The 144,179-nt window shown below is 41.2% G+C and overlaps 4 protein-coding genes and 1 pseudogene across 64 annotated transcripts in view; 4 read left to right on the forward strand and 1 right to left on the reverse strand.

Moving 5' to 3' along the window:
• Positions 1-4,719: 4,719 nt before the first annotated feature.
• LOC100513809 (alpha-1,3-mannosyl-glycoprotein 4-beta-N-acetylglucosaminyltransferase C-like) lies at positions 4,720-84,901 on the reverse strand. Of its 5 annotated transcripts, XM_084977585.1 has the most exons (6): positions 84,847-84,901; positions 43,436-43,734; positions 35,387-35,471; positions 18,306-18,494; positions 11,600-11,756; positions 7,092-8,339 (listed from the first exon to the last, which is right to left on the reverse strand). In XM_084977585.1, exons 4-6 carry the CDS (start codon positions 18,411-18,413, stop codon positions 7,207-7,209), a joined length of 1,398 nt encoding a protein of 465 aa, XP_084833711.1. In that variant the 5' UTR covers positions 18,414-18,494; positions 35,387-35,471; positions 43,436-43,734; positions 84,847-84,901; the 3' UTR covers positions 7,092-7,206. The 5 variants fall into 5 exon arrangements, with proteins under 5 accessions (XP_084833714.1, XP_084833713.1, XP_084833711.1 ...); XM_084977588.1 differs by lacking the exon at positions 11,600-11,756 and having other exon boundaries at positions 4,720-8,339; positions 18,306-18,480; XM_084977587.1 differs by lacking the exons at positions 11,600-11,756; positions 18,306-18,494 and having other exon boundaries at positions 4,720-8,339.
• Positions 42,780-43,815, forward strand: LOC100513999 (transmembrane and coiled-coil domain protein 3 pseudogene; annotated as a pseudogene).
• Positions 84,902-84,987: 86 nt separating the features above from the next.
• On the forward strand, positions 84,988-97,236 carry TMEM183A (transmembrane protein 183A). Of its 8 annotated transcripts, none has more exons than XR_014814248.1 (10): positions 84,988-85,174; positions 85,371-85,460; positions 86,262-86,429; positions 89,136-89,295; positions 90,290-90,470; positions 91,648-91,725; positions 92,133-92,296; positions 92,885-92,965; positions 94,515-94,670; positions 96,469-97,236. XR_014814248.1 is itself a non-coding variant. In XM_021102013.2 (8 exons), the coding sequence occupies exons 1-8, from the start codon at positions 85,066-85,068 to the stop codon at positions 96,652-96,654; spliced, it is 1,128 nt and encodes a 375-aa protein (XP_020957672.1). In that variant the 5' UTR covers positions 84,988-85,065; the 3' UTR covers positions 96,655-97,236.
• A 2,191-nt stretch (positions 97,237-99,427) lies between these two features.
• Positions 99,428-110,983, forward strand: LOC146400111 (uncharacterized). The gene is made up of 2 exons (XM_084977590.1): positions 99,428-100,545; positions 110,562-110,983. The coding sequence occupies exon 1, from the start codon at positions 99,563-99,565 to the stop codon at positions 100,523-100,525; it is 963 nt and encodes a 320-aa protein (XP_084833716.1). The 5' UTR covers positions 99,428-99,562; the 3' UTR covers positions 100,526-100,545; positions 110,562-110,983.
• Positions 99,800-144,179, forward strand: part of PPFIA4 (PTPRF interacting protein alpha 4) — a 75,076-nt gene continuing 30,696 nt past the window's right edge. For 5 of the 50 annotated variants that reach the window (XM_084977553.1, XM_021063604.2, XM_021063605.2 and 2 more), the window contains exons 1-28: positions 99,800-99,929; positions 111,134-111,760; positions 114,948-115,049; positions 115,438-115,602; positions 115,917-115,991; positions 116,218-116,307; positions 116,851-117,042; positions 117,320-117,466; positions 117,731-117,865; positions 119,652-119,735; positions 120,031-120,162; positions 120,514-120,576; positions 121,255-121,346; positions 123,379-123,490; positions 125,274-125,482; positions 126,944-127,184; positions 127,612-127,647; positions 127,863-127,996; positions 128,296-128,462; positions 130,477-130,570; positions 131,046-131,127; positions 131,673-131,873; positions 132,529-132,591; positions 133,166-133,192; positions 135,389-135,564; positions 139,363-139,460; positions 140,192-140,367; positions 142,542-142,610. In XM_084977553.1, coding sequence (XP_084833679.1) covers positions 111,527-111,760; positions 114,948-115,049; positions 115,438-115,602; positions 115,917-115,991; positions 116,218-116,307; positions 116,851-117,042; positions 117,320-117,466; positions 117,731-117,865; positions 119,652-119,735; positions 120,031-120,162; positions 120,514-120,576; positions 121,255-121,346; positions 123,379-123,490; positions 125,274-125,482; positions 126,944-127,184; positions 127,612-127,647; positions 127,863-127,996; positions 128,296-128,462; positions 130,477-130,570; positions 131,046-131,127; positions 131,673-131,873; positions 132,529-132,591; positions 133,166-133,192; positions 135,389-135,564; positions 139,363-139,460; positions 140,192-140,367; positions 142,542-142,610 — 3,396 coding nt within the window. In that variant the 5' untranslated portion in view covers positions 99,800-99,929; positions 111,134-111,526. Of the gene's footprint in view, positions 99,930-110,903; positions 110,984-111,133; positions 111,761-114,947; positions 115,050-115,437; positions 115,603-115,916; positions 115,992-116,217; positions 116,308-116,850; positions 117,043-117,319; positions 117,467-117,730; positions 117,866-119,651; positions 119,736-120,030; positions 120,163-120,513; positions 120,577-121,254; positions 121,347-123,378; positions 123,491-125,273; positions 125,483-126,943; positions 127,185-127,611; positions 127,648-127,862; positions 127,997-128,295; positions 128,463-130,476; positions 130,571-131,045; positions 131,128-131,672; positions 131,874-132,528; positions 132,592-133,165; positions 133,193-135,388; positions 135,565-139,362; positions 139,461-140,191; positions 140,368-142,541; positions 142,611-144,179 lie in introns of those variants that run through there. The other 45 variants (XM_084977557.1, XM_021063608.2, XM_084977556.1 and 42 more) reach the window with 22 other exon arrangements.

A 144,179-nucleotide genomic window follows, 5' to 3' on the forward strand; every position in this document is an offset into this window, starting at 1 on the left:
TTTTGTTTCCTCCAAATAAGATTTGTTTTACCAAAATGAATCAACCGATAAGTTATCCACATTGGGGGTTATTTATGGAAAAATTTAGAACACAAAACAGATTTCTCTTTATCACCTAGCATCCTTCTCTCCAATCTCTCATCATTACCTGCTATGCACAAAAGACAGGAGCTTAATCCCAACTACAATTTAAATCCAGTCAAAAATTATAGGTGGACTTCATTTCCTAAAGTTTCCCTGTGAGAAGAGATTTACATAATAGGTGAATTTGGAAGAAGTAACTAAGGAGTGCTTGCTTAGTTACAAATCTCTTCTTTGAAAAGATGTGTCTGCCCATGGCACCATGAACTTGGGTCTGAGGTCTGCAATAAGCAACCTGCCCCCAGGATGGGTGTCAAGAATTTGCTTCCTCAGCTTAGGCCTGTGAGTGGAAGGGCATAATTTGGGATGAAGTATTCTGAAGATCACTGTGGCTGCACATCTAAACTGTGCCCTCCAATTCATCAGTACATGCTAGCGATGAAGCTACTTAGCTGATCTCATTTGTCTGACTCCTTTCCACATTCAGTCCTCACAAGGAGAAGAAAAGTGTTATTTCCCAGTTACCCCACCATAGCTCCAAAAAGAACAATGACCAGACAACACTCATAGAAATGTTTTCTTATTCCCTGACCTTATAATTAATACACACTGTTCAAAACAACCCCCACTTTTTTTTTCTTTTTACAACTGCACCTGCAGCATATGGAAGTTCCTGGGCTAGGGGTCAAATCAGAGCCACATCTGCAACCTATGCCAATACTTACAAGATCCATTGCTGCTGAGTGAGACCAGGGATCTAACTTGCATCCTCACGGACATTATGTTGGGTTCCTAACCCACTGAGCCACAATGGGAATTCCCAACCTCTATTTTAAATCAGGGAGAGGTTGCAAGGAATATGTTAGAAAGAGAAATATAGTGGATCCAGTCACAATACAAAGCACAGCAAATACAAATACGTGTTCATTCATTCAACCATAATATATTACCATTAAATTATATTTGAGATTACGGACTGGAAAATCATGTTGCCCTCTCTTTTTGAGTCTAATTTGATAAGTACATACATACACCACACACACAATTTCCAAAATCCATATACTTTCAGCAATTATTGATACTTTTAAGTTAAAATTTGATATCATTCTTACTTTGTTATAAAAGTCATGCAACTAGGAAAAACGTAATAAAATCGATGTAATAATCAATTCATTATCCAGTTGTAAATAGGTTAATGTGTGAAGGAGATTACAATTGTCAGTTTGTTAAAATTAAATACATGTATTTTGCTGCAGAAAAAAAGAAAGAGGAAGACTTGTTGATCAAGGCACTGAAAAATGAAGTACAGAGGGAAAAGTTAGGAAAAAACGCTAAGATAGAACTTCACAGTAGGCATAGTCCAAAACGTTAAAACCTTGCAACTAAAAGGAGATGAATAAATTAATTCAATATTTATGTCATTTTTAGCATTTTACTTTCTAGAATCGAAGTTAAAAAGCTTTAGGAGTCTATTGTTTCGTAATGCCCCATCAAAAACCCACCCCTTTCTATCATTTTAGACAGTATGTTAACACCTCCTACCTCTCATAGTATTATTTTATGTTCTCCTAGTAGAAATAATTACATTCCCAGCAATTATAGAAGGCACCTTCTTTCTGCAAGTCTAAGAATTCTGTAAATAATACCTATATAAGAACTCTATTAAGGCATCTAGTTGTGATTATGGAGACATGTTTTTGCATCATGATGGATTATTTTTTTTAATCTCTCATTAAATCTAGTATGATTTGACAAAACAAGGCCGCACGAGGGAGCTATGTAAATCTTGGAACTACAACATTGAGTTTAAAATAAACCATTTCCAATTTAAATAGAAATACTAAAAAAATAAATACCTCTTTCCTCCAAAAAAATTAAAGGAAAAAAATTTTCTCAGAAATTTTCTTTTGCGTCACTGCTGACTTCTGCATTCACATGCACTTTCACCTTCATCTTCTAAAATGATATATGTTCTGATTTTTTTTTTTTGGTGACAATTAATGAGAACATTTTAAGTTTGCATCATGTTTTGCAACTGACAGATGTGTGTGACATGCATTTTCTTTTTGCACCCTAGAGTCCAGTTTCACAACTCTGAAGTACTTAGATCCAATTTAGCTCCAGCACAAGAAACCTTAGCTTTGCTCTTCTATGATTTATTATGACAGGATGCCAAGTGAGAAAACAGGTTAAAATATCATTTAATAAGGGCGCATGCTACTTTTCTCTGCATCAAGAAGATCATGAAAACCCTTTCAAAACCATAAACTCATGTGTACTGATTAAAGTGGATATTTTAATAGCAATGATATACAATGAAAACTAGTTGCAATTTAAAGACAACCCATCATTGTCATCTTAGTCATCATTCATTCAAGTCATGGCAAGACAGAAGCATAAGTGAACTTCATTTAAAAAATTTAAACATTTGTTTTATTTAACTACATATTTAGAAATATTCTGCAATTGCTCAGCCAGACATTTTATAAACATTGAAATAAAGAGAGTTCCCGTTGTGGCTCAGTGAGTTGTGAACTGGCCTAGTATCCATGAGTATGCAGGTTCGATCCCTAGCCCTGCTCAGTAGGTTGAGTATCAGCGTTGCTGTGAGCTATGGTGTAGATCACAGATTCAGCTTGTATCCCACATTGTGTGGCTGTGATGTAGACCTTCAGCTGCAGCCCCAATTAGATGCCTAGTCTGGGAACTTGCATATGCTACTGGTGTGACCCTAAAATTTTTTTAAAAAACTGAAATAAAAATGCTACAAGTAAAACAGCAAGTAAGTAACAACAGCAACTACTCTTATGTAAGAAAATGACAAAAAAAAAAAAAAAAAAAAAGAAAAAGGAGTTCCCGTTCGTGGCGCAGTGGTTAACGAATCCGACTAGGAACCATGAGGTTGCGGGTTCGGTCCCTGCCCTTGCTCAGTGGGTTAACGATCCGGCGTTGCCGTGAGCTGTGGTGTAGGTTGCAGACGCGGCTCGGATCCCGCGTTGCTGTGGCTCCGGCGTAGGCCAGTGGCTACAGCTCCGATTCGACCCCTAGCCTGGGAAGCTCCATAGGCCGCAGGAGCAGCCCAAAGAAATAGCAGAAAGACAAAAAAAAAAAAAAAAAAAAAAAAAAAAAAAAGAAAATGACAAAAGAAAATTTAACTTAAATACAGAAATGAGGGAGTTCCCTCTTTGGTGCAACAGGATGGGTGGCCTCTCTGCAATGCCAGGACGCAGGTTCAATTCCCAGCCGCACAATGGGTTCAGGGATCCGCATTGCCACAGCTATGGCATAGGTCCCAACTGTGGCTGAGATCTGATCCCTGGCCTAGAATCTCCATATGCCACAGGGTGGCCAAAAAAGAAAAAAAAATAAATGAATCTTTTATTTTATTTTATTTTTATGGCTGCACCAGTGGCATGTGGAAGTTTCCAGCCTAAGGGTTGAATCAGAGCTGTAGCTGAAGCCTACACCACAGCCACAACGACAGCAGATCTGAGCCCCATCTGAAACCTATGCCACAGCTTGCAGCAACACCTGATCCTTAACCTACTAAATGAGGCCAGGGATCAAACCTGCATCCTCAGGACCACTGTGTCAGGTTCTTAACCCACTGAGCCACAGTGGGAACTATCATGTGAGAAATAACAGGAGTATTGCAAAGCCTCATGGTTCTGTCAGCAAGAGAAACCATGTTTGTCTTCACAGGATCGCAAGTAGATCAAAACCAAATTTGTTAAGTTTTGATGTTTTCAGAATGGCTTCTAGCAGAAGTCTTGTCATTTAACACTATGAAAACATAAGCTTATTTCCAAATGCAATACTTCAGAGTAATTATTGAGCATCTGAGTCAGGCACCACAGAAGGTCAATGCCTCCCAGGACTCACAGGAATTGTTGGGAACATCTGATCTGCGCAACAGCTCTGGTTCAAAGAAAATGGCATATCAAATCAAAGTATATTTATGGAATCCTTCTGATTAAATTAACAATAAAAATATTTTAGAAAATTTGCAAACTACCATTCAACATTATCTGTATACTGTCATCTAATTTAGATGAAATCATCCTATATTCCCAGTTACTTTGTCACTTAATAGCAGTACTTATCTATGTCATTAAAATTTTTTGAGGATATTATTTTAATGGCTGCCCAATACTTCTTAATATCTTATATATAATTAGTTACAAAGTTTCAGTTTCACCATAAAAATATAGAGCTAAAGAAAAGTTTTAATTTTAACCTAGAGCTTGCCTTTAAAATGTATTTTAATGAGAATTCCTCCAAAGAGTTAAAATTCCTATGAAAAGTAAGTTGTGTCCCTGTTCTTTTTATCTGCTCTGCCTAATCATCACTTACTTCTAAGGACTTTCTCACTTTTTGATTTTTGCATTTAATTGTAATTTTTCATTGATAAAACATTTAAATTTGCATTTTAAGAATGTCAACAAGGACCCTGATGTGCATAGAAATAAAAATTCTCAACAAAGTATTAGCAAACTGAATTCAAGGATGCACTAAAAGGATCATATATCAAGTGGGACCAAGTGGGATTTATGGCAGTGATGCTAGAATGGTTCCACATCCACAAATCAATCAATATGATTCACTCCATTAACAAAGTAGAATATAAAAATCATCTCATAAATGTAGAAAAGATTTTTAATGAAATGCAACATCTACTTATGATAAAAACTCTCAACAAAGTGGCTATACATAGAATGTACCTCAAAACAATAAAGGCCATGTAAGACAAGCAACAGCTAACATTATACGCAATGGTGAAAAGCTGAAAGCTTTTCCTCTAAGATTAAAAACAAGGTAAGGATGCCTACTCTCACCACTTTAATTCAATGTAGTTTTGGAAGTTCTAACCAGAGTAATTAGGCAAGAAAAAGAAATAAAGACATCAAAATTGGATACAAAGAAGTAAAACTTTACCATTTTTGCATATGACACAATATTATTTATGAAACCCTAAACAGTCTACCAAAAAAAATTAGAATAAACAAATTCAGCAAGGTTGCAGAATCTGAACTCAGTACAAAGATCGACTGAGTTTCTATACTCTGACAAGGAACCTTTAAGAAAATAATCCCATTTTACAGGTGCATCCAAAAGAGCAAAATACTTAGGAATAAATTAATCCAAGGAGGTGAAATACATGTACACTGAAAACTACAAGACATTTATGAAAGAAATTGAAGAACACACAAATAAATGAAAAGATATTTCCTTCTCCTGGGTTAGAAGAATTAATATCTTATAAAGATCTGTCTGGTTTTGTTGTTAGGAAAATGCTGGTCTCATAAATGAATTGGGCCCCATTCCCTCCCTCTTGTATTTTCTAGAGGAGATTTTGTACAGTAAGTATTATTTCTTCCTTTAAAAACTTTTTTTAAAGGCTACTTTCCATTTACAGTTATTACAAAATACTGACTATATTCCCCGTGTTGAAAAACACATCCTTGAGCCTCTCTTACACCCAATAGTTATACCTCCCTCTCTGCCACCCCTGTATTACCTCTCCCCCATCTTCCCACTAGTAGCCACTAGTTTGTTCTCTACGATTCTGCTTTTTTTTTTGCTATATTCACTAGTTTGTTGTATTTTTCAGATTCCACATTTAAGTGCTATCATGCAGTACTCTTTCTCTGACTTGTTTCACTTAGCATAAGGCCCTCCAAAACCGTCTATGTTACTGCAAAAGGTAAAATTTAATTTTTGTGGCTGAGTAGTATTCCATTGTATTTATATACCACATCTTCTTTATCCATTGATGGTCCTTTCCACTTGACATATTTAGTATATATTAATATACTAAAAATTATAGTCTTATACCATATTATATAAATATATAGTCTATGTAGTATATTACATATAGTATATATAGTACATACAGCATGTAGTGGCCTACATGAGTGGCCTAGTAGGAAAGTGATAAGTGTTGCATTCCAAAGGAAATCACCACTATGCCTGGCTTCTTTCAGGGCTTGGCATGTACATTGCCAGTAGGAAGCAAGAAGATTCTTTGTTGGGATCTGTAAGCATGCTCACAGGAGAAAAGAGACAGAAGTAAGCTATGTCCTGTGGAAGGTGGACGCCAGAAACCTCGTGTTGGAACATCTGTAAGGGTGTTTATATGAGAGGCGCAGCATTGGTAAACTAGTGCCCTGTGTTCCCACTATATTGGGAAAGAATGGCCTTCCACACGAATTCAGAATTTTCTCTCATGAATAACCCATTTGTACTGTACTACTGGCTTTTTGACCCATTCACTGAACTTAGAAAGCACAGAGTGTTTAGTAGGGGAGCATGTCAGAAAGCATACTTGATCATGTGAGGCCTCACAGGAAAGTGGGAAGACATTGCTTCTGGAGAAAACACCACAGGCCTGGTGTGCTTTCAGTGTCTGCCATGCACATTGCAAGTTGGAAGCACAAGGCCTCTTGTTAGGGAAATTATCAGAGTGGTCACATGAGAGGAGCAGCAGTGGGGCCCTACTGTACAGCACAGGGGACTGTGTGTGATTGGGTCACTGTGCTGTACAACAGAAATTGAAGAAACATTTTAAATCAACTATACTTTAATAAAAACAACAATAAAAAAATAAAATAATACCCTGACATACTGGGTGTTTATGTAGAAGAGGATTCTGCCTAATTGATTATAAAATGTAATCAATAACTGTTTATCAACTGAATGACGACATTGTAATGGAAAAATGAGATTACAGAGAAAATAATTATGTTTCTCTCCTGACCAGTTTACATTTCCTGCCACATAGGAAGTTCAGTCTTCAGTGAATCCATTTCTTGGATGTGATAAGAGCATCAATCACCCCAACTCATATGTTCATGTTGTTTCTAGAAGTCTGATTTTTTTTGCCCAAGGAAAGAATTTTGGATGGCCTCTTCCACTAGTGGCTCTCTGAGCCCATAGGGATATTACTTTCACTCTGCCTTTCCACATGCTATATCTGCTGTATGAAGAATATTAAAAAGGACACAACAATAAGATGTCCCCAACCAATTTAAACACTTTAATTTTTTAACCTCTTTATATTCTAACCTCCAACATGAACACTCCAGAACTTCCAATGTCTTCTCCACATGACATATTACTTAAACTTCATTTAACCCAGAGGTTGATGTGCCTAACTATTATCCCAGAGGGTGGAGTGCCTGTCACCAGCAATCTCACACATTTCACCTTCTTCCCAGACTCATTAGATAATACCTGCTTATTCAGGACACCATTTACTAGTAGCCCCAGTAGAATATAGTCATCACAGTCATTGATCCTATTAGTAGAATCATAGCCCAGTTCAATATGTCCCTCTTTAAGCTGATTTTCTTCTTTTAGGTCAGAGCCAGTCAGCACTTGAACTCGGAAAACTTTGGCAGGTGTGTCCAAAACCACAGTCAAGTGACTGCCAGCCTCAGCTGACTTGGTATAAAAGAAATTCTTATCCAAGCTATAGGCATTCATGAGAACAGAGGCATTAGCAACCTTCAGGCTAGTGTAGATGGATGCAGCAGGGTTGCTGGGAGAGCCAAAGTCATCTTCCTCAAACTCTCTATCTTTGAGACTATTGAATTTGCCCTCAAAGGAGGAATAATTACCCATGTGCTGGAAGAGGGAAGGGAAGAACTGGATTGGTGTTTGTTGCATAAGTTCATGAAAATGGGTGAGGAGGTAGTAACAGGGCATTTCTTGGTAGAAGAGGAGAAGGAAATGAACAAAACAGGGGAGGTCTTTAGTGTGAAAGAGTTTTCCAATGAAGCCCAGCTGAGAGAACTCCAGAGTCACCCAAGGTTTTTTTTCCCAGGCAGACACTGTGGCAGCTATCTGGGTGACAAATCCAGGGACACATTTCACGTCATCTTCAATCATCAGGAAATAGTCGGAGTGGTTGGTAGCAAAGTTCATGAGGAAGGCATAATCCATGTTCTGCTTGGAACGGAAGGCTACATAGGCAGGAGTGTCATTAAAGTTTTTCTTAAAGTCCTTCAAGGGAAGATAGCTTTTAAGTGGAGTATTGATCACTACTAGCTGGTTGGCTTGGATATATGGTTTAAAGAGGGTTGAGATGTTGGAGATCATTTGACCACGCCATGTGGAATCAGGATCTGCCAGATGTACCAGAACAATGAAGTGTTTCTGCTCAGATGAGGAGGAAGCAAAGAAGAGAGACTGCAGGGTGTCCAAGAGGTAGCTCCCTCGGGGACGCTGCACAGAGGGAATCCCTATTGTCAGCAGTTCTAGGATTGAAGAAAAAAAAGAAGACCTGTATCAGCTTAGGGAAATGAGATAAAAAGTTGCTATGGGTGAGATTATAAGACCCTCTTAGATCTTTCCAGTATGCCAAATTCTGGTATTCCTAAGATTATTTTAAATTTTCTCTCCCCCAGGCCTGAGTATGGACCATATTAGGAGTTAATATCTTGTCACAAATTATGAGTTTTTTTTAAAAAATTTTTACCTTTGGAAAACTATTGTGGGAGAAATACAGATGACAAAAAATAAAAAATAAAGATAATAAACTTCTACTCAAAATCCCACTGAAAAATCAGGAAAGTTAACATGAAAGAAGTGAAATATCTGACAAATTCCTGGAAGAATGAGAGAATATAAAACACAATTGGTAGAGAAATCTAAGTAGAAGAATTCATAGTCTAAAAGACACAGAGAAAATGACTGCACAGATGCATATTTATACCAAAAGCTTAAGAAAGAGGAATTCTAAGTTTTGAGCCACCGATTACAAAGGAACGAGCCCTGGGATGGTCACCTGGATAATTACAGAACTATTTCCAGAACCACTGGGCCCGTGACTACGAAGGGGCTGGTGGTGGCAATGTCCATTCCCAGACTAAAATCCTAAAGATTTCTGTCTGAATAAAGTGGGAGGTCTGCCAGGATGTGAGTCCTGGGGCTGGAACTGAAATCAAGAACTCTAGACAACAGAGGGGAAAAGGAGCTAACACAGCTGACTGGCATCTGCTTACAGGGTAAAGTTCTGCATATGGTTCCCTCAAGTGGACATAGTAGACATTTAGAAGTGTAGAAGCTGCCAGAGTGTGTCTAAGCAGGTAAGAGGGGAAATATTCCAGGTGATATAGGGCTTAATAGAAGAGATGCAGGGATACTTCACCCAGAAGGTCAGCTACCCACATTTCTCTCATTCTCCGTGTGCCACTGCTTCCCCGCAATCTCATGAGGCATCCTTCAAACCGCAAAACACTTTTACTGAGAGGCAAACAGGGATGACTATTTAGTGAACTATCCACTCTAGATCCTTGAACATAAATCCGAAACAGGAATCTCCAAACATTTGACTATAAATATGAAACTATAAAGAATCACCAACATAATGGAAGAAAAAAAACTCAACCAGAAAGCTCTGAAAATAGAAGACAACAGGAAATAGCGAACAGAAGAACATTTCAAATATGTTAAATCAATCCTTTAGAGGAACTGGAGAGTAAACCATACTTTTTGGCAAAATAAGAGTCTTGTATAGATCAGAATTTATAGAATATATGGACATGAGGTTTTGATCAAATTCAGGTTATATTTTTTGGCAATAATAGCCACTGATACATTCCTGCACATAATGGCAGATTGTTTCTGTTTTTAGGATATTAACAGCCTTTGATATTCGGTGCCTAGATTCATTAGTATTTTAGGGGGTTGCAATATGATGATATTCTAAGTCAAATAGTCTCTCTCATTTACTATCTGGAATTCTTCTAAAAAGAAAATTCCCCTCATCTACTACTACTTGGTTACCCAGATTTATAGTTCATATAGAAAAGTGAGATAAATATTTGATTTTTCCATTTATCATTGGCATTCAAAGTAATGCTAGCGGTTGGTTCCCTAGCATTCTCCAATAGTGACAAACTTGGGGGGAGGGGTTCTTTGGGGTTTTTTTGATATCTGCATGAACTGATGGGTTTTATGAGTTTTTTAAATCATTGAAATTTTATCTTTATTGATGCTCAAATTGTCCTATCTTTGGTAACTAACTTCTTAGAGTTAGATGCTGAGCCCTTTTGATACAACTTTAGTCATTTTCAAAAGCATCCTTTCAGAGTTCCCTGGTGGCCTAGGTGTTTAGGGTCTGGCATTGTCACTCCTGTGGCTGTGGTTGCTGCTATGGCTCAGGTTCAATTCCTGGCCCAGGAACTTCTGCATGCTGCTGGCACAGGAAAAAGAAAAAAGAAAAAGTAAAAACCTCCCTTGCTATATGGTGTATTTCCTTCCTGGGTATCAGCATTTTTCCAAGGAAATCTGGTTCTTTTTAGTGGAAAATTATATTTATATAAAGAGTGTTTATTGTATGGTGTCATTTCTAGGCCCTAGTGGACAAAGTTAATACATTTTTTTTCCTTTTTCAGCCACACCTGTGGCATAGGGAAGATCCCAGGCCAAGGAGCTAATATGAGCCACATCTTCCACCTATGCCACAGCTGTGGCAATGCCAGGTCCCTAACCCATTGCACCAGGCTGGGAATCAAACAGGCAATGCCACAGAGACAAGCCAGATCATTAACCTACTGCACCATAGCAGGAACTCCTAAAACATTTTTTAAAAAAAGAATACATCATGAGTTCAATACTGATATCAAAATGTATTCAATTCAAAAATCCATTTAAACTTGAAGAAAAAATGAGTTTTTCCTTATGAAGCATTCTTTGTGTTATCAAGGTCAACATACTTAAGCTACCCTGAACTTAATCTTACTTTATTGCCATACTAAATATCTTAGCCATGTCTTTTGAATTCTTGAAGTATTTTAGTCAGAAAAAGTTTGTCTCAAGTTTTATTTTTTCCTTCTCAAATACCATAATGAGTGTCATAGTCAGATGGGTACACAACACTAAAGTAAAGCTGGGTCAGCAAGGAAAATCACAAAGTCCTGATTTGAGATGACAGGTAAAAGGCCATAAACTTCAGTAACAGATGCCAGCATGGTTACCAGTGACAGGGGGAAAATGGATGTTACTGCTGCAAGAGGCCACTGAGGACAAAAGATAGATCTACGCCGGAGCTATAATTCTGGAAGTATTTAGCATATGGATGATACTTAAAGCTGTGATATTAGATGAGTTCACCAAGAAACTAAGCCTACAATATATTTGGTATAATAAGCCATGATGGAATACAATGTGCAAAAAACAAGCAAAAACTGAATCACTATGCTCTACACCTGAAACTAACATAATATTGTAAATCGACTATACTTCAGTTTTTAAAAATAAGTCTAGATAGAGATTGATGTTGTACATCAACATGTAGATTTGAAGTCAGAACACAAAATACAAGGGAGTGAGGCTCTATCAGTAAAGATGGAGGAAAACCAAGAGTCTGGGATCCTTGGAAGCAAAAGAAGAGTGCTGAGAGTGATTTTCGGTGTCAAATGCTGTTATAGGTCTCTTTTCCTTTCCACCTTCCCTCTCTCTCTACCTTTACCTGACCTGTCCCTGCATGGCCTATTCCCTTGAACACACTCACTTTTTTCCACAGGAGGAGCTCCAATCAACACACAATAATTCACATTTTTTAGCGGTCCTGAGTTTTTCTGCATTTCTTTGAAGTTTTCCAGGTGATTTGTTCTACTAGGGTTGATCTGCATTCGGGCTCTCTGCCAAGCTACCATTTTCTTTTCCTCCTGAGGAAAGGGTAAATTTCAGGTATAATGTTCAGGTATAATGACTGGATTACCCTTTGTATAACATAATGAACTAATACCCAGGATATAAGACAGATTACTCCGGGCTCATTTCAGTTTCTTCCTTATCTTCTCAAAAAGTTCTATACTACAGGTTCTTGTATAGATTATAGTCCTAGCTAGTAGTGATCAATACTCCACTTAAAAGCTATCTTCTTGTATAGATTATAGTCCCAGCTAGTAGTAATCAATACTCCACTTAAAAGCTATCTTCCCTTGAAGGACTTTAAGAAAAACTTTAATTGACACTCCTGCCTATGTAGCCTTCCGTTCCAAGCATACCACTTCCCAGGGCCCTACAACTAGGAGTATCCTGAACCAACTTCCTGCAGGTCCTTGCTATCGTCATGAGACCAGAAACCAGGCAGTGACTACTAGTCCTGTCCATTGTCTCCTTCTCCCTGGAAACAAACTCAGGGGGAATAACAGCCTGCTCACACCAAAGATAGAGACAGCAAATATCCAAACTCCCACATCAAAAATACATAGTAATCCCCAAAATACAAAAGGGTGCTCTTATATTGAAATAGCCCTCCAAAACTACAGTAGTTGGTTTCCCTAAATTCACACAAAAAGAAAAACATAGGTGAAATGAATAAGTTCAGGACACCATTCCAAGTTAAAAGAAGAGGAAAATTCACCTGAAGCAGAAAACAATGAAACAGACCTCTTCAGTCTTATAGACACTGAGTTCAAAGGGAGATAGTGAAAATACTAAAGGAATTAAGGGTGAATATTAAGTAATTAAGAGCATATATAAACAGTAATGCAGATTCCTTTAGAAAGGAACTAGAAAATATAAGGGGGAACCAAGAAAAATTAGAAAATTCATTTTCAGAGACACAAACTGAATTAAAGCCACTAAAGAGCAAAATGAATAATGCAGAGGAATGAATTAGTGACTTGGATGATAGAATAATAGAAATCACTCAATCAGGACAGCACATAGAAAACCAAATTAAAAAAAACATTAAAGCAATACCAGAGAACTATGGGATAATATAAAGCAGGCCAATCTATGCATAATATGAATTCCAGAAGGAGAAGAAAAAGAAAAGGGGATTGAAAATATATTTGAAGAAATTATATCTGAATACTTCCCAAATCTAACGGAAACAGATACCAAGGTATAGGAAAACAGAGGGCCCCAAAAAAGTTGAAACCAAACAGGCCCACATTGAGACATATTATAATAAAAAATGGCAAATGTTAAAGATAAAGAGAGGACTCTAAAGGCATCAAGAGAAACACAAAGTGTTAATTATAAGGGAACTTCCATAAGGCTATCAGCTGATTTATCTACAGAAACATTACAGGCTGAAAGAGAGTGACAAGATATATTCAAAGTTGTAAAAGGGAAAAATATGTAGTTCCCACTGTGGTTCAGCAGAAAAGAATTCAACTAGTAACCATGAGGTTGTGGATTTAATACCTGGCTTCACTCAGTGGGCTAAGGATCTGGGGTTGCTGTGAGCTGTGGGGTAGGTCACAGGCATGGCTCAGAACCTGCATTGCTGTGTCTGTGGCATAGGTGAGCAGCTGTAACCCTGATTCAACCCCTAGCCTTGGAACCTCCATATGCTGTGGGTACAGCCCCACAAAAAGCATAAATAAATAAATAAATAAATGGGAAAAATGAAGCCTAGAATACTCTGCCCAGCAAGAATATCATTTAAAATAGAAGGAGAAATAAAGAATTTCTCCAACAAACAAAAGTTAAAAGAGTACAGCAATAATAAACCCATTCTAAAGAAAATAATGAAATGGCTTCTCTAAATGAAAAACAAGTCAGAAGAAATAGGATAGAAGAAATCACAATTGGAAAGCAATCACTTAAATAAGCCAGTATACAGATCTAATGGTGGGGAGAACCGACTGTAAAAGTGATGATAACCACAAGGAACAGCAAAAGGACAAGGACTTCAAATAATATAATAGAGGAAGGAAAGTTAGAAAATCTAGACTCTCTTTTTTTTTAAAATAATGTGTTTGAGTCTTTACAACTGTCAGGCTAAAGGAAGCAGATATAGGAAGTGGTTAACATATTTGACAAACAGGACAACCACAAATCAAAACCAAATATTACATTCACGAAAACTAAAACGAGAAGTACTCAAGCATAATAAAAGGGAAAAAAAGAGAGAAAGGAACAAAGGAGAAACAATCAACTGGAAAGGTTTAAAATGGCAATAAATATATATTTATCAATAATTACCTTAAATGTCAATGGACTGAATGTTCCAATCAAAGACACAGAGTGGCAGATTGGATAAAAAAGCAAAAACCTACAATATGCTGCAAAGGGACTCACTTTAGGACAAAACACACACATAGATTGAAAGTGAGGATATGGGAAAAGGTATTTCATGCCAAATGCACAAGACAGGAAACCAGGAGTTGCAATACTCATATCAGATAAAATAGACATTAAAATGAAGGCCATAAAGAAAGACAGGAACCTCCATATGCCATGGGTGCAGCCCTAGAAAAGACAAAAAGACAAGAAAAAAAATAAAGAAAGACAAAGAAGGACACTACTTAATGATAAAAGGATCCATTCAAAAAGAGGATATTACAATGGTCAATATATATGCCCGTAATGCAGGAGCACTCAGATACATACAACAAATACTAAGAGACATCAAAGGAGAAATTGATGAGAATTAAATCATAGAAGGAGACTTTAACACCTATTCACATCAATGGAAAGATCTTCTAGACAGAATATCAATAAAACAGACATCCTAAATGACACAGGAAAAAAGTTAGACATAATGGACATTTTCAGGACATCAGATCTAAAAAAATAAGAATATATATCCTTGTCAAGTGCATATGGAACATTCTCAAGGATTGATCACATACTGGGGCACAAAACTAACCTCAAGAAATTTAAGAGTATAGAAATCATTTTAAGTATCTTCTCTGACCACAACGGCATGAAATTAGAAATCAACCACAGGAAAAGAAATGAGAAAAAACTGACTAAATGATGACTGAAAAACATGCTACTAAAAAACCAGTGGGTCAATGAGGACATCAAAAAGGAAATTAAAAAACACCTCGAGACAATGATAATGAAAACGCAACGATTCAAAAATTTATGGAATGTCACAAAAGCAGTGCTTAGAGGGAAAATTATAGTGATACAGGCCTTCCTCAAAAAAGAAAAATCTCAAATCAACAACTTAACCTACCACCTAAATGAATTAGAAAAAAAAGCACACACAGAAAAAACCTTAAGTCAGCAGAAGGAAGGAAATCATAAAGATCAGAGAGGAAAGCAGTAAAATAGAGATTGAAAAAACAATGGAAAAAAATCAATAAAACCAAGAGCTGGTTCTTTGAAAAGGTAAGCAAAATGGACAAACCTCTGGCCAGACTCACCAAGAAGAGGAGAGAAAAAAAAAACAAACAAACAAAATAAGAAACAAAAAAGGAGAAATCTCAACAGATACTGCAGAAATAAAAAAAATAAGAGAATACTACAAACAATTATATACCAATTTGACATAAATTAAACATTTATATGTTTATATGACATATAAATTAAATTTGACAGTTTAGAAGAAATGGACAACTTTCTAGAGACTTAGAGCCCACCAAAACTGAATCAAGAAGAAATAGATCAACTGAACAAACTGATCAGTAGAAATGAAACTGAATATGTCATAAAAACACTCCTGACAAATAAAAGTCCACAGATGGCTTCACAGGCAAACTCTACCAAACATAAAAAGAGGAACTTATACACATCTTCTTAAACATTTCTAAAATGTTGAAGAAGGAACACTCTCAAAGACATTCTATGAAGCCACATCACCCTAATACCAAAACCAGACAAAGACACTACCAAAAAAGAAAATTATAGGCCAATATTTCTGATGAATATAGACACAAAAATTCCCAACAAAATTTTAGCCAAACAAATCGAACAACATATAAAAAAGATCATACACCACAACCAAGTGGGATTCATCCCAAGTTCACAAGGATGGTTCAACATATGCAAATCAATCAACATCACACACCACATTAAGAAAAGTCAAAAACTACATGATCATCTCAATAGGTGCAGAAAAAGCATTTGAGAAAATCCAACATCCATTCATGATCAAAACTCTTACCAAAGTGGGTATAGAGGGAACATGCCATAACATAATAACAGCCATTTATGACAAACCCAGAGCAAATATAATACTCAATGGAGAAAAGCTGAAAGCCTTCCCATTAAAATCTGAAACAAGACAAGGATGCCCACTCTTACCACTGCTATTCAACAGAGTATTGGAAATCCTAGCCACAGCAATCAGACAAACAAAAGAAATAAAAGGCACCCAAATAGGAAGAGAAGAGGTAAAACTGTCACTGTATGCAGATGACATGATACTATATACAGAAAACCCTAAAGACTCCACACAAAAACTACTCGAACTGATGAATGAATTCAGTGAATCAGCAGGATATAAAGTTAACATTCAGAAATTGGTTACATTTCTGTATACTAAAAATGAAATATTAGAAAAGGAATACAAAATACAATATCTTTTAAAATCACACCTAAAACATTAATTACCTAGAATAAAACTGTCCAAGGAGGTGAAAGATTAATGTGCTGAGAACTATAAAATATTAATCAAGGAATTTAAAGAGGATTAAAAGAAATGGAAAAAATCCTATGTTCCTAAACTGGAAGAATTAATATAGTTAAAAAGCAGTCTACAGATTCAATGCAACCCCTATCAAATTATCCATGACCTTTTTCACAAAACTGGAACAAAAAATCCAAAAATTTATATGGAACCACAAAGACCCATAATTCCCAAAGCAATCCTGAGGAATAAAAACCAAGCAGGAGCCATAATTCTCCCAGACTTCAGACAATACTACAAAGCTAGAGTAAGCAAAACAGTATGGTACTGGTACCAAAACAGACATACAGACCAATTGAACAGAATAGAGAACACAGAAATAAACCCAGATATCTATGGTCAATTAATCTTTGACAAAGGAGGCAAGAATATAAAATGGGAGAAAGTCTTTTCAGCATGTGGTGCTGGGAAAATGGGACAGCAGCATGCAAATTAATGAAACTAGAATATACCCTCACACCATGCACCAAAATAAATTCAAAATGCCTTAAAGACTTAAATGTAAAACAAGACACCATCAAACTCCTAGAAGAGAACATAGGCAAAACATTCTCTGACATCCACCTTACAAATGTTTTCTCAGGTCAGTCTCCCAAAGCAACAGAAATAAGAGAAAAATAAACCAATGGGACCTAATCAAACTGACAAACTTTTGCACAGCAAAAACCAAAAAGAAAACAAAAAGACAACCTACAGAATGGGAGAAAATAGTTTCAAATGATGCAACTGACAAGGGCTTAATCTCTGAAATATACAAGAAACTTACACAACTCAATAGCAAAAAAGCCAACAACACAATTGAAAGATGGGCAAAAGACCTGAAGAGATATTTCTCCAAAGAAGATATACAGATGACCAACAGGCACATGAAAAAATGCTCAACATCACTAATGATTAAAGAAATGCAAATAAAAACTACTATGAGTTACCACCTTACACCTGTCAGAATGGCCATTATTAACACGTCAACAAATAACAAATGCTAGAGGGGCTGTGGAGAAAAGTGAATCCTACTACACTGTTGGTGGGAATGTAAATTTGTACAACCACTATGGAAAAGAGTATGGAGGGAACTCAGAAAACTAAATATAGAATTACCATATGACCCAGCAATCCCACTCTTGGGCATATATCTGGACAAAACTTTCATTGATAAAAAGATACATACACCTGTATGTTCATTGAAGCACTGTTCACAATAGTCAAGATATGGAAACAACCTAAATGTCCATCAGCAGATGAATGGATTCAGAATATGTGGTATATTTACACAGTGGAATACTACTCAGCCATAAAAAAGAAAAGAATGCCATTTGCAGCCACATGGAACTAGAGACTCTTATACTAAGTGAAGTAATTCAGAAAGAGAAAGACAAATGCCATTTGATATCACTTATATCTGGAATCTAATATATGGCACAAATAAACATTTACATAGAAAAGAAATTCATGGACTTGGAGAAGAGACTTGTGATTGCCAAGATGGATGTTTAACTGGATCATTTTGCTGTAGAGTAGAAATTGATGGAACACCATAAACCAACAAAAAGAAAAATCACCAAAAAGTTTTACAAAATTAAAAAAATTAAAAAGGGCCAACTTTCCTGAAGCTTTCAATAGCTTTACTTCTAATTAACCCTGAATTCTGTCTTTCAAAGTGATATATCCCTTACTGTCTCCACCAAAATGATGAGTTGAGTACTTAAGCTTTATTTTCTTTCTCCTTTGAGTAAATACAATTTAAGTGATAATTTTACACAAATAGACAATGTCTCCTTTTTCTTCTTGTCAATCCAGAAATTTTAATTTTGCCCCTCCTATAGTTTCTGATACTCACCAAAGACAAGAAACTTGTAGTATCAAAGGGATTTTCTTTAATAAAAAAGAAGATTGGGAACACCATTGCTAATGCAATAATGATGTGTATCCATAGGAAATTTTTCATGGTGCCAAAATTTGGAGCTTGTAGAGCTGTTTCTCAATCTGTGATCCTTGGAGGTATACTCACGTATCTGCAATTTATACACTATTGAGAAAATTTTTCATTTGATAGTAATATTTGTTCATGAATCAATAAAATACAGCTTACTTGTATAATGTGCATTCTTTTAAAGATGATTTTTAGAGCATTTATAGTTTCACAGCAAAATTTTTTGAAGGTTACAGGGATTTTCCATATATCCCCTGCCCCTACATATGCCTTATAAATATCACTCGCCAGAGTGGTACATTTGTTACAATTGATTAAGCTACACTGGCACATAATTATTACCCCAAGTCCATAGTTTACATTAGGGTTCACTCTTGGTGTTATACCTTCTATGGTTTGGGCAAATGTATAAATTGCATCTATCATTATAATACAATACAGAGTATTTTCACTGCCCTAGAAATCCTCCATGCTCTGCCAATTCATCCCTCCACCCACTGACCAATCCCTGGCAAACACTGCTGTTTTAACAGTATCCATAGTTTTGCCTTTTCCAGCATGGTAGAACCATACATTATATAGCATTTTCATATCGGCTTCTTTCATTTAGCAATATGCAATATATACACCTTAAATGGGTACCTCAATGTCTTTCCATGACTTGATGGTTTGTTTCCTTTTAGCATTGAATAGTATGCTATTATCTCGATTACAACAGGCTATCCATTCACCTACTGAAGGACATCTTGGTTGCTTTCAAGTTTTTGCAATTATGAATAAAGCTGCTACAAATATCTGTGTGCAGGTTTTTGTGTGCACATGTTTTCAGCTTCTTTGGATACCAAGGATTGCAATTCCTGGGTAATATGGTAGGAGTACATTTTATTTTGTAAGAAATATTCAAAATGTCTTCCAAAGTAGCTGTACAATTTTGCATTCCCATGAGCAAAGTATGAGAATTTCTGTTGTGTTCCACATCCTTGTCAGCATTTGGTGCTGTCAGAGTTCTGGAGTTTGGCCATCCTAATAGATACATAGTGTTACCTCTCATTGTTGTCTTATTTTGCACTTCCTTGATGACATATGATATGGAGTTTCTCTTCATATGCTTATTTGCCACCTGTGTATCTTCTTCTGTTGAGGCTCTTCTTTTGTTCATTTTATTTTATTTTGGCTTTTTGTTCATTTTAAATTAAGAGTTCTTTGTCTTTTTTTATTTGAATACATTCCACAATTTATTGATTCTCCTTCAAGCACAAAAAGGTATTTCTAATGTTATTCACATTTTTTAGCTAAACATTCTGGTTTGAGTTACTTACAGATTAACATACAGTTGTAAAAAATAAAGAGATCTTATGTTTCCTTAAACCAGTTTTGACCAATGGTAACATCTTGAAAAACCATGACAGTATCACAGCCAGGATATTAAGATTCATTCAGTGAGGGTTCAGAACATCTATCGCCACAAAGATCCCTATGATTTCCTATTTGTAGCCACACCCCCTTCCCTCCTGCTCACAACTTCTTCATAACTTCCATTAACCATTAATCTATTTTCTTTTTGTATAATTCTGTCATTTCAAAAATGTTATATAAATGGAATCATACAGTCTGTAGCCTTCTGTGATTGATTATTTTTTATTCAGCAAAATTCCCTGGAAAGTCATCCAGTTATCATGATTGTAAGTATTTCATTTCTTTATTTCTGAGTAGTATTCCCTGGAATGAAGGTGTCACATTCTTTATTTTTTTTTTATTTCTTTATATATATATATATTTTTCTACCTCACGTCATGGTGACACAATACATGTATACATTCTTTTTTCTCACATTACCTGTTCCATCATAATTGACTTTTTCTACCTCACGGCATGGTGACACAATACATGTATACATTCTTTTTTCTCACATTACCTGTTCCATCATAATTGACTAGACAGAGTTCCCAGTGCTACACAGCAGGATCCCATTGCTAATCTATCCTGAAGGCAACATTCTGCATCTATCTTCCCCAAGCTCCCAGTCCCTCCCACTCCCTCGCCTTCCACCTTGGTAACCACAAGTCTGTTCTCCAAGTCCATGAGTTTCTTTTCTGTGGAAAGGTTCCTTTGTGCCATATATTAGATTCTAGATATAAGTGATATCATCTGGTATTTGTTTTTCTCTTTCTAACTTACTTCACTCAGGATGAGAGTCTCTAGTTCCATCCATGTTGCTGCAAATGACATTCTTTTGTTCTTTTTTATGGCTGAGTAGTATTCCATTGTGTATATATACCACATCTTCCTGATTCAATCATCTATTAGTGGATATTTGGGTTGATTCCATGTCTTGGCTATTGCGAATAGTGCTGCAATGAACATGTGGGTGCATGTATCTTTCTTAAGTAGAGTTTTGTCCTGATATATGCCCAAGAGTGGGATTACTGGGTCATATGGTAGTTCTATGCATAGATTTCTAAGGTACCTCCATATTGTTCTCCATAGTGACTGTACCAGCTTACATTCCCACCAACAGTGCAAGAGGGTTCCCTTTTCTCTACACCCCCTCCAGCACTTGTTATTTGTAGACTTATGAATGATGGCCATTCTGACTGGTGTGAGGTGGTATCTCATGGTAGTTTTGATTTGCATTTCTCTAATAATCAGGGATGTTGAGCATTGTTTCAAGTGCTTGTTGGTCATCTGTATATCTTCCTTGGAGAAATGTCTGTTCAGGTTCTTTTCCCATCTTTCAATTGTGTTGTTGGCTTTTTTGCTGTTGGGTTGTATAAGTTTCTTGTATATTTTAGAGATTAGGCCGTTGTCAGTTGCATCATTTGAAACTATTTTCTCCCATTCTGTAGGTTGTCTTTTTGTTTTCTTTTTGGTTTCCTTTGCTGTGCAAAAGTTTGTCAGTTTGATTAGGTCCCATTGGTTTATTTTTGTTCTTATTTCTGTTGCTTTGGGAGACTGACCTGAGAAAACATTTGTAAGGTTGATGTCAGAGAATGTTTTGCCTATGTTCTCTTCTAGGAGTTTGATGGTGTCTTGTCTTATATTTAAGTTTTTCAGCCATTTTGAGTTTATTTTTGTGCATGGTGTGAGGGTGTGTTCTAGTTTCATTGCTTTGCATACAGCTGTCCAGATTTCCCAGCAATACTTGCTGAAAAGACTGTCTTTTTCCAATTTTATATTCTTGCCTCCTTTGTCAAAGATTAATTGACCAAATGTGTCTGGGTTTACTTCTGGGTTCTTTTTTTTTTTTTTTTTTTTGTCTTTTTGCCTTTTCCTGAGACACTCCCACGGCATATGGAGGTTCCCAGGCTAGGGGTCGAATCGGAGCTGTAGCCACTGGCCTACACCAGAGCCACAGCAACACGGGATCTGAGCCACATCTGCAACCCACACCACAGCTCATGGAAATGCTGGATCCTTAACCCACTGAGCAAGACCAGGTATCAAACCCTAAACCTCATGATTCCTAGTCGGATTTGTTAACCACTGCACCATGACAGGAACTCCACTTTGGGTTCTCTATCCTGTTCCATTTGTCTGTACGGCTGTTTTGGTACCACTGCCATACTGTCTTGATTACTGTGGCTTTGTAATATTGCCTGAAGTCTGGGAGAGAGATGCCTCCTGCTTGGTTTTTGTTCTTCAGTATTGCTTTGGCAATTCTGGGTCTTTGTGGTTCCATATAAATTTTTGGATTGTTTGTTGTAGTTCTGTGAAAAAATATCATGGGTAATTTGATAGGGATTGCATTGAATCTGTAGATTGCTTTGGGTAGTATGGCCATTTTTATGATATTAATTTTTCCAACCCAGGAGCATGGAATATCATTCCATTTCTTTACATCTTCTTTAATTTCCTTGATTAATGTTTTACAGTTCTTGGCATATAAGTCCTCTACCTCCTTGGTCAGGTGTATTCCCAGGTATTTGATTTTTTGAGCTGCAATTTTAAAAGGTATTGTATTTTTGTATTCCTTTTCTAATATTTCATTGTTAGGATACAGAAATGCAACTGATTTCTGAATGTTAATCCTATATCCTCCTAAATTTGTTGATCAGTTCAAGTAGTTTTTGGTTGAGTCCTTAGGGTTTTATATATATAGTATCATGTCATCTGCATACAGTGACAGTTTTACCTCTTCTCTTCCTATTTGCATGCATTTTATTTCTTTTGTTTGTCTAATTGCTATGGCTAGGACTTCCAATACTATGTTGAATAACAGTGCTGAGGGTGTCTATTTTGGATAACAGTTTTTTATCAGATATTTCTTTGTATATTTTGGATCTATCAGAAGTGTCTGTTGCAAATATTTTCTCCCAGTCTGTGGTTAGCCTTCTAATTCTTCTGGCACTGTCTTTTGTAAAGCATAAGTTCTTAATTTTAGTGAAATCCAGTTATCAATTGTTTACTTCATAGACCACGCCTTTAGTGTTGTGTCTAAAAAAGACATCACCACATCCAAAGTCATCTAGGTATCCCCCTATGTTACATTCAATCTTTCAACTTTGTTCTTTTCATTTAATATTGTATTCGCCATTCTGGGGCTTTTGCCTCTCCATATAAACTTTAGAATCAGTTTGTAAATTTCCATAAAAGATCTTGCTGAGATTTTGATTGAGATTGCATTTAATCTGTAGCTCAAATTGGGAAAAACTGGTATCTTAACAACATTAATCTTCTTACTCATGAACATGAAAAGTTTCTTCATCCCTCCATTTATTTAGTTCTTTGATTTTGTTCATCATCAATTTTGTAGTTTTCCTCACTTAGAGCGCATACATCTTTTGTTAGACTTGGATCAAAGATTTTGGTTTAAGAGGTGCTAATTTAAATGGTATCATGTTTTTAATTTAAAATTCCACTTTTTTATTGCTGGTATATTGGAGAGCAATTGACATTTATAACCTGACATCCTACAACCTTGCTATAATTGATTACTAGTTCCAGGAGTTTTTTGGTTCATTCTCATGTATTGTTTTTAATTTAAATTTTTCTTTAAGTAAAAAATTTTAAATTATAGTTGATTTACAAGGTTTCTTCAATTTCTGTTGTACAGCAAATTGACCCAACCATACACAGTTCCCTGTGCTGTGCAGTAGGACCCCGTTGCCCATGTCAAAGAGTGTTCCGCCCATTTTTTCCTCTAAGAGATTTATATATCTGGTCTTATATTTAGGTCTTTAACCATTTTGAATTTATTTCCATGTGTGATGTTGGGAATGTTCTAATTTCATTCTTTTCCACATAGCTGTCAAGTTTTCTCCGTACCACATATCAAAGAGGCTGTCTTTTCTCCATTGTATATTCTTGCCTCCTTTGTCATAGATTAATTGATCATAGATGCCTGGGTTTATTTCTGGGCTTTCTATCCTGTTACACTGGTCTAATTTGTGTTTTTGTGCCAGTACCCTACTTTTTGATGACTGTAGCTTTGTACTAAAGTCTGAAGTCAGGGAGCCTGATTCCTCCAGCTCTGTTTTTCTTTCTTAAAATTACTTTGGTTATTAGGGCCGTTTTGTGTTTCCATATAAACTTAAAAATTGTTTTTGTTCTATGAAAAATGACATTGGTACTTTGATAGGGATTGAATCTGTAGATTGCCTTGGGTGGTATAGTCATTTTGACAGTATTTATTCTTCCAATTCAAGAGCATGGTATATTTTTCCATCTGTTTGTGTCATCTTCAATTTCCCTCATCGGTGTTTTATATTTTTCAGAGTACAGTTCTTTTGCCTCTTTAGGTAAGTTTATTCCTAGGTATTTTATTCTTTTTGATGTGATGGTAAATGAGATTGCTTCCTTGATTTCCCTTTCTGATATTTCATTGCTAGTGTATAGGAATGCAAGAGATTTCTTTGTATTAATAAATTTTGTATCCTGTAACTTTATTAAATTCACTGATGATCTCTAGTAGTTTTCTGATAGCATCTTTAGGATTTTCTATGTATAGTATCATGTCATCTGTAAACAATGACCAGTTACTTCTTTTCCAATTTGGATACACTTTTTTTCTTTCTCTTCTCTAATTACTGTGGCTAGGACTTCGAAAATGATGTTGATAAAAGTGGTGAGTGAACATCCTTGTCTTGTTCCTGATCTTAGCATAAATGTTTTCAGTTCTTCACCTGTGAGAAAGATGTTAGCTGTGGGTTTGTTATATATGACTTTTATTATGTTGAGGTCAGTTCCCTCTGTGCCCATTACTTGTAGAGTTTTTATCAAAAATTGGTATTGAATTTTGTCAAAAGTTTTTTCTGCGTCTTTTGAGACATATTGTTTTTATCCTTCGATTTGTTAATGTGGTATATCACTTCAATTTGCCTATAATGAAGATTTTTTGCATCCCTGGAATAAATCCCACTTGATCTTGTTGTATGATCCTTTTAACGTACTGTTGGATTCAGTTTGCTAGTATTTTATTAAAGATTTTTGCATCTATATTCACCAATAATATTGGTCTGTAATCTTTTTTTGTGGTGGTGTCTTGGCCTGGTTTTAGTATCAGGGTGATGGTAGGCTCATATAATGAGCTTGGAAGCATTCCTTCCTCTGCAATTTTTCAAAGGAGTTTCAGAAGGGTAGGTGTCAACTTCTCTAAATGTTTGATAGACTTCCCCTGTGAAGTCATCCATTCCTGGACTTTTGTTTGTTGGAAGTTTGGGGGTTTTTTTCCCACTTTTTAGAGCCTCACCCATAATATATGGAAGTTCCCAGGCTAGGGGTCAAATCAGAGCTACAGCTGCCAGCCTATGCCACAGCCATAGCAACACAGGATCTGAGCCACATCTGTGACCTACACCACAGCTCATGGCAATGCCATATCCCTGATCCACTGAGTGAGGCCAGGGACTGAACCCACATCCTCATGGATACTAACCGGATTCATTTCCACTGCACCACAATGGGAACTCCCTTGTTTGTTGGAATTTTTTAAGCACAGTTTCAATATCGGAACGTGTGATTGGTCTATTAATATTTTCTATTTCTTCCTGGTTCAGTCGTGGAAGTTTGCACTTTTCTAAAAATTTGTCCATTTTGTCTAGGTTGTCCATTTTATTGGCCTATTGTTGCTTGTAGTAGTCTCTTATCCCTTCTATTTCTGTGTTGTCTGTTATAACTTCTCCTTTTTCATTTCTAATTTTATTGATTTGAGCCCTTTCCCTTTTTTCTTTATGAGTCTGGCTAAAGCTTTTCAATTTTGTTGATCTTTTCAAAGAATGAAATTTTGGTTTCATTTATTTTTTTTTCTATTCTTTTCTTCATTTCTATTTCATTTATTTCTGTTCTCATCTTTATGATTTCTTTCCTGCTACTCACTTTGGATTTTATTTGTTCTTATTTCTCTAGTTATTTTAGGTGTAATGTTAGGTTGTTTATTTGGGTTTTTTATTTTTTCCTGGGGTGTTGCTATAAAATTCCCTCTGAGAACTGCTTTTGCTACATCCCATAAGTTTTGGATTGTTGTGTCCTCATTGTCGTTTTCCTCCACATATTGTTTTATTTCCTCTTTGATCTCTTCAGTGATCCATTGGTTGTTTAGTAGCATATTATTTAACCTCCACATTTCTGTTTTTTGCAGATTTTTTCTTGTGGTTGATTTCTAGTCACATAGTGTTGTGCTCAGAAAAAAAATGCTTGATATGATTTCAATATTCTTAAATATACTGAGGCCTGATGTGTGACCCAAGATGTTATCTATCCTGAAAATGTTCCATGTGCAGTTGGGAAGAAATTTTATTCTTCTGCTTTCATATGAAATGTTCTATAAATATCAATTTAATCTATCTGGTGTATTGTGTCATTTAAGGCCTATTTCCTTCTGTCTAGATAATGTATATTGCTGAAAATGGGGTATTAAAGTCCCCCACTATTATTGTGTTATTGTCAATTTCTCCTTTTATGACTGTTAGCAGTTGCCATATAAACTGAGGTACTCCTATGTTGGGTGCATATGTATTTACAGTTGTTATATCTTTTTCTTGGATCGATCCCTTGATAATTAGTGTCCATCTTTGTCTCTTGTAATATTCTTTAAAGTCCATTTTGTCTGATATGAGTATTAATACTCCAGCTTCCTTTTGATTTATATTTAGATGGAATATCTTCTTACATCCTCTCACTTACAGTCTGTGTGTCCCTAGGCCTGAAGTGGGTCTCTTGCAGACAGCATATATACGGGTCTTGTTTTGTATCCATTCGGCCAGTCTATGTCTTTTGGTTGGAGCATTTAATCCATATACACTCAAGATAATTATCATATGTACTTATTGCCCTTTTATTAATTGTCTTGGGATTTGTTATTGTTTGGCTTTTTTCTTCCCTTCCTCTTTTGTTCTTTTCTCTTGTGACTTGATAATTAGCTTTCGTGTTGTATTTAAATTGTTTTTTTTTTCTTTTTTAGAGTGGGTATGTTTTAGTTTTTTGGTTTATTTTTCCCATGAGGTTTTGATATAGCATTTTATATATATACAAAATTGTTTTAAGTTGCTAGCCTTTTAATTTCAAAAGATTTTTCAGTATTCTGTATTCATCCTCTCCTCTTCTCATAACTGCTGGTTTTGGTATTTTTCTTTGGATTATATCCTACATTTATTTTATATTGTCCTTTACTGGTGAGCTTTCTCATTTGTAATTTTTTGTTGTTGTGTTTCTAGTTGTGGCCTTTTTTTTTTCTTTTCAACCTATAGATGTCCTTTAGCATTTGTCATAAAGATAGTTTGGTGGTGCTGAATTCTTGTCTTTTGCTTGTCTGTAAAGTTTTTGATCTCTCCATTGAACTGGAATAACAGCCTCGTTAGGTAGAGTATTCTCAAATGAAAGTTCTTCCCCTTCATGACTTTAAATTTATCTTGCCACTCTCTTCAGGCCTGTAGGGTTTCTGCTGAAAAATCATCTGATAACTTTATGGAGGTTCCCTTGTATGTTTTCTGTTGTTTTTCCCTTGTGGGTTTTTTTGGGGGGGTTGTTTTGTTTTTGTTTTTCTTTTGTTTTGTTTGGTCTTTTTAGGGACACACCCGTGACATATGGAAATTCCCAGACTAGGGGTTGAATCAGAGCTGCATCTGCCATTCTATGCCAAAGCCCCAGCAATGCCAGATCCTAGCCACATCTGCAACTTACAGCATAGCTCACAGCAACACCAGATCATTAACCCACTGAGTGAAGCCAGAGATCGAACCCACATCCTCATGAATACTAGTTGGGCTCTTAACCTGCTGAGCCACAGTGGGAACTCCTCAATTGTGGCTTTTAATATTTTTTCTTGGTGTTTAACTTTTGTCAGTTTGATTAATGTGTCTTCACATGTTTATCTTGTATGGTACTCTCTGTGCGTCCTCTACTTGACTGTCTCCTTTGCCATATTAAGGAAGTTTTTGGTTATAACCTCTTCAAATATTTTCTCAGGCCCTTCTCTCTTTTCATTCTGGGACCCCTATGATGCGAATGTTGGTACATTTGATGTTGTCTCAGAGGTCCCTTAGACTGTCCTAATTCCTTTTCATTCTTTTTTCTTTATTCTATTCCATGGCAATGATTTCCACTACTCTGTCTTCCACCTCACTAATTCATTCTTCTGCCTCAGTTATTCTCCTGTTGATTCCTTCTAGTGTATTTTTCATTTCAGATATAGTATTATTCATTTTGTTTGCTTGTTCTTTAAATCTTCCAACTCCTTGTTAACCATGTCTTGTAACTTCTCAATTTGTGCATCCATTCTTTTTCTGAGACCTTGGATCATCCTTATTATCATTACTCTGAATTCTTTTTCAGGGAGATTGCCTATTTCCTCTTCAGTTGTTTATGCTTGTTTTCTTATTCCTCTGGGGCATATTTCTCTGTTGTTTCATTTTGTCTAATTTTGTGGTCTTCTTTCTGCTGTGTGCAGGAGTTTAATTCCTCTTGTTTTTAGTGTTTGCCCTCTGATGGGTAAGGTTGGACCAAGGGCTTGTGCAGGCTTCCTGGTTGAAGAGACTAATACCTACCCACTTGTGGGTGGAGCTGGGTCTTGTCCCTCTGTTATCAGGGCTATGTCAAGTGGTGTGTTTAGAGGTGGTTATTGGCTCAGTATGATTTTAAACAGATTGTCACCTCTTTCTTCAGCATATATGGCCTTTCCCCCTTGATAGAAGGTGTGCTTGATGTTGTGGTGACCTAAGCCTATGCTGGATATTGAGCAGAGCCTCTGTTTGCTCTGTGGTTGTCACTGTCTTGTTAAGGGAAGTGTCTGTTCCCTAGCTGTTGGAATAGGAACTTCCAGATATGCTTCTGAGCTATAATTCTGATCTACAGTGCAAGGTAGATGGGTTTGCAGCATTCCCAATGGGGGAGGAGCCACTGAGTATTCCTCCACTGGACCTGTCCACCTGTAAGTGTGCTTTGTTGTGTCACCTTTTCTTCGTTGTCTGGGCTCACACAGTAAACAGCGGTTGACACTGCTCTCATCCCCTCCCTTCACCATGGGTGTGTCTGTAATTAGCTTTGGTGTCTCTCAGGAATTGTTTTCACAAGGTCATCAGTGAAGATCTACTGATGTCAGGACTCAGGATTTCAGTATTTGTGCTCCTGGGCTTGCTGTGGGATTTATGGAGGCAGCTCAGATTCCGGCCTTGCCCCCACCCCACCACCATGTGTATGTACCCACAAAGCTGCTCCAGCCAGACCCATCTCAGGTGCGGGAGCACTCATCATCTGTTCAGATGTTCTACCAGGCCTGAATTTATAAGGCCATCAGTGGAGGTATAAATCTGCTATTCACTCAGCTGGGAGGAGAGATTTCAGCTCATCCTCCTTAATCACAGGGTTTGTTTAGTATGGGTGCCTATTGTCTTTTTCTTCAGTGTGTGCTGCCCATTATCCCCTTCGTAGTAGGTGTGTGGATGAGGGAGCTGGCACCTAGTCTTAAAGTTCTCAGTAGTGTAGCAGCTCACACACATACCCAGAATAAGGCAGTGGCTAGGGATATAGTCCACGAGGGAGGTGGTATTGGCCTACACAATCCTTCCTGGAGCCTGGCAGCAGCCAGAAGTTGGCATTTGGTCACAGGCCCTTTGGTAGTGGCTGTGGAACATACACGCTCCCAAGATGCAAAGGCAGAGGTTGGCACCTGGTGATAGGATTCTGGCTGTCAACAGTGATGGCAGTGGGCCACAGGCATGTGCCCAGAGATGCAGAGGCAGAGGTTGGTGCCCATTCACTGAAATTTAGGGACAGCAGTTGGCCTTATGAGATTTTAGGGAGTCAGGGGCAGTCATCATTGCCCAGTTGCAGCCCCCCTGGGAACAACAACATCCAGCCGTGCATGCTCCCAGGAAGAAGGTGGGGAGGGGTTGGTGCCTGGTCATAGTTGTGGGCCCTCTGGAGGTGGCAGCTGCAATGGGTCTTGAGCATCCCTGGGAAGGAAGGATTGGTGACTGTTGCCTGCTTATGAGACATTCAGTGGAGGCAGTGGTTTTTTCTTACCTCTGGAGTCTGAGATGACCACAGTGGCTAGAACCTGGCCTCAGAGTTCATACAAGTGGTGCCCTGTGGCCTGAGAGCCCATGCATGGAGAAAGAAGCACATCTAGTGGTCTTTCCCCTCCCCTCTCATGCCATTCAACAGTAGCACCCTGCCTCTCTAGTGGGCCCGGGATTCTTCCTGGTCTCTTTCAGTTATGGTGGACCACACTGTAGCTCCCTCAGGTTTTCTCCTCATAGCCAACCCCAGTCATCTTCCAGGATCTGACTTTTGAAGCCTGAGCCTTAGTACCCATCCCCTGCCCACCTGGCTAATGTGTGCTGGCTGGTGGCACCAACTGACTATGCAGATCTTTCTCCAGTTTGCCATGCACAAACAGGTTGCTGCAATCTCCTCTGAGGGTCCAAAGCTCCCCCTCTATTCTGGCTGGCCTCTGCCAATGAGGGGACTTCCCAGTGTGTGGAAACCTTTCCTCTTTCACAGCTCCTTCCCAGAGGCACTGGTCCCATCCTGATTCCCTTCCTCTCTTTTTTTTTCTTTTGTCCTATCCAGTTACTTGGAGATTGTCTTGCCCTTTTGGAATTCTGAGATCCAACAGAGTTCAGTAGATGTTCTGTGAGAATCATTCCACATGTAGATGCACTTTATTTGTATCTGTTGGAGAAAGTGTGTTCCATGTTCTTTCTACTCCTCTGCCATCTTTGACTGTGTCCCCCCTTTCATTTCTGATAGTAGTATTTTGTATCCTATTTCTCTTTTCTTAGTCTGGCTAGAGGATTATTGGTTTTATTGATTTTTTCAAAGAATCAGCTGTTGGTTTCATTGATTTTCTCTACTGATTTTTTTTTTTGTCTTTTTAGACCACACCCATGGCATATGAAGTTTCCACACCATGGCATATGGAGGTTCCCACACCCACGGCATATGGAGTATCCCATGGCATATGGAGGTTCCCAGGCTAGGGGTCTAATCAGAGCTGTAGCTGCCAGACTACCTCACAGCCATAGCAATGCTGGGTCTTTAACCGACTGACCAAGACCAGGGATTGAACCTGTGTCCTCATGGATGCTAATCGGGTTTGTTAACCACTGAGCCATGATGGGAACTCCTTTTCTACTCATTTCAATTTCAATTTCATTGATTTCTGCTCAAAGTATTAGGTATTTCTGATCTTATTCTGGATTTCATTTTTTTCTTCTTTTTCTGATTTCCTAAGGAAAGTTAGATTATTGATTTTAGATCTTTCCTTTTCTCTAACATACACAATAAATATTATAAATTTCCCTCTAAGTACTATTTCACTGTATCCCACAAATTTTTATAAGTTCCGTTTTTTTCATTTTCATTTAGTTCAAAATGTTTGAAATTTTATCTTGTGATTTATTTTTTGACCCATGTATTATTAAGAAGTGCTCTTTGGTTTAATCTCCATGTATATGGGGATCTTTCAGGTTTTTTTTTTTAATGTTATTGATTTCTGGTTTAATTCAATTTTGATCTGAGAGCAACATGTGATTTCTATTCTTTTAAATTTGTTAAGATGTGTCTTATGGCCCAGAATGTATTCAACATTGGTGAATATTCCATGTGAACTTGAGAAGAATGCATATTCTGCTGTTGTTAGATGAAATAGTATATAGATGTCAATTATGTCCAGTTGATTGTATTGGTGAGTTCAGTATCCTTATTGATTTTCTCCCTGCTTAATCTGTCCATTTCTGATACAGGAGTGTTGAAGTCTCCAATTGTAACAATAGATTATTTATCCTTGCAGTTTTCAGTTTTTGCCTCATTTTCTTTGACACTCTGTTTTTAGGTTCATATACATTAAGGGTTGTTAATGTCCCACTTTCATTTTCAATTTTAGTAATTTGAGTCTTCTCTTTTTCTTTGTCAACCCGGCTAAAGTTTTGTCAATTTTATCGAAGAATCAACTTTCGGTTTTATTGATTTTCTCTTTTTTTCTAGTTTTTATTTCTTTTATCTTTGCTCTAGTGTTTACTATTTCCTTCATTCTGATATTTTTAGGTTTACCTGTTCTGCTTTTTCTAGTTCTTTAGGTTGCTAAGTTGAGGGTTTTTTATTTTGCTTTTTTTTTTTAGTATAAGCATTTATAGCTATAAATTGTTTCCTCAACACCCCTTTCACTGTGTCCCATAAGTGTTGGTATTGGTATGCTGTATTTTAATTTTCAGTATGCATTTTGTTTTATTTCTTTTGTACTGCACCTGTAGGGAAGTTCCTGAGCCAGGGATCAATAGGAGTCACAGTTACAATCTACCATGGCTTCAGCAATGCCCAATCCTTAACTCACTCTGCCAGGCTGGGGATTGAGCCCACACCACCACAGAGAAAATGCCAGATTCTTAACCCGCTGTGCCAAAGTGGAACTCCATTTTTGTTAAGCATTTTCTAATATCCCTTTTGATTTCTTCTTTGATCCATTGATTGTTTGAAAATATGTTGTTTAATTTCCACAATTTTGTTTTCCTTTTGTTACTGATTTCTAACTTTATCACAATTTGGTCAAAGAAGATAGTTAGTATGAAATCTTTTTTTTTTTTTTTTTTTTTTGCTTTTTTTTTAGGGCTACACCCGTGGCATATGGATGTTCCCAGGCTAGGGGTCGAATTGGAGCTGTAGCCACTGGCCTATGTCACAGCCACAGTAATGCAGGATCTGAGCCATGTCTGCGACCTACACCACAGCTCATGGCAACACCAGATCTTTAACCCACTGAGTGAGTCCAGGGATCGAACCCACAACCTCATGGTTCCTAGTTGGATTCATTAACTACTGAGCCATGATGGGAACTCCCTGAAATCTATCTTTTTAATTGTACTGATATTTAACTTGTAACCTGACATGTGGTCTGTATTGCAAAATATCCCATGTACACTTGAGAAGAGTGTGTATTCTACTGTTGTTGGGTAAGGTGCTCTGCAAGTGTCTGTTGTACCTAGTTGGTTTCTTGTGTGGCTTAAATCCTTTGGTTCCTTACGTATTTTCTGCCTGGTTGGGTAATGCCTACCCATTATTTTGAATGGGATACAGAAGTCTTCAACTATTGAAGAACTCTCTATTCCACCCTTAAATTCTGTCAGGTTTGGCTTCATATGCTTTGATGATCTTTATTATGTGCATAAATGTTTATAACTGTTGAATCATCCTGCTGTATTGAACACAGTAATATATAATGTCCTTATTTGTTTCTTATAAGCTTTTTTGATTTACTCTATTTTGTCTATTATTAGTATAGCTACCCCTATTCTCCTTTGTTTACCATTTGCATGGAATATCTTTTTCTATCCTTTTACTTGCAGCTTGTTTGTATCTTTGACTATATGTCTTGTAGACAGTATATAGTTACATCTGTCTTTTGATTGGAGATTTCAGTCTATTTACATTTAAAGTAATAACTCATAAGGAGAGACATATTTCTTTTTCATTATATATTCAAGTTTATAGCGTTTTGTCTCTCATTTCCTGTATTACTGTCCACTTTTGTGTTTAGTTGATTTCTTTTTTTTTTTTTTTTTTTTTTTGTCTTTGTTGTTGTTGTTGCTATTTCTTGGGCCGCTCCCGTGGTATATGGAGGTTCCCAGGCTAGGGGTCGAATCGGAGCTGTAGCCACCGGCCTACGCCAGAGCCACAGCAACGCAGGATCCGAGCCACGTCTACAACCTACACCACAGCTCACGGCAACGCCGGATCGTTAACCCACTGAGCAAGGGCAGGGACCGAACCCGCAACCTCATGGTTCCTAGTCAGATTCGTTAACCACTGCTCCACAACAGGAACTCCTAGTTGATTTCTTAATAATGAAAACTTTTAATTATCTTTTTTATTTCCTTTTGTATCTATCCTATAGCTATTTTCTTTGTGGTTACTATGGGAATTACATTTAACATTCCTAAAATTATAACATTTAATTTGAATTGATACAGACTGAATTTTAATAACATACAAAATTCTACTCTTTTATAGCTCCATTACCATCCCTTTCAGCTGCTGTCAAAAAATTACACCTTTATACACTGTGTGCCCCAAACATAAAAAAATGATTATTTTAATTGCATAGTTTCTTAAATTATGTAGAAAATAATATTTGGAGTTACAAAATAATGTTAAAAGCAATACTATCTTTTTACACTAATAATATTTTCTTTAAATATATGTCTCAAGTCATGTAAGAAAAAAAGTGGTTATAAATAATTGTTACAATAATATTAGCTTTTATAACCACCTATATATTTACCTTTATTGATACCCTTACTTTTTCAATGGCTTCAAGTTACTGTCTAGAGTCCTTTCATTTCACTTTGCAGGACTCCCTTGAGCATCACTTGCAGGAAAGGTCTAGTGGTCACATACTCCTTCAGCTATATCATTTAGTGTCTTAATTTCCCTCTCATTGTTGAATGACTGTTTTGTTGAATAAGAGACTCTTGGATGAGTTTTTTTCTTTTACTCTGAATATATCAGCACACTATCTTGCTGTCTCCAAAGCTTCCGATGAGAAATCTATTGCTAATCCTATTGAGGATCACTTTACGCAGTGATTCACTCTTCTCTTGCTGCTTTCCTTCTTTGTTTCTGAAAGTTTGATTATAATGTGTCTCAGTTGTGGGTCTGAGTTCCTCTTACATGGAGTTTGTTGAGCTTCTTGGATGTTTATAGTGTTCAAATTTGGGAAGAATTGAGTCATTATTCTTCAGATATAATTTTGATTTTTTATTATTATTAAAGTATAGTTTATTTACAATGTTTCATCAAGTTCTGTTGTACAACAAAGTGAATCACATGCATTTCCCTGTGCTATACAGTAGGATCCCATTGCCCATCCACTCCTTTTCTCTCCTTTTCCATATGGAGTTCTCACAATGTTTATGTTGATTCACTCACTGGTTAAGCTGGGACATCCATTTCCTTCTGCTCTCAGACACTGGCACTCCTTTTTCTCAGGCCTTTGGACTCAGATTTCCCTGGTTCTCAGGTTTTCACATGGTCTAGAGCTACACCAGCTGCTTTCCTGACCCTCTTGCTTGTCAACAGGAAATCATGGGATTTAGCCTTGCTAATTATGTGAGCCAATCCCTCACAATAAAATCTATTTCTATATAGCTATATACATCCATATCTATGTCTCTCTATATATCTATATATACATATCTATATAGAGATGTATAAAGAGATATATCCTATTGGTTTTGTTTATCTGAAGAACCCTAACACAGGTACTTATTAATCTAAGGCAGATTACAAACAGTATCAAGTGAGAGATCTAAGAGATAATCTTTATTTTTGAAATAAGCCTTCTATTTCCCCAGGGTTTTTGAGGAGGCAATAAGGAAATTTATATATATATGTAAACAAATATTACATATATTTATTTAAGTTTATATATATTTATAACTATACATAACCATAAAACTATATGTAAATATATAAAACTATATTTATATATAGTTATATATATAACATATATATTAGAGAGAGAGAGAGTTTTGATCACAATACATGAAAATCCTTACCTTGACTGGAGCTGTAGTTCCATCTGAAATTTTTTCTACATGCACAAGAATTCAGTTAATACTTCTTGAAGGTACAGCACTTTCCCTGAAGTCAAGAAGAAAGCATAATATTTAGGGGGTTGAGATGTGGTAAGAATATGCATCCTCTGAGGATGACACCTTCCCTGACAACCATTGTTCTTCTTGAATGGGACCTGTTTACCACTCCAGCCTCATGCCAAGCACCAGCTCCTTGGTGAGGGTCCCCAGGGAAATGATGAGGAAGTTATGATATCGGCTTCTTGAGATTCTGACCTAGATTCAAGACTTTGGGCTCTAAGTGGGCCACATGTTTTCCAAATAAAAAGTTTTATTTTTTTTTTCAAATTATAAATATATGTTCAGTGTAAAACACTGAATTGATTACCAAGAAAAAAAAGAGGAAAAATTACTCAAAATTCTAATGGTCAGGGATAAACTTTGGTTAACACCTGGCAAACATCTTGAACCAAAATGAGAAGAGTAGATTGGAATGTGGCTTTATGGTAACAGACATCGAATAACTCAAAAGTTCCCCCCAAAAGTCATTTGGGCAACACAACTTACTCAGCTGTGAATGTTAAGTACTGATGAGCCCCAAAGAAAATTATTGGATTTAAAACTGTTAAGGTGACAATACTCCCCAGCAAATTGATATACACATATTATGTGATCCCTATTTAAATTCTAAAAGAAAACAATTCTTTTTCTCCTTCTATTTTACTCACAACACTTCACTTCTGCCATATCAGATGTGTGTTTTTCCACATCAGGCAGTTTAACCCAATTCTGACACTGTCTACAGAGGATTTAGTGACAGATCTCACAGTTCATTCCCACAAGACTGATTCTCAGTTCATTTTTTTAGTTTTATTGAAGTATAGTTGATTTTACAAGGTTGTGATAATTTTTGTTGTACAACAAAATGATTCAGATATACATATACACACATCTATTCTTTTTCAAATTCTTTTCCCATATAGAATATCACAGAATATTAGATAGAGTCCTCTGTGCTATACAACAGGTCCTTGTTGGCCAAACATTCTATATACAACAGTGTGCACATGCCAATCCCAAACCCCTAATCCATCCCTTCTCCTCAACTTTGGTAACCATAAGTTTATGTCCAAAGTCTGTGAGGCTGTTTCTGTTCTGCAAATAAGTTCATTTCTGTCCTTTTTTAAGGTTCTACATATAAGTGATGTCGTATGATGTTTCTTTTTGTTGCTAACAATACTTCACTTAGTATGAAACTCCAGTAAGGAAATTATTAAGTATCTTCTTATTGCCATTTTATTAATTGCTTTTTGTTTTGTTGGCCTTTTTTCTTCCCTTCATTTCTTGTTCTTATCTCTTGTGATTTGATGACTATCTTTCATGTTGTGTTTGCATTGCTTTTTCTTATTTTTACTTCTGTATCTATTGTACATTTTTGGTTTGTGGTTACCATGAGGTTTTGATATAGGAGTCTATATATATACAAAATTGTTTAAAGTTACTGGTCTCCTAATTTCAAATATGTTTCCAATATCCCACATTTGTACTCTCCTCTTCTCACAGTTTCTGGTTTTGATTCCATATTTTTGTGTGGATGATTTCCTACGTCTACTATGCTCACTTTTACCAGAGAGACTTCTCATTTGTAAAGTTCTTGTTTCTAGTTGTGACTTTTTCTTTTCCACCTTGAAGTTCCTTTAGCATTTGTTGTAAAGCTGATTTGGTGGTGCTGAATTTCTTAGCTTTTGCTTATCCGTAAAGCATTTGACTTCTCTGTCACATATGAATAGAGCCTTGCTGGGTAGGGTATTCATGGTTGTAGGTTTTTCCACTTTCATCTCTTCAGGTATATCATGTCACTCCCTTCTGGCCTGCAGAGTTTCTTCTGAAAAAGTAGCTGGTAATATTATGATGATACCCTTGTATGTTATTTGTTTGCTTTTCCCTAGCTGCTTTCAATATTCTTCTTCTTTAATTTGTTCAGTTTGATAAATATGTCTTTGGGTATTTCTCCTTCGGTTTATTCCACACTGGATTTGTGCTTCTGAATTGAAGTGAGCGATTTCTTTCGCATGTTAGAGAGCTTTTGGCTATTATCTCTTGAAATATTTTCTATGGTCCTTTCTCAATCTCTTCTCTTTCTGGAACCCCTAAATTCTAATGTTGATATGTTTAAAGTTGTTCCAGAGTTCTCTTCAACTGTACTCATTTCTATTCTTTTTTCCTTGTTCTATTTGCATCAGTGATTTCCAAGTCTTTCTTCCATCTCACTTATTTGTTCTTGTGCCTCATGTATTCTGCTATTGATTCCTTCTAGTGAATTTTTTTTCTTTTCTTGTGTTCGTGTGTTTGTGTGTTTGTTTGTTTTTTAGGGCCACATCCATGGCATATGGAAGTTCCCAGTCAAATCGGAGCTAAAGCTGCCAGCCTATGCCACAGCCATAGCCACAGCAACAAGGGATCTGAGCTGCATCTGTAACCAACACCACAGCTCAGGGCAATGCCAGATCCCCAACCCAGAGATCAAACACACATCCTCATGGATACTATTTGGATTTGTTTCTGCTGCACCACAATGGGAACTCTGACTATTTCATTTCAGTTATTGTGTTGTTCATCTCTGTTCTTTAAATCTCCTATTTCTTGTTAAACTTTTCTTGTACTTTCTTAATCTTTGCCTCTAGTATTTTTCCAATATCTTGGATCATCTTTACTATCATTACTCTAAAGTTTTTTACATGTAGGTTGCTTATCACCCCTTCACATAGCTCTTTTTAGGCTGTTTTGTCTTTTCCTTCATCTAGAGTGTATTCCTTTACCTTTTCCCTTTGTCTAGCTCTCTGCATTTGTAGTCTCCTTTCTGCAGGCCTCAAGGTAGTAACCTCTTTTGCTTCTGGTATCTTCTCCTTTGTGAATGATGTTGACTCAGAGGCTTGTGGTAGGCTTTGTGATGAGAGGCACAGGTGTCTGCCCACTGGTGGGTGGAGCTGAGTTTTGTTGCTCTGGTGGGTAGGACCATGTCAGTGGTTGTGATTAGAGGTGGCTGTGTGCCAGGGAGGACTTTAGGAAGCTTATCTGCTAATGGGTGGAGCTATGTTCCCATCCTGTTTGGCCTAGGGCTTCTCAGCACTGGTGGGTGGGGACAGATTTTTCCAAAATGGTGGCCTCCAGGGGAGTTCATTCTAGTGATTATTCCCTGGGACCTCTGCCTCCAATGTCCTGTCCCCACAGTGAGCCACAGCCAACTCTTGTTTTCCAAGGAAACACTCCTAGATCCACAGGTAGCACAGGACCATATTCTTATGGGATCCCTGCTTGCCCTTGGACCCAGCGCACATGGAACCTTCTGTGCACCCTGCAAGAGTGTAGTCTTTGTTTCCCAGTCCTGTGGAGCTCCTGCACTCAAGTTCCACTGGATTTCAATGCCAAATGCTCTTGAGGCTCCTTTTCCCAGTGCCAGAGCCCCAGGCTGGGTAAAACTGATGTGGGGTTCAGAACTCTCACTCCTGTGGAAGAACCTCTGTTGTATGGTCATTTTCCAGTCTGTAGGTCACTCGCCCAGCAGGTATGAATTCCTTATAGCATGAAAGAACCCCTTCTTTTTTGTCTTTGGTTGTAGGATATATTTTATGGTAGCTCCCAGCCTATTTGGTCAATGCTTGTTTAGCAGTTAGTTGATTTTTGTGGTTTTGTGAGAGAATGTGATCTCAAGTCCTTATACTTCACCATCTTATCTGGAATCTCCTGCAATTTTTTTAATGTTGATACAAACGAACTTATATACAAAACAAAAATAGAACCATAAATATAAAAAGCAAACTTATGGTTACCAAAATGGAAAAAGGGGGTGGAGGGATAAATTAGGAGTTGGATATTAACATATACACACTATCATATGTAAAATTGATAACCAATAAGGACCTACTGTGCAGCACAGTGAACTATACTCAATATTTTGTAATAACCTGTAATGGAAAAGAACCTGAAAAAGAATACACAAATAAAACTGAATCACTTTGCTACACACCTGAAACTAACATAACATTTCAAGTCAAACTCTTAATTAATTTTAAAAAACAAATAAAAATTTAAATAATTTTGAGTGCCTACTGTGACCCAGAGAGTTAAGAATCTGATTTTAGCCACTCAGGTCATTGTGGAGATGCAGGTTTGATCCCCTGCCTGGCACAGTGGGTTAAAGAATCCAGTGCTGCCACAACTGCAGCATAGGTTGCAGCCATGACTCAGAATCAATCCCTGGCACAGGAACTTCCAGGTGCCACAGAAACAGCCATTAATTTTGTTTTATTTTTAAAAATAAAAATTGATTTCTAGTCTTATAGCATTGTAGTTGAAAGATGCTTGATATAATTTCAATTTTCTTAAATTTACTGAGACTTGTCAACAACAATGTGAGCTATCATGGAGTTTGTTCCATAAGAACTTGAAAGAAATGTATATTCTGTTGCTTTTGGATTGAGTGATCTATATATATTTATTAAGCCATCTTGTCTAACACATAGTGTGAGGACAGTGTTTCCTTATTGGTTTCATCTGGATGAAATAGCCATTGATGTAACTGCAGTGTTAAATTCCCCTACCTCTATCTGTTATTGTCAATTTTCCCCTTTATGTCTGTTACTATATGCTTTATGTATTTAGGTGCTTCTATTTGAGATGCATATATATTAAAATTGTTATGTCTTCCTCTTGTATTGATCCCTTTATCATTACACAATATCTTTCTTTGTCTCTTGCTACAGTCATTGTTTTAAAGTCTATTCTGTCTGCTATTACTAACCCAGCTTTCTTTGCATTTCCGTTTGCATGGAATATTTTTTCCATTGCCTCACTTAAAGCCTATACATGTCTTTAGACCTGAAGTGAATATCTTGTAGGCAGCATATAATGGGTCTTCTTTTTTAATATATTCATCCACTTTACGTTTTTTATTGTTATTTACATTTAAAGTAGTTGTTGATAGATGTGTCCTCATTGTCATTTTATTGTTTTCTCAGCTTTTGCAGTTCTTTTTGTTCCATTCTTCTTCTTTTGCTCTCTTTCCTTGTGATTTAATGACTATCATTGGTGCTACATTTGGATCTCTTTCTCTCTTTCTTTTTTTGTGTGTATATGTCTATTATAGATTTTTCGGTTTGCTTACCATTAAGTTTATGTATAACAACTTATACACATACATAATTAAGTTGATGATCACTCAAGTTCAAATGTATTCTAAAAGCCCTTCATGTTTAGTCCCCCTTTTAATGTTTCTGACATCATATTTTACATATTTTTGTTTTGTAAATCCCTTATCTACTTATTGTGGACGTATATTATTTTATTCTATTTTACTCAATGCAGGATCTGAGTTGTGTCTCTGACCTACACCACAGCTCATGTCAATGCTGGATCCTTAACCCACAGAGTGAGGCTAGGGATCGAATCTACACCCTCATGGTTACTAGTCAGATTCATTTCCACTGGGCCACAACTTGAATTCCCTCCTACCATTTCTTATATGTTTGTTTTTACCAATGAGATTTTCCCTTTTTTAAGTTCCATATTTCTAGTTGTGGCCTTTTATTTTCTACTTAGAGAAGTTTCTTTGCCACGTCTTATAAAACTAGCTTCATGGCTCTGAACTCTTAGCTTTTGCTTTTTGTGAAGCTCTTTATTTCTTAATCAAATCTGAAAAAAAAAGCATTGCTGGGTATTCTTGGTTGTAAGTTTTTTCCTTTTAACACTTTAAATACATTGTGCCACTCCCTTCTGGCCTGCAAAGTTTCCACTAAGAAGTCAGTGATAGTCTCATGGGAGTCCCCTGGTAGGTAATGAATGCTTTTCCCTTGTTGCTTTTACTATTCTCCATTTTTCTTTCATTTAAATTACATTGTGTCTTGCTGTGGATCTCTTTGAGTTGAACTTGTTCAGGACTCTCTGTGTTTCTTAGACCCAGATATATTTTTTTCCTTTCTTATTTTAGAGAAGTTTTCAGTTATTATTTCTTCAAATAAGCTTTCTGTCCCTTTCTTTCTTTCTTTCTTCTCCTCTGGGACCCCTATAATGTGAATGTTAATATGCTTGATGTTTTTCCAGAGGTCTCTTAAACTGTTCTCATTTTTTTAATTCTTTTTTCTTTTTTCTCTTCAACTTGGGTAATTTCCACTAGTCTTTCAGTTGGCTGAACTGTTCATCTACATCACATAATCTACTGTTGATTCTTTCTATTATAATTCTAATTTCAGTTATTGTATGCTTCAGGCCTGTTTGGTACTTCTTTATATTTTTAACCCTTTGTTAAACTTCTCACCTGTGTTCATCCATTCTTCTCCTGATTTCACTGAGCATCTTTATGATCATTACTTTGAATTCTTTGTCAGGTAGATTGTTCACCTCTACTTCACTAAATCCATCTTCTGGTGTTTTGTCTTGTTCCTTCATTTGGAACACATTCCTTTGTTACCACATTTTGCCTAATTCTCTGTGTTTATTTGTATGTGTTTAGTAGGTTGATTACATTTCCTGATCTTGGAGAAGTGGCCTTAGGCAGGAAATTATCCTATTGGGACAAACAGCACACTCCCCTATGATCACCTGAACCATATACCTAGAGGTATCACCTTTTAGGGATGAGTGGGCCTTTCTGTTGCAGTGTAGCTAACTATTGTGGGCATGCTAGTAGGTGGGGCTAGTCTCTGGCTGTCAGAACCTGCTTTGTTGGAGGCTACTGGCCAGTGCTTGGCGAGGTTGTGTCTCAGGGCAACCAGCTTCAGGTAAAAAAGGCTAGGGCTGGTGCCAGCCTGCTAGTGGGTGATCCAGTAGCTTCAGAGTCCCAGGGCTGGAAGCAGGCCTGTGGAGTCCTAGGGTAGCAGGCAATGGGGCCTGAGCATCCAGGACTGATCCCAGCTCACTGGTGAGCAGGGCAAAATATTTACATGACTGGCTACTCAGCTTGGGGGTGGGGGTGGGGCTCCAATGACTGGTGTCAATTGGCTGGTGAAAGGGGCCAGATCCTGGCACTGATAGGCTAGAGAGAAGATGCCAACATGGTGCTTGCCAGCATCAGTGTCCTCATGGCAGAATGAGCTCTCCAAAGTAGTTGCTGTCAGTGTCCATGTGCTCAGAGGGAATCCCAGTTGCCTCCTGCCTTTCTTGGAGACTTTCTATAATAAGCAAGTAGGTCTGATCCATGTTCCTTTTAAATTATTGCCTCTGGGTGATGGTGCAGGGTGACCACATGGGTGTCACAGCAGCTGTGGCAGCCAGCAGCTGTGGCAGCCAGCTTTGCTCCCCAGGGAGAGCCCAAGCACCACCAGCAGCTCACAGTGTGGTGGTCCAGGGCCCTGGGAAAGTTAGCAGTGCAAGTGCCAAGATGCCAGGTAGCTACACAGCCCTCACTGTGGATCGGACCTACTCTGACCTGGGCTGGCACCCACCACTTCAATAGCCAGGTAGAACAATATAACATGAACACCCTAAGCCTACCCCTGAACATATGCCAAGGAGAGGTCAGACACCAACCTCAACTTAATTGTCCCAGATGTATCTTGGACTTTCACAAGGTCAAACTCAGTGCAGACAGCCTGAGGCAGAAAATTCTAAAGGTCACCAAGCAGATAAAAATAGAGCAAATGTCCTGTGAAGGGGATGTTGCAGAGTACCTGAAACTAGTCAACAGCCCAGACAGGCAGCAGTAGGCTACATCAAACGGGTGTTTGAGAAAAATCAGAAGTTGGTGCACTCCATTGCCTAGCTACAGAAGTTGGAACAGTATCACAGAAAGTTCAGGGAACTCAAGCAGAACGGAGCCCCCAGAGCTCAGAGGATCTTTCCAGACACAACCAGAAGGACACCCAGCCCTATCTGAAGGATGACCAGGCCAAGGCTCACACCACCCCCCACAGCCTGGAGGCCACTACGTCGGGCATGCCAGGGGTGTCCCTCATCCTACCCATATTCGTCTTTGACAAGTCCAAAGAGTTTGCCAACTTGGTCTGGAATAAGTTTGGCAGAGCCAACATCGCTCACCTCGAAAACTTGGAGAAATTCCAGCCAAATGCCAGTGCCAGGGCATATGGAGGCAGTGCCACCATCGTGAACAAGTATGGCAGCAATGATGAGTGCTTGAGCAACATGTCAGGCTCGGGTGACAGCAAGGCATACAGTCGTTCACGGCCAGGAGAGTGGGTGCACAGGGCAGTCCAGGCAAGCTTACCACCATCCTGGAGGAGCTGAGGGAGATCGAGGACACCCAGGTACAGCTGGCTGAGGACATTGAGGTGCTGAAGATACAGTTCAAGAGGGAGTATGGCTTCATCTCACAGACCCTGCAGGAGGAGAGATACAGGTATGAGTGGCTAAAAGTGGCCTATTTGGGGGGTGTCCTTCACTCTCTTGAGCCTAGATAATGTTTTCCATTAAATCTCTCTGTGTAGATATAAAAAAGGAAGACCTAGAAGATTTTCATGGAAACCATTGTCCACCCTCTCTTCCCACCAGCTCTCCTGTTATCTGAAGGCATCAAGATGCATAATAGTATACATTTTCTTCCAGAAAACATCAGATAATCTTGATTTAAATTAAGTGCAATATTTTGCAAACAGCTGCTCTTAGGGAAATCTGAAAAAATGTGACATGGGCCATGGTTTGAGGGAATGGAGTAGTCGAGTATTTGGCACAAATCCAGTATGGGTCAGACTTACACAACTCAAGATTTCTTTCTTTTACTTTTTTTTAAATTTTACAACTCAGTGGTTTTAGTAAATTTACACTTGTGCAACAGTCACTACTATGTTATTCCAGACTTGAGCTTTTCATAATAATAAACATCATGTCATGAAAATAAATAAATAAATTACTACCTCTGTGGTGGCTCTTGGAGCTTATGAAATATTGCATCCATCCTTTAAAAACAGAGCTTCTCTTTCCTATAGCATTCCTGTTCTAGCCCTGCTGGCCTATGAAGACAATTTTTCTAGAGGCTTATCTTCTTGATGCAGGAGCCCCTGGCTGGGTATCAGAACCATCACTTCTTGGAGTTTCCGTCGTGGCTCAGTGATTAACGAATCTGACTAGGAACCATGAGGTTGTGGGTTCGATCCCTGGCCTTGCTCAGTGGATTAAGGATCTGGTGTTGTGGTGAGTTGTGGTGTAGGTCACAGACGCAGCTCGGATCCCGCATTGCTGTGGCTCTGGTGTAGGCCGGCAGCTACAGCTCTGATTCAACCCCTAGCCTGGGAACCTTCATAGGCCACAGGAGTGGCCCAAGAAATGACAAAAAAGACAAAACAAACAAACAAAAAAAAAAACACCATCACTTCTTATGGAGGACCTCTGCAATTGTGATCATCCCATTTGTGGGTCCTCCGTCTGAAGGTGTGGTTTTTCAATATACAGTGTCTCTGCCGTTCCTACTCATCTTGTGGTTCCTTCTTTATATCTTTAGTTTTGGAAAATCTAATCTCATAGTCTTCAGGTCATTCTCATTAACAGTGGCTCTGTAAATAGTTATAATTTTGGTGTGTCTGTGAGAGGAGGTGAGTCCAAGGTCTTACTCTGCCATCTTGACCACTACTTCTCTGACTGATGATATTTTCAGAGTTTTAACTAGTAGGTGTTCTCTGATCCCTGACACTGTTTGCTGCCCCCTATTTCTTAGAATGCTCTGATTTCATTTGCTTTGATGAGAAAGCAATCTTCTGATTCTCATAGTCTATTTCCTTTTTGGTCCCTTCTCCCTTCATTCATCCCTTATATAATGATTTCCCTGGACTATCATCCTTATCCCTATGATTCTCTCACTGTAACACACTATAGGCTTCGTCTCCCATCATTTCATAGCTAGCATTTCTTTTCCCATAACACTGTATTTCCACACACATATTTGTTGTCTTTACATGTGCCAGAATAAAGATAGGTCAGAAATAAATGAAAGAGAAAAAATGTGCAATAGAGAAAATTAACAAAGCAAAAAGTTGGTACTTCAGAAAAAGTAATAAAATTGATAAACCTCTGATTAAGAAAAAAGAGCACAAACAAATCTCCACAAATATTAAGATACTAAGAAGATAAGAAGCCATAAATCTGGCAATATTTTAGGTTAAACAAAATCTTTGAAAAACCACCTACAAAAATTAACACAAGAAGATACAGAAAATCTTATTAGTTCTGTATCTATTAAGAAATTTACATTATTAATTTCTACACAAAAAAGACAGATGCAGATAGCTTCATTAATGAATTCTTCTAAACATTTAAGGAAGAAATACTAATCAAACAAATTCTCTCAAAAAGTAGAAAATACTTCTCAACTGATATTTATAAGACTAGCATAACCTTAATAACAAAATCTAACAAGGACAATATAAGAAAGGAGAATCGTGACTCGGTCTCTCACAAGAACATAGATATAAAAATCCTGGGCAAATATTAACAAATCAATTCCAGAAACACATAAAATGCATGATAAGCATAACACTTCATGACCAAATAATATATCTTCCAGGAATTATCATCCTGATGGATAAAGAAAAAACACTGGATAAAATTCAACACTCATTTATGGCTTAAAAAAAAAAAAAAAAAAAAAAAAAAAAACCTTAGCGGAGTTCCCACCGTGGTGCAGTGGAAATGAATCCTACTAGGAACCATGAGGTTGTGGGTTTGACCCCTGGCCTTGCTCAGTGGGTTAAGGATCCAGCACTTCCCCGAACTGTAGTGTAGATCACAGACGTGGCTCAGAACCTGTGTTGCTGTGGCTGTGGTGTAGGCCAGCAGCTGTAGCTCAGATTTGACCCCTAGCCTGGGAACCTCCCTATGCCGCATGTGCAGCCCTAAAAAGCAAAAAAATAAAATAAAAAATAAAAAATAAAATCTTAGCAAGTAGGAATAGTAGAAATATTTCCTCAATCTCTTTAGAATATTTACCACCTTCACCCCAAAATGTTTAATAGTAAATTATTATTTATTTATATTCATTTACTTTTAAAGTGTTCAAGGTAATGACTTGATATACATATATACTGTGAAAGGATTCTCATCATCAAGTTAATTAACATTCATCACCTCACATATTTACTTTTCTTTTTGGTGAGAATACCAAAAAAGACTAAATTCTAATCTCTTAACAAATTTCAATTATATAATACAGCCTTATCAACTATAAAAACCACATTATAATTATACCTCAGACCTTATCCATTTAAACGAAAGTTTGTACTCTTTTACCAGCCTCACAATATTTACTCCAGCCCCCATGCCTCTGTCAACCAACATGCTACTCTCTCTGAGTTCAACTTGTTTTCTACTCTACATGTAAGTGATACCATGCAGTATTTGTCTTTCTCTTGCTTATTTGACTTAGCACAATGTCCTCCAGTTTCAACCATGTTGTAATTGGTAGAATTTTCTTCTGTTTTTTTAAGGCTGCATAATATTCAATTGCCTTTATAATGGTGATATTGAAAGTCCTCATCACCCTTAAGATTAGGTATCAGCAAGGACACCCTCTGTCACAAGTTCTGTTCAACACTGTCCTGGAATTCCAGCCAGTTCAATAAGTCAAGGAGAAAAAGTTAAGAAAAGCCATATGATTTGGAAAGAAATAAAATTGTGGCATGGTTTTATAGAAGGAAAATCCCAAAGAATCTACAAACTGTTAGAAATAATATGTGAATTTAGAAAGGTCATTGAGTACAAGGTCAAGATACAGTTATCAATTCAGTATTATTTGTATTCTATCTTTTCTATATACAGAATACAAATAATTAGAAAAAAGTCTAGGAGAAGGATAAAGATGGTGGAGGAGTGAGACATGGTGCCCATCTTCTCCCACAAACACATCAAAAAAATCCATAGAACAATTTGCACAGAACATCTATTGCGCACTGGCAGAAGACCTTAAACCTCCAAAAAGGGCAAGAAACCCTTCATATAACTGGGTAGGACAAAAGGAAAAAAAGAGAGAGAGGGAAAAGGAGTCAGGATGGGACTAGCACTCTTGAGAGGGAGCTGCTAAAGAGGAAAAGAACCCACACCCTGGGAAGCCACCTAACTGGAAGGGAGATTGGCTCAGATGGAGAGACCTCAAAGTCATGGAGAAAAGTGCAACAGATGGACTGAGGAAGGAAAAGCAGAGTGACAGCCACAGAGACCATCTGTAGTACCACTTGCCTGGACACCACGACCTAAGATGCTCAGGCAGGGCTGGGCACTGAGACTCAGGCACCTGAGGTCAGCTCTGGGAAGGGGACTAGGATTGACTGTGTGGAGACAGCCTGAGGAGCTAGGGAGAAGTGCACCACAGGATGGGGAGCAGAGCACCACAGCCAAAGAAACCCAGGAGGAGCTCTGGGCCTGCATGGTGCCATTTTGGGGGAGGGTGAGGGGAGAAGGAGCTGACCACCACAGAAACATCTTTCCCTGCACATGCATGAGCTCTCAGAGGATGGGGTTCCTCTGGCACAGGCTATGGTGGTGAGGCACCACTTGCATGGGCTACAGGCAACAGGGCAACACTTGTGCAGGGTACAGGTGGCTGGACACTTCTTGTATAGGCTAAGAGCAGTGGGGCAGAGGCTAAGAATGACACGGCACCACTTGTGTGGTCTACAGGCAACAGTGGGGGAAAACCGTAACAATCATCTCAGACACCAGAGGTGGGTGTGGCCCGCCACCATTAATGGCCGGTGAACAGGCACTCCCTGTGGCCCCAGTAACCTCAGAGGTTGGCACAGAGGAGGTTTCAACCACCCATTGTTGCTTTCATTCCCCTAGAAATGCACCTACCCTGCTGCTACTACTGCCAAATGTTCCAGGTACCACCTACACCTGTCTGATTAATGTCACTTCCAAGGGCCCTGCAATCAGGAGCATCCTGCACTACCTTCCCATGGGTCCTTACCACTTTCAAGGGCCCAATAACTAGGCATTAGCTATTAGCCCTGCCCATTGTCTCCATCTCTCTGGAAGCACACACAGCACCCTAAATATAAAAAGTAAGCTCTCACAAAATACTCAGGGCACTTGTGCATATAAATAGCCCTCCAAGACTACATTAGTTGTTCTCCCTAAATTCACAGAATAAGAAAAATAGAAGCAAAATGAAGATGCTCAGGAACCATTTCCAGTTAAAAGAAAAGGACAATTCACCTGAAGCAGCGAACAATGAAACAGACCACTGCAGTCTGACACTGAGTGAAAAAGGAGACAGTGAAAACACTGAAGGAATTAAGAGTGGATAGGAACAGTAATGCAGATCACATTAAAAAGGAACTAAAAAATATAAGGAGGAACCAAGAAAAATTAGAAAATTCATTTGCAGAGATGCAAACTGAGTTAAAGGCACTGAAGAGCAGATAATGCAGAGGAATGAATTAGTGACTTGAAAGACAGAAACACCCAATTGGGACAGCAGATAGAAAACCAAGTGAAAAAACATGAAAGCAATATAAGAGATCTATGAGATAATATAAAGAGGGCCAATCTACTCATAATAGGGATTCCAGGAGGAGAAGAAAAAGGAAAGGGGGCTGAAAATATATTTGAAGAAATTATGGCTGAAAACTTTCAAAATCTAAAGGAAACATATGTCAAGATACAGGAAGCACTGAAGGCCCCAAACAAGTTAAACCCAAAAAGGTCCATAACAATACATGTTATAATAAAAGTGGCAAAAATTAAAGAAAGGACTCTAAAGGCAGCAAGAGAAACACAAAGCATTAAGTATAAGGGAAAATCCATAAGGCTATTAGCTGATTTCTCTACAGAAACACTACAGGCCACAAGAGAGTGGCAAGATATAGTCAATGTTTTAAAAGGAAAAAATTTGCAGCCTAGAATACTCTACCAAGCAAGAATATCATTTAAGATAGGAGAAGAAATAGAGAATTTCTCCAGCAAGCAGAAACTAAAAGAGTAGAGAAACACTAAACCCATCCTAAAAGAAATACTTAAAGGGCTCCTCTAAATAAAAAGGAAGTAAGAATACATAAATAGGATGGAGGAAATCACAATTGGAAAGCAATCACTTAAATAAGCCAGTGCACAGATCTAAAAGGGGAAAAAAATTAACTAATGTAAAAGAGAAAATAAACACAAGGAAGAGCAAAAGGACAAACATGAGGATGTTAAAAAAGGACTTCAAAATCATAAAATGTGGGAAAGGAAAGTAAGAAAATACAGAAACTTTTTTTTAGAATGTGTTTGAGCCTCTACAGCTATCAGTCTATAAAGCAAGCAGATACAGAAGTGGTTAATATACTTGAAAAACAGGGCAACTGCAAATCAAAACCAAACATTACATCCACAAAAACTAAAAAGAAGACACAAGCGTAAAAAGATATCATCCAACCAAAAAAAGAAAGGAACAAAAAGAAACATAGAATCCACTGGAAAACAAGATTAAAATTACAATAAATACATATTTATCAATAATAAACCTTAAATGACAATGGACTGAATGCTCCAATCAAAAGACCCACAGTGGCATAATGGATAAAAAACAAGAGCCTACAATATGCTGTCTATAAGAGACTTTGCCACCTTAGGGCAAAGGACAAATACAAGTTCAAAGTGTAGGAATGGAAAAAGATATTTCACGCTAATGGAAAAGACAGTAAAGCAGGAGTTGCAATACTCATATCAGACAAAATAGATATGAAGACTTTAAAATGAAGTCCATAAAGAAAGACAAAGAAGGACACTATTTAATGATAAAAGGATCCATTCAATAAAAAGATATTACACTCCTCAATATATATTCCCTGAATATAGGAGCACTCAAATACATACAACAAATACTAACAGATAAAAGGAGAAATTGATGGAAATACAATATTAGTAGGAGACTTTAACACCCCACTCACATCAATGGACAGATCCTCTAGACAAAAAAAAAAAAATCAATAAGGCAACAGAGATCCTAAATGACAAAATAGAAAAGTTATACTTAATTGATATTTTCAGGACATTACATCCAACAAAATCAGAATATACATTCCTTCCAAGTGCACATGGAACATTCTCAAGAACTGACAACATACTGGGGCACAAAACTAACCTCAACCAATAAGAGTATAGAAATAATCTTCTCTGACCGCAATGACATGAAACTAGAAATCACCCATAGGAAAAGAAATGAGAAAAAGCTGACTACATGGAAACTAAACAACATGCTACTCAAAAAACCAATGGGTCAATGAGGACATCAAAAGGTAAATTTTAAAACACCTCACAACAAATGATAATGAAAACAACACCATTCAAAACCTATGGAATGCCACAGCAGTGCTTAGAGGTAAGTTCATAGCAATACACACTTTCTTCATAAAAGAAGAAAAATTTCAATCTGACAACTTAATCTACCACCTAAAACAATTAGAAAAAGAACAACAACAAAAAACTAAGGCCAGCAGGAGGAAGGAGATTATAAAGATGAGAGAGGAAATCAGTAAAATAGAGATTCAGGAGTTGTCATTGTGGCTCAGGAACTGACCTACCTAACTAGTATCCATAAGGACATGGGTTCAACCCCTGGCCTCACTCAGTAGGTTAAGGACCAGCATTGCTGTGAGCTGTGCTGTAGGTTGCAGACGAGGCTCGAATAGCATTTTGCTGTGGCTATGGTGTAGGAGCTACATCTCCTTTTTGAACCCTAGCCTGGGAACCTCCATATGTGGTGGGTGTGGCCCTAAAAGGACAATTAATTAATTAATTAATTTTTGAAAAACAATAGGAAAAAAACTTTAAAACCAAGAGCCGTTACTTTGAAAGGGTAAACAAAATTGACAAACCTCTAGCCAGGCTCACTGAGAAGAGGAGAGAAAGAATTCAAATAAACAAAATAAGAAAAAAAAAGGAAATCTCAACAGATATTGCAGATATACAAAAAAAAAGATAATACTGTGAACAGTTATATGCCAGCAAATTTGACAATCTAGAAGAAATGGACAACTTTCTAGAGACTTACAGCCCACCATAACTGAATCAAGAAGAAATAGATCAATTGAATAGACTGATCACTAGAAATGAAATTGAATATGTAATAAAAAAAACACTCTCTACAAAACAATAGTCCAGGACAAGATGGCTCCACAGGCAAACTCTACCAAACATACAAAGAAGAACTTATACACATCCTCCTTAAACTTTTCCAAAAAGAAGGAGCACTCCCAAAGACATTCTATGAAGCCACATCACCCTAACACCAAAAACAAAAATACTACCAAAAAAGAAAATTATAGGCCAATATCTTTGATGAATATGGATGGAAAAATGCTCAAAAAAATTAGCAAACTGAATCCAACAACATATTAAAAATATCATACACCACAACCAAGTGGGATTCATCCCAAATTCACTAGGATGGTTCAACATATGCAAATCAATGTCATACACCACAATGACAAAAGAAAAGTCAAAAACCACATGATCATCTCAATAGATACAGAAAAAGCATTTGATAAAATCCAACATCTATTCATGATAAAAAAAAAAACTCTTACCAAAATGTGTATAGAGGGAATATACCTTAAGATAATACAAGCCATTTATGACAAAAACCACATCAAATATAATACTCAATGGATAAAATGTGAAAGTCTGCCTGCTAAAATCTTGAACAGGACAAAGATGCCCACTCTCACCACTTTTATTCAACATAGTATTGGGAGTCCCAGCCACAGCAATCAGACAAACAAAAGAAATAAAATGGATCCAAACTGGAAGAAAAGAGGTAAAATTGTCATTCTCTGCAGATGACATGATACTATACAGAAAACCCATGCAAACTATTGCCTTTGGAATGGATAAGCAGTGAGTCCCAGACTTCAGACAATACTACAAAGCCACAGTAATCAAGACAGTGTGGTACTGGTACAAAAATCAATATACAGAAAAATGGAACAGAATAGAGAACCCAGAAATAAATCCAGACATCTACGATCAATTTTTGACAAAAGAGCTAAGAATATAAAATGGGAAAAATACAGTCTCTTCAGCAAGTGGTGCTGGGAAAACTGGGCAGCCACATGTAAATCAATAAAACTAAAATATACCCTCACACCATGCACAAAAATAAACTAAAAATGGCTTAAAGACTTAAACGTAAGACAAGACACCATGAAACTCCTAGAAGAGAACATAGGCAAAACATTCTCTGATATCAACCATACAAATGTTTTCTTAAGTTAGACTCCCAAGGCAACAGAAAAAAAAGCAAAAATAAACCAATGGGACCAATCAAAATGACAAGCTTTTGCACAGCAGAGGAAAACATAAAAAAAAAAAAGACAACTTACAGAATGGGAAAAATAGTTTCAAATGATGCAACTGACAAGGGCTTAACCTCTGAATATACAAACAACTTATATAACTCAACAGCAAAAAAAAAAAAAAACACAATTGAAAAATGGGCAGAAGACCTGTATAGACATTTCTCCAAAGGAGACATATGGATGGCCAAGAGACACATGAAAAAATGTGCAATATCACTAATTATTAGAGAAATGCAAATCAAAACTACAATGAGGTAGTTTGGTCAGAATAGCCATCACTCACACTGGTCAGAATGGCCATTACTAACAAGTCAACAAATAACAAATGCCTGAGAGGGTGTGGAGAAAAGGGTATCCTCCTATACTGTTGGTGGGAATGTAAATTGGTATAATTACTGTGGAAAACAGTACGGAGGTACCTCAGAAAACTAAATATAGAAATATCATATAACCCAGAAATCCCACTCCTGGGCATATATCCAGACAAAACTTTTATTGAAAAAGATACATGCACCCCTATGTTTATTTCAGCACTATTCACAATAGCCAAGACATAGAAACAACCTAAATGTCCATCACACAAAAGAATGGATTAAGAAGATGTGGTATATCTATGTAATGGAATACTACTCAGCCATAAAAAAGCACAAAAGAATGCCATTTGCAGCAACATGGATGGAATGGGAGACTCTCATACTAAGTGAAGTAAGTCAGAAAAAGAAATACAAATACCATATGATATCTCTGATATCTAGAATCTAGTATACAGCATAAATGAAACTTTCCACAGAAAAGAAACTCATAGAATTGGAGAAGAAACTTGTGGTTGCCAAAGGGGAAGGGAAGGGAATGGGATGGACTGAGAATCTGGAGTTAATAGATGCAAACTATTGCATTTGGAATGGATAATCAATGACATCCTGCTGTGATGGAACATGATGGAGGATAATGAGAGAAAAAGAATGAATGTTTATGTGTGACTGGGTCACTTTGCTGTACAGTAGAAATTGAAAGAACACTGTAAACCAGCTATAATGAAAAAATAAAAATCTTTAAAAAAAAAAAAAAGAAAAAAGGAGTTCCTGTCATGGCGGAGTGGTTAACAAATCCGACTAGGAACCATAAAGTTGCAGGTTTGATCCCTGGCCTTGCTCAGTGGCATTGCTGTGAGTGTGGTGTAGGTCACAGATGCGCCTTGGATCCCATGTTGCTCTGGCTCTGGCATAGGCCAGCAGCTACAGCTCCAATTAGACCCCTAGCCGCAGAAGCATCCCTAGAAAAGACAAAAAGACAAAAAAAAAAAAAAAAGACAAAAAACAAACAAAAAGTCCCTCTCTTCTCTGCACCTATTCAAATCTCATCTATATTTCAAGGGAAGTGGAATGTGGCTGTTTTAAACCCCAAAGTTTAGAAAGTAACTGTATTAAGCTGACAGGTGTTCAAATTATTACTTCAACCTAGAGATCCTCATGGAGTTTCTGAAGGAGGGATACAGGGAGATAGTGGAGTTTCTATTACTCCTATTCCACACCCCTAATACCTGGGTCTGTTAGTTACCACAAAATAGCCATCAAAACTCCAGTTCTCTCCTCTGCCCATTGCTGCTCTTGCTTTCCCCTCAAATTTCCCTTCTTCATCTATTCCTATCAATGTTCACCATTGAAAGTTATATAATTACCCTGTTTCCCTTTCTCGGCTGGGCAATTCAAAGAATGTAAATTGTCTTCCCTTAAGGAAAATAAAAAAGCAAATAAATAATTTTTATGTTCATATGGAAAATTCTCTCTGGGTCTTCACCTCCCTTCTCTGAGAACATGTGCAGTGACTCTGGGGTGTTCCACAGAGAGAAGACCTAAACATCGACTTTTATTCCTTTATTTTCCTACTTAATGACTGAAAATTAGCTATGCTATCAGGTTCTTATACTCACCAAAAGAAGTTTATGTTTATCATTGGGCATTTTCTTATGGAGGAAGAAGCACAAGAAGGCTAATGACACAACTACTATATCTCCAAAGTTAGTCCTGCACAAGGCCAAGGGTCAAGTCAGAAGTGCACAGAAATGTGAACAGTATATAAACCCTGTGTTTCCTACTCAGAAACGTACACAGATGCCTTTTTCTTAGCTTTTTTCTTCTCTTCTTATTTCTGCCTCATTTCCCCCCTCTAAATTGACATCCCTCATTCCAACTTTATCAATCTAAGAATGAAAAAGTCCAAAGGGCTTGATTTTACTCACTCTCTACATTCTATACTTTTGGCATTGGTTTCCAGCTGCATTATCTTCTGCTTATTTACAACAAGAAGTTAACTAACGCTGACTGTTTCATCCACTGACCCAGGGATACTTCTTAAGAAAGGTGGGGAAAGAAAATGGACATGATCATGCTATTAAAAACCCTCTTGGGATGAGATCCAACAGAGATGATGTGCACCAAAGAGAGAAACCAAAGAAGAAGGACAAATATTCTGTTCTCCCAAATCCTCAATTTCAAACTAAAGTTCTCTCTTGGGTTTTTCTAATTGTCCCTTTCTCCCAGTCATTATGCTGCCTGATTCCTCAAGGCCCACCTCAATGTCTCCTTCCAAACTCACATGTGGTCATGGAGGTAGGGTTTTTAATAGAGGCGTGTACCTCAGGATCAAGTAAAGATATTAGGATACAGGTGCTTCATAACATGTATCACATTCCCACTGGGGCAACTGATGTAGGAAGAAAAATTGAAAGTAAACAGAAATTTCTAACTATATGAAAACCCTCACTATATTTGGAGCCATAAGTCCATGGAGTAATTTTGTCTGACTGGTTGCTCTCAGATCACACACAAAAACAGAATTTGAAGTTTCTCAGGAAGCAAGTATTTTGCTGAAACTAAGAAAACAACTCTAGTGTTTGTAGGGCTGGGCTCTGACTATACAGAATAGGATGAGTACTGAATAGCTCCTACAAGATAGCCAAACCTGACCCTTCCCAGGAGACATCCCCTGACAACCATTGTTCTCTATGAATGAGAAGCATGTAGCTCACCATGCTCACCATCACAGATTTGTTTGAAGATTAAGGTTAATTTCAAGTAGTGAGAAAGTGTTGAAACCAGCTTTCTAGTTATGGCAGAGACATACGTCTTTCCAAATATTTAATTTGTTCTCCTCTATTTCCCAGCCCCCTTGCAGTTAGATGAGCTCACAATACTAACTCTAGCCAATGAGAAATGAGTAGAAGGCATGTGTGGCATTTCTGAGGTCAGACTGAAAAACCTATGAGACATTCTCCACATTCTCTCTTCCTTTTTTCTGGTGACTGAGTTGGCAACGTATTCTAAATTGCATAGCTCTGAGGGTGTTGGAGTATCTGTCAGCCTGGTTTCTGAGTGGCCATACGGAACAATGGCCAACACTTCTTCCCAAAACTTGGATGAGACATGTAATATAAGGTGATAATAAATTTTCAGCATCTTAAACCACTGAGATTTGGAACTATTTGTTATCATAGCACAATATAGCCTATTCTAAATTAACCCAACAACTTGGAAAGAATTTAGAGTATAATTGTATCACTTTGAACCAAGTTAGCACTAGGTTTTTAATAATACTTCAACAACTTCGGAGGCCTGCTTGCAAAATTATAAATGTACAAGTTGGTGATGAGTCTTTCTTCCATTTTCCAAATAAAATCAGGATCTACTGCTAGGTAAGTCCCTTAGTTACCATAAATTGGTCATTAACCCTTCAATTGTTTCCTAGCCCATGTGCTGTTTTAATCAGGAAATTTCCCTATTCTTATCTGTTCCTCTCTAGTTTTATCACTGACATCTTAGGTTTTTTTCCTCTGGCCTTGTGGACTTTTATTTTATATACGTATTAAAGACTTAAGGAAACCCTTATGCAGGTTTTGGGGCTCTTTGTTCTACATAGTTCCTTCCTTTCTGTAACTATATTTCTGTGGTCTAGAAATTGCCTGAAAGCAGAAATCTGGGACAATTATAGGACTTACTTCATATGCTTCCCTTCTATCCTAGGTTACTTATTGTCTGATATCTGAAAACACTTTTTCTTATTTTATCTAATTTTGTAGTTGTTTATAAGAGGAAGTTAACTCTGGTTCTAAGCACTTCATCATGACCAGAGACATAAATTCTAAATTCAGAGTTCCCTTGTGGCACAACGTGTTAAGGATCTCACATTGTCACTGCAGAGGTTTTGGTTCCTGCTGTGGTGTGGGTTCTATTCTGGGCCAAGGAACTTCCATGTGATATGGGTTCAGCCAAAAAACAAAAGAAAAGTAATCCTAAATTTAACTTTTAAATATAAAGAATTAAGCCTAAAATTATAAATAAATTTTACTTCGTGATAGTGTTCTTCCATTAAATCCATATGTATAAAACTACAGCATTATGTCACAATAGCACATGGCTTTTATAAGACAGAAATAATTAAGCATCTTCTTCCTCTCCCTTTTCTCCTTTTCTTTCCCATACCCTTTCCTCCTTTTGCTTCTTAATCTTTTTTAAAAATTCTCCTCATCCTCTTCCTTCTCTGTCAACCAAAATAGTTCTTAAACAGTTTATATCAAAGATAAAATAATCATAAAATTTCCAATATAAAAACAGTTACTTTAAAAATTAGTGTTGTAATTTGGTTTGAAACTCCACATTTTCTTTTCTACATGATTTAGGAGATAAATGCATTAAAAAATAATTATTTCTCTATATTTTTGGACACACAATGTAAAAAGATATAATTCTGTGGTATTGATGACAGAAAGGAGTTGGAATTAAATGTATAGGAGGAGAGTTTTATATATTGTTGAGTTAAGTAGGTGTACATTTAGAGTGCCATAACTTTAAGATGTTAAATAAATCCCCAAGGTAACCACAAAGAATATAACTATTGAATATAACACAAAAGGAAGTGAGAAGATAATTTAAATGTTTCACTGTGAAAATTCAACTAAACACAAAAGTAGACAGTATTGAAGTATTAAACACCTGTTACAGCATTTAGAAAACAAACAGAAAAATGACAGAAGTAAGTTCCTCCTTGCCAGTAGTTACTTTAAATATAAATGTATTAACCTCTCCAATCAAAAGACAGGGATTGGCAGAGTGGATTTTAAAATATGACCGAACTATACACTGTTCACATGAGATTCACTTTACCCAAATACCCAAATGATTGAAAGTGAAAGACTAGAAAAACATATTCCATGCAAGTAGAACCAAAAGAGAGTTGGGATTGTTTTAATATCAGACAAATAGACTTTAAATCAAAAACATTTTACAATAAAGGACATTTTATGTTAGACAATAAAAAAATTATCAAGAAGATTAAAAAATTATAAACATTTATACATCAAATGACAGACTTCCAAATATATAGAAAAAAAGTGTCAGCACTGAAGGGATAAATAGTTACACAGTAATATTTGAAGATTTCAAAACCCTACTCTCTGCAATGTGTAGAACAACCAGACAGAAAATAAGTAAGGAAATGATGGCTTAAACAACACAATAAGCCAACTAGATCTAACAGACATATCTAGAACAATTTACTCAACAAGAGGATATATATCCTTCTTAAGTACATATGGGACATTATCCAGGATGGATCATATGTTAAGCCACAAATTAGGTTTCAATACTTTAAAAAGATATATATCATACAAAATATCTTCTCTGACCCCAACAGGATGAAGTTAGAAATCAATTACAGAAGGAAAACTAGAAAATTCACAAAATTGTGGAATTAATACACTTTTAAACAAGCATTGAATCAAAGAAGAAATCACAAGGAAAATCATAAAATACTTACAGATGACTTTTACTGAAAACATACCAAGACGTAAGGGATACAGCAAAAAGCATTGCTGATTGGGAAGTTCAAGCTATAAATGCTTACACTAAAAAGGAAGAAAGATTTGAAATCAACAACTTAATTTTACAACTTAAGAAACTAGAAAAAGAACAAATTAAACTCAAAGCTAGCAGAAAGAAGGAAATAATAAAGATTAGAGCAGAGATAAATGAAATAGAGAATAGAAAAACAATGTGAAAATATGTCATACCAAAAATGTGTTCTTCAAAAAGATCAATAAAATCAACAAACTTTTAGCTGGTTGACTAAAAAAAGAAATATAAATCAAATTACTAAAATCAGAAATGAAAGTGGGATATTACTACTGGTTCTACAGAAAAGAAAAGGATTTGAGAGTACTACAAACAATTGTACAGCAGTACACTGGATAACTTAAATGAAAGAGATACATTCCTGGAAAGAAACAAACAAACAAAAAAACTACCCAAACTTAATCATGAATAAGTAGAAAATGTGAATACACCTATAATTAGTAAGGAGACTGAATCAGTAATCAAAAATCTCCTGAAAAAGAAAACCCCTGGACCTAACGGCTTCACTGGCGAATTCTAACAAACATTTAAAGAAGGATTAGCACTAATCCTTCTCAAGTTCTTTCAAAAGATTGAAGAGAAAGGACCACTTCCTGACACATTGTATTAGGCCAGCACTGCCCTGAAACCAAACTTAGATAGACACTATAAGAAAACTACAGTCCAATATGCCATATGAACTTTGATATAAAAATTCTCAACAAAATATTAGCGAACTGAATGTAGCAGCATATCAAAATGATTATATGCCATGACCAAGTATTTATTCCTGGAATGCAAAGATGTTTCAATATATGAAAATTGATCAGTGTAGTATTCAACATTAAGAGTGAAGGAAAAAATATGAACATCTCAATTGACACAGAAAAAGCATTTGACAAAATTCAATAACATTTCATGATAAAAACACACAACAAGCTATGGAAGAAAACAACCTCAACACAACAAAAGCCATATATGAAAAACCCATAGCAAAATCATACTAAATGGTGAAAGACTGAAAGGTTTTCCTCTAAGATCAGGAACAAGGCTAGAATGCCCACATTTCTATCCAACATAGTATTGGGTGCTCTAGAAGAGCCTTTAGGAAGAGTAAAAAAAGACATCCGAATTGGAAAGGAAGAAGTAAGATTATCTGTTTGCACATGATATAATTTTATATGTAGAAAACCTTAAAGATTCTACTCCAAAAAATTTTGAATAAATTCAGCAAATTAGCAGGATACAGAACAAACATGCAAAACTTAGTTGCATTTCTATACACTAACAATAAGCAACCTATAAAAGAAATTAAGAAAACATTTCCATCATTAAAGCCCCAAAACCATTAAACTCTTAGAAAAAACATGGGGGTAAGCTCCTTGACATTGGTATGGCAATGATGTTTTCAAATTGACATCAAAGTTACAGGCAACAGGATTTCCTGTCATGGCACAGCGGAAATGAATCTGACTAGGATTCGTGAGGATGCAGATTCAATCCCTGGCCTTGCTCAGTGAGTTAAGGGTCCAGCATTGCCGTGAACTGTGGTAGAGGTCGCAGACGCTGCTTGGACCGGCATTGCTGTGGTGTAGTCAAGCAGCTACAGCTCCAATTTGACCCCTAGCCTGGGAACTTCCATATGCCAAGGGTGTGGCCTTAAAAAGGCAAAAAAAAAAAAAAAAAAAAAAAAGCACAGGGGTTAACGAATCCGACTAGGAACCATGAGGTTGCAGGTTCGATCCCTGGCCTTGCTCAGTGGCTTAAGGATCCAGCGTTGCTGTGAGCTGTGGTGTAGGTTGCAGGCACGGCTCGGATCCCGTGTTGCAGTGGCCCTGGCATAGGCTGGCAGTTACAGCTCCAATTAAACCCCTAGCCTGGGAACCTCCATATGCTGAGAGAGTGGCCCTAGAAAAAGCAAAAATGACAAAAAAAAATTTTTTTGAAGCAGCAAACATAACCATCAACAAAATGAAAAGGCAACCTATGGAACAGGAGAAAATATTTGAAAATTATATATCCTCAAGGAGTTAATATCCAAAACATAGGAGGGACTCATAAAACTCAATAGCAAAATAATAATAATAATAATTAGTAATCCTATTTTAAAATGGGCAAAGGATCTGAATTTTCAAAAAAAAAAGGCACACAAATGGCCAACAGAAATATGAAAAGAATTCAACAGCATTAGCCACTTGGGAAATGCAAATCAAAACCACAATAATACTATCACCTCACACCTATTATAATGTCTATTATCAAAAGATGGAGTTCCCATTGTGGCTCAGTGGTTAACGAACCCAACTAGGAACCTTGAGGTTGTGGGTTCAATCCCTGGCCTCACTTAGCGGGTTAACTATCTGGTGTTGTTGTAAGCTGTGGTGTAGGTGGCAGACACGGTTCAGATCTGGCATTGCTGTGGCTGTGGCATAGGCCCTAAAAAAGACAAAAAGACAAAAAAAAAAGTCAAAAGATAATAAATGTTGCAAGGATTTGGATGAAAGGGAAACCTGGTACACTGCTGATGGGAATGTAAATTAGCACAGCAATTATAGCAATTAGTATGGGGGTTCCCCCCAAAATTAAAAATAGAGTTATAATATGATGTAGCAATTCCATTCTGGGTATATATCCAAAGGAAATAAAATCACTAGCTCAAAGAGATATTTGCACTGCTTTGTTAATTGTGGCATTATTCACAGAGGCCAAGATACAGAAACTATCTGTTTGTTAACAGAGGAATAAAGGAAAAAAATTAAATATATACATGTATGTGTGTGTGTGTGTGTGTGTATATTGTATAATGAACTATTATTCAGCCTTTAGGTGGAAATCCTGTCATTTGCTACAATATGGAGGACATATGGCTAAGTGAAATAAGCCATACACAGAAAGACAATATTACATAACCTCACTTGTATATGGAGACTTTTTAAAAAGGTGGAAATCATAGTAACAGAGTGGAGAATGATGATTACCAGAAGCTAGGGAGTGAGGAAAAAAATGGGGATATATTTATTGTCAATGGATACAAATTTTCAGTTACAAGATGATTCAGTTCCAGAGACCTAATGTATAACATGGTGTCTGTAGTTAATACTAATGTACTGTGTACTTGAAATTTGATTAAGAGAATAAATCTGAAGTGTTCACCACACACACACAAACACACAGGATAAGTAAGGGAGGTGATGTATATGCAGATTAGTTTGAGAACGGTAACCATTTCACAATGTATACATGATGTAAGCATCATGCTGTACTCTCTCTTGATAGATAGATAGTTTTTTACCTCCTCTCATTTTTCATACAATTCATACAATTTCATTCAATTCAAAAGTAAGTAAATTAAAAAGAAAACAATTCCATTTATGATAACATCAAAAAGAATAAAGTAGCTAGGAATTATACAAAGAGGTGAAAAATTTGAACAATTAAAACTAAAAAACATTAAAAGAAATTAAAGATGTCATAAACAGAAAGACATCCAATGTTCATGGATTGGAAGATTTAATATTTTTATGATGTCAATACTAAAAGCAATCTATAAATTCAATGCAATGCCTATTAAAATTCCAATGATTTTTTTCAGAAATATAAAAGCTTAATACTGAAATTTTTATGTAATCTGTAGGAATCCCAATTAACCAAAATAATCTTGAAAAGAAAGAATAAAGTGTGAAGACTCACACTTACTGATTTTGACGGTTAATTTTATCTGTCAATTTGATTGGGTTCAGAGATGCCCAAATAGCTAGTAAAACATTACATATGGTGTGTCTGTGAGGGTGTTTTCTGAAAGAGCTTAATATTTGATTCAATAGACTCAGTGAAGATATCCACCCTCCCCAATGTGGGTGAGAATTATCCAATCCACTGAGGGCCTAAATAGAATAAAAGGCAAAGGAAGAGTGAATTCCCTTTCTCTTCCTCAGCTGGCATATCCATCTTTTCCTCGCCTTGGCCATTGGAGCTTCTGGTCCTCAAGACTTAGGACTTAAACTGAATTACCCTGATTTTCCTGGTTCTCCAGTTTACCGATAGAAAATTTGGGGGTTCTTCAATTTCCATAACCACATGAGCCAATTCCTATAATAAATCTCCCCTTACGCCTATCTACCTCTATCTATCTATCTATCTATCTATCTATCTATCTATCTATCTCCTATAGGCTGTTTATCTGGAGAATGTTCACAAATACACTAATTTTCAAACTTACTACAAAGATAGAGTAATCAAAACAATGTGGTTTTGGCATAAAGACAGACAAAGAGAACAATGGGATAGAATAGAAAGGCCACAAATAAGCCCTTGCATATATGGCCAAATAATTTTTGACAAGGGAGTTCAGACCATTCAGTTGAGAAAGGTCAGTCTTTTCAACAAATGGTCCTGGGAAAACCAGATAACCATAAGCAAAAGAATGAAGTTTAACCCCATACCTTATGTTCAATTAACTCAAAATGGATTAAGGATCTACATGTAAGAGCTAAAATTATAAAACTCTTAGGTGAAAACAATGATTTCTCGGAAATTACAACAAAGGCACAGCCAATAAATGAGACAATAGGCAAATTGGGCTTCATAAAAATTTTTCAATTTTTTACATTAAGAGACACTACTGACAGAGTAAAATGAGAACCCAGAGAATGAGATAAAAATATTTGTAAATCATATATCTAATAAAGCATTCATATCCAGAATACAGAGAACACCAAAACTCAACAATAAAAAACAAACAGTCTGATTTTTTTAATGTGCAAGGAACTTGAATTTATCCAAGGAAGATATATAAATGGCCAACGGGCACATGAAAAGATGTATACAATCAGTAATCATTAGAATGCAAATCAAAACCCTGTGAGATTCCATCTCATACCCATTATTTGAATACTTAAAAAGTATATATAACAGGTGTTGGCAAGGATGTGGAGAAATTGGAACTGTTGCACACGTTGTATAGCCCCTGTGGAAAAGTCTGGTGGTTCCTCAAAAAATTTAAAATAGAATTACTGTATGATTCATCAATTCCACTTCTGGGTAAATATCCAAAAGAAATTGAAAGCAGAGTCTCAAGGAGATATCTGTATACCCATGTTAGCAAGATTATTCACAAGCTAAAAGGGGAAACAGCCCAAGTGTACATTGATGGATAAATGACTAAATAAAATGTGGTCTATACATACAATGGAATATTATGCAGCCTTAAAAAGGAAGTAAATTCTGACACATGCTACAACATGAATGAACCTTAAGGACAATATGCTAAATGAAATAAGCCAGTCATACAAAGAGAAATATTATATTATTCCACTTATATGAAGTATATAGAATAGCCAAATTCAGAGATAGAAAGTAGAATGATGGTTGCCAGGGGTTTATGAGGAGAAGGGAATGGAGAGGTTTTGTTTAATTGGTAGAGAGTTTAAATTTTTTTTTTTCATGTACAGTTCTATGGATGTTAATGTATGCATAGACTCATGTAATTACCACTACAATCAGCAAACAGAATAGCGCCTCCCCCTTCTAAAACTTCTTTGAGTTATCCCTTTATAATCACACCCTCTCCCACTCCTAACCCCTGACACTATACTATCTGTTCTCTACCACAATAGTTTTAGTCTTTTGAGCATTCCGTAGAAATGTAATCATATAGTACCTAACCTTTTGAGACTAACTTCTTTCATTCAGCATAATGCCTCTGAGATTCATTCAAGGTTTTGCATCGAAAAACAAATAAACAAGTTTGTTCCTTTTTATCAATGAGTAAGATTCTATTATTTTATAGGTTATCACAGTTTGTTTCTCCACTAACCTATTAGAGGTCATTTGGGATGTTTCCAATTTTTGTCAATTATGAATAGGTCTGCTAGAAACATTCATATACAGCCTTTTATGTGAATGTGAGCTTTAACATTCCTGAGTAAATACCCAGGAGTGTGATTTCTGGACAATATAGTAAGTATATGTTTAAGTTCATAAGAAACAGGTAAATTGATGCTAAACTGTACCACAATTGCTAGCAATGTATGAGAGTTCCAGTTACTCTGCATACTTGTCAATATTTGGTGTTATCTGTATTTTAAATTTTAGCCATTCTAATAGTTGTATAATTGTATTTCATTGTGACTTTTCTTTAACAGTATTTTGCACATCTTTTCATGTGCTTGTCTGCCATCTGTATATTCTTTTCACAGTTGTTGATGTGTTGTTGTTGTTTTGGGTCCATGGCATACAGAAGTTCTCCAACCAGGGACCAAACCTGCACCACAGCTGTGATCCAAGCCACAGCAGTGACAATGCCAGATCCTTAACCCGCTGAGCTACCAGGGAAATTCTCTTTTTGTTGAAGTGTCTCTATTGCCCATTTTAGAAAATTGGGTTGTCTTGAGAATTCTTTAAAGGAGTTTTTTCAAGCCTTCATCAGATATGTGATTTGCAAATATTTTCTCCCACTCTATAGCTTGTGTTATTATTCTTTTAAAAGTATCATTTGCAGAGAAAAATTTTGCATCTTGATTAAGATGAATTTATCAATTTTTTGTTTTAGATATGTGGTTTTGGTGTCAGGTTTAAGAAGTCTTTGCCTAACTCCAGGTCTTAGGTTTTCTCCCATGTTTTATTCTGAATAGTTTATAGTTTCACATTTTATACTTATGCATGATAATTTTGAGTTAATTTTTATATAAGGTGTGAGATTTTGATGGAGAAATCCATCCATTAGTCCTAGGAAGAATACAAAGTCAGAAGACAAGTTCCCGTATACCACAGGTGCAGCCCTAAAAAGCAAAAAAAAAAAAAAAAAAAAAAAAAAAAAAAAAGTTAGATGAGTCCAAATACTTTTTTGGCTAATGCCAAAGGATGGAAATTCATTCAAAGCTCAGGTCTACAGAGATGGCCCAGAATGCTGGTGATCTGTTTAAGTTGTTGGCCATCCTGTTGAGTGATCCTGCTGAAGCTGTAGCAATTTTAAAAATCCGATTTGTTTCTCTTGTTCACAAAGTGTACTGCCATCCCGCCCCCAGGGGGAGTCAGTGACTTGCTGAATTCACACTGCAATTTGGTTTCAGGCATAAGAGAGCAAAGAAAATGCTTGGGATTCTTTAGTTACAAATAGAAACAACCAACACAAAAGTAGCTTAAAACCTCAGGGGTGTTTCGTGAAAACAAGAAAAGGAATGTGCCTGCATTTCAAGATTTTAGTAGAGACATAGAAAACCTAGTCTTAGAAATCTAGGAAATACTGCCCCCATCTCATGCATTGTGTTTCTTAGGAGAGTTTGCTTCATTTTTTCTTGCCAGACAAGCTTTCTTTGATACTATTCAAACCTTATCCACTTAACAAGAGAGCAATCCCTTAGAATGAGATATAACCAGTAATACTTAAGATGTCAGGATCAGTTTTACTTCAAGTTTAAAAAACACCTCCTGGTATGTAATTTATTTATCTAGAATTCTGATAACAGGGCAGGATAGGAAGGCTGCTTTTGACTTGCACAGAACATTAAGTTGATATGTGAGGTAAAGTAGAAGGTTTGGGTCTTTTAGGTAATAATGTGGTTGTGGGTTTTGAGCCAGAAGAGTTTGTACCAAGGGAAGTGTAGCCTGCATTTCAAAGTGCTCCTACATGCACAGTTGGAGTTGCCCACACTTACTGTATGGAAGATAGGCCCCATGACTTTGTCCTCAAAGCCATATTATGTAGCTCAGTTTATCTCAGCAAGTGGACAATTTACAGATACAAATGCAGCTCTTTTGGCATTGCATAGAGCTTCTATGTTACCCAGAAAAAAGAAATAGAGCAAGAATTCCCTAATGGAGGATACAGTATAAAGGTCTCTAAGGTTTTATTTGAATGTGTCTCGCAAAGTTGACTGGGTCATTAAGTGTGTGTGAGCCTCTGAGGCTGAGGAATGTTGTGTCCACCACCACCCCTTGACCCCAACTAGTTCTAGACTGACCTTCAGACATGATGCTTGAGCAAACCTCTTCAATGAACAATTCCTTCTTAGTGGTGCATTTCATATTAAGCCATGGCCATGCCACTTGTAAATTAGCAATCTGATTCTGAAAGTTGGTAGGGCTAATAACAATTTACAAAAGCCAAATAGGGCACCAACTTAGACTGATACCCATCCTAAACAGAGCATATTAAGAGAACATAGGTTAGAGGAGAAGAACAAAGAGCTTATTCACTCTGAGAGTGGCCAGAGAGAGCGCAAGAGAACCAAGGAAGTAAAGTATCATGGAGAAGATGGTTTCAAAGAGGATATCCATAGAAATACAAGAAGAGAATTCAGAAAATGTATTAGGATGTTACTAGCAACCCCAAAGTGTAACTCTTCAATGAACCCACAGGTTTTGAGGCCAGACTTTGAAGACACAAGAAATGATGGGATGTTGAAGACATAAAGACCATGGATAAAAAACATTCTAGCTAACCCTAACCCTAACCCTAACCCTAGTCATGAGTGGTAGATAGAGGGAGCAGTGTTTGACACAGATATTTTCAAGACAGAATAGACTTGTGCATGACTGGACGCTAGAGAAAGAAGCTTATAAATAGAAAATCATTTCTATCATTCCTAACGTGTTTAGTTTTGCAGAGTTAATTTTCAAGTTTTATTAATCTCCAAAATATTGATCCTATAAGGAAGCTACACTGCCCACATGTGGCACAGGCTGGCCAGGAATTTCATTCTATACTAGGAGTCAGTAAACTTACTGTAAATAGTTAAATATTTTACATTTTTACTTTTTATTTTTGGCTGCACCCATGGCATGTGAAAATTCCCAGGCCAGAGATCAAATCCGTGCCACAGCAGTGACAATGCTAGATAAGAATACGATAAGAATATAAAAAAAAAAAATAAAGCCTACTTGGAGCTTCCCTCAACTGACTAAAAGCAGCAACTTCTAGAAAATAAGGCTACCTTAAATTTTTCTTCAGGGTAGATCTACTCTCAGAAGGATAATGCAAATAATCTATCCCATATCCTTTATTTAAGGGAGTTTAATGGACCTGAAAGAGACAGAAAGACCACTTATACAAAGATAGAAAAGTATTATCACACATTTTTTCTTTCTGTCTTTTCTAGGGCCGCACCTGTGGCATATGGAGGTTCCCAGGCTAGGGGTCCAATAGGAGCTGTTGCTGCCGGCCTAGGCACGATCCATAGCCACACCTGCGACCTACACCACAGCTCATGACAACGCTGGGACCTTAACCCACTGAGCGAGGCCAAGGATCGAACCTTTCTTTTCCTCCCCTTCACCTGTTAAGAGGGTATATAAATTCCACATCCTAATCACCTTTTTGAATAACTCATCACCATAGCCTTCTATGTGTATATATGTTGCACATGTAAATAACTAGGGTTTATTTGTTTGTTTTTTCTTGTTAATCTGTCTTTTGACAGTTTAATTTGCAGGGCCCCTAAGATACAAAACCTGAGAGTAAAAGAAAAAGTATTTTTCTCACCCACAAGGTCATATAGCTATTAAGAGGAGTAACATATTTAAATCTAGATATATACTTGTAGTATCTGAGCTCCTTGTTACTATACTAATAGGCTAGTCTGTTTTTGTTTTTTGGGTTTTTTTCTTAAATGAAAAATGCTCAGCCTATATCTGAACTTAGCTAGATAAAACTATTTTATCATATTTTAAATAGGACAGATAAAAAATTAGTCAAAAGCAGTCTTCTCTAGATTTAATTAATGTACATTTTCTAGTGCCACCTAATCTTATTGTGAATCAGAGTCTTCTCAGACCTTGTTCACAGCTTTGGTACATCAAAGAAAAAAAATCAGAATTACAGATTTTCTCCAACCTAGCCACTGTTTGACTCCACATCTGTTTAGGCTACTTATATTATTCAAAGACAAAACTTTACTATAATTTTTTTTCATTTCAGAGGCAGTATAGTACAGTGGTTTTATATATGGGCTTTGAAGCTAAGCAGTCCTCAGTTTGAATTCTGGTTCTGCCAATTGCATGGCAAATACTCAATAAAAATCAGCTATTCTTCCAGCATTTTAATCAATAAAGCTGAGATGGCTTGCATCTGATTTCCCCATGTTTCTCTTCATGTAGTAGAAGCAAAAAGAAATTAATTACCTCAGATGTCTTCAAATGACAACCACCACCACCACCACTACAATTTTAACTATCAACCACCACCAAAATAATAACAGCTGACATTTATTGGATGATTACTATGTATTACTTTAAATACTTTTCATGGATTAATTTATTTCAATAGCCCAAAGACAGGTTTTATTATTTTTTTAATTTATAAAGGAAATTGAAACCCAGGGAGATTAAATAAATTTTCCAAAGTCATGCTGATAATAAGTGGCAGAGATACTTTTTGTATCCAGTTAAGTCTGGCTATAGAATCCACATGCTATTACTTCTCTATATTGCTTTATTATACTACATTACCTCCAGTTAAAAATCCTACTGTTATGTGTTTTTCCAAATTAGAAGGATAATTTTCCAATGCCTCCAAGACAATGGTTCCTAGGCTTTGGAATTTCACAGACTATTAAAATTTTAAGGAAGACTCTGCCAAACCACATAGATTTGCCACATTTATGTTCTAACAAGAAATAACCTTAAAAAACAAACACTGGAAACATTATTTACTATTAGCACAAAATAAAGGATAATTTAATACCAAAAAAGTAGGATGGATTTAATCTAGAAATAAAGCATCCTCATGCTATATATATTCATGTATTGTTCTTAAATTTTCCACTTTGTTGAGGACAAAGATTTTAGAGTGACATTTTCTTTCCACTATCTTCCTAATAGCTAGGCTAATAGCTAGATGTCACTTGCATTTAAATATAACAGCTCTCCAGAAATAAACCCATGCACTTATGGTCAATTACTCTATAACAAAGGAAGCAAGCATATACAATGGAAAAAAGATCATCTTTTCAATAAATTGTGCTGGGAAAACTAAACAGCTACATGTAAAAGAATGAAATTAGAACATTCTCTAACACCATTTAAAAAATCAACTCAAAATTGATTAAAAACCAACTCAAAATTGATTAAAAACCAAAATATAAGATCAGAAACCATAAAATTCCAGAAACCATAAAATTCCAAAAACATAGGTTGAACAATCTTGACATAAATCACAGCAATACTTTTTTAGATCCATTTCCTAAAATAAAAGATATAAAAGTAAAAATAAACAAGTGAGACTTAATTAAACTTAAAAGCTTTTGGACAGCAAAGGAAACCACTGACAAAATGAAAAGACAACCTAATGAATTGGAGAAAAATATTTGCAAATGATATAACCAATAAAGGCTAAATATCAAACATATACAAACAGCTCATACAATTCAACATCAAAAAAAACAATGCAATTAAAATGGGCAAAAGAACTGAATAGACATTTTTCCAAAGAAGACATAGAGATAGCCAACAAATGATCATAAAAAGATGCTCAACATATTTAATCATCGGGATAATGTAAATAAAACCACAATGAGATGTCACTTACACCTGTCAGAATGGCTGTCATCAAAAAGAACACAAATAACAAATGTTGGTAACTACGTGGGAAAGGGAAACCCTTTCCTACACTATTAGTGTGAAGGTAAATTTTTGTAGCCACTGTGGGAAGCAGAATGGGTGTTTCTCAAGAAACTAAAAATAGAAGTACCATATGACCCATCAATTCAACTCTTGGGTATTTTTTTTTTTAATGAAAACACTAATTTGAAAAGATACGTGCACATCAATGTACAGGGCAGCATTATTTATAATGGACAAAACACGGAAGCAACCTAAATGTCCATTAGCAGATGAATAGATAAAGAAATGTGGTGTATATATAATATATAATATTATATAATCATATTTATGCATATACAGTGGAATACTACTCAGCCATAAAAAAGAATGAAATTTTTCCATTTGTATCAACATGGATGGTTGATAGGGTATTACACTTAGTGAAATAAGACAGAGAAAGATAAATGCTGTATGATATTTATATGTGAGAAGCTTAAAAATACAGAAAACTAGTGAATATAGCACTAGTTTTTAGTTTAAAAAAGAAGCAGACATACAGATATGGAGTACAAATTAGTGGTTGCCAGTGTGGAGAGGAAGGGGAGGGGAGCAATATAAAGGTAGGGGATTAAGAGGTACAAACTAAGAGTTCCCGTCGTGGCACAATGGTTAACAAATCCGACTAGGAACCATGAGGTGGCGGGTTCAATCCCTCGCCTTACTCAGTGGGTTAAGGATCTGGCATTGCCGTGAGCTGTGGTGTAGGTTGCAGATGCGGCTTGGATCCCGCGTTGCTGTGGCTCTGGCTCTGGCGTAGGCCAGAGGCTACAGCTCCAATTGGACCCCTAGCCTGGGAATCTCCTCCATATGCTGTGAGAGTGGCCCTATAAAAGGCAAAAAGACAAAAAAAAAAAAAAAAAAAAAAAAAAGAGGTACAAACTATTACATATAAAAGAAGTTACAAGGATATGTTGTAGAACATGGGGGATACAGCCAATATAAATATATTACATTATAATAATATATATTATTATAATATAATGTATATTAGTATTTATTATAATAACATATATATAATATTATATATAATAACTGCATATATGTAATATTATATAATAACTACAAATGGACTATAACATTTAAAAATTGAGAATCACTATATTGTACATCTGTGACATATAATAGTATACATGAAATATACTTCAATAAATGTAATCTATATATACATACATACAATCTTCTGATGAAAAAGAACAATGATTAAATCAAAATAAATAATTTTTACTTGACAAAAAATCCCCAGATTTTTATTAAATAAATTAAAACAGCTCTTTGGATTTGAATCAAAATGGTGGACAAAGAACTCACCACCCCCTACAATCATATCAAAAATACATCTATATTTGAAAAAACTCTCACTGAAAACTAGCTGGAGACTAGCAGAAAGACTCCTATACAGCCAAGGCTTTAAGAAAGATCAGACAAAATAGAGTAGGAAGAAAAGTAAATCAATCAGATCAGGACCTGTACCCCTGGGAGAAGACTCAAAATAAAAGGGAGATTATACAGGCAGAGACCCTCCCTGAAGAGTGAGTGGTTTGAGCCACATTTTGGGTACCTCAACACGGGGGTCCAACAAAGGGAAGATGAGCCCCCTTGGCTGGCTGGAGGGCCAGTAGAACTAACAGGAAGCCTGTGGGAAACCTGAACTCTGCTGGAGAGGAGTGTGTGAACACTTGCTTGCTCCCAAAGCAGGGCAGAGAGGAGGACCAATTAAAACTGTTCAGGTGGCTGACTGCTGTCCTGTAATCATCCAAGTACCCACCCCAGCCTGAACTGAGCAAATGCTCCAGCATCACTCACCTAGTGTTGTGCCCACACTGGAGCAAGGGTTGCAATGACTGAGGAAAAATATTGTCTGTCAGATACTAAGGCAGCTCAAATCCTAAGCAGCATCTGAGCAGGAAGGAGCAGCTGTTACTGGTGATTGCACAGGCTGCACATCAGAGGCAGTCCAGATCTCTGACAGCAGCCAGGCAGCCACAGACCATGCTTGACCCTCACCATATACACATGCCAGCCCCTCTTGATCCAGGACTGTTCCCCTCTGGGGCACGGGTGCCAGTGGTGGAAGGAAAAAGAACATATACTTAAAGGGAACTGATCCAGCTTGGACCCAACTCAGGTATTCTGCTCCAGCAACTTGGGACTTGACCCTACCTCCATTAGGGCAGTGACAGCCACTGACCTGAGAGGCAGCCCCACCTCACACCCAACTCTGGCCCTAACCCTTCTATTTCCAGTCTCACCTCTTACCAGGATGATAGCTGCCAGCAGACCCTGAGGAAAGACATGGCTTGTGTTCATACCAAATCCAACTCTCCCACCAAAGCCACTGGACACACACAGACTATATAGGAAGGCATACCACTAAAGAAAATAATCAAACCACAAGGTAAGAAACCAAAAGAAAAGAAGAAAAGTACAGGGAAGAACTACAAAAACAAGAAAACAAGTAATAAAATGCGAAAGAGTACACACCTATCAATAATTACTTCAAATGTTAAATGGCTAATGCTTCAATCAAAAGACATATGGTGGCTGATTGGATTAAAAAATACCAAAAAACCCATTTATCCATTGCTTACAACAGATTCAGGTTAGAACTAAAGACATAGAAAAACTGAAAGTGAATGGATGGAAAAAAGATATTTCATGCAGTAGGAGTAGTAATATTCGTATTAGATAAAATAGGCTTTAAAACAAAGATTATAACAAAAGACAGGCGTTCCCATCGTGGCACAGTGGAAACGAATCCAACTAGGAACGCTGAGGTTGTGGGTTTGATCCCTAGCCTCACTCAGTGGGTCAAGGATCTGGCATTGCCATGAGTTGTGGTGTAGGTCACAGATGTGGCTCAGATCTGGTGTTGCTGTGGCTGTAGGGTGGGCCAGCAGCTGTGTCTCCAATTAGACCCCTAGCCTGGGAACGTCCACATGCCATAGGTACAGCCTTAAAATGCAAAAAAAAAAAAAAAAAGGATAAAGAAGGGCATTATATAATGATAAAAGATTCAATACAAGAAAAGGACATACATTCATTAATGTATATGCACCCAATAAGAAGCACATAAATATATAAAGCAAATACTAACAGACACACGGAGAGAAATGAACAACAATACAATAATAGTAGGAGACTTTAACACCTCACTTCCATCAATGGACAGATCATCCTGACAGAAAATCAATAAGGCAACAGTGGATCAGCTGAACTTAACAGATATCTACAGGGCATTACATCCCAAAACAGTAAAATATACATTCTTTTCAAGTGCACATGGAACATTCTCCAGGATATAACACATACTAGGCCACAAAACAAAGGCCCAACAAATTTAAGAGGAAAAAATTTTATCAAGTATTTTTTCCAACCAAAATGGTATGAAACTACAAATCGATTACAAGGAGAAAATGGGCAAAGAACAAAAATATGGATACTAAGCAACATGCTACTGAAAAACCAACTAGTCAATGAAGAAACCAAAGGGAAAAATCAGAAAATACCTCAAGACAAATGAAAATGGTAACACAACTTTCCAAAATCTATAGGATGCAGCAAAAGCAGTTTTAAGATGGATGTTTATAGCAATATAGGCCTAACACAAGAAATAAAAAATACCTCAAATAAACAATCTAAATTTCCATATAATGAAATCAGAAAAAGAAGAAAAAACAGGGTTCCCTTCATGGCACTGCGGAAACAAATCCGACTAGGAACCATGAGGCTGTGGGTTCAATCCCTGACCTTGCTCAGTGGGTTAAGGATCCAGCATTGTCATGAGCTGTGGTGAGGTCACAGACACAGCTCAGATCTGGCATTGCAGTGGGTGTGGCATGGGCTGACAGCTGTAGCTCTAATTTGACCCCTAGCCTGAGAACCTCCATATGCCTCAAGTGCAGCCCTTTAAAAAAAAAAAAAGGCAATAAAAAAAGAAGAAAAAACAAAGACCAAAATAAGCAGGAGGAAGATAATAATAAACATCAGAGAGGAAATAAGTAATATAGAGGCCAAAAAAAACAGAAAAGATAAAAAAAAATTAAGAGCAGACCATTGAAAAGACAAACAAAATTGATTAACCAGGCTCACTGTAAGAAAAGAGAGAGGACCTAAATCAACAAAATAAGAAGTGAAAGTTGAGAAATAATAAAAAATACCACACAGATACAAAAAAAAATCATAAGAAAATAATATGATCAGTTATATGCCAACAAACTGGAAAACCTAGAAAAAAAGGACAGGTTTCTAGAAACAACCTTTCAAGATTTAATCAGGAAGAAACAGACAATCTGATAAGGCCAATTGTTAGGAGTAAAACTGAATCTGTTAAAAAAAAAAAAAAAAAAAAAAACTCCTACAAATGAAAGTCCACGACAGGATGTCTTTACAGATGAATTCTACAAAAATATAAAGAACAAACAATATTTACAATTCTCAAACTATTTCAAAACATTGAAGATGAGACACTTCCAGTTTCATTCTATGAGGTCACAATTACCCTGATACCAAAACCAAAGATACTACAAAAAAGAAAAAAGAAAATTACAGGCCAATATCTGTGATGAACATAAATATAAAAAACTTTATAATTATTAGCAAATCAAATTCAACAATATATAAAAATGATCATCCACCATGATCAAGTGGGATTTATTCCAGGGAAGCAAGAATGGTTAAATAATCCTGTTGTATAGCACAGGAAACTATATCTAGTCACTTGTGATGGAGGATAATGTGAAAAAAGAATATATATATATATATATATGAATGACTGGGTCACCTTGATGTACAGGAGAAATTGACAGAACAATGTAAATCAACTACAATAGAAAAATTAAAAACCTAAAAAAAGAATGGTTAAATAATCACAAGTTAATCAATGTGATTTACCACATTAACAGAATAAAGGACAAAAATTATATGATCATCTCAATAAATGAAGAAAAATATTTGACAAAATTTAACATTGATTCACGATAAAAACTCTCATCAAAATTGATATAGAGTGGGAGTTCCCATCTCAGTGCAGCAGAAACGAATCCAACTAGGAAACATGAGGTTGTGGGTTCAATCCCTGGCCTCATTCAGTGAGTTAAGGATCCAGCATTGCCGTGAGCTGTGGTGTAGATTGCAGACATGGCTAGAATATGGCATTGCTATGGCTCTGGCATAAGCCAGCAGCAACAGCTCCGATTAGACCCCTAGCTTGGAACCTCCATATGCCATGGGTGCAGCCTTAAAAAGACAAAAAAATTAGTATAGAGGGAATATATCTCAACATAATAAAAGTCATTTACAACAAACTCACAGCTAACATCATACACAATGGTGAAAAGTTAAAAGCTTTTCCTCTAAATTCGGGAAAAAGACAGGATGCCCACACTTGCCAGCTCTATTTAACACAGTATAGTGGAAGCCCTAGCTATATCAATCAGACAAGAAAAAGAAATAAAAGGCATCTAAATTGGAAAGGAAGAAGTAAAACCATCACTATTTGCAGATGAAATGATACTATATATATAGGAAACCCTAAAGTCTTTACCAAAAAGGCTATTAGAACTAATAACCAATTTCAACACAGTTGCACAATACAAGATTAATATACAGAAATCTATTGTTTTTCTATACACTAATAATGAACTATAAGAAGATAAATTAATAAAATAATTTCATTTACAATCACATCAAAAAATAAAATACCTTAGAATAAAATTAATCAGGAAGTGAAATACTCACTTCAAAAACAGCAAAACATTGATGAAGAATTTTGAAAATTATAAAAAGGGATCTATTAGCAAGAGTAATAGGATGTGAAGCTCACCTCTTCCCACAAATACATCAAAATACAACTACACAAGGAACAATTTTCACAATCTACTGAATGCTGGCAGAAGACCTTGGGCTTGTGAAAGAGCAAGAAATCTCCACATAATTGGATAGGACAGAAGAAAAAGGGTGAAAAAAAGAAAGTGAGAAAGGAATCAAGACAGGACAGGCACTCCTGGGAGGAAGCTGTGGAAGAAGAAAAGTTTCCGCACCCTGTAAGGTCTCCTTACAAGAAGGGACATTAGCTGGGACAGAGAGAGAGCTTTGAAGCCTCAAAGGAGAGTTCAGAATGGAGACAGACCTGCATAGATGGTCAGTGCCACTGCCTTACAGTCCCCAGCCTGAGATACAAGTCCACTGGTGCAGATAGGAGCTGGGGACTGAAGCTCAAGATTTAGAGATCAGACCTGGGGAGAAGACTAGTGTTTTCTGTGCAGAAAGAGCCTGAAAGGACTGCAGTATAATGTGACCGCATCTGAGGGTGTATGCAGGAAACCCGAGCTATTTTAGCAGGCAGGCACCATTGTTTGTGGGTGCGTAAGGGGTGTGGCAGGACCGGCCATTACAGCCTTCTCTATCCACGTGATCAGGTGGCAGGACATTGCCTATACAACTCCGGAAGTAGTCATGAGCTGGGACTCAGAAATGGTCAGGAGCTACTGTCCAAACCTCCCAGCCCTCAGGAGTGAGCACAACCTGCCTCCATTCTGATCCCATATTCTGGGAGGAGCACATGGGCCACCACCACCACCACCAAGAACCCCAGGACTGGATAGCAGCTATTTCATCTGCATGCTATCAAGAGGATAATGGCTAGCACATGCTGAGGGAAGAAGCAACAGATACCCATAATAAAAACATCCCTTTTACTAAAAATATTAAGCCCATACAAGCTACACAGGGACATTCATATATATATATATAGCCCTCCAAGACCACAGTAGATAATTGTTTTTCCTAAATCCACAGAATAAGTGAAATATAAGTAAAATAAACAAACAGAGGAATCACTCCCAGTTAAAAGACCAAGAGAATTACCTTTAAAGAACAAACAATGAAATGGACAGTTTCAGTCTAATAGACACTGATTTTTAAAAGACCTTGAAAATAATGAAGGAACTAAGAAAGGCTATCAATGGAAATGCAGAGTACTGTCAAAAGGAACTAGAAACAATAAAGAGGAATAAAGAAAAATTAGAAAATTCATTTTCTGAGATGAGAATTGAGCTAAAGGCAATGAATGGCAGAAAAAATAATGTGGAAGAATGCAATAAGGGAGCTGAAAAATACAATAAAGCAAATCACCCAATTAGAACAGCAGACAGAAAACCACATGAAAAAAGGGGGGGAAAAAGAAAGCAATATATAAGATCTATGGGATAATATAAAGCACATAATAGGAATTCCAGATAGGGAAGAAAGAGAAAAGGTTATAAAAAAAATTTGAAGAAATTATGGCTGAAAACTTCCCAAACTTGAAGAAGGAAAGAGATATCCAGGTACAGGAGGCATAGAGGGTCCCAATAAAGATAAACCCAAACAGACCCACACCAAGACATAGTATAATAAAAATGCCAAAAGATAAAAAGGGGATTTTAAAGCCAGTAAGAGAAAAACAAAGAGTTAATTACAAAGGAACCCCCATAAAGATATCAGCTGATTTCTCTACAGAAACATTGCAGGTTGGGAGGGAGTGGCAAGATATAAATGTAAAGTTCTGAAAGGGAAAAAATCTGCAACCCAAGATACTCTACCCAGCAAGATTATCATTTATAATGGAGAGATAAAGAATTTCTCGGATAAGCAAAAATAAACAATACCGCAATAGTGAAACCATCCTAAAGGAAATATTGGAAGGTCTTTTCAAAATAGAAAAGAAGTAAGACTCAATAGGAAAGAGAAAAGTACAATTGGAAAGTAAATCACTTAAAAAAGTGAGCGCATAGGTTTTTTTAAGAGAGAAACTGAAAAGTTTTAGTGAAAGTGATAATAACTACAATAAACAGCATAAAGATGAACATGAAGAAGTAAGACATTGAAATCATACAATGTGAGAGAGCAGAGAAATAAAATGTAGATTTTTCCCCCCTAGAATATGTATAAGCCTATATGATTACCAGTGTAAGGAGATACAGGAGTTAACATACTTGAATAACAGGGTAACCACAAATCAAAACATACAATAGATTCACAAATACCAAAAAGAATAGAACATAAGTATGATAAAAAAGAAAATCATAAAACCACAAAAGGAAAACAAAAAGAAAAAGAAAGGAACAAAGAAGAAATATAAAATCATAGGGAAAACAAGGTTTAAAATGACAATAAATACATATGTATCAATAATTATTTAAATGTTGATGAACTAAATGGTCCAATCAAAAGACATAGAAAGGCTCAATGGATTTTAGAAAAAACCCAGAACCTATAATATGTTGCCTACAAGAGACCCACTTAAGGGCAAAGGACAGACATAGATTGAAAGTGAGTGGATGGAAAAAGATACCTTATGCAAATGGAAATGATTAAGAAAGCAGGGGTTGTAATACTCATATAAGATAAAATAGACTTCAAAACACAGGCCATAAAGAAAGATAAAGGACACTACATAATAATAAAAGGATTAATACAGAAAGAGGATTTTACATTCATCAACATATATGTATCTAACATAGGAGCACCCAAATACATGAAACAAAAACTGCCAGACATAAAGGGAAAAATCCATGAGAATATGATAATAGTAGGAGATGTTAACACCCCACCCACATCAATGGAAAGGTCATCTAGACTAAAAATTGATAAGGCAACAGATTCCCTAAATTATAAAATAGAATAATGGGACTTAATAGATATTTTCAAGACATTACATCCAAAAAAAAAAAAAAAACCACATTACTGTCAAGCGCACATTGAATATTTTCTAAGATTGACCACATATTAGGGCACAAAACACACCTCAACAAAATTAAGATTATAGAAATTCTCAAGCAAATTTTCTGAACACAATGACATGAAACTAGAAATTAACCATAGAAAAAGAACAAAGAGTGATTACATGGAGATTAAACAATATGCTACTAAAAAAAAACAGTCAATGAAGAAATCAAAGAGGAAATTTAAAAATATCTTGAGACAAATGACAATGAAAACACAATCACAAAAAAACTATGGAATGCGGCAAAAGCAGTTCTCAGAGGGAAGTTTAGAGCAACACAGGCCTACCTCAAAAAAAAAATCTTAAACAACCTAACCAACCACTCAAAAGATTTAGAAAAAGAACAAATCCTAAAGTCAGCAGAAAGAAGGAAATAATAAAGATCAGAAAGGATATACATAAAATAGAGATTTTTAAAAAATAGAAAAAAATCAATAAAACCAAGAGTTTATTTATTTAAAGAGTGGACAAGATTAACAAAACGTTTCCCAGGCTCACCAAGAAGAAAAGAGAGAGAACCCAAATAAACCAAGTACAAAATGAGAAAGGATAACAACCAACACAACAGAAAAACAAAAAACTGTAAGGGAATACTATGAACAATTATATGTCAACAAATTGGACAACTAGAAGGAATTAACAAGTTTATAGAAATATATAGCTCATCAAAATTGTATAAAAAAGAAATATATAACTTGAACAATTACTGGATGCAAAATAGAATGCATAATTTAAAAAAAACCTTGCAAACAAAAGTTCAAGCCCAGATGGTTTTACAGGCAAATTCTACAAAACACACAAAGAACTTAAACTGATACCTCTCAAACTCTTCCAAAAAATTGAAGAGAGAATACTCCCAATGACATTCTATGAAGTCATCATCATCTTGATACCAAAATCATACACAGACATCACCAAAAAAGAATATTATAGGCCAATATCTCTAATGAATATAGATGCAAAAATTCTCTCCAAAATATTAGCAAACCAAATCCAACAACAGATAAAAAAGATCATGACCAAGTTCACAAAGATGGTTCAACATACACAAATTAATCAATGTGATGCACCACATAAACAAAAGGTAAAAGGTAAAACCATATGATCACCAGACAAAACTACAATTCAAAAAGATGCATGCACCCTTGCGTTTATAGTAGCACTATTCACAGTAGCCAAGACATGGAAACAACCTAAATATCCATCAACAGATGAATGGATTAAGAAGATGTGGTACATATATACAGTGGAATACTACTCAGCCATAAAAAGAACAAAATAATATATATAACATATATACAGTGGAATACTACTCAGCCATAAAAAGAACAAAATAATAGTGACATGGATGGAACTAGGGCTTATCATACTAAATGAAGTTAGTCATAAAGAGAAAGAAAAATGCTATGTGAACTGGAAACTGGGTCTTGCCATCTGCCTATACATGGGTTGAATCATGAACCACTTCAGCTGCTGATCTTCAATAGCCCCTTAAAGGAGCTCTCAGTGAAGATCAGGAGTGAAGCACTCTGTGCTCTGGGAAAACTGGCAGAACAGGCCTTTCATATTTTAATAGCCCAATTCTTGTTTCTCCTCATATCTATAAAAGCACTAAAATCCTTCATGGTGATGTCTGCTTCTTGTGACTAGCAGTAACCTTCAAGAAAATAGCAGAAAACTTCTATAAAAATGTGTGTGTGGTTGAATGTACCTTCCCTCTTCCCCCAAATCATGTATACACTGACATTCCCCCCCACACACCTCTTTGGAGGGCTATTTCAGAGCTATCTGAAATGCTGCCTCTCAGGTTATAGTCTTAATTTTGCCCCAAACAAAACTTAACTCTCAACTTTTATGTTGTGCATATCTTTTAATTTGACAACCACATATCACTTATATGTGTAATCTTTAACAGTAACACAGAAGAACATATCTATGAAACATAAACAGACTCACAGACATAAAAAATAAAATTATGCATGCCTGGGGGAAGGAGTTGGGGAAGGGATGCAGTAGAAGGTTGGGGTTAGCAGATGTTAGCTATAACACATGGAGGAGATAATCAACAAGATCCTACTGTAGAGCACAGAGAACTATATTCAGTTCCCTGTGATAAACCATAATGGAAAAGAATATTTTTAAAAAGAGTGTGTGTGTACATATATATATACGTATATGTGAATAACTTCTCTCTGAAAAAAATTAACACAACTTTGTAAAGACTTCAATTAAAATACTGATTTTTTTAAAAAGAAAATTACTTTTAAAATGGAAAGACATTTTGTGTTCTGGATTGGAGGAAATAATATTGTTAAAATGTCCATACAAGCAAAAGAAATCTACAGATTTAATGCAATCCCTGCAAAAATACTCATGGCATTATTCACAGAACTAGAACAAATAATCCTAAAATTTATACGGAACTACAAAAGACCCCAAATTGCCAGTGATCTTGAGAAAAAGGAAAAACATGGAGGTATCATACTCCCTGATTCAGACTATGCTACAAAGCTACAGTAATAAAGACATGGTATTGGCACAAGAACAGACACATATATTGAGGGAACAGAATAGAGATCCCATAAATAAACCCATGCACTTAGGTCAATTAATCTACAACAAAGGAGGCAAGAATATAACAATGGAGGAAAAAAAGTCTCTTCAGTAAGTGGTGCTGGGAAAATTGTTCAGCTACATTTAAAACAATTAGATTAAAACATTTCCTAACATCATATAACAAAAATAAACTCAAAATGGATTAAAGACCTAATTTTTCGCATTTCTTGTGAGACCAGAAACCATAGCACTCCTAGAAGAGAATATAGGCAGAACACTCTTTGACATAAATCACAGCAATATTTTTTTGGTCCATCTCCTAAGGTAAAAGTAATAAAAGAAAAAATAAACAAATGAGACCTAATTAAATGTAAAATCTTTTGCACAGCAAAGGAAACCACTGACTAAACAAAAAGACAACCTATTGAATGGGAGAAAATGTTTGCAAATGATGTGACTGATAAGGGGTTAATACCTAAAACATATCAACAGCTTATACAACTCAACATCAAAAAAACAAAGAATTCAATTAAAAAACACTCAGAAGACTTGAATAGACAATTTTTTTTGTCTTTTTGCCATTTCTAGGGCTGCTCCCATGGCATATGGAGGTTCCCAGGCTAGGGGTCTAATCAGAGCTGTAGCTGCCGGCCTACACCACAGCCACAGCAACGTGGGATCCGAGCCATGTCTGCAACCTACAGCACAGCTCACAGCAACGCCAGATCCTTAACACACTGAGCAAGGGCAGGGACCAAACCCGCAACCTCATGGTTTCTAGTCGGATTCGTTAACCACTGCGCCATGACGGGAACTCCACATTCCTGAAATTTTAAAAGATAAGCAGTTTTGCAATTAACACTTCTTTCATTCCAATGAATTCAAATAGTAATTATACTACTGAAAATGAATGTTTCAATTAAAACCTTTACATATTTGATAGTGATGACATATAAATAGGATTTATGTCTTTTGCACCTTTGATTTTCTCCACAGTTCCAACATCTCAGTGTTTTCAACAGGGTGCCACATTAAAAGAAATATATTCACATATGGGCATCATGCATTTTTTATTAACACTGTGAGATGAAAAGGCTCAGTGCTTTAATGGCTGCATTTTGAATTTGACTGCAAACATCAGCAACATACACATGGAAAAATTATGTGAAACAATTTTTTTAGTTCAGTCTTTTAGACCCTTGTTTATGACTTTAGATAAATTAAATTTGAATAGTTCCTAACTATAATCAATTATATTCAGTTTCAATTACAATTTCTAATTGAGTCAAACCTATTAGCAGCATCTCTAGTAATAGCTTTTATACAGTGTTAGTAAAAGTGTTATCGAAATATCAGCTGCCTCTATATAACAATGCCAAATAGAAATGCAGAGACAGTTGGAGGAAACAGAAAAAGTAGCTTGAACTGCCAGGCAAAGAGGGGAACAGAGCAGGCTAATGCCTCAAGGATTGTGCCTCAAACCCTTTGGAGTGGGTAGTGAGGAGTCTTATAGTGTTAGAGGAGCAGGGTATGACTAGCTCATGGACATTTTCCTTACTGGTTGGTGGTGAGGTAATTGGGAGTCAGCATCATTAACCTTCTGGTTCCAACCAGTCTGGGCTCTACCTGCTTGTGGGCAGCATACAGTTGACTTCTTCCACCCTGTGGGGACTTTAGCACATGCAAAACAGCTCTAAGGACATGGCTCAGAATATTCTCCATAGTCTTCGAAGAACTGACAAAAGGTCCTTAAATTTGTTGAATGGTTAAGCTATCATTATTCTGTCTTGCTTGACTTGTTTTTTCCTTATTCTGTGTTTTCTCATTTCTCTGATTAAATTGATTCTTTGACTAAAGTTTTCTACAGACAAAAAGGCTGGAGGACATGAGTGGGGGATTCCACTGTGGGAAGGCCTCACAGGGTCCTGCTCGGTAACAAAAGGCCAGTGGTTTGCACCTAATGAACATCTATGTACTAAGTAATTAGATTAAAAAAGAGAAGACTCCTCCTAAATATCTCACGGTGGCACTCTGGTGGGTCCAACAGGTGGAACTGAGGTAGGAGGTAGGCCTCTGGGCTGTGAACAGCTGGGGCTTGTTAGTCTGAGTAAATTGGACCTTGCTTCTCTTTGACACTTCAAGGAAGTTAATGGCGGGCGGGAGCTGGGCTCAGCTGGAATAAAAAGATTACCACTGCAATCACTCCTGGGGTAAAGGAGACCTCCTCAATTTCACGTGTGCATAAAGACTCCTGGGGGTCAAAAAGGAAGGGGGGTGCCAGGTCATAATAAGTCCTGATACCATCCCAGAACCCTTTGCTTTAGAATCCATCTTGACCAAAAGATGAGCATGCAACTGGGGAAGGTCCAGTAAGGTGTGAGAAATATAACAAGATAATCAGCCAAAGGAAAGCAAAGACGCTAAAGAACTGTCCTAAATAAGCAATTTAAATCATCTCTCTGGTGCACTCCTCACTGGGGGCAGGGGATGTCCACACACACACTCCTACTTTGGGTATGTATTACTGCCTTGCTTCTGCCATAGATAAATGGACTACTTCTCTGTGCTCTCCCACATGTTGTATTGCGTTTCTAACAATAAACTTTATACCAGCTTTTATAGTCTTTGCCTCCTTAAAACATTCTTGCTTTCAACAGGGAGCAAGAATCAGGGCAATTCTGCTTTCAGTCTCTAGCTGGTCTAGTAACTAGAATTCTTGGTTTTCATGCAGGCTGCCCAGGTTCAACTTCTGAGGAGAGAATTAAGATCTCGTTTCAAGCTATCATCCACTGCTATCTCTCCAACATCAGGAGTCTTGGTCCCTAAATAAGTACCATGCTCCTCAAACCAAGATTAGCACATTCAGGAAGCTGCAATGAAATTATGACACAAAACCTAACATAGGACACATGATAACTTATTTATCCTGGTGACACTAGACAAGGATCCTGCTCCCTCACAGTTCTATAACCATCCTTTCCTCATCCATCCTTCTAGTATTTAGTTTGGTGGATAGTGGTAAATCAATAAACTTTTAAGAACCCCTCCCTCAACTTTGAGAATTCAGAAATTTTATCTTTTGTATAAGAAATTGGAGTTAAGACTCTTAAAGGCCCGTGTTGGACTAGCAGGAGGTCTATGTGGCCTGGGAGATGTAACACGAAGATGAAAATATATGTGCTTTTGGGGGTACTGAAGTGAAACTGAAGTGTGGACAGCAGCAGCAGCAGCAGTGAAACCTGAGAGACCTGACTGTAAACTCAATTCTAATCAATGCGGATGTAGGTTTCCGGTCTAAGACACCAAATCATCTCACAAAAGGAAGGGCAAAATCCCACACTGCCCAAAACAGCAGCCACCTACCCAAAGAAAACCCAGACGCAGGTTGATCTGTAGCCGCTGGATGATGACGTACTCCCCAGACCAGATTGGTGATTGGTTTCTGAAGAGGGGCGTCGGCGGTCAACGCGACGTGGAGCCCTAGCCTAAGTCCTCGCGAGAGCTGCGGTCTCCGGAGGGGATGGCCGCGGAGCCGGGCGGACTTGGCCCTTGGCTCCAGGATCCTGCTCCCTGGCCCGAAACATGGCCGGGGGTCCTGGCCCACTAACACGGCCTCGCCCCGACACAGTCGCCATGCCCAAGAGAGGGAAGCGACTCAAGTTCCGGGCCCAAGACGCCTGCTCTGGGCGAGGTAGGGAGGGGGCGAAAGCTTTGAAAGGCTTGGGGCTGGAGGCAGGTGGGGGGCAGGACAGCGCCGTGGCGAGTGCTTGCGCTCCTGCGACCGGAGGGCGGCCAGGGCTGGGGACTTGGAGTGAGCAGGAAATCTCGGTGGGGAGAAAGCTGACGAGAGAAGGCATCCTCCTTTGAGGGTTGGTGCTGTGTTTCAGTGACCGTGGCGGATTATGCCAACTCGGATCCGGCCGTCGTGAGGTCTGGAAGGGTCAAGAAAGCCGTCGCCAATGCTGTTCAGCAGGAAGGTAGGCTTCCGACGAATCTTTTAAGACTCAGGCAGTGAAGAGAGAAATTGGTGTTTTATTTTCCTGGGATCCTGCCTCGGTATTTTTCTTGCAGTCCTTTGGTCTCTTCCTGCAAACGTGTTTGCTCTTCTAAATGGTTACTCATATATTCAGAGAAGGGGAAATATTACCAAGAGCAGTAGGAGTTTCTAGAGCAGAAATATTTTTTTTCCATCTTTCCATTAAAAATAAAATCTTTTTAAAAATAAAATAAAATCTTTAAGGAACTCTTCTGTGATTTCCACTGCATTCTTCTGGGTTATTAATCTTTTTCCTGTAGTTCACATATATTCTCCATTTAATTCTGCAGTTTGCTTTTTAGTGTAATAACCTTGAACTATTGCTTTGCCCATGCTTCTCTTACTTTCAGCTTCTTACTTGAGGTTTGTGTTTTTATGATATGTAATGTCTTCAGCCCAGGAATAGGGTTAAATTGGATTTAATTCGTCTCAAGCATTGCTTCTCAGAAGTTATGCAAATTGAAAATAGCATTGACCTTTTACTTTTACCTTGCAGAATGGAAGAATAATTCACTTTCTTTCTTCAGGTCTGAAGCAGTTTATGCAATTTTGGAGTCAGTTTGCCCATTGCTTTCCAATTTTTTTGTACTTAAGCTACTCTTTAAAAAAGATTCTCAGCTTTCTTTAGCTAGCTTTCAAACTGCTTTTGCTTTTTTTTCCTTTTTCCTTTTCCTCATGGATGCTGATATCCTGCCTAAGCCATGGAACTCTGCCATTTCATTCTCTTCTTATTTTCTTCTAGTAAAATCTCTTTGTGGCTTGGAAGCCTCCCAGGTTCCTGCAGTGGAAGCTCTTTCTGGGGCTGGTGAGCCTTGTGACATCATCGACAGCAGTGATGAGATTGATGCCCAGGAGGAAAGCATCCATGAGAGAACTGTCTGCAGAAAAAAGAAAAGCAAGAGGCACAAAGGTACAGGGCCTGCTGTCTTTTGGATTATTAATCCTATCTGTGGTAATAACTTGAAGTCATCATTTTTTCAGTAGCATAAAAGGTAATACCAGTGGAGAACCAGAGTTGGGATCTTAGTAGTGAGACAGGACTTTTATATACCAGGGAATTTTATTTATGTCTAAATTTGAGAGGAGAGGAGATTGATAATAGCAGATTTCTGGAACTGTGAACTTGATTATAGTGGCCATTCATTGAGAACATGTCATGATCGGGTAAAACCCATGTAGCAACATGAAAACAAAAAGCCTTTTGCATTTCTGGATTTCTGAATGGGTAAAGAAGCAGAGTTGTGACAAAAATTTTTTTCCAAATATGTGAATTGTATATGACCAGTTTCATTTCAGCTAAAGTTTGATATCACGGACTTCTAAGTACTCTGCAGTTATTATAATTATCTTTTTTTTAACGGCCACTCTTGCGACATATGGAGATTCCCAGGCTAGGGGTCAAATCGGAGCTGTAGCCACTGACCCATAACCACAGCAACACACAGTCCGAGCCTTGTCTGCGATCTGCACCACCCCTCACAGCAACGCCAGATCCTTAACCCACTGAACGAGGCCAGGGATGGAACCTGCATCCTCATGGATGCTAGTCAGATTCGTTTCTGCTGAGCCACGATGGGAACTTTAGTTCTGCAATTATTAATATCTGTTTTATGTCTAGTAGGTACTGTAGAAAATAGGAAAGCATGTAATATTTATTTTAGTGGCAATAAAACTTACACAAGGGAAAGAAAAGTAAACTAATAGTATATGATGTGCCAACCCATCATTCACTGATTTGCTCCAGGCTTAAGGAATCAGACTCTCTTGGGGTGGATCCCAGAATACCTACTCTTAAAGCTAAAGTGGTTCTGGAATTCCTGCTGTGCTGCAGTGGGTCAGTGGTCCACCTGGTCTGTGGGGGTGCCAGTTTGATCCCCACCCTGGTGCAGTGGCTCAAGGATCCAGTGTTGCTGCAGCTGTGGCCTAGGTCACAGCTGTGGCTCGGATTTGATCCCTGGCCTGGTAACTTCCATATGCTGTGGTGTAGCCATAAAAAAATAAATATCCAGGCTTCACTTTAGCTGTTTATTGCACTTGGAATACTCTTACTCTTAACCTATGTCTATCAAATTCTTTATGTCCTTCATAGCTTATTTCCATGAAGCTTTCCTTTATTGATTCCATTTCCTATATTCTGAAATTTCATAATTATATGTAGAACATTGACTTTTTTTATAATTAATGAATTTTGTTCCTAATGACAGAAAAATTTTAATAACACTATACTTGGCAAACGTCCTTATAGGTCTCAGTGGAGAAAATTCTGACAGTTGTTTGCTGTCTCTTTTAGAGAGAGATTTAATGTGGGAGAAGGGGATCCTAAATGTGGTAGATGGGGTCTTAAATGGTTACTGGAGATTTCAAGAAAGCATGGGAACCAGAAAAGGGGATGTTGTCTTAGGAGTATTGATCTCTGTTATGAAAAGGCTAACATAAGAACCTGATTGAGTCATAGATTTGCAGGAAGTAGTTAGAAAAGCAGAGGCAGCTTCAGGGAGATAGATGTAAGAGCTTTTTGCCCAGGAAACAAAGAGGAAAGGTGAGTTTTGCATAGTTCTGTGACTAAGTCTCAACAATTAGGGTTAGCCCAGATTCTGGTGTCTTTACGGAGTATGAGTTTTAATTCGAACCTGATGTTTATAGTGGACCTCAGGGTCAGGAGAATTAACTCTAATAAGGTCTGAAGGAGGAAGAGGTAGATATACATTGTCACAGGAGTATCTTTGAATACTGGATGCTTATGGCCAGAATCATAGATCAAACTGACAAATAAGGAGAAACTAGAAGAAAAGAAACATGTCTGCAGGCATTTATTGAGTATTGAAAATACTCTCTAACTTACCTTTTTTTTGTTTTTGTTTTTTTACTTAGTTTGTACTTTCAGATTTCCTCATACCATCTTCAAATCAGTTGTTTGTTTTTTCTGCTTTTAGGGCCACATGCTGCATGTGGAAGTTTCAAGGCTAGGGATCAAATCGGAGCTGCAGCTGCTGGCCTACACCACAGCTGCAGCAACGCAGGATCCTTAACCCATTGACCAAGGCCAGGAATGAACCCGAATCCTCATGGATACTGGTCGGGTTTGTAACTTGCTGAGCTGCAACGGGAACTCCCAACTTTTGTTTTTTAAATGACTGAAGAAAATATTTGACAGATGGGGACTGCAAGGGAAATCAAAGGCAGAATTTATAGTGCAAAGCTGGAATTTGATGTCAGAAAACCTGGGTTCTGTTTGCACTGATTACATGCAAAGTTCTGTTTTCTTATAGTAAAATAAGCACAGTAATATTTTCCCTGTTTCCATTGAAGAATTATTAGATTTGAATGATATAATTTATGCGAAGCTACCTTGAAAACTTCAAAATAGCATGTAAGTAGTTGTTAAATAAAGCTTTAAGGACAAGACCTATCCACTTGGGCAACAGGAAAAAAAAAGTTTTCTGCAGCTATAATGAGCAGGAAATGAAGAGTTTAAGAGACTTCCTTAGACCTATTTAAACCATTTTCTTAGCTGTGCAAGCCCTGGGAGAATTGAAATGATTGAGGATCTTTATATATGTGTAGAATAGAAGCCAAAAGTTACAGTTTTGTTTTTTTTTTTTTTTTTCTGTTTCAGAAGACCTGGACAGGGCTGGAGGAGAAGAGTATCCCATGGATATTTGGCTCTTGCTGGCCTCCTATATCCGTCCTGAGGACATTGTGAATTTTTCCCTGATTTGTAAGAATGCCTGGACTGTCACTTGCACTGCTGCCTTTTGGACCAGGTTGTACCGAAGGTGCGACCACAGAGAACTCACTGTGTTATCTGTGTGGCTGATTTCATTGCTGTTTATGATTTGGAGCTACTCCCTGGATGGTGACCTCTTTTCACTTTCTCTACTGCATGCCTGGGCTTGAGCCTAGATTTGGACTTCTTGAGCTCCTCTTTAATTTAAAATTGGTATTATTAATTCATCCAGGTAATTGTCTTCCCTATGGTTGCCCCCTCACTACTGTCTAATATCTACTTTCAGCAAAAGTGAGGTCTTGAACTGTTTTTGACTTTTTTCGGAGGTTTATCTTAGCTAGAGCTTTCAAAAGCTGTAGATGCTCATCTGTGTATCTTTCCAACTGAATCAGCTGTTTCTTAGATTTGCTAGTCAGTCATCTTGAAGTTTGAGATAGTCTTTACGTATAGTCGTAGTGGTGAAGAGAAAGTGGGTGATGTGATGAGTAAGAGGGCTAACTTTTGGTGCTGACTGCAGAAGTGTGGTGAAGATTGTAAACTGTCAGTAAGGATGTGGTAGAAGGGGACATTGAGCTATCAGGGAGTAGAGAAGTTTCTGAGACGTGACAAGAGAACTTGGTGGGTCTTCCCTAGTGCAGGTTGTTTTTGAGCAACTAAAGTATATTGTACTGGTATCATTTCAGGGACTTACCCTTTTTTAGAGTGAAATGGTGAGGATTTAAAATCATTAAATGAATAGAAAAGTGTAGGATTACAAGATATATGCGAATTGGGTTTTGCATAGCAAAGACACAAAAGTAGCTAAGAGGTGACGGAAATGATGATTTGTGTGTGTGTGTGTAAGGACACTAGGGATAAACTAAATACCAGCTTTGTGTGTGTGTGTGTGTGTGTGTGTGTGTGTAAGGACACTAGGGATAAACTAAATACCAGCCAGTGAAATAGTACACTAAAATTTGACCAGAGCCCAGGAATCCTAGGAGACTGGCCTAGAACAGAAGAGAGAGGTCAGTTATTGGTAGGAGTAATGTGTTATGTTTCAGACACTACACGCTGGATGCTTCTCTGCCTTTGCGCCTGCGACCAGAGTCAATGGAGAAGCTGCGCTGTCTCCGGGCATGTGTGATCCGATCTCTGTATCATATGTATGAGCCATTTGCTGCTCGAATCTCCAAGAATCCAGCCATTCCAGAAAGCACTCCTAGCACATTAAAGAATTCCAAAGTAAGTGAGAATTAATGTTGGGGTTTAACAAATGGACTCTTACATGATGGGCCTGTTATCACGGCTTGTTTCCAGCTTTCTTAATGGTTAAGGCTAGGGCTGTAGGTACCAAGCTGCTCAGGGACTAACGTAAATTTTCAGGCTTAGGGGTGTCTCTTCTTCAAGACATTCCTGCTATGCTGGGCTGGCTTATGTTATCTTTACCTTAAAGCTTTCATGCTTTTAGCGTATTCCTTATTCTCTTTATTTTAATTTATTCTCATGCCTTGTACATTTAGAAGGTTTAGATGGTTTGATGGTTTGGGCTAGGAAGATCACAACTCATTGGTGGGTGTAACTATAATTCTTAAAAGGTGCTGTAAATCATGATACAAAGATATAAAACTAATTTTCTAATATGACCTTAACATCTGAGATTCCCCTTTCTCACTGACCTTCTTAAAAGATTCTGGTGTAGACTTCTTAAGCATTTGCTAAATGCCCACTATTGCCAAGCTCTGGGGTAGGTTGTTTCAGAGACTGTAAGGTACTCCCACTCATAGACTTTAGTGCTCTAAAGTTCTTCCTGTGTTCTGGAACATTTCTTCTTATCTTGGGATTTCCCCAGTAGTTTATATTCATACACTATATTCAAGTTTTGGGCATTCTTCTGATTGGTAAATAGGTCTGTGAACCTTTGGTCCATTCTCTGCTTTTCTCCATCATAATGAAATATCTAGTGAACACACATTTACCAAACTAGACTAGTTTAGGCAAGTTGATGTCTCGGCCTTTTACTCATTTAACTAATACTATCGCCTAAATGTTGTATCTTTTGAGTTTGTGAGTAATTTTTATTACTCTGTTTCTACTCAAAGTCTGGTGTTCTATAGCACTTCTCCATTCTCTTTTTTTTGCTTGTTTTTATGCTTTGGATGTTATGTAATGATTCTTTTCCCCTAGTTCAGCTTTAGTGTGATAACATTCTCCCTGATACATATTGATTTAAGGGTACTGTTGATTTCAAGACATCATGGTTCCTTCCAGGGTTGCAAACTGAGGTGGTCAGGGCCATTGGCTGAGTTTAAATTAATGTTACACTAACCAGTGGATTTAGGGCAGGATTAGAATGCTGGGTGAGTAGAATTTCATCCCTTCTCGTAATATGAGTGGACAGTGTGTCATTTCACGTTTATAGTTTCCTCCCCCTAGAACATTTGATCATATCCAGTTAACTGTGGTGAGGCGGGGATCGTCCCAAAGCTAACCATGCCAGGTATGAATCAGTTGCTGGGAGCAGAGCAGCATTGGGCAAACTCCTCATGCTTGACACATTCTGGCGGCTCCAGTGCACAATGCAAGTGCTACTGCCTAAATCTAAAACACCGTGTCTTCATATTCTTGTACTGTCTATTAATTTTTGAAGTGGCCTAAAAAAGGTGGTGATAACTAAAGTCTTAATCCAGATAGTAAGCCTAGGCCACCTGGCTGCTGCTTTTGTGCCTGTTGGAGATCTTCTGTAGAGGATGTGGGACCTGCAGTGGCAGGTGTCCCATGCATGGCCTTGCTACAATAACCACCATCGCATGGCATTCAGGAAGTTGCCAGCATGCCTAAAGGAAGTTGTCCCATGTTCCTGGACTCTACCTCTTCGTATTTGATTCTCCCTCTCTCTCTTTTCAGTAGCATAGCTTGTGTGGGACACTGGAGCCGTTGTGTTGGCAACAGAAGTGTTTGCCCCTTAAAGCCAAGCCCATTATTTTTGATGGAACAGCAGGACGTACAGGGCATGTCTGAAGGGCAGGACAGCTGGCACGGCGGACGACCCACCCCTTATCCCCTGGGAGGTACTTAACTTCTTGTTTAACCCTAGCTGTAGCCTGACTTTCCTTGAGGGGGCTTACTCTAGACTGAATTCAGCTCAGCTCAGTTTCCATACCTGCTATCTGCTCCCAGAAGGTCCTGAGTGGTTTGCTCCTATTACAGGGCTGGCTGTCTCTTGCCTGCCTTATGGCTTTGTTATCATCTTGTCTGGTGGCTACTGGCTGCCCTTATATTTTAAAATAGAGGAGTGACCTGCTGAATCAGAATGCCCCAGTCTCTAGAGACCATGTTTCTGTCTTTAAAGATGAGAACAATAGGGGTTGACCTCAGTAGCATCTGAGGTTGACTTATATTGGTACTTCTTCTCTTGACTGTATAGCCTTGAGATTGTCTCTTCTCATGTTGCACTAGTGTCAAATTGGGGAAGAGGGGGAGGGGTGAGTGTGTATCTGTGCCAAAGCAGAATTTCAGCCCTTGGGACAGTGGCTGGCTTTAGAGCTATCAAGCAGAAAGGTTTTGCTGTTTTTTTTTTTTTTTAATCTTACTTTGATTTTTGTTTTCTTTTCTGTCTTTTATTTATTTATTTAAATTTTATTTTTATTTTCTTACAGTGCTTACTTTTCTGGTGCAGAAAGATTGTTGGAAACAGACAGGAACCAATGTGGGAATTCAACTTCAAGTTCAAAAAGCAGGTATGTAGTTTTATCACCTTTTTATTTTTTAGGTAACATCTTGTTCTGAATTCATTAAACATAAAATTCTTACATTAAAACTTATAATGATGCCATGAAAAGAAAAAAAAGAAGGAACTATTTTATATAAAAAAGACACAAAGATTTAATATCTTAACGCATAGAGTAAACCTTGAATGGATCTTGAATCAAGGCACAAAGAGCTTTAAAAGACATTTTTGGTATAATTAAAGAAATGTGAATGTACTGGGGATATTAGATGATATGAAATTATTATTAATTTTCTTAAGTGTGGTAATGTTATTGAGGTTATATATGTGTGTTTATTCATGTTGAATAAGGATAGAATGACTTTGCCTCCCCCACCCCCAAAGCTCACATGATTTTATATATATGTGTGTGTATTTTATATAAAATAAGAGGTGAGGGGGCAGAAAGCACATATGGCAAAGAATCAAATGGTAAAGTCTGTACAGGAGTTCATTGCAGGTTTTATTAATTTTTCTGTGTATTTAAAGTCTTTAAAAGTGTGGGAAAGGGGAAAACTTGGTACTGACGTTATTGCCTGAAATTTTTTGTTGTTCAAAGCAAATGTATTTATAAACAATAATTCATGTGGTTTTATGTCTGAGGCAATTTGGAGAAACCATGAGGAGAGAGACTGCCAAGAGTCTATTTATAAGAAGAGTAGATATTATTCTGACTTGTCTCTGCATTTTGCTTGGACTATACCTGAGATCTTAAACACAGTGAGGATCCATTCAGCTTCTTTATCTTCAGCAACCTCATTTCTGCCATCTCTCTCCCCTGCTTAGTATCTCACCAAGGTTCCACGTTACAAATGAAATTAATTGTCCCTCACTTGATGACATTGTGTTCAGATAAGTTTATAATTAAAATAAATCATATTTTTCCATTGCTTTTTCAAAAACACAGTTCTAGGGGAGAATTTTGGCTCTGATCATTTGCTTTTAATAAGATGTCCACAATCTATGATATCCATTAGATACTGGTAGAGTCCACCATATCACCTTTCTGGGAGGGGACTGAGGGGCAATCTTCACAAGTGTATGTAAGCTAAGACCAGAATTGCTGCAGGAAAGTGAATGCTAAGATTTCCTCTAGCTTTGAGACTTGTGACTCTTGTTTTATGGTGCCTAGAATTAGATGGCCACTTCTGCTTCTCATCCCTTTTGTGCAGCAGATGTTCTTTGGAGTCTTGACAAGTCACAAGGTATTTGTGATCTCTCAAACATTGGGAGGCATCTGATAGGGCTGTAAGTTTCCATTTCTTGCTAGATGGTAGGAAACACCGTCTAAATGAAACATACACCCACTGTCACATTTCTTATCCAAATATGTTACCACTTTTTTCAAAGGGCAGATTTTCCTTTATCTGTATAGAAACTGTTATGCATATGAAGAGAGAAGAGATGACAGAAAATGGATTTCTATAGCTTTAGTTAAGCCATAGTGTTTTCATTGGTGGAGTCTTAAAGCCATAAACATTTCCTCTAATCGATTTAAAGTAATTCTTAATTCTCTTTAGTCCCCTAGATTAAAGAGTAAGTGTATGGGAGGATTGCAGCCTCCCATTCAGTATGAAGATGTTCATACCAACCCAGACCAGGACTGCTGCCTACTGCAGGTCACCACCCTCAATTTCATCTTTATTCCAATTGTTATGGGAATGATATTTACCCTGGTAAGTGGAGACAGGATGTCATCCTTAGCTCTTTCATAGACTCTTACTGTACCTAGTATTTGAAAGAAATTTGTGAATTTAACTACTGAGGAAGAAATCTTTGAAGAATCATTTTAAACAAAATCCAAAAGCAGACCTGTATATTAGAAACATACAGATTGGTGGAGAAGTTAATTATGTCTGAGAATATTTTACTTCTGCTTCCTTCTCTATGGTGAACAGAATGTTTTTGCATCTCCTGGGTAGTGTTCATTAATGTTTGAGAAAAATTATCCTATTAAGGTTAATCATGAAGCTATATATGTGCCAGGACCTTGAGGCATGCATGTTGGTGTCATAAGTGGAGTATTAAAATATAGTGTGACCAGTTCTGTCCTTTGATACTCTGACTATTCTAGATTCAGCTAAGAATTAGATTAGTAAACAACAGATATGCTTCTTGTGTATTTTCCATACTTTTAACATTTTTAACTAGATCCTAGGCAACTGCAGAGTTCATGCAATTTATCTTTTCTGTATTTTAGGCTTACATTCAGCAATATATTTCCCCCTTAACATTGAAAATAGCTTTATTCTTTTTTTAATGGTAAAATAAATAATGCATACTTCATGACAAGAATTTAAATAATACATAAACACATTGAAAAAGTAAAACTGACTTAGACTTACACTATCCTATAATAGCAGTTAACTTAGGGGGAACTGTTCTTTAATGTCTCTGTTAAAATATATACATGTACACCCCCACCCTCTTAAATAAATTTGTATAGGAGTTCTCAGTGGGTTAAGAACCCATCTAATATTCATGAAGATAAGGGTTTGATCCGTGGCCTCACTCAGTGGGTTTAAGGACCCACCGTTGCCTCAAGCTGCAGTGCAGGCGCACAGACATGGCTCAGATCCTGCATTGCTGAAGCTGTGGCATAGGCTGGCAGCAGCAGTTCCAATTCAGTCCCTAGCCTAGGAACTTCCATGTGTCACTGGTGCGGCCCTAAAAAGAATAATAATTTTGTATAATTGAGATTATGTCAAGTATCTGTTTTTATTGTAGGCACCTCTCCTTAAATCACATTAATGACTTATATACTCATACTCCATATACTTCATACTCATACAGTTCTGCAGAGATCTACATAAACATATTTAGAGATTTGTGATTTATCTTACAAACAAATGTGATCAGATGTATGTTTCATGCATCTTGCTTCATTTGCTCAACGATATCTCATCAAAATCCCTTCAAGTCATCTCTTAGAGCTCTAGCCCAATTTTTAAAAATCACCATTGATGGTAGTCTATGTGCACATCCTAATTTATTCAACCATTTGAGAGGCTTGCTTTTTTTTTTTTTTTTTCCTTTTTTTAGGGCTGTACCCACCGCATATGGAAGTTCCCAGGCTAGGGGTTGAATTGGAGCTGCAGCCACTGGCCTACGCCACAGCCACAGCAATGCCAGATCCAAGCCATGTCTGGGACCTATACCACAGGTCACGGCAGTGCCTTAACCCACTGAGCGAGGCGAGAGACTGAACCCACGTCCTCATGGATACTAGTCAGGTTCATTAACCACTGAGCCACAAATAGGAACTCCTGAGAGGCTCTCTTTAGCACAGTTTAAATACATGAAGCTAAGAAAAGTTTATAAAAATCACCCTTAATTTTTAATATCTTTGCAAAGGTGCCGGTAGTATAATTTAGGGATTATTTTGTGGCCTACTCCATGTCAGTTTTGTCTGAACTGTCTCATAGGAAAACAAGGTTGTTTAATTTGGGTACTGAATTTACTTTTCCTTCCCAGTTTACTATCAATGTGAGCACGGACATGCGGCATCATCGAGTAAGACTGGTGTTCCAAGATTCTCCTGTCCACGGTGGTCGGAAACTGCGTAGTGAACAGGGTGTGCAAGTCATCCTGGACCCAGTGCACAGCGTTCGACTTTTTGACTGGTGGCATCCTCAGTATCCGTTCTCCCTGAGAGCATAGCTATTGCTTCCTGTCACTGAGGGCAGCCCTGAGCTAGGTCAGGCAACTTGTAATCAGAGTCCACCTTGAAAGTGGCAGCTGGATTGTATATCTGGTCGGTAATGCACATGCTCTTCAGGTTTCTGGGGCTCCTGCTAGGGAAGGAGAAGGATTGAATCAGTAAGAAAAACAGCTATAATTTACAAACATATTTTAATGTAAAATTTTGCATTTGAAAGGAAAAACCTGACCCTGTTTTCTGTGTTAAATCCCATTTGGTGCTACTGAGTTTGTTGTTCTTTATTCTTTTATCCCAGCAAAAATGGATGATCTCGCTTTAGGGAAAAATTAAACTCTTAAATCTCCAAACAAGGAAATTCCATCATTCCCTTACGAATCAGAGGAATCTTAGAGGCCTAAAATTGTTGCCATGTTGCTTCCAATTTAGCTGTCCCTCAAATTCGGTGAATATTTTCTCTTCTCTCTTTACCCTCCTCCAGAAATAAAGCAGGTGACAGGGTTTTCAGAATACATGAGATTGACTTGTGTATCTTTCTTTAAAAATAATTTTTGAACATTTGTCACATAAATATTCTTTTGCCAGTTGTGTATTCTTGGCTTTTCTTGCATGAAGCTGATAGTAGTGATGATAATGATTTTGTGCCTTTTGTACTATACTAGAAACTTTTCAGAATATCTCTAATTCTCACAGTTCTGCAAGGTAGGTGACACTCTTCCCATTCTCTAGCTTAAAACACTGAATCAATGACTTACCCAAGGCCATTGTATTCAGTAAATGGAAGAGCCAGGATTCTAACCCAGGTCCTTTTGCTACGCCACGGTTAAAAAGGTCAGTCTCATTATTCTTGTAGCAGATGGTGGCAAAGCGGAGTAGGCAGAGTGTACATAGAATAAAATAAGAAAGAGGGGTGAGTAGAAAGTTGATTGTGGTATCCTTTATTCCTCATCAGCCTAAAAGGTATATAAGATTGATGATTCTTTTAAATATGTGTTTCTAAGTAAAATATAAAATAAACCAAGCAAGTTATTATAGGGAGAATAGTGATATTTTCATTGAATTGTTAGACATTTATCATGCTGACGATTGTGTTTAAGAATGCATTCCCAAAAAAAAAAAAAAAAAAAAAAAAAGAATGCATTCCCATGTTGAAACCAGACTCCTGCATTATAAGAATTTAGTAACTTTCCTGTGCTCTGCCTTGCCCTGTGCTACCTGGGAGAGCCTGGCTTTTCATCCCTGCAGAAATACTAATGTCCTCTTGGTGAGAGGACTTGCTCTAGCTGGTATACTCTGAGAAGAGGGTCATGTTCTTGTTTTGTTCTCCTAACAAGATAACCTTATTGCTTGTCTTCCCCCAACCTGCCCTCCACCCAGATTAGCTACTCTGAAGCTGAATATTAGCTAGATATTGCCATGAGGTGGGCATTAAGACAGTATTCTTTAAACATGAAAATCTCATGGCCGCAGTTATTTTCATGAGCCAGACTGCTTAAATTAGTGTGTTGTTTTTTCCTTTCCGTTCATTCTCCCTGCCCCCTCCTATTTAAAGAATATTCTTGGGAAGCATCTGCTTAATATTGCTGCTAACAGCTAGCCTTACCCCACACTGCAGGTGGTAGTAAAGCTGTTTACACAGACAGTGAGTCTGGGTCAGTGAAGAACAGAATTTGGGCATTTAAATGATAAAAACAAAAAGCCAGGACTATTAAAGCACTTTACAAATCTCTATAATCAAAAGTTGCCTCTTTGAGGCAGAGGAGAGAAGCACAGAGCCCCTAGTTCCCTGAACAGAAGATGCCACAGAGCAGAAGGGGGTTGTCTTGGTGGATTGTGTGTCCCACATTTAGGAGTTATTTTTTAAAAGGATGGGGGAAGTGAAATAAATTTAATAATTGTCTTAATAATTGTGTTCTGACTGAACTTCCTAGTTTTTGCATCAAACTCCATATTATGATGATAGGTACAATATTAGATGTTGCCTCAGCTGTTCTCTTAGTATGATATTGACAAACACTAGGAGAAGTATGTTATCAGAGATTATGATGGCTTTAGCCCTTCCTCTGCATTGACTTTTCTAGGATGATTCCTGCTTTATTAGTGGAAGGATATAAAGTATCTCAGGGATTTCCTTTTGGTGAGAACCCCAAATCACCTGGAGAAGAGTTGGAACTTTCTGGACTGCTTTTGCAAAAACTATTTCTAACTTTCACTTCCTTAAATATATATATCTTGACTTTGCTTTGAGGATCAAACAAAATATTTAGCCTCATTTTTTACCTTTCAAATAAATCAGAATTCCTTAAGTGTTCCTGTCTTCTACCAAAGATACAAGGAAACTAAGCCAAATGGTGACTATATTGGGGGAAAGAATAAATAAATGAATGGATGGATGTGCCACTAATCTCAACTACAACATTTGTTGCTGATACAGAACGTGTGTATATCTATGAGTATGTACATATTGCACGTATATAAAAATCCTTCACACTTCTAGCAGTACTTACTGGGTATTGTAAAGAATTGAGTAGGAACTGTGATGAAACTTCACAAACCAGATGGGAAAGATGCATTAGTCGCCACAAGGGACAGGGTAAGGAGCAATTCAGGAAAAATGGAAAGACTGAACTAAAACTTGTCAGGAATTTTGGCATAGAGACTGTCTTCATGCTATGTATATATAATAGATATTTAGTTCATAGTAACAATGTTAGCATGCCAAATGCCTGAGTTAAGGCAATCGACACAATTCACTGAAGTGTACTCTGGAAATACATCTGGATTTCAAGTTTCTCCACTTAAAAAAATAGGTGCAACCAAAGGAAAAGTAGTAAATGGGCCCAAGAGAGTGAGAAAGGTGACAGGCCATTGGCAAGCAATTAAGGCCAGTTTTGAGAGCCATAGACATAGATGAGTTCAAAGAAACGCGTGCTTCTTCTTACTGGGGAGGAGGCAGGGTACCACTGGGCTCTGAAACTTTATGGGGAAAACCTGCCTCTCCACCACTCCAGGCCAAACCAAAATGGCGCGGAGCATCAAAGCAGCTCCGGTGTCACGTGCGAGGGGGCGTGGCCTCGGAAGACCAGGTCAGGCCCCGCCCTTGGGGTGGGGCCAGGGACCGTCCGCGAGACGAGGGGGTGGGGCCTTGAGGCTGGGCTCCTCGACGCTAGTGAAGTCGGCAGCTACCTCCGCTGCGCCCGCTCGGCTTTCCAAGACGCGGTGGGGGCTGGCTTCCTGCTCCAAGCCGAGCTGCCGGGCCTTCTACGATTGCAGGCAGGTGAGCGTTCAGAGCCCAGGTTGGGGGAAGGATGCCTCTTTTCCCCACTTCCAGCTCCCCTCACAGTTTGGGGCGGGGGACGGGGGAGAGTGGTGGTGAGTCTCTGGTGCTTCTTGGGAAACAACCCCTTTTTTTACTTAGATGTGTCCTCTCCCATAGGCAGAGATACCGCTCCCTCCGCTGCCCCTCACCAGCCTTTGCCGTGCTCTGTGTCCTTGGGGGTGAAAATGGGGGGCGGGGGGCGGTGCGATTTGCGGGGAGGGTGTGGAGTTCTTTCTCGGCTCCATCAGCTAGGAGCAAAGGGGCTGAGCTGGCAAGTCTCCCAGTGGGAACTGGGTGGTCTGCGCCCCCATTTCCCCTCCAGGAGAGTCAGAGAAGCGCTTGGGCCAGCTCCGCTCTTTTGGGCACAGGAGGCGCTGAGGTCTTCACGTTTCCCGGTGGTCTTAATCCTTCCCGTGTTTTTCATATCGCCCGTTCTTAACATCGCTAGCTCTTCATTTCTCGAACTGCCAGTCTCAGGCTGTGCCAGAGATGCCCCCATCTCCGCAGTGCCAGGGCGGTGGGGTGGATGGAGCGACCAATCCGAGGTCTGGTGAGGGTGGGCGCAACCATAGAGGTTCCAGAACTGAGAGGGTGGGAATGGGGAATTGACTTTCGACCATGCAGTTTAGTACAGTTTGGTGGCGGGTGAGAAAAAAGAGGTCGGTTGGGGGACTTGGAAAGGTGGTATGGCTGGGTTTTTTGTTTTCTTTTGAGAAGGAGGAGGAATTGAAGACAAGGTGTCACTAGGTGCTAATGTCACCCTTGAGGAGAGGTTTGCTGGTAGAGGGGTGGGGGAATTGGGGCTGCTGTCCTAGGAGGTGAGCAAGTGATTAAGGAGGAGGCTCTGCTTAGCATGGAGATCCCCTCCTGGTGGGAGCTTAAGGGGCCCCTTCAGTAACCAGGTTTCACCCACTTCCCTCAGTCTTTCCAGTTGGAACTGGTACCTAGTACTTTGTTCAACATCAGCAATTGAACAAAGTACTAGGTATCCCAACTGAACAAAATACTAGGTATACCAGTTAAGCCAGACACCCACTATTAGCCAGACACCATGCTAAGTGCTGAGTCTTATGAAGGCAATTTTGGGCCATGAAGGACTTGAAAGTTACACACTATAGGCTCTCTGTTAACAGCTCCCCCTGCCCATGCCCCTGCCCCAATTTTTCTGCTATTGGATTAGAAAAGACAGACCATGTCCATATGCTTTCAAACATCTGTCTAAACTGGATTCCAGTGCATCTACCCCCTACCACTATTCATTGGCCAGGTAGTCCTAAGGAAATCTGCCTTAGCAAAAGGAACGGTTTGAATGATTTCCTTTGGCTATTTTCTAGGACTTGAGGCCTATTTTTCAGGTCCTGAGACCTGAGGAAGCGGCCTGGGATAAATGGTATCTCAAAATAATGAGATGATGAATGGCACAATGGTTATCGGGGGCCAGGAATGCACTAGACACCATACACAGTGGGAGACACCATCTCTGGAAGGTAGAAGAGTGAGGGGGAAGGGGATGTGAAAGGGAAATTTCATCCAGTGGTATCTGGGATGTGTGCTGCTGAGTATGTCATGATGCCAGAACCATGGCATGTATGAGGTCTGGCAGCAGGGTGGTAAGGAGGGATGGATTGGAGGGGCAGGGCAGGGCAGGCAGCCAGTCTACTGGGTCTCCTCTCCGGGTTGATTGCTGAAGTCTTAAGAGTTAGGAAGATTTGTCAGAGATTGCTTGTGGGTTCCTTCAGAGCCTCTGAGGATAGCAGAGTGAGAGCCAGGGGAGGGGAAGAGTAGTCACTGGTGGCAGTGGGGCAGGAGTGAAGACTCAGCAAGGGATCTGGGGGCCAGTAGGGCTTTAGGATATAGGGGAAATAGCTGAGGTGTTTTTATGCCAGGGATACTCTACTCTGGGGCTTTAGGCCCTTGGATGAGTTGCTATAGAAACGAAGTGTGGTTTCTGAGTGGTATGGAGCTGTGTGGTGTGTGCATGTGTGCCCTGGAGAGGAGGAGTTGGTATGGAGCAGGGAGAACTAAGTGAGTGAAAGCTGCCTCACAGTCTAGGTCCAGGTAGGAAATTTGGAGAAATGCTGAGATGGGAGTGGGGTCAGAGGGAGGGGCGAGTGTGTATTGCAGCCACATGAAGTCACCATATGTCCCCCCTCTGGCCTGCTAGCTCACTGAGCTATAATTAGCTCTGGAGGGCATACAGTGCTGGCTCACAGGAGTGTGGCACTCGGGATGGCCAGCAAAGTAAAAAGTACTCAGAGGGGTGCTCGTGCTGGGTGGACTCTGAGAGGGGCTGTTCCTAGGGGCCCTCAGCCTTTGCTGAACTGGAAGGGTCCTGTGGGAACTGAGAATGTCATGGGAAAGAAGCTCTGGGCCAGGCTGGTATGAAATTCCAGGGCTGGCAGAGCCTGAGGACTCCCCTCTTTTCTCCTGCTTGCTGGCTCACCAGCCACACAAGAGGCATCATTGCTGCCCCCCTCATTGCTCTGCTTTCAGAGAGCTTTGGGAGCTGCAGCCCCCCATCTCCCTCTAGTGTTTTTTGTTCTCCCAGGTAAAGTCACTTCTAGTCCAGAGTATCTTCTTGCCTGTAAATCAGGGGCTGAGAGGCCTTGGCTAGAACTGTGAAAGTGCTGGAGAAGAAACTGCCACCAGTCCATTCATGCTCATGCTCATGCTCCAAACGGTGAACCACTGATCCCTTGACCGCGTCAGAGCCTGAATATTTGATCACCTGCCACTCTGTATTGTTCTCAAATGATTACTTGTATATCTTCTTTTCTCTGAGGTTGACTGTGAACTTCTTAAGAGTTGAGATTGTATGTTACTTGCCTTTTGTATCCATAACAATTCCTAGCTCAATAAGCAATCTACTATAGAATAAGAAATCTACTTAGTAATCGTTGGATTGAACTGAAGAGGTCTGTCTTCAGATCCTCCAGAGTCAGTGAAGTAGGGCCTCCTTGCAACTAGAAATACTTATCCTCTGGGGACCCAATACAGTGATGCTACATCAGTAGGGGAATTAGATTCTGTAGGCATTAGAGTGAAAATTCCTAAATATCCCCTAAAGCATGGTATATGGGTTTAGGTTTATAACTCTGAATAATAATAATACCAATGTACAGATATAGTATACATTTTATAGTAATTGTAAAAATGTGTAATGTATACAGTGATTTAAAAGAGTACTTAGATACAGTCTAATTTTGTAGTTAAGTGCCAGATGAAATAGCTGGTCTGCATTTAGAGGCCTTTGTTGCTCACTTTGCCCAGCCAGCAGAATTGAATTCTCATAAATTAAATGCATGTCTGATGTGACTTCATGGCCACTGTCTTCAGATAAATAACTCATTTTTTTTTTAATTTTATGGCCTCAACCTGTGGCATATGGAAGTCCCCTGGCCAGGGACTGAATCTGAGTTGCAGCTGCGGCAACACCGTACCCTTTAACCCACTACATCAGGCCAGGGATTGAACCTGTGCCCTTCCATCGACCCAAGCCACCACAGTCAGATTTTCAACCCACTGCACCACAGCAGGAACTCCAATAACTCTCATTTTAAAGGAGAGATACAATTCAATTTAAGAAAAGCCTTCCTTAGGACAATGAGGGCTTCCTTGTTTAGTAGTGAGCTCCTTATTCCTGGCAGATAATCAAATACAGACTGAGCTATCAGGGAGGTTGTGGAAGGAGCTCCCACCCAGGGTGGGAAGTTGACCTGCATGACCTCAGAAAAGCTTTCAAGTAGGAATTTGCAATTCCAGGTAGGGGCAGGGGTGGGGGAAGGCGCTGAATGGTAGAGGTTCTTGACAGCTACTACAGAAGAGGACTTGCCTGTGTTTAGCTTAGAGAATAGCTTCTGAGAGGAAGGCCTGGGAAATGCGGGCAGGACAGGAGCTTGGCCTGGGCTGTTCCATGAAGAGGGGATATTATGGGAGACAGGCGGTGACTCTCACCGTCTCTAATGTACATGGAACCCTGGGCTTGGGAGACGAGGCAGTGCAGTTCTGATGGGTAGTGGTAAATAGAAGGGTGCCCAAGTGCTCTCATGAACATACATGATTTCATGACTGGCAGATGCGTGTGTTTATATAACCATGCATATTCATTCTCATGATTGCACAGACACACACACACATACACACACACACACACACACACACACACGCATTCTCATGACCACAGTCATATACCATCATGATCCCTGACATACACATCACCAACCACATCCATACACAGTCTCACTGTTGTACATACCACTCATATTCCCTCATGCACATACACTCAGAATCCCTTTCTTGTGACCATACTCTTACACGCACACTGTCTTCTTCATGATTACACGCATACACTACAAATTCTCATGACTACACACTTACATACTCTGTTGCATGAATACATACGCCCCCTCCCCCCGCCTGTTCTCTCTCTTTCATAACTGCGCATACCCCCCGCCCCAGCACTTTTATGACCATGTACACATGCACACTTTTTATGGTGCCTACATTTCTCTGGGCAGTTCTCTGTACTCTGAACTTTTCATGCCCGCAGCACCTAACAGCATTCCCTTCTGTTTCTGTTGATTACTCCTGAGCAATTCTGTTTCCTGTCATATGACAGCTCCCTGATCTGATGAGCTGATCTACTGATGCAAAGACTGCTGAGCAATTTTTCTTGAACACCAAAGGACTTGTATTTGCCTCACGTGGACCTCTAGTTTGAAAGATTTTTATTCTCCAAATATATCACACTTATTACTTTGTTTCTTCTTCTACAAATGTTATTTGAGGACATATATAAATATTAATCAGTGGCTCCGATTAGCAGAAGATGACTAGGGTTACTGTACTTGATGTCAGTTCATTCAAAGCCAGGTGCTTTGTTCAGTGATGCAGCCTTATATCTTAGCTTTTGTAAATAAAGGACATCTATGAGACATTTAGAATGTGGAAAATAGCTGGTGGGCCTGTGTCACCTATGTAACCTTCTCAGGTTTTTTGCTTTGTTGCATTGTGTGCTGCCTTTATTTTAGCAGAGTAGAAATACTTACCAGGGATCTTCTAACCTCTTTTTAGACTTGGAACCCTTTTGTGCAAATGAAACTTTAATCAGATGTCCAGTAAAATTGACAGATTTGGAGTTGATGAGATTGAAGGGAGGAAAGAGAGTTCAGAGCGAGCCGTTTTCATTTGTCTCACCTCTTTGTCCTTTTTTTCACCCCAGACTGCCCCTAAACATAGTCTGTCATAAAGCCAGTTTGTAGATCCCTGCCTTAGTTTAAAGAGGTAGTTGTGATGGCTATAATTTTGGTTATTTTATTTTGTTTTATATTTTTTTGCTTTTAAGGGATATACCTGTGGCATATGGAAGTTCCCAGGCTAGGGGTTGAATTGGAGCTACAGCTGCCAGCCTACACCACAACTATAGTCACAGCAACATGGGATCTGAACCAAATCTGTTACCTCCACCACAGCTCACGGCAATGCCAGATCCTCCACCCACTGAGTTGCCCAGGGATCAAACCCACATCCTTATGGATGCTAGTCAGGCTCGTTACCACTGAGCCACAACAGAAACTCTGAATTTTGGTTACCTTAGAAGAAGTATTTTGGGGGTGCACATAGACTTGAATTCCTCCTTTCCCCACTACCCATCGATGCTGGTCCTCCCTGGTGAGAGTGAGAGTGACCAGACAGCTAGGTGTGCCCAGGGCAATTGCAGTTTATACCTGTGTCCTGGTGTGTTGACAGTGCCTCCATTCACCGTCTGGCTTGAACAGAAAGTTGTGTGCTCACCCAAATAATAGGCCATGTCTTGGCAGGAGGTGGCTCATAACTAACTCCTGGGGAGCAGCTGGAGAGATGAGCCTCACAGATACGGGCCCAGAGGAACCTGTCAGATGGAAAGGGCTCTGCCTGTGTCTCCCTGAACTTGCCGACATTCAGAAGCAGAGTGTCTGGGCTGGCAGTCGGGGCTCACCTGTGTTGGGTAGCATTTGATACTTCTCAGAACAATTTCATGTCTCTTATTTCCTTTGACCCTCATGACAGCCTGGGAGATCACTAGATTGTGTTGTGTGTTATGACCTTCATTTTCCAGATTCAGGAACCCTGAAGCCCAGAGAGAAGTCTTACCACTTGCCTTTTAGTGGCCCGGAGAACTAGGTGCTTTTGAAGGGATTTGTGTCCAGCAATGAGAAACTGTCAGTAAAGCTTTCCAAAGAGTTTTTCTTCTGGGAAGGCTTCCTGTAGCTAATGTAGATTTTTAGTTTTCTTATTGTACTTGGTGTGGGCCTAGCCTTCAGCTGCTTCAGGGTACTCAGAGGTGACACTTACCAAGTGTTCTCTGGACCCTGGGCTCTTTGCATATGTTAACTCTTGTAATCATCACATCAGCTAGCTGAGGTATTATTGTCATTCTCATTTCGTAGATGAAGAACTGTGGCTCAGAGAGACTAGGTGTCTTTCCAGAGTTACATGAGTGGCCAGTGGAGGAGCCACCGTTCAGTCCCATAGACCTGCTCCAAAGTCTGCCTTTCAGGACAGGAGTGGCTCCTGCATTGCTGTCAAGAAGCTTTCATTTTTCAGAGAACAAGATAAATGAACCTGGCCTTGAATCAGCTTTTCCTATTTTAGCATTCCCCTTCTTTGAAGTTAGAAATGGACTTCCCAGAATGACTGTTATGTGTGTCCATTCAGCTTTGTGTACATGAGGACTATGGTAAATGCTGGAGCATCCAAAGATAATTAAGATATGGTTCTTACCCTAGAGTCTTCAGATGAGTTGATGTGCCACAAGAAAAGGGAAAGGCTATGCTAGGTTGATGGAAGAGACCATCTTACCTATGAAGGAATCAGGAAAGGATCCATAAAGGAAATGGTGTTTAAGATGAGCTCAGAAGGGATGATCGGAAGCTCCTTAGACTAACATGGAAAAGAAGACTGAAGCAGGCCAGGTGAGGTGCCAGAAGCACAGGAGCAATAAGTGGGCTCTGAGAACATGGCAGTGAACAGAGCTAGGGAGTACCAGGGCTTGACTGGGCTTTGGAGGAGAGGATGAGTAAGGGCTAGGCTTCTTGGGATGTTACCAAGCTGGACAGGGAGCAGATCAAGGGAGGAGGAAAAACTTCTGGATTAGAGGGAAAGAGAGGTGGGGAGCTAGACTCCATTCCCCTGGGAAGATCTGAAAAACCCACAGGGTGAGAGGAGCTAAGGACCCAGAAGAAAGTCTGTCTTTGTAGTTCCTATTGGAATGTGGTATGGTGAGGGGAACTCAGGGGGTCTTGTTACTACTCAGTATGGAGCCAGCTAGGAGGAGAGGGCAAAGATTTGGGTGGGTGGTGAATGAGGCCTTGGACATAAGTCACTTCCAATGGGAAAGAGACTTCCTCATGACCTTGATGCTTGCTGGGCAGAGGCCTTCCCCCAGGCTAGAGGGGGATGGTGGAGAGGGCCAGGATGAGTTGTCCCTAGGCTGCCATCTTCCTGAATGCGGGCGAGAAGAGCTGGGGCCCAAGTGCCTTGGTCCCTTGGAATAAGCACTGGGCCTGAAGGAGTCATGTCTACTCCCTCTTCCTCCGTCCCCTACCCCCTCTTTGGAGTCAGATAGACTGGAATTAAATCCTAGCTCTTACTCTTACTAGCTGTTTAGATTTGGTTACATGACTTTGCATCCCAATTCTCACATCTGTGAAATGGGAAGAAGAATTTTGTCCTCTTGCAAGGAATTGTGACGATTAATGTCTGTCAACTGACAACATAGTGTCTAGCACATGGAAAATACTGAATAAATCATAGCTGCTATTGTAACTGTTATTATTTTCCTAGATGATCAGCTCTCTCCCCATTTCCTCAGGCCTTTGCCCTTCCTCCAGTAGGGTGGGGATCTGATCTTCCACTTTTACCTCTTTACCCTGAAGGGGCTCTCACCCTGAAGTTCCCTCTTTGCCTGGCTCACGGCCCACTCAGACATGGGCATGGCTCCCAGCCCAGGCCCTTTGGCCTCTGTGGGACCCGGGAGCTTTGCCCTTGCTGAGCTAGCTCACCATGGTAAGGGCCTGCCATCTGGTAGAGCAGTGGGGATCCAGGCTGTGTGTGTGTGGCTGGCCAGAGCATCAAAGCCAAGTACCCATCCCTTGTGTTTGTTAGGAAAAGACAGGGATGACTTTGGGGAAGCCAAAGAGGCCTCAGAGTCTGCCTCTTCTATGTTTATAAGCCCAGAGGCCTGGTTTTCATCTGACCCCTCCTTTCTCACACACACCCTCACATCAGCTCACTATGGAGCCCTCTTCTGTTGTTTTACAGCTTCTCATACTCCTCACTGGCAAAGCCCCTTGCAGATGTTTGCTTTGGGGGCTGGTAGCTTTCACCTCTGAATCAGGACCTGTGAGTGTTATTTAGAAATTGTGCATGAGTTGAGGAGGCTTCTGTTAGGCTGAGATGATAATTGTGCTATTTAAAGATGGCCATGGAGCCAGAAAGAGCCAGGCATTCAGATGTGGCTGTCCTCAAGCTCCCTTCTGCTCACCGTGCCTGTGCAGTGTGTGGGGGTATGGGCAGGAAATCCTGGACAGTCACCTCAGGGGCATCTGCCTGGCATCCACCTCTGGGTTCATCTTTAACCTCTTCTATGTGGTACCATTTCACTGGGGGAAGTGGAGTTGCTCCCTGGCTCCTGGTTCGGAAAGATGCTGAGAAAAGGCTCATGGCACCAAAGCTAGCTTCTCAGTTGCCAGAATGACTGGGAGGATTTGGGGAAGCCAAGTTCAACCAAATAGCACATCACCCTGGGCCACCTAATGACCTATTTTCCCTTCCTGAGAACTTCCCAACCCCTTCCCTGAATCATAAAAATCCGTCACAGGCCCGCTTTGCCCACTACTAAGGTAATTCATACTCCCCTACTGTGGGGTGCTTTCTGCTTTCCCAAACTCTGTTTATCCATGATCTCATTCCTTTGAGGTGGACTAAACAAGGGTTGTGGCTTCTCTCTTACAACAGAAGCCTCAGTGGATCATGACAAGCCCAAGGTCACCCATCTGGTCTGTGGCAGAACTGCAGCTCAGGTTCCCAAAGTCTCAACTCTGGGCTCCTTACTCTGTATTACACTGCAGGCTGCCTGAAGACCTGTGGACCAAGTCCCTGAGCTCCTGAGCATACCATTCTCTCCTCCAAAGGACAGTCTCTGCCACAGGGGGCCCCTTCTCAGACTGACCTTCTCTTCTGCCCTCTCATTTCTTTTGGCTGTTGATGAGCTGGGACAGGTATGGGGGTGCCAGTGTGGCCTTTCAGCCTCACAGATTGGAACATTTAGAGTAAAGGGACCTAGACACAGTGGATGGAAAGAATCAGAAGAATGCTGTTATTAGCATCAGTGAGATGGCAGCTCTGGCACGACTAGAGTAGCAGCCCCTCCGATCTGCTTCCAGCTGCTCTGTGGACCAAGGGTGTTGGTGTAGCTAGGGTGCAGACCTGGGCACTGCTTTTCATCTCTTGGGACCCTGCCCTTTACAGTGGCTGTCCAACTTGGGGAAAGGATCCCCAGATCAGAGTTTGTGTCCAGTTTCTGTGTCTGGGAACATCTGTATGTCCTAAGCCTCCAAGTTCCTGTATCTGCCTGTGGTATGTGTGGACATTAGTGGAGGGGACAGGGGGCAGCACCCCCAAGTGCCACTTGAACTACTGGACCCTCTGGGAATGGCTGTGGTTGTGACCTTGGGAGTTAAGCTGATGCTCTAACTTTTATCCGATCTAGGTCTGCATTCCTCCCCAGCCTCACTTTGGCTGCCCACCCCCATTTCTGGGGGAAGGGATGAGGTAATGATAGGCCAGTTCAGGATGAAGAGGCTCAGCTCTTTTTTGGTTCCCCTGCTGGGTTCAGCCCTGCCACAGGCCAGAGGCTGCCTGTGCCTGGCTTTTCACCTTTCACTGGGTCCTAATGCCGCCTGTTCTCTCCCTGACCCTCCCAGTCGGCCTGTTGCCCAGTCTGCCACCTGAGCGGTAGACAAGAAACTGTCCCTGTGTCTCCCATCTGGGGAGGGGTGGAAAAGGAAGGAAAGCAACATCATTGGGGCTTCTCCTGTGTGCCCGTCACTGTGCTGGGTGCCTTCCACAACATGTCTCATAAAACAGGAGCTCTGAAGACAGCTCCCTCTGAAAACTGATTAAGGTGGTAGCCTTCCAGCAGTGAGCAGGGAGGGTGGAAGCTGATGGCAGACAGGGAGATCCCCAGCTGCAAAAGGCCTTTGCTCTGACCACTGGGCTTCCCTGTGGCATTACTCCCAGGCTGTGCACATGCTACCGACCCTTGCTGGTGACTTCTGGCAGTGCCAGCCTTGGCCATTCACACAGAGAGAGAAGATTCCTCATCATGAGCAGGGGCCCCCACACAGCGGCCCTACCCTAGGAGAGTAACATCCCCCGCCCCCCCGCCCAATGTCAGCCAGTCACTGCTCCAACCCGAAGGCCATGAATTCACAATGGAAGCCTGCTGTCTGCCAGGTTTCAGGAGCAGAGGGTGAGCTGAGCCAGAGCCTCATCCCTGAATGATGGGCATGGAGCAGATAAGGGCTCTCTGCCTGCTCCTGTGCCCAGCCTGTCCTTTCCAAGGAGCCTTGTTGTGCCAGTGGTCAGGGTAGGACCTCCTCGGCCCCTGTTTCCTATGATCCCAGTAGTCTATCCTGTATGGGACTCATACCCACTAAGAGCCCTTTGACCTCGTCTGTGCTTGTCTTATCCTGAATGTGCCGGAGAAGCCTGTGAAGGAAGACAGAGACCCTATTTCCTCTCCTCCCACTCTCCCAGCCCCAGGTCTCAGGAGCACTCTGGCCAGCCTTCCGGCTGCTCCCCTGCCGCTTACTGAATCATTTCTATATTTGGCCAGCAAGCCACATGGGTGGGGGAACCACTCCACTGCGGCTGCACTTCTGACAGCTGGGGGTGGGGGAAGCTGGCAACAGAGGCTCCAGCAGCGGGCATGTGCATTTCTTGGGAGAACTAAGGAAGGCACCATCTGAGTGAGTAAGCCTGGAGAAGGGCCATGTGCCAACTCCCCCCCGCACCCCCGCCCGCATTCTGGTCCAGGTTCCTGCCTCTTCTCCCTTCACCCACCTCCTGGATGTCCTTCTCTGCTCAGCTAGTCCTCACAGCAGTCTCTTCTCCCACAGACCATTGTCCTCCAGAAACGATGGTTGTCGCTGGCCCCAGCTGGGACTCTGCCAGGCTCCAGTGCTCAGTCTAAGTAAAGGGCCCTCTTCCAGCCCTGCTCTCCATGCCTGTCATGGCCACACTCAGCTACCGCCTGCTTGTCTGGGGACACAGGGCACCCAGCCCCAGCCCTGAGAGGTTAAGCCAGGCCCTTTGGCTCCATTTCACAGGGGCGTTCTGGGCACCCTTTCAGACCAAGAGCAACTGATGCCATGGGAGAAGACTCTGCCCACCTGTTCACTCATCTGGCACTGCCCACTCTGAGACCCCTGCATTGGGTCCCTCTAGAAGTGCCAACCCTGTGAACCCCTCCCCTGTCCTCTGACGCTGAGAAGGCCCTGCCCACCCCCACCATGTGTGAAGTGATGCCCACAATCAATGAGGGGGACCCCCTGGGGCCTCCCCATGGCACCGATGCTGAAGCCAACTTTGAGCAGCTGATGGTGAACATGCTGGATGAGCGGGAGAAGTTGCTAGAGTCCCTTCGCGAGAGTCAGGAGACTTTGGCTGCAACACAGAGCCGGCTCCAGGATGCCCTCCATGAGCGGGACCAGCTCCAGCGCCACCTTAACTCTGCGCTCCCCCAGGTAAGGCTGCATGCCTCTCCCTCATCCCTTTCCCCTTACCAGCCTTGCAGAACCCAACATCCTCTGGGCCCTCAGCAGTCTGAATCTGTTTTCATATCAACATATAGAATTCACAGAGCATTTGCTCTCCCCCTTTGCTTCACAAACCTGTCCCCATCATTCCCAAGTACCTCAGAATGAAATTGTCTTCACCTGGGAAAAAGGATGGCCTTTGATGCAGGAAGAAAACGCAGCCTAGTTACCAACTGCAGTGAGCTCGCGTGGCCAGCAGGTGGCACCCGGGATTGGAAAGACTCCTTCCGCAGCTCCTCGCTAGTGCCCTATTCTTGGAAATGGTGGGTGGGGAACCACAGAGAGTGGAGATGGGAGCAGCCTTGAGATGATCTGGTCCCCCTCTCATTGCGCAGATGAAAAAAAACAAGTGACATCACATGGAAAATTATAAGCAGAGCTGTGATACCTCTCTTGTTCTCCTCAATCAACACTAGTACTAGCAATAATAGTCATTATTTATTTTTTGCTTTCTGCGTGCTAAGTATGTATAGAATTTCCTTCACTCAGATCTCACAACTGTGAAGTTGGTGTTATGATCACCATCATCTCTATCCTACAAATGATGAATTAAAACTTAAGGAGATTGGTAAATTGCTCATAAGCACTCTGCCTCTGGGGTGCTGCTGGGGTTGTGGGAGGCAGCCCTGAGGAGCCAAACTGCCCAGGACTCAGGTCTAGGCCCTTTCCTCACATGGGGGGAGAAGCACCTAGGAGTGGAGTCCTACCTAGGGCTCCAAGTGGCTGGGGTCAGAGTCTTGAGATGCTTCGTAGATAAGAATAGGGAGTCCAGGTGAGGATTTGGGGTGGGAGGTAGGCCCATCCTTACTGCACAGTGTTTGGGGCTGTAAACAAGCCCTGAGATGAAGGAGCCAGTCCCTGCCGCCAGGGAGCTCATCCACTAGAAAGCAGATAGACTAGAGCCCAAGTGACTGAAGAGAGTGTGCAGGAAGAGAAGGGGGGCCCTGCCCTTGAAGGACTGTGAAAACCGTGGAATAGTTAACATAGCTTCTGGCTCACTCATCCTCACAGCAGCACTTGAGGGAGGACTGTACTTCTCTCTTTCAGGTCAGAGGTTAGATATCTCGTCCAAGGTCACACAGCTAATGGGCAGAGCTGAAATTTGATCTCAGCCCTGAACTGGGAGCTTCATGAGAGCAAGGATTATGTCTTTCCTGTTGCTGTGTCTCCAGTGACCAGCACAGGAGCTGGTATGTGGTCGGTGCTCAAAGGGCTTGTGGTTAAATGGTGGGCTCCCAATCTGAACCACTCCCAAGTTTTTAACCGCTGTTGCAAACAGTTTTCAGAGGAGAGAGAGAACCTTCTGCCAGGAAGTCTGGAAAGGTCCCAGGAAGGTGTGTCCTAAGAGATGGGCTTTGAAAGATTAGGTGATGACAGCGGATTGGGCTTTCCAGGGGGAGGGATCCCATTGAGCAAGGGTGTGGAATTAAAAAGCTTACTAGTGACTGGAAACAGCAGGTGACCCAGGTGGACCAGGTCTTAGGGTATATGGAAAGGAACCATGTGAGAGAAGCCTGGAAACGAGGATAAAATATTTGTGTTTAATGGTGTGCTTTGGGAGATTACCCTGGCAGCGGTGTGTCAGATGGGACAGAGTTGGTGAGGGTAGTGGGAGCCACCCTAGGGTGGGAAGATCAGGCAGTGGCTGAGCTTGAGGATAGGGGAGGAGAGCACCAGTCCTTTGGTAGTGACATCATGGTGCAGGCTGGGGCCAGGCCGTTGAGTCCTGTGTCGGGGTGCAAGCATGTGTGCGTGCTTGCACATGTGTGTGGGGTGTGTAAGTAGCATGGGTAGTGAAGTAGCATCGAGGCCAGGCCTGGCTTCCAGGATGTGAGATGCTTTACCACTTTTGGCCATGGCCTTGATAGAAAGGCAGTAATCATGAGCATTGTCAGGGTCTGAGGTTTCTCAGACTCTGGCATCTCCATGACTCTTCCCACAGCCCTTCTTGTCCCCTTTGCCTAATATGGAGTGATAAGAGGGGACTGCTTTGGAATTCTTCCTTCAGTTATGAATCCTAAGTGTGTGAGAGACACTCCAGGTTAGGATGGGGCTGCAGGTTGGTATGCGGCTTGTCAGTCACTCCCAGACTCTGGGCACTCACAGAATTTGGGCCATTATCTGAAAAACCTTCTGGAATTAGGTGATATCTAGTTAAGCAAATAGATATGATGGGCCTGGGTCTCTGGGGCTAGCCTCTTACCCTAATGCTTGTCCTGATGGAAGAAGGTCTTGGGTGTATGAGCCTGCTAGTGTGGGAATGGAGCCCCAGGTGGGATACTTGGAACGTGAGTACTCAGTAAAGGCAGGGCAGGTGCCCTGGCATCAGGCCCCAGGATGGAGTGAGCCAGGATCCCAGAAGGCAGAGCTGAAACCACATGGTTGATCGGGCAGGTCTGTATGCTCTCTCACTGCCATATATGTGGGCACTTCAATCACCTTATTTCACCAGCTATTTACAATGTGCAAAGCCCCGGGGAGGGTGTGGAAGAGAGCTCTCTGGAACATTCACTTAAAAACCACCTTCTCTGATAGCCATCTATCACTGTTTGGACCTTACTAACACCAAAACAGAAGGGAAACTCCCCTCTACCCATTTCTAAAGGGAAGTGTCAGGCTCTGGTGGATGCAGAGGTGTGGGTTCAATCCCGAGCCCAGCATAGTGGGTTAAAGGATCGGGCATTGCTGCAGCTGCAGTGGAGATCAGAGCTGTGGCTCGGATTCAGTCCTTGGCCCAGGAACTGCCATATGCCATGAGCGTGGCTGTAACGTTATAAATTGAATAAATAAATAAATAGAAATGTCACTTGATTGCCGGGGAAACAGAAATACAAAATGGGAGGGAGGACATTATCAGATTATACTGGTGGCTGGAGGGGAAGGGGCTGTAGAGCAGACTTGGTGATTTCTCACTCATATGAGACTGTGTTCCCTTGCACCCTACTGCACACTTAGAATGGAAGCACATGCAGGCTGCTGGATGGAGAGGGATTTTTCTGGGGATACTTGGTAGAAGTAAAGGGACGGGTGAGAGGATCCCACCCCTGACTTGGGCATGCAGGATACTGCTCGGGTGGTGCACCCCCAAGCACTGAGGGGCCTTGGGGATTTTCAGGAATTTGCCACCTTAACCCGGGAGCTGAGTATGTGTCGGGAGCAGCTTCTAGAGAGAGAGGAAGAGATATCTGAGCTGAAAGCAGAGCGGAATAACACAAGGGTAAGTGGGGTGACCTGGTGTGTGTGTGTGTGTGCAGGCTGGGTGGTGGTGATCGCCCTGACCAAGGGAGCAGGCCTGGCCAGGGCCGGCACAGCCCCGGCCCCATCCTAGCCGCTTCCTGCCCTGTGTTCTAGGATGAGAACCAGCAGTGCTAGGCTTTTCACCTCTAGCTGGGGAGTCATGGGAAAGTCGGGGTCCTGGGAGAGAGGCCAGGGTAGATATTCCATTGAGGCAGCAGCTGTTTACCCACATGGAAGTATTTCAGCATTCTCACAAGGGTACATGTGGCTGTGCTCACGTCTCTTAGTGTATTCGTATGGACCCTGCTTATAGCCCCTGGAGCCCAGGCTCACTGCCCTTCCTCTCACCCTCCCCTCCTCTCTGCCAGTTACTTCTGGAACATCTGGAGTGCCTGGTGTCCCGTCATGAACGGTCACTGAGGATGACTGTGGTGAAGCGTCAGGCTCAGTCACCTTCAGGGGTTTCCAGTGAGGTGGAGGTGCTGAAGGCTCTCAAGTCACTGTTCGAGCACCACAAGGCCCTGGATGAGAAGGTACCCAGGCTGGCCCCTTGCTTGCTCCGCCCAAAGTCCAGTCCAGCCGGGTTTCCCCTGGAGCCTCCTTCCATGCATCCTTTCTCTGTGATTTCTATGTCCTGTGTTTAGGGAAAACTGCCTTCTAGCTTCATAACTGACTCCTTTCTACCACTGGTCCAATTTCCAGATCCTCCTATTAGGTTCCCTCTCAGATATTTGCTTCTTGGTACCTCCTTCTCTTTGCTCAGGGGTGGTAGAACAAGCCCATGCTTCTCCAGCTTGAGTCCAGTGGGGTCCCCGTTTCTTTCTCCATCTCCCCTTACCTTGGGCAGGTGCGAGAGCGGCTCCGGGCAGCCCTGGAGAGAGTTACCACCTTGGAAGAGCAGTTGGCGGGTGCCCACCAGCAGGTAAGCTGCTCGCTCTCCTTCCGTCTGTAGACTATAGCTCCTAGAAGCCATGACTGGTTTACGCCTTTTCCCTCCTCCATTCCTCATCGGATTTCTCCTCTCTGTCTTAGCTGGAGATTGTTAGCTAGGGTGGGGGGAGGGGGTCATCTCTGTCTGAGAAGTGGGGGACTCAGAAAAGTCTGAGACATATAGGAGGCTCTCTTCTCTTTGACTCGGTGTCCTACAGGTGTCTGCCCTGCAGCAGGGGGCAGGGGTTCGGGACGGAGTGGCGGAAGAGGAGGGGTCTGTGGAGCTGGGACCGAAACGCCTGTGGAAGGTGAGTCGTAGGGAGCTGCATAGCAGGAGGCCTGTCCTACCCCAGGATGGGAGTTGGGAGCCCTACCTGCCTTCATTCAGTGGAGTTACTGAATTAAATTTGGAGCTTTCTCCAGTATTACCATTTCTCTTTCCTTCTTTCACCTACCCTATCTTTAGATTTTTGTTTTAGTGATCATACATACACTGCTAAGCATATAGTGTGTTTGTCCACTCGAATTGTTAGATGCCATCCACCTAAGAGATTATGTCTCTTTCTTAGGCTCTGTTTCCCTAGTCATGCCCTTTTCTAGGTTACAAGAGGCTGAGCTAGCAGGTAAAACTAGAAATGATAGTTTTTCAAGAGATACACAGGAAAGCAAGGGTGATTGGTTGTTATCTGGAATGAGTTTCTAGAGGCCAAAGAGAGGAAGGTGTATCTGGAGGTGTGCTCTGAAAGCGGGGGCCAAGCTGTGATCTGCTCTCCCCACCTCCCCAAGGGAAGGGGAGGGGAGTGGGATGCCCTGGGCTCTGATGACAGACTAATAGCTCACTGTCTCTGGAGGATGACGCGGGCCAGGTAGAGGAGCTGCAAGAGCTCCTGGAGAAACAGAACTTTGAGTTGAGCCAGGCCCGGGACCGACTGGTCACCCTGACTGCAACCGTGGCGGAACTTGAAGAGGACCTGGGCACGGCCCGCCGGGACCTTATCAAGTCAGAGGAGCTGAGCAGCAAACATCAGCGGGACCTCCGAGAGGTGAGCAGGAACTGGGGCCTGACCCTGGCTTTCTGGGTGTAGACGTTTGGCACTCAGGAAGGTAGCTGCTAGATGTCCCAGGTAAAGAAGGAGAGCAGGCAAGGGCTGGGAATTGTAAAACTAACACCTGGTAGGGAGGAGTGGTGGGAGGGATGGGTCAAGGTCAGAAATTGACAGGGCATTGTGGAGGAGATACAGTGTTGGAAGGGAGGTGCAGGCAGAACGGGGCAGGGAGAAGCTGATGACCTTTCCTCCTGTCATGTCCTCTCCTAACCAGGCTCTTGCCCAGAAAGAAGACATGGAGGAGAGAATCACTACACTGGAGAAGCGCTACCTGGCTGCTCAGCGTGAGGCCACATCGATCCATGATCTCAATGACAAACTGGAGAATGAGCTGGCCAATAAGGAGTCCCTGCACCGCCAGGTAACTCCTGCAGTTGGGGTTGGGGGGCATGGTACTTGACCCTGGAGGTCCTGATGATCCCTCTGGAACCCTCCCTTGGTGGTCCAAGAGACCCCGAGGGTCACCTTGGAAAAGGGAAAGTCAGGGGTCTTTGGGCGGCCCAAGAACCAAGATCGCCCCTTGATGCTTCTGTCCCATCACCTACTTTCTCCTGAGGCTAAGGCAGGGGGTTGGGGAGGCTCCAGTGCTCCCTTTGGACTCTCCTCCCCACCCCCACTTTGCTAGTGTGAGGAAAAAGCCCGACACCTGCAGGAGCTGCTGGAGGTAGCAGAGCAGAAACTGCAGCAGACAATGCGCAAGGCTGAGACACTGCCAGAAGTGGAGGCTGAGCTGGCCCAGAGAATCGCAGCCCTCACCAAGGCAAGTTGGCCAAGGGTCTGGGAATCTGCCTCTTCCCCATGCTTCCTGAGCTCTACTGGAGTGAGGCACTGAGCAGAGAGAGTGGGAGGCACACTGGGCTGGGGGCCAGGAAACTCTCACTTCATGACTCCAGGAAACACACTTTTTTGTGTTTGTCAGATGAGAGAGTAATCCCTGCCCTCATCACCCACAGGGATGTGACAGCCCCATAAGAAGGGATGTAAGCATACTTGTAAGAAGCAGGAAACTGTGCTAATGCAAAGTACTGTGTGCACTGTGGTTAATACTTCCTGTTGTTTGGGTCTAAAATGGAAAAATTAGGACTTTCATTTCTAGAAAGGTGAAATCTGAGAGGAGATATGATCAAAGTTTATACATCCCTGGAGGGCATGGAAGTTTAGGCTGAACGTTTTTGTTTTTGTTTTTGTTTTGTCAGATTGAGGCATTCTGGATCTAGGGACCATCCCTGGCTATTAAAGGCTGCAGCTTTTGGATGAATAAAAGGGAATATGATTTTATCTGATGGATAGTTAACTTTATGGAGGTGTACAAATGAAAACATCCTAGGTTTGGAAGAGCTATGCATGGACATTGACATGCAGTAGATTAATCAAGAGAATTTAGGAGTGTTTACAGTGGTCGGAGGCTCTCAGGAGAACCTCATGTGGGATCACCATGGCTACTCCCTAAAGCAGTGGAGAGAAAGGAAAGCAATGTTTAGTAAGCATCCCACCCAGAGCCTTTGAAGGATAGAGTCTGGCCAGTGTGCCACTGTGGCAGCTTGGGGGCTCTGGGGATGGAACCTGCGGGCTGATTGTACCTCAGTAGGCTCAGGATCAAGTTTGCTTCTGCCACTGACTGGCTCTGTGATCTGGGGAAAGTCACTCCCTCCCTAATTGGATGTCTGTGTCATTATCCCTATGATGATGTCATCATCTGTCAGACCCCTAGGAGTGAAGGGCTGTTTAAAGTGCAGCAGAAGACATTATATGTGAGATGCTGAACAGTCAGTTTTCATATCTTCCAAAAGTGACAAGAAGTGATTAATATGTTCAAGCAGGTCATAGTAGGAGGGCTTTAAGGACGGATTTCCTGACTGTAAGATGTATGATAGTCTGAAATATCAGAAGAGACAATAGGGTCTCCATCGCTGAAGATACATGAAGGGGAGACCACTCTACCTGGGCTGGTTTAATAATAAAAGTAATCACCATGGCTAGAACTTGTTGAGTCCTTACTGTGTCCTAAGTGCCATGGATTATCACTTTTAGTCTTCATAGTGGGCACCAGTTCTATTATTACAGTTGAGGAGACGAAGGCTCATAGAGGTTTAGTAACTTGCCCAAGGTCACTCACCTGGGAAGGGAGGGAGCCAGGATCTTGAACTCAGGCAGTCTGGCTTGAGTCCATGCTCTTAAGTGCAATTCCATTTATCTGGAGGCTTGGAGGAGATTTATGAAAGCTCATGCTTTCAAGTGGAGTTTTTTCTGGAAGTGTGGGGAGAATTTATGGTCTCGAGCTGCTAGCTCCAGGATGTTTCAAGGCTAGCCCTGAGCAGGAAGGAGGGGATGTGGGTAGGGGAAAACCTAGCAGGGTTTGGGGTGCTTGGGAAGAAAGGCAGTGGTGGTAGCAATTATGCTTCCAAGACGGTAGGTGGAGAGCTTGGCTTCCTTGGTCCCTGAGACCCTGATCCCCAAAGACCACTCTGACATGGGTGCATGGGAGACAGGGTCCGAGCAGGAATGCAGTTGATCTACAGGCTGCACTGACCCATTCCTGCCTCTAGGCTGAAGAAAGGCATGGCAACATTGAGGAGCACCTGCGGCAGCTGGAGGGACAGCTGGAGGAGAAGAACCAGGAGCTGGCAAGGGTGAGGGCACCAGGCTGGACTCTCAGGCCCCCTCTCTGTCCCAGGCAGCATCCCAGGGTGGTCTGTGGACAGGGAAAGGAGGAAGAGTGGGAGCTGGGGCAGGACCTGGCTAGGGACAGAGACAGAGCCACAGAGGGGTGGGAGGAGGTGGTCAGGAGAGCTGGAGAGAGGGGTCCCCAGAAGATGAGATGTGGACAGGTGAGTGGGGTGGAACCACAGCAGGAATGGGTGGCTCCCTGGGAGTGCTGCGAGATGGCCCTAGCGTGGCCTGGTCCGAGGTGGGCTGGCTACGCAGGTGCGCCAGCGGGAGAAGATGAACGAGGACCACAACAAGCGGCTGTCAGACACCGTGGACCGGCTACTTAGCGAGTCGAATGAGCGCCTGCAGCTCCACCTCAAGGAGCGCATGGCAGCCCTGGAGGAGAAGGTGCTGTGGGTGGCTGCTCTGCTGGGAGGGGCGGAGCTGGTGGAAAGGGGAGGGGCAGGCCGGGGTGTGGGTGGAAGGGTTGTGAGAGCTTGGTCAGGGGCGGGGCCGGGAGGCGGGAGGCGGGGCTGGGGCAAGGCGGGCGAGGCCGGGACTGCGAAGGGGTGTGGAGTGGGCCTGGAGTGAGGCTGGAGAGGAGTCACCTGGGCCGGGTGCGGGGGTGGGGGTCGGCTAGAGAGGTAAGGCTGGGAGAGCGAAGCCGAGGGCAGGTTGTGCAGGGAGAGGAAGACAAGGAGTGAGCTAGAATAGAGGAGCTGGGGGCGGTGTTCTTGGCTCACAGCTATTCTCCCCCAGAACACGTTGATCCAAGAACTGGAGAGCTCCCAGCGGCAGATTGAAGAGCAGCACCATCACAAGGTACCCAGCTGCTGGCCAGCTCTGCCAGCCTGGGAAGGCTGAGCTTGCTGTGAGGAAAGAACACGCCTGTGTTTCATGCAGCTGCTCTGAAACCTAGCACTGTGCTAGCCAGCTTGTTAGTCCATGTACCTATATTATTTCACTAATCCTCACTAAAGCCTTTCACAGTAGATGCATCACCACCCACCTGTAAAGAAGAAACTGAGCCATAAGCGTAGGGCAGAGAGTGGGTAGCAGAGAGGCAGGGCCCAGTGAAGGACTTGACTGAAGGATTTGTTGGGGCCTCAGACCTGGTGAGGCTCTTGCTGTCTGGTGATCTGGGGAGGATTAGCCACTGTCCCTGCCCCAGAAAGGACAGTGAGGTCTGGGAGTTCACAGGGAGCCCTTCTGCAACATGGCCCTATTTGCCATGTGTTTATGTGGTAGTGAGGGCTCAGCAGGCCTGCTCCAGTAGAGTCCTTACAGACAGACTCCTCTTCAAGCCCTGCCCCTACCAACCCTTCTGCTCACTTTCCAGTTGGACCTCTTCTCTCTTGGTGTCATTTGTGGGCTAGGCCTTGGGCCCCTGGCTTTGGACTTTGCAGTGCATTCTTCTGCTTCTCCCCAGCTGTGCTGTCCTCTTTGTCCCTTTCTTCCCCTTCCTCATCCCTTCCCCCACCCTGGGTCTGCCTGGCACAGGGCCGCCTCTCTGAAGAGATTGAGAAGCTGCGCCAAGAGGTGGACCAGCTGAAGGGTCGAAGAGGGCCATTTGTGGATGGCATCCACTCCAGGTACTGGAGCACAGGAGGCTGGGCATGCTGGGTGGGGTTCTGGACAGGCCTGGATGGACCCTGAGGAAGGAGACTTCCTCCCACCAAAAGACCGCCAGGACCTCAGGGTCCTCCGCCTATTCAGGGTGGGACACTGAGGCTTAGAGAACTTGGAAAAGCCATCAAGCTCACTTGAGCAGTTTAGAAAGGAGTACCTGTGCCCTGAAGTTGCTGAGAGGCAAGCAAAGTGCAGGATGATCCCTCCTCACTGCCGTGGGACCCAGGCCATGATTCCTGCTTCCTCGACCGAGGGCATGCCCTTGGCAGGGGCCCCACAGGGCCTGCTCGTGGAGAGTTAGCTGGTTTACTCTAGTGCATTTGGGACACGGTCTTTAGGGCTCTGGAGGATTTCTGTCTCAAAATCAGGGCCCTCCTAGGTACATGTAGCAGGCAGTGGGCAGAAAGGCAGCAGGAGAGATTGAAATGAGGCATCAAAAACTTCCTTACTGTTGGAAGTGGAGATGCCACGTTATCCATACAGTTATGGTGTCTCTTTTCCTGAAACTATTTTAAGAGATGGTGAGTGGAGCTTTCTACCTAACACTTGAATTAGGCTCACGTTTTAGGGAACTTCTGGATTTTTCTTCACACTTTGTAAAGCAGCTGTCATTGAAGTCAGACCTCAGATCTGCCCTTTGTTCTCTGCCCAGAGAAGCAGGGTGATGATCGAGAAGACTAAAGTGGATGATGCCACTCAAGGTTCATGGCTCCTGGATATTTTCTCTCCAAACCAAAGTCTCTTAGATAAGAACTCATAAGGTTCCCTATGGTCATGCTCTTACTCTCTCTGGGAAATAGGGATCAGCTTCCTTGAAGAGAGGTTAAGGAAAATGTGTGCATGTATATATGCAGAGAGGCAGGGCTTAAATTAGGGAAAGGAATGTTGAGCCTGAAGAAGAGAAGCGTGTGAGTTTCTGGAGTGGTAGAGGCTTAAGTATCATCTTCGAGTTTATTAGGAATTATTGTGTAGGAATATGGAAAGAAGCAAGGAATAAAGACAGAAAATGGTAGTTGGAATTTCTCCAGCTTCTTCGTCTTTTCTGAGCAACCAGAAGAGACCAACCCCTCTCTCCAGTTAATAAGTTGGCCAGGAGTACACTGTTTGCCACTGCTTGCTTTCCTTAATGGCTGGGAATCCTTGGTTTTGACTGTTAAAGCATTATCCCCACCATGGAATTGGGACTGAGTTGAAGCAGGAAAGAGGAGGATAAGCAGAAACTCCCCTCTCCCTCCAGATACCTGTGTAATCTCTTGTAGGTTCACCCTGTCCCTTTGTTCTGAGTTCCCTCCGGTTCTAAACTGGGAAGGCGTAGGGAAGAAATGTCAGTACGAGAGGCTTCCAGATATTCCAGAGGATTATTGCTGTGATCTTAACATTTCAGGGTTGGGATAGACCCTTAGGACTGTCAAAAATGCCTTCTCTAGTTCATGTCTTTGATACAGTGTCAGGGCCTCCTGAAGCTTCCTGAGTATGCCTGGGTTGAATTTCAGCCAGGAACTCAGTCCAAATTGTAGGGAGACCAGAAGAAGCTGCTGAAGAGAAGACCAAGAAACAAGGATGCTCAGAGCTAAAAAGACCTATGGAGATCATCCCTTTCAACCTCTCTTAGTGCCATGAACCTCCTCCCACCATTCTTGTCAGATGGCAGGAGAGCTTCCACCTGAATACTTCTTTGATGGGGAGCTTGGCTTTTTTAGAGCCATTAGTTGGGTCATTAGCCAACTCTTGCCATTCAGAGGTACTTCTTACATAAGTGGAAAGCTCCCTCTCTAGAACTTTCTCTCCTGGATCATTCTGATCGTGGAGCACACCAGAGACTAAATTTAATTTCTTGCTTACATGGCAGCCCTTAAGTCATTTACAAAAGCTCATGCCCTGCTAAAACTTCTCTTCTCCAAGCTAAAGATCCCTTAACTCTCTGGACCTAGTGGGTATAAGCTGGGGGTGTCAGCCCTCAGGGCTTGTCTTTTCTTCCCCCATCCACCACTCAAGGGCACACTTGGGCAGTGCAGCGGATGGGCGGTTCTCCCTGAGCACAGCTGCCCATGCACCTCAAGGTTTGCATCGTTGCTACTCCTCGGCACTGCGGGAAGAGTCTGCCAAGGTGAGGAGGTGGAAGGGTGAGCGCGGACGGGTCTCCCCTGGGGAATTTGGGGTCAGTTCTGCCGTGTGCCTGGCTCCGGTTTCACAGACTGGCTGGTGTGTGGTGCAAATCCTCCCCCTGCCCCCCCCCCCCGCCCCGTGTCAACAACAGCTGCAGCCCTGGGGCTGGGGCCATCATTAGCTGCAACAGCTGTGCCCCGCCTCGCCTCAGCCTCCTGGTGGGCAGGAGGTAGGGGCTGGCGGGTGACTAGTCCCTGAGGCCCCACTGAAGTTTATGCATGTGTGCCTGGGTGTGCAGGCACGTATTTCTGGTGGTCGAGAGGGGGAGGCACTGCAGGGGCAGAGTGGAATTGGCAAGCTTTCTGGAACAGAAGCTGTGGTTTAGGGGGGAGATGAAGAGAGGATGATAGGTAAACTGGCCCTTAGAGTCGCATCTGAGTTTTCTGAGAAGCAGCTGTAGCTCATGCTCAGCCTGCCTAGGGAGACTGTAAGGGAACAGGAAAGATTCGGGGCAGAAAAGGACTGACTTCAGTCTTTTGGGAAAGTCTGATTCCTTCCTAGCCTCAAGATTGTTAGCCTGCTCTCTCTTGAGCCCAGGTTCCCTGCATGATCTAGGACACCAGAAGATATAGGTAGAGAAGGTGGGAACTCCTAGTCTGATGGGGCAAGATTCATCGCTGCCTCTGGAAAGCCCCTAGGGGGAATCAAAGTCTGAAATCACCTCTTTTCTCTCTTCCCCCTCCCCCTTTCCTCTTTCTGTTTATAACGACACAGCAGCTGCCCAGGAGCTCAGTCTTAAGGCTGCAAGAGTGGAAAGAGCCCTAAGAGGAACTTGTGGGTTTGGGTTCTAGAGAATGGGGTCAGAGATGGCCTCTTTCCTTTTCTTCCCCAGCTCTTTTCACTCTCCCAGCCCAATTCTGTGCTCTTTCGTCTTGAGGGCCTTTGTCTACTGAAGGTGTTTATAGAATGATTTTTGAGAAGCTACCCTCTCTGAGGTTTAACCAGAGGGTCTTGTAATGTGCTGAAACTCTGTGAGACACAGGACAGTCAGGCCTACTTGGCTTTCTCTTGTTCCCTACATCTAGTCACCTTTTGTGTTAATAGAAACAAATAGCCTTTATATGGTGCTTACTTGGTGCCAGGCACTGTGCTTAGTGCCTTTCGTGCTTTTCCTAACTTAATCCTCACAGGTACTTATGAAGTAGCTGCTATTATTATCCTATTTTATAGATGAAGAAACTGAGGCACAGAGAGGTTAAACTTTCCCGTGGTCGTATAGCTGGTGTTTGGTGGAGCCAGGATTCAAAGCAAGGCAGTCTCTGGAATCTGTTGCTAACCATTCTGCTATCTGGCTCCTTGGGTTAGAGTAGTATTTCTTAGATTTTAAGATACAAGTAAATTATCCAGGGATCTTGTTAAAATGCAGATTCTGAATCAGTAGGTCTGAGATGGGGCCTGACAAGCTCCCAGGAGATGCCAGTGTTGCTGGTATAGATGGGAAGGGCCCTGCTCCTTAGCATCTCATGTGCCTTTTTTTTTTTTTTTTTTCCTTTTCTTTTTTGGCCGCCCCCGAGGCAAATGGAAGTTCCCAGGCCAGGGACTGAATCCAAGCCAGAGCTGCAACCTATGCCTCAGCTGCGGCAATGCCAGGTCCTTAACCCACCACGCCAGGCCAGGGATTGAACCAGCGCCTCCACAGAGACAAGCCAGATCATTAATCCACCGCACCACAGCAGGAACTTCTCATGTGTCTTATTACTACTCTACCTTCCTTCTTTGCTAAGGACTGGGAGCCATCTCCACTGCCTGGGGTGCTGGTCCCCGCAGCCACCCCTGCCTTTGACAGTGACCCTGAGATCTCTGATGTGGATGAGGATGAGCCAGGGGGTCTGGTGGGCTCCATGGACGTTGTCTCCCCCAGCAGCCACTCAGATGCCCAGACCCTGGCCATGATGCTGCAGGAGCAGCTGGATGCTATCAACGAGGAGATCAGGTTAGGGCAGGGGTAGAGGGCCTGGGAGGTGCCTTGAAGGACAGGGGTCCTTTGTGTTTGGTCACTGCAGGAGAGATTCTACATGTGCTTGCTTGTCTCTAACAGCTATACCTTAGAGAGCCACAGTCTAGGAACCTAGTACTGGACAAGGAGGGACAGGACCTCAGGTTAACTTCTCAGACTTCATTGTTCCTTCCAGGGCCGAGTTCCTGAAGCTCTGGTAGCTAAACATAATCACTAAGAGTGTAGCTCCCACATACTGAGCCCAGCTCAGGGTGAGAGCTCTTGTCAGTCTTACCCTTACCACAGGCACTGGGGGAGGCAGCATCATTTCCATTTTATAGGCAAGGAAATAGAAATCAGGGAGATTAGGTGATTTGCCCAAAATTATGTAGTAAGTGGCAGAGCCAGGATTCAAACTCAGGTCTAAACTCAGTGCACTGTGCCATACCTCGCATCCCTAATAAAGCATCAGACAGAAACCAGTGGCAGGGAAGGTTACGAAGACCTGCACTTTACCCTGCCTTTGTAGAGAGTTTATTGATGTTCATGGCAGACAGCAAGGGAAAATCCAAACCAGAGAACATCAGAACTTTACAGGGAGGTAAGGTTCATCTGGTTCAGTGGTTCCCACACTTTTGGGTTTCTCAGACCAGCCAAGAAGAAAACACTAGACACTCACTCACGCAGGGAAGGGTACTAACATAGCACTGCTAACTTTCATGCTGCAAAGTAAAGCATTAAGGGTAATTACCATTTCCTATCACCACCATTCTACAAAAGAAAGGACATTTTAACATCCCTAAAGTTAGAAAGACATGCTCTGAGAATAAAGATGGGCCCTGCTCCTGAAGGGCAGTTGGCATCTTTATACCTGTGTGTGTGTGTGTGTGTGTGTGTGTGTGTGTGTGCGCGCGCGTGCGTGCATGTGTATGTGAGTACATACACACACTCCTGCCCGAGTGCCTCCCCGCTGCACATAACAACATTATCACTGTATCACTGTTACTCTAAGTTCTCCAAGAAACAGGAGAAACTCCATCAGGGATCTGCATCAATTAAAGTCCTGTATTTAGAAACCACTGACTTAGACCATTCCTGACATTGGGTATGTTGGGAAACTGAGGCTCTGTAGATGGTGGTAGGCCAAGAATTCTGACTTGTAGAAAGGTTTACATTCCACTGACTAAATCACCTCCTTTCCTAGCAACTGCATTGGTTAAACTATGGAGTTGTGTTACATTAGGCCAGCTAACAGGAAAGATAGCACATTGTCTAAGCTTCAGTGGAAGAGAACCAACTGTGCCCAGAAGATTTTGTATGTCCTGGCAATGCCAGAAAAAACCTGATGTTGCCCTGTGCCTGGGGTCACCAGGTGGTGAATGCAGGGAGTGCCCACACCTGCCCTCTGCTGGTCTTCTCTGGGGCAAATGGTGAGGTCCCATTTTGCCTACTTCGCAGGATGATCCAGGAAGAAAAGGAGTCCACAGAGCTCCGTGCTGAGGAGATTGAGACACGAGTAACTAGCGGAAGTATGGAGGCCCTAAACCTGACCCAGCTGTGCAAACGTGGTTCCATCCCCACCTCTCTGACTGCCTTGTCCCTGGCCAGCGCATCCCCTCCACTCAGCGGCCGCTCCACACCTAAGCTCACCTCCCGCAGTGCTGCCCAGGACCTGGACCGAATGGGGGTCATGACCCTGGTGAGAGTCTCAGGGCAATTGGACAACACTGTCATCACTGGGCTCTGCCTTGGGGTTGGCTGAGGGGAGTTGACAAGGCACAGCAGGGCTTGATTGGGCCCCAGCCTCTTATGATGATGTGTGCAGGCCCCAGCATGCCAGGCACCACCTGTCCTGAGTTAGGAGAGGGCTGTGTAGTGTTTCCTTTACCCTCTCCCTTGGATGGTGCTTAAGAAACTCACCCAGTGCCCATACCTCTTTCTCTCTTCCAGAAGTAGCCCTGACTTATTTTTTTATGCCAGCTTTTTCTTCTGCTGTGATATTCTCTCCAGGCCCATGTGAGGCCCTGAACCCTATCTTCTCATCCTAAGACCCCTGGGCTCCCCTTGGGCTAACTTTCAGGCATCCAAAGGGTGAGTCCTAGCTCACCTTTCATTCTCTCTTCCAGCCCAGTGACTTAAGAAAGCATAGGAGGAAGCTGCTGGTGAGTGCTGCCTGATGACCCAGGTACTAATAGGTTAAGTCTCCCAGGCCCTTCCCTTCTGGCTTCTCCCCTTTGGGCCCTCGAGTCCAAGTCTGAACTCTGAGAGGCCCCTGGCCTCCCCTCTGCATTTCTCCATGTTCCTCTGCCTGTCTGGGCTGGGGAGGCAGGCCCCAGATATCTCCCTCTATCCCCTGACTGCTCCACTGTCTGTTCAGTCACCAGTGTCTCGGGAAGAGAACCGAGAGGATAAAGCCACCATAAAATGTGAGACTTCTCCTCCTTCCTCACCCAGGACACTGCAGCTAGAGAAGCTTGGCCACCCAGCCCTGAGCCAGGAAGAAGGCAAGAGGTAAGTGGAGCAGACTCCACCTCGAGACTCTCCATCCCAAGTTTATCTCGTCCCTCTCTCTGCCTCTAAACAGGCTGCATCTTACCTGTCCCAGGTGTCTGAACATCTCACTTCTCTTTGAAACACCATCAGGGAAGGACATTCCCATGTCTCCTTTGGTCACCTGCTCTGATCATACCCCCTTACCCCCAACTCTGACACTTCCTGTAAGTTCTTCCTGAAGTCTAACTCCCATCTCTTCTGCTGTAATTTAAGTATGTTTCTTCTCATTCCACCCCTTCCTGGCTGTTATCCTGTAGTGCTTTGGAGGATCCAGGCAGCAACCCCAGCAGCAGCAACAGCAGCCAGGACTCCTTGCACAAGGGCGCCAAGCGCAAGGGCATCAAATCATCCATCGGCCGCCTGTTTGGAAAGAAGGAGAAAGGCAGGCTGATCCAGCTGAGCCGAGATGGAGCCACGGGCCATGGTCTCTGTCCACTCCTAGTAAATGGGTGCAAGTAGGGGGAAGAAGCAGGAAGGTGTCCTTGGATCCAGTCTTCTCTGCCTGTCTCCCAGGACCAGTGAGCAGAAGCTACAGACACACAGACTTCAGCTCTGAAAAAACAGTTTTCTCTTAGAGCTATTTCACAGTGGGAAGAGCTGTTTTATGACATGGTAGCTCCTGCCACGAGAAGTGTCAGGTGTCAGAGGATGGCTGTTTATTTGGTATGCTGTGGAAGGGGTTCCTGTATTGAGTGTGAAGTTGCCCTCTGAGGTTCCTTCCAGTTTGGAGGTTTCCTGATGTACTCTGCTCAGAACCATCAGGAGAAATTCCTTGGTTCTTTCTCAAAGCGAGTCAGTTTTAATGTAGAACTTATTCCTAGTACATCTTGCCTCTAGGGCTCAGAACATCATAATGCCTAATCATGGTTTTGTAGACATTATATTCAAGTAAGTGTTTGGGCGGGGGTAGCGTTATTACCCCCTCTGTGATAATCCAAAGTTCTGGCGTGTGCTTGGCATGTGGTAGGCACACAGTAAATGTTAGCTGTCTTCCTCTCCCATTCCTTTTCCTTTCTTCTATGTTCTCCCTTCCTCTCTCTCTTACCCTCATCTAGTCAGCTATTTGTTCAATAGACATGTATTAACTACTTTAAACAAGGCTTAGTATTAGGTATTGGAGCAACAGTGCATTCCTTCAAGGAGCTTAGTTTCTCTTTCTTCTTTTTTTTTTTTTTTTTTTTTTTTTTTCTTTCTGTGGGGCTGCACCTGTGGCATATGTAGTTTCCCAGGCTAGAGGTCAAATTGGAGCTACAGCTGCCAGCCTGCACCACCGCCACAGCAATGCCAGATCCAAGCAGTGTCTGCAACCTACACCACAGCTCGTGGCAACACCAGGTCTTTAACCCACTGAGCGAGGCCAGGGATCGAACCCTCATCCTCATGGATACTAGTCGGGTTCGTTACCACTGAGCCACAATGGAAACTCCAAAGAGCTCAGTTTCTAATGAAAAGGAAAAAAAGAAATGATTCCAAAACAGTATTAAGATAGCCATATGCTTTGGGTGCTTCTGGAACTCAGGTCAGCCTTGGAGCAGTAGGGGGCTACAGTAGCAGCTGGCCAACACCTGGGCAGAAGCTTGAAGGCTAAATAGGAATTAGCTAAGCTAAGAAAAGGTGTGTGTCTGAGGGGAAGGGAGTGGGAGAGTTTTGTATGGACTTGAATCTATTCTTAATGGGGAGGGAAGGGGGTGGAAGGAGCAGAAAAGGGTAAGAGCCAGCTTCCTCAAATGGGAGGGGCAGGGCTGAGAAGGTCTTTCGTGTGAAGCCTTATGATTTCCTAAGTTCCCCACACCATGTCGGCACCTAAACCTAGGACAGTATCCTGGATCTTGACAGCCGCTGCCCTCTGTGCACTTCTAGGGAGTTACTTGGACTTAAATGAATTCTGAGATCCTGCCCCTGCCATGAACTCTATAGGGTTCTGCCACTGGTTTAGGAAATCCTTAATAGAAGAGGACAGAGCTATGCATGTTCCCTTTTACAGTTCGTGCAAGTACAGGACCCTGAGAAAGAGGCCCAGACACACATCTCTGAGCGTGCCTGTTTCCGCACCCTCAACCCAGGTCAGGATAATCATGCCTGAGCCTTGTACCCCCTCTGGAATTCTGTGTTTCCAGTGCACCTTGGTTTGGAGGAAGGACAAGTTCTGTCTAGGGTTCACTGCCATAACGGGGAATAACTTTGGTCCATTCAGCTGGAAAAAACCTCCAGGGCTGAGGCTCCCAGGGAAAGACTCCCTGGGCTTCAGGTGACCTATGTAATGCCACTGTGGGACTGCCTGGATGTAGGGATTTTGTGTGGAGGCTCCAGGAATAATAGGGGTTCCATCAGGCCCTCTTAGTTTGTTACAGAGGAGCCTCCTGCTGCTCCCAGCCATGGCCCAGGCCAAGGGAAAAGAAGCAGAGGGCCAAGCTGATATGCCATCTCTTCCCTTCTAGTTCTGCTGACAGACTCCGAACTCGGTCTGCAGGAGCCCATGGTGCCTGCCAAGCTGGGGACCCAGGCAGAGCGGGACCGGCGGCTGAAGAAGAAGTAAGAGCCACAGGCCAGGTTCTGCCTGGGTGGGGCCCAACCCCTCACCGGCTGTCCTTCCCCCGGGCTGCCATGGGAATGAACTCAGGCACCCAGAGCTCAGCAGGGCCCTTTCTGAACTGAGTTGGCCTGGTCTGAGTGGGCACAGCAGGGGCCAGGAGGTTGTTCTTAGGGTGACCTGAGTGGGAAGGAGGTGCTGTGGGAGAGTGACCCAGTACCTAGAGATCTCTGGCAGAGCAGACTGCAATGTCCAGGTATCAGGCCATGTGCAATCAAAGTAAGAGCCCTTCGCTTCTGGGGATGGAGAGGTGTTGCTGCTTCGTGTCTTGGTGTCACACTGCCACAGGCATAGAGCAGTGATGGGGAGCAGGGCTAGTGGGACTCCAACTCTTGGCACAGCCCATGGACCCTGGGAGTAAGCACGGATGAGAAAAAAAGGAAAGACTAGTGAGTCTGTTGTTCCTCTTCCTGCAAGACACCAGCTGCTTGAAGATGCTCGCAGAAAAGGAATGCCCTTTGCCCAATGGGACGGCCCTACTGTGGTCTCCTGGCTAGAGGTAAATCTAGACAGAGGAAGTGTAAGTCTGCACAGGGGTCCAGTGGGAAGGATGTGTGGAGTGGGACACGGACTCCTTGGGCCGAGGGGTGGTAGTCCTAGAATTTTCCCAGCATGTTTTTCCCCTGCCCAAATGCAAATGTGCTGTACCCAGCATTGAGCCATTCCCTGCCCCCAAACATACACACCACGTATTTTGGAGGACAGAATTGATGCTGTATACCGATGCCTCTTGGGTAGCTAAGTCTGTGTAAGGGTAACTAATCATTACTGAGCCATAAGACTTTCACAGATAGTCATCATCCTTGGCATGTTGGTAAAATCCCATCACCTTCCCAGGCCTCAGATTTTTCATCTGTCAAATGGGGAAAAGAGGCATTTGATAATGGTAATCTCCACATTTCTAAATTCCTCTGCTCTGCATTTGCTATTTTCAGACCATGAATGAAGCTGGGCCCTTGCCCCTCAGTATTGCCAAGCTCTAGACAATGGAGCCCAGATCTGGGAGAATGGGCTTAACTCAACCTCTGTGTCCCATATCTGCAGCTCTGGGTGGGGATGCCTGCTTGGTATGTGGCAGCCTGCCGGGCCAACGTCAAGAGTGGTGCCATCATGTCAGCCCTGTCGGACACAGAGATCCAACGGGAAATTGGCATCAGCAATGCCCTACACCGGCTCAAGCTCCGGCTGGCCATCCAGGAGATGGTGTCGCTGACCAGCCCCTCTGCCCCACCCACCTCCAGGACTGTGAGTAGCCTCTCCCTCATCCAGGACATTTTCAGAAGCACCAGAATAGTTTTTACAAAGTCTCACATTGGTCATTGGAAAGACCGTGGCTGTGAGTCCTTCCCCTTCCATCCCCACAGAGGGTTCCACCATGTCTCTAAGAGGAAGTAACACTGATTCTAGAAGGACTAGTTCCCTACCTCCCACTCACCACTCATGGGTTCCATCTCCCTACCCCTGCTCTGCCAGTAATTCCGGATCTTTGGGAAGTGTTTCCATGGTGGTACTTCTGGGGTTCTGTGTCGTTACCAGATTGGGGGAAGTGAGGAAGTGGAGCATTTATAAACTCTGGTCCTCCAACCTCTCCACAAGAATGTAAACCACTCTATGGACCCCTTTGGTAGTCCATCTCTCTGACTGGGGTCACCCCTTATTCCAGATTCACACCGTTTATTCATGTTCATTCAGAAAACATTTGTTGAGTGCTTCTGTGTGCCAGGCACGGTACTAAGCAGTGCAGATACAGTGATGCAGGAGAGCTGCTCAGAGATAGACAGTGTGCAGAGTTCTGGGCTGGGTCTGTGGGAGGACTCAGGGTTGTCCTTGGGGTTCCCAGCCTGATGGGGATCCTAGGGAACCACACACAGGACCACCTAGTTTTCTTCTCTGCCTACAGTCTTCTGGAAATGTTTGGGTCACCCATGAAGAGATGGAAACTCTGGCAAAATCCACTAAAACAGTGAGTCTGGCCCTGAGCCCTGGGCCTGGGATTAGGGCTGATGACTTGCACAAGATGGGACGCCGGAGGGGGTTGCAGCTGCTCTCATATGAGATTGGTATCCCTGCTGTGTGATGGCGTTCTGTCCTTAGGATGGTGGGTTGGTGGGAAAGAAGTGAGAATGGGAAGAGTTCATGTGTGGGGGATGGCGGGGGCTACCTCCCAGGGGGTCACAAGCTCACCCTGGGCCACTGGTGTACTGCAGTGAAGAAGAGCAGGGCTTGGGAGTGCTCTGGCCTGCTATAGGCCTGAAGCCAGAGTCCTTACCCCTGTGCTTGCTCCTCAGTGTTGAAACAGGGATGGTTGGGAGAACTTGGCACCTTGCTTGGCTGTGTTTTTACTACACACACATTTGATCCCCTCTCGCTGCAAACACAAACAGTGCACTAGCCTTATGTGCTCTCTTAATTATCCCAGCAAGCTTTTCCTAGTCACCCGTGCAGCTACTGGGGTGTCTGCTCCTTCTTCTTGGGTTGAGGCTGCCAGGTTTCTTGACTTTGCCTGTTTTCCCCTGACATGCTGCACTCGTTCCTAGGACAGTGAGGAGGGCAGCTGGGCTCAGGTAAGACCCCCTCCCCTTGATCAAAACCATCTCTCAGCAGTTTGGGGCAGTGTTCTCCCAATAGGTTCACTCCCTGGCAGGACTCTATGAGCCCCTGGTCTCTTAGGTTTCTCTGCACACGAAGAGCCCTAGACATAGGTTCTCTCCTCCTGCTGAACTCCCCTCCCCACTCATTCCCCTTCAGCTCCTTCTTCTGGTTTCTCACCATGGCAGCTAAGGAACCTTGGAGGGCTGTGGCCCCAGCATGCCTGCCTGTTCCCCTCACTTTGTCCCTCTTCCCAGGAGTAATGAGACTTAGATTAGTACGAATCCTCTTCCTCTTCCTGTCTCTCTCAGGGGTACCCCTGGTGAGTTAAACAAAGGGCTTTCATGCATTCACTTGGTAAGCAAGGATTTATTGAGCAGCTACTAGGGGTATTAGGCCTTTCTGTGCTCTCTGGATACAGAAGAGAGCAACCTAAGGGGAGATGCAGACAGTAAACAAACAAATAAATGGACAGTATGTCAGATATATAAGTGCCATGAAGAAAAATGAAGCATGGAGCAGCACTGTGTATACTTACTGGGCATCCCTATCAGTACGTGACCAGCTAGATCAGTTTTTATTCTCATAGTAAAACGCTATTCAGCAAAGGAAATGGATGATTCAGACATATATTTGTAAAGTGAAAAATGTTAAGTCCCCAAAGATTTTCTATAAAAATTTGAGAGCAAGCAAATTTAATCATATATTGTTTAGATATACATTTATTTGTGATTATAAGAACTGTAAAAAAAAATTTTTTTTCAAGCAGGGTAATGATGGACAGAAAACTCAGTATGGTGGTTACCTCTGGAGGGGCAGTAGGACATAAGATTGGAGAAAAGAACATAAGGACGGGAGTTCCTCTTGTGGCTCATTGGCTTACGAACTTGACTAGTATCCATGAGGATGCAACTTTGATCCCTGGCCTTGCTCAGTGGGTTAAAGATCCCGTATTGCTGTGAGCTGTGTTGTAGGTCACAGATGCAGCTCGATCCTGCATTGCCGTGGCTGTGGCTGTGGTTGGCAGCTGCAGCTACCTAGCCTGGGAACTTCCATATGCCATAGGTGCAGCCCAAAAAAAGCAAAAAAAAAAAAAAAAAAAAAAAAAGAACATAAGGATGCATGCAATGGTGTGTAGATAACACAGATGGTGTCCAGAGATGTTAACTTTATGTTTATGCTTAATCATGAACATAGGCTACATATATTTTATATATATATATATATATAATCAACTATTTCATCTTAAAAGATAACAAAATAAAATTTTCAATTCTTAAAAAGTCAAGTAGAGCAAGGAATGAGACTGATGAAGAGTTACCATTAAAACTCTTTCTAGGAGTTCCTGTCATGGCACAGCAGAAATAAATCCGACTAGGAACCATGAGGTTGCAGGTTCAATCCCTGGCCTCACTCAGTGGGTTAAGGATCTGGCTGTGAACTGTGGTATAGGTCAGACCCCTAGCCTGGGAACCTCCATATGCTGCAGGTGTGGCCCTAAAAAGACAAAAAAACAAAACAAAAAACCTATTTCTAAAGATAGCTGGTCAAGGAGGTCCCTGCCCTGAAGGCAGGAGGAAACTGGCCTCTCAGAACCAGACTGGATGTGAGTGGTGCACGTAGTGGGGGTGGGGGCAACACACCAAGGACATTGTCTTCTGGAGAGACAACCAAGCCTTAGAGAGCTGAGCACTTGCTATTCAGATGCAGGTCACCATATTTTGTTTTTCTACATCTTTAGCCAAAACCTAACTCCCTTGTGGACCACATGAAGCCAGCTTCCCAAGTGAAATTGGCTTTCTTTGCCACTTTGCAGGTAATGTAGCCTGTCCCCTGGGCTCAGCAGGCTTGAGGCTGAGAACTTACCTTCCAGCACCACAAATGCATTTCATAGTCAGCAGGAAAGATTTCCTGTCATCTGCTGCCTAGATAGTTGCTTCTGTTCATTAGTGCGGATAATTGATAAGTGAATAGAAATGTATCACTTCAGGATCTGAAAAAATTCCATTTAAAATACCCACCTCTTGCCTCTACCAGCCCCTGAGGGAAAATAAGCTGAAATTTTATTGCACTGCCATGGAGACTGAGTAAGGTTTCTCACAATGATACACCAGCTGCGACCTACTACCAGCAGTGCCTTTGCCCCCAGCCACCTCCCTCTTGTTCTTCAGACACTGGCCTATGGGGACATGAATCATGAGTGGATTGGGAATGAGTGGCTGCCCAGCCTGGGGCTTCCCCAGTACCGCAGCTACTTCATGGAGTGCCTGGTGGACGCTCGCATGCTGGATCATCTCACCAAGAAGGACCTCCGGGTCCACCTGAAGATGGTGGACAGCTTCCACCGGTGAGCCAGGCTGGGACCTGGGTCCATCTCCCAACGGGGGTCTTCACCAACCCTGGGACTCGAGTCCAGGAACAGAGGTGCTTCCTTCTCTTTTCGTCCCTGTTCAGGGTGGTAACAGGTCTCCCTTTGGGGAAAGCTTGATCTTTGCTTCCCCTGCAGTTGGAGAGTTTAGTTCTCTCACCTGCATCCCTGAAGACACAGTCATTTCTCCTTAGCTTCACTTGGAAAATTCTCTCCCTGGGTATGAATTTGATTTCTTGTTTTGGGCTTTCTGAAATTTCTCTACATTTACAATTGAGAAGACTCGTGATGAACCCAGCCTCTATTTTAGGTGTCTTATATCTTATGACAAGAAAGCTCTTCCTGAACTCTTGCCCTGCCAGCATCCCATATCTGAGCCTCTCAGCCCTAAACTCACACCCTTTTGTACAGGAAGTCTTCCAGTCTTCTTCTCCCCATCGTTGAGAAGGTCTTCTATGCAAAAGTGTCTGCGTTGGAGATCTCAAAGGGGCAGCCTGAGGGCAGAATTTGGCCCACAGATGTATTTTGTTTGGCCTCCATTATATATTTTAAAAATTATGACTTCAGTTGCCAGTATTTAAACACCAGGAAGTGTTATGCAAAATTCTAGATGTCTAGATTCCACCAGAAAGCTCTGTAAACATATCCCAGCATGGAAACAACCAGCTGGAGCTAGAGCGGCAGCCCTCCCTAAGACATAGGTGTTCTCCAGACCTACCTAGCCCCTCCAGCAGGCTCCATTCATTTGAAATGCCTGCTTGACACCAGGCAGCATTGGAGTTGGAGAGTAAGGTGGGTGGTAATGGTTCCAGGAGTTAACAGTTTTTAGGAAGTCCTTTTTTAACATCTAACTTCAAATTGCACAGGCTGCTGTTTGAGCCAGGTCTTTTGCCTTGAGTGGTTAATGTGACAAATGGTGGAACTGGGAGTGTGTGGCTTTGCAAGGTTCTTTCAGGCCTCTGCAGATGTCTGTTGGCCTCTCAAACTCATAAACAGAAAATTATATTGGGTTGGGACCTACTTAGCCTCCACATTTTATGAGTAAGGAAACTGAGGCATAGGAAGAAGCAATGGCCCAAGGTTACTCAGATGATAGCAGAATGCAGGTCTCTTGACTCAAATCCAGTTCTCTTGCCACCACACTGCACAGCCTCCTATGCTGGAACCCCTAGCTGTGTCTGTCCTCAGCACCGCCCCTCCCTCACCACTGAGTCTAAAAGGGAATCTTTTGTCTCTGTCAATCTGGGAGGTTGCCAGGCCTGGTTGCACCTGTCCCCTCCTCAGTGATTGATAGGACTGAGGAGAGAAGGGCCATTCCCCGCCAAGCTAAGATGTGCCTGAGCTGCTAGAGGATCAGACAGCCCAGTCCCACCCCCCATTGTGAAAGTCCTCCCCCGGACCCTATGCCCACACCCTAGGAGAGACTCTGAGCCTGTACACATGATTCCAGATTCAGCTCTAAATCTTTGGCACTTCAGCTTTCTAAAGCAGCTCCACATTTCTTACCTCAATTATATATATAACTGTTTTTATTCCACTTAATATTTCATAAGCATATATTATATCTTTAAAAATTCTTTTAAATCATATTTTTTAATGATGAGAAAGAGATATTTAAAAACTCTCCTTTCAGCAGTTCCCATTGTGGCCCAGTGGGCTAAGGACCCAATGGTGCCTCCATGAAGATGCGGGCTTAATCCCTGGCCTTGCTCAGTGGGTTAAGGATTGGCATTGCCACAAGCTCCAACATGGGTCACAGATGGAGCTCAGATCCAATATTGCATGATTGTGGTGTAGGCCCCAGCTCAGCTCTGATTCAACCCCTAGCCTGGGAGCTTCTATATGCTACAGGTGTGGCCATAAAAAGAAAAAATAAAATAATTAAAACTCTCCTTTAACAGATGGGGAAAACCAGTCCAATAGTATCACCAGATCACTCATCCAACTGGTTACTGAATGGAGCTAAAATGCTTCTTTCTTGACACTCAACTCCAAGCTCTTTTCCTTAGACCATAGTGTTCTGTTGAGCAGGTTTCCATGAGAATCTCCTGCTTTGATAGGAGAACAAGCATAAATAATCAGAAATGTCCTCCTAAAATTGGTACCATGGCTGAATGCCTGTGATGTTGCAGGGGCTGGTCTAAGCCCTTTCATACCTGATCACCTCTAATTCTCACAGCAGCTCCACAGGAGAGGTATGACCCCCATCTCCCTTATGGCTGAGTGCCTCTCAGCTGGGAGGTGGCACAGCTGGCATTCAAACCCAGGATGATCTGACTTTAAGCCCTTTTATTTTGTCTATGCTATGCAACAGCATAGGAACTGGACTAAAATTTATAGTGAGATTTGAAATCAGAGGCATTTCCAGCTAAGAGGTGTGTGTGCATCCACCCCCATCCAGGGAACCAAAGCTTAAACCAGTGGCTTGAGCAATAGATGAGTGCCTTGAGCCAGAAAAGAATTCCTAGAAGTGGTATCTCTGAGCTCTAAGGGATTGTTTTAGGCAGATGGGCTACCTGTGTAGAACTGAGGGGAGAGGAGGAGGGAACAATCAAGAATAATTTAATCTCACAAAGCAATGACCTCAACATAGAGTCAAAAGCAGTTGGAGTTGGGAGAGACCTTCTATTTCTCCACTTTATAGATAACAAAGCCCAGAGAGACTGAATGACAGAGTAGTTCAACTTAAGAAAGAACACAGCAGTGAAAGCTGCCCAAGATGGAATGAGCTGCCTGAAGAGGCAGTGAGTTCCCCATCACCAGAGGTGTCCATGCACAGGTGTTCATAATACTCAGAAGGATGCTATAGGGGTGACTCCTGCGCTAGGTGGGAGCTTGGACTAATAGCCCATGGGGTCCCTTATCGCCTATAGATTCGTTAGTTCTTGGCCTGGCTTAGTTATTATTTATTGAGTGCTTACTGTGTACCTGGTACTTTTGAATGTACTTTAGTGCTTATTTTATTTCATTCACTTACAGTGTTTACTATGTGTCAGGCACCATTCTGGGGGTTTGAGATATATCAGTGAATAAAACAAAGCTCCTTGCTCTCACAGAGCTTACATTGTAACTGGGAGAGAGACAAGGAATTATAAATATATAGAATGTTAATAAATAAAAAGGTAGTAGGAAAAAAGACTAGAATAAGGGGAATTGGGAATGTGGACTGGGGTGTTGCTGGTGATGTTGCAGTTTTAAATCAGGTGGACAAGGTAACTACTGAATAGAAAAGATAACATTTGAGCAAAAACTTAAAGGAGACAGGGGGTGAGCCATACAGCAGTCTAGGGGGTGAGGGGGGTGGTTCCCAGGCAGAAGGAGCAGCCACTGCAAAGGCCCCAGGGCATATATGCCATGTGTATTTAAGGAACAACAGGCCTGTGAGTATGGGGACAGGTCATGTGTCACTGTAGGCCATTGTAAAGACTCTGAGTGAAATGGGGACACAGAACATCTGTAGGGAGTCTTTGTCATTCCAGTACCTGGAGAGGGAAGAAGCTGTTGCTTTCATTCAAAGAACTGTCCTTCCTCAATCAGGCCCACACTCTAGCTGAGAAGGATGACTTGGGGTAGGCAGAGGGGAAGAAGTGGCCTTGGGATGGTTCCTGTCTAAGCCCCGGGGGAAGGAGGAGCAGGAGTAGGCTGGGATGCTCTTTGTGCTGGAGGCATGTAGGTCTTGATGTGCTGTGGCCAGTGCTGGGTGTGGGGCAGATGTGGCGGCAGCATGGCCCCACTGAGGCTGTGGCTTGGGGTGGGGGTGGGGCTGTGTGCCTGCAGAACCAGTCTTCAGTATGGCATCATGTGCCTGAAGAGGCTGAATTATGACCGGAAGGAGCTGGAGAAGAGGCGGGAGGAAAGTCAGCATGAGATCAAGGGTAAGCATGCCAGGCTCAGTGGAGCCTCCTCTGGAAGGTGTGGGAGCAGCCTTGGGGGAGCAGGGGCTGCCTCACTGATCTCTGCCTGGGGCTGAGTGAAAGGAAAGGCATTTTTTGCCTCAAAGAAGCTCCAAATCTGAGAGGGAAGACACAGCCCCCACCTTGGGGAGCAGGGAGTTCCCAGTCTGATGACAGAGACCCAGTCCATGCCCAAAGGAAGCTGTCAACTGGTGGAGAAGAAATAGTCCCTGCCCAGTTACCTCCCCACACACCAGACAATGACCACCAGCTGGACAAATGCAATGAATTCCTTTGGATAGTGCTATAAACGGGCATGAGAAAGTGTTCATGGAACTTGGTGATCTGGGTGGGGTTGGACAGGAAAGAGAGGCAAGTCTTAGAAGAGGTCTTGAAGGTAGAAAGAAGAGGGCCAGCCATTCCCACCTTGGGGCAGGGGATGCCTTGTGCCAGGGCTCTGAGAAGAAAGCCTATTGGCCTGACCCTGAGTCCTGCAGGCTGGCAAGAATGCAGTGATGTGGTGCTGGTTCTTCAGCAACCCAGGTGCCAGGGAGGACAGAAGGAAGACATAGAAATTTGAGGTGGGGAGAGTGGTTAGGAGCCAGAGAAGAGGGTGGACTGGGGCTCTGGGTCTAGGGGCCTCGATTTCTGTCCCTGAAGGGGCTTTGGCCAAACCTGTCTCTTTCTGTTCTTTTCCTTACCCTCCCCTCCAGATGTGCTGGTTTGGACCAACGACCAGGTGGTACATTGGGTCCAGTCTATTGGGCTCCGGGACTACGCTGGAAACCTGCATGAGAGTGGTGTGCATGGTGCTCTGCTGGCCCTGGACGAGAACTTCGACCACAATACATTGGCCCTGGTCCTCCAGATTCCCACTCAGAATACCCAGGTGGGCATCCTTGTCATGGATCTCAGTCTCAGTCTCTCCCTCTCTTCTACTCTCTTGCTCTCCTTCCCTCTGATATTCACAGGTTTATGGATTTGTGGGAGGGCTTTTGGGGGGCCTGTTCTATAGGGGATCACAATGTCCTCACACTTCCAAGTGGTCCCTGTGCATAACCAAGCCCCTAGGAAATAAGTGTCCTTCACATACAGAGTGCAGGTCTAGAATAGTGTGCTAATCCCCATACTGCAGTGGGCATCCCCATCTCCTCCCAGCCCCATCTTTGCAGCTGAGATTTTTCCTCAACCTGCTTTTCTGACTTGAATTTTCTTAAAAGAAAACTAGCCCTGAGACCCAGAAGGACCAGAGAATGCATATCTCCTTTGTGTCCCATCCTAGGGATCTGCTCCTGGGTCCCCAAGCTTAAGAAAGCTAAACATACCAAATAATACAGCCCAGAGCTTCCCCATGCCAGGACTTTGTCTCCCTGTCAACAGCTCAAAAGATTAGCTATTTCCTTCCATTAAATTTCATAATTATTACGGAGCTGTCATCTAAGAACATATCTAAATTCTCTTGAACCTATTTATATGTTTGACCTTTTTAACTTCCGATGGGTAATGGACTCTAGAAGTACTTCTTGATGTATAAAGTACTTCCTGATTTTCTTTGTCCAAAATATAGCCCCCATGGGCTCTCCCTGAGAAAGAGAATTGCCTCATCCTACTTGTCTGTGATTTGGTACCAATGTTTATATTTGACCGATTCTCACCTTCTGTGATTCTGTAAAATCTATGATTTTGTTGCCTCTGGGCCTGAGCCTTTGTCTCTCCAGACAGAGTGGTCTTAATTCTTTTAGCCTTTCCTCATATAGACTTGTCTCTGTGCCCTGATCATTTTAGCTGCCCTTGTCTGGACTGTTTGCAGCTGTTACCTCTCTTTTGAAATTCAGCCACCAGAGCTGCACAAGCTATTCTGGGAGCAGACGAGTTTTTGCTTGTGCAAGGGTAGGGCTGGGTTGTCTTGTAATTCTGGGTAGTGTATTGGCTTTTGGGGGTGATGGCAGCACACAGGGCCAGGGTGTCCTATAGGCTCTTTGCCATGACCTGTCCCAGCCAGTCATAATGGATAGCACAGATTCCCCCTCATTCTCCAGGAAGAGCTGAGATTTCTCCCAAGATGGAGTTTTTCTATGCTTGCTCACCTCCAACCACACTGGCTGCTTTCTTGCCCATTCACACAGCTTTGTGAAATGTTTCTGAAGTTTGTAAATGTTATAGCCACCTTTCGCTACCCAGAAGGACAGTGTCATCTGCATGCTTGAAAATTAACTATGCTTCTCCTTTCCAATCATTTATAAAAATATTATGTTCCCAATACTAAAGACTGTCCTTACAGATTACTGTGGTTAATATTTTCCACACAGAAATGGGCTTGTTTTCCTTTTTTCCCCTATCTCTAAATACATCCAGTTTTAGCAAGCAGTAAACATCTATAAACAGTAGCAGATCTATCTGTTGCCTTCTAATCTTATTTTTCTGACCCATTTGTTTAGCTTAGCTTCTAGGGGAAGTAGGATCTGACCCAGAATGGAATTTTTCATTATCATGGTTAAAACTATCTGGTGTTAAATTTAAAAACATTCTTGTTCCTGACATTTCTCAAATCTCCTAATGAGTTAAATTACTGGGGGAGCCTAGGGACCCCACTCAGCCTAAAGGCCACCAATATCCATGACTGAGGTGTCTTCCTAAGTAAAATTTTTGATAAGGAACCTTATAAAATACATTTATTTAATCTAAATAAATTAAATCTTCACTATCCATGGTCTACATGCTTATTTACTCCTCTAGAGAGGTAGTATGGCGTGATTCTTCCTGATAGACAAACTGGAGCTTTCTCCCCCAGTAGGTGAAGCCTGTCCATCCATGTGTTCTGTGGTCCTGCTTTTAAAAAAAAAAAATTACAGTTTTCTAAGTTGCTCCATATGAAAAAAATCTTTAAGGTTTACATTTAGATTTCTAAGAGAACACTGAGATTAAATTGAAGGAGTAGCATCAGGGCTAGTGGGTTAAATGCACTGAAAAACCTATCTCTGCCCTTAGGCCCCTAGGAAATAGGTGAAAGATGGCATTAGAGGTCATTAATCATAGCCCCCTCCCTCATCCTGTGTGTTCCAGGCACGCCAGGTGATGGAGAGAGAGTTCAACAACCTGTTGGCCTTGGGCACAGACCGGAAGCTGGATGATGTGAGTACCTGGCTGTGAATTAGGGGCGTGGCGATTTGAGTTCATGAGCTCTGCTTTCCTTGGGACTGCTGACTGGTAAGGAGGCCTATGGGAGGAGAGCCACAGAGGCTGAGGATGATGTCAGGGGTTCGGGAGACAGGGCCAGGCCTAGAAGTAGGCCTGGCCAAGTCTCTGTTACACTACTTCCTTGTACAAAAGCTGAGGGCTCCTCTCTGTTATACCTCTAGCATCTTCCAGCTCTGTGCCACAAACCTCTTAACCACATGACAAAGAGCTTCCCCCCACCCTCCAAAGCCATCTCTTTGGGATCATACTTTTTCTTTATCTCTTAGACCTCATCTCTTCAGTGCTGTCAGCACAGCATATCTCCACTAATGTGTTTGTTTGGAGGTAGACATTATGCTGAGATCATTAAATGACAGGTTTGCTCCCATGTTCCTCAGTACAGTTTAACATAGCTAAACTCACAGCTCAGGCTTCTGTCATCCCAGCTTTCTCTCTTGTCTTGCCCTTACGTAGACTTTCATGTCAAATTAAGATTTTCCTCTCAGTTCCGTCGTGGCTCAGCAGTAATGAACATGACTAGGATCCATGAGGATGCAGGTTTGATCCGCGGCCTTGCTCACTGGGTTAAGGATCCACATTGCTGTGAGCTGTAGCATAGGTTGCAGGTACAGCTCAGATCCGGCATTGCTGTGGCTGTGATGTAGGCCAGCAGTTGTAGCTCCAATTTGACCCCTAGCCTGGGAATTCCCATATGCCTTGGGGGCAGCCCTAAGAAGCAAAAAAAAAAAAAGTTTTTCCTCTCAACCCGCTCCTGATTGCCGGAGAAACAATCTCTTCCACTGGGTTTCCTCCAGCATCCCCCATGAGTTTGGGTTGGACTTCGTCTGGGAAGACTCTGAAGTTCTAGCCGTGCTGCTCCCATTAGAGATGCCTACTAAAACAGAACATGTTTCCTGAAGACAAAGCCCCCTCCTTGGCCCTTGCCTCCTCCGTCCTCACTTTCCTATCACCAGCCTTGCCTGTCCTTCCTTTCAGATCTGCCTTAACTCCCAAACAAGTTTTTTGTTTTGTTTTTGCTTTTTAGGGCTGCCCCTGCAGCATATGGAAATTCCCAGGCTAAGGGTCGAATCGGAGCTGCAGCTGCCAGCCTATGCCACAGCCATTGCAACACTGGATCCAAGCCACATCTTCGACCTACACCACAGCTCATGCCAGATCCCTGACCCAGTGAGCAAGGCCAGGGATCAAACCCGCATCCTCATGGGTCCTAGTCAGATTCATTTCTGCTACATCACAATGGGAAGTCCCCAAACAATTTTAAAAAGAGCCCAGACTGTTTATTTTTAGCTTCTCCATCTTCAGTCAGATTTGTTTCTGACCCCCGATTTCTGTACAGCTTCCTTGTCTTTGTACCCCTGCCCCTACCAATGGCTCTATTTAGACTTCTGGGCCTCCTCATGGCACACCATTAGTATTACTTATCAATTAGTCTCTTCTTAGTTGGGTTTAACAGGGCTAAAACCCACCTTTGTGGAATGACTACTCTGCCTCAGTAGATAGTAC

This window comes from Sus scrofa, chromosome 9 (genome assembly GCF_054392235.1).
Source record: "Sus scrofa isolate SSC_HxYL_T2T_F1_AM1 chromosome 9, Sscrofa_HxYL_maternal_Yorkshire_Landrace_v2.0, whole genome shotgun sequence".
Lineage (NCBI taxonomy): Eukaryota > Metazoa > Chordata > Mammalia > Artiodactyla > Suidae > Sus > Sus scrofa.

Excerpts from the sequence above, each read along its gene's own strand:
- LOC146400111 (XM_084977590.1), top strand. The coding sequence starts at position 99,563 with ATGAGTTCAAAGAAACGCGTGCTTCTTCTTACTGGGGAGGAGGCAGGG.
- TMEM183A (XM_021102013.2), top strand. The coding sequence starts at position 85,066 with ATGGCCGGGGGTCCTGGCCCACTAACACGGCCTCGCCCCGACACAGTC. Across the intron at positions 85,461-86,261 it reads CAATGCTGTTCAGCAGGAAG|TAAAATCTCTTTGTGGCTTG; the intron begins GTAGGCTTCCGA and ends ATTTTCTTCTAG. Across the intron at positions 90,471-92,884 it reads GCACATTAAAGAATTCCAAA|TGCTTACTTTTCTGGTGCAG; the intron begins GTAAGTGAGAAT and ends ATTTTCTTACAG.
- LOC100513809 (XM_084977585.1), bottom strand. The coding sequence starts at position 18,413 with ATGAAAAATTTCCTATGGATACACATCATTATTGCATTAGCAATGGTG. Across the intron at positions 11,757-18,305 it reads CTACAAGTTTCTTGTCTTTG|GAGGAAAAGAAAATGGTAGC; the intron begins GTGAGTATCAGA and ends CCCTTTCCTCAG. Across the intron at positions 8,340-11,599 it reads AGCTCCTCCTGTGGAAAAAA|AACTGCTGACAATAGGGATT; the intron begins GTGAGTGTGTTC and ends CTTCAATCCTAG.